At 43.8% G+C, this 121,896-nt stretch overlaps 5 protein-coding genes and 1 pseudogene across 6 annotated transcripts; 3 read left to right on the forward strand and 3 right to left on the reverse strand.

Annotated features, from left to right (window-relative positions):
- Positions 1-24,575: 24,575 nt before the first annotated feature.
- Positions 24,576-27,741, reverse strand: LOC106586559 (NAD(P)H dehydrogenase [quinone] 1-like; annotated as a pseudogene).
- A 5,366-nt stretch (positions 27,742-33,107) lies between these two features.
- On the reverse strand, positions 33,108-35,060 carry LOC106586568 (NAD(P)H dehydrogenase [quinone] 1). Its single transcript, XM_014173999.3, has 6 exons — positions 34,952-35,060; positions 34,706-34,873; positions 34,436-34,566; positions 34,160-34,273; positions 33,706-33,807; positions 33,108-33,482 (listed from the first exon to the last, which is right to left on the reverse strand). Exons 1-6 carry the CDS (start codon positions 34,953-34,955, stop codon positions 33,183-33,185), a joined length of 819 nt encoding a protein of 272 aa, XP_014029474.1. The 5' UTR covers positions 34,956-35,060; the 3' UTR covers positions 33,108-33,182.
- A 6,477-nt stretch (positions 35,061-41,537) lies between these two features.
- On the forward strand, positions 41,538-46,205 carry LOC106586569 (zona pellucida sperm-binding protein 3). Of its 2 annotated transcripts, XM_014174001.2 has the most exons (10): positions 41,538-41,621; positions 43,423-43,793; positions 43,928-44,046; positions 44,136-44,239; positions 44,357-44,534; positions 44,766-44,883; positions 45,223-45,314; positions 45,397-45,488; positions 45,781-45,930; positions 46,052-46,205. In XM_014174001.2, exons 1-10 carry the CDS (start codon positions 41,600-41,602, stop codon positions 46,186-46,188), a joined length of 1,383 nt encoding a protein of 460 aa, XP_014029476.2. In that variant the 5' UTR covers positions 41,538-41,599; the 3' UTR covers positions 46,189-46,205. The 2 variants fall into 2 exon arrangements, with proteins under 2 accessions (XP_014029476.2, XP_014029475.2); XM_014174000.2 differs by lacking the exon at positions 41,538-41,621 and having other exon boundaries at positions 43,298-43,793.
- Positions 46,206-63,646: 17,441 nt separating this feature from the next.
- LOC106586626 (helix-loop-helix protein 2) lies at positions 63,647-66,798 on the forward strand. Its single transcript, XM_014174113.3, has 2 exons — positions 63,647-64,271; positions 65,162-66,798. The coding sequence occupies exon 2, from the start codon at positions 65,214-65,216 to the stop codon at positions 65,586-65,588; it is 375 nt and encodes a 124-aa protein (XP_014029588.1). The 5' UTR covers positions 63,647-64,271; positions 65,162-65,213; the 3' UTR covers positions 65,589-66,798.
- A 3,928-nt stretch (positions 66,799-70,726) lies between these two features.
- Positions 70,727-108,471, forward strand: LOC106586627 (vang-like protein 1). Its single transcript, XM_014174114.3, has 9 exons — positions 70,727-70,863; positions 83,966-84,215; positions 86,245-86,416; positions 95,234-95,668; positions 95,799-95,974; positions 100,291-100,424; positions 103,399-103,564; positions 105,353-105,587; positions 105,972-108,471. Exons 2-9 carry the CDS (start codon positions 84,154-84,156, stop codon positions 106,230-106,232), a joined length of 1,641 nt encoding a protein of 546 aa, XP_014029589.1. The 5' UTR covers positions 70,727-70,863; positions 83,966-84,153; the 3' UTR covers positions 106,233-108,471.
- On the reverse strand, positions 107,550-119,769 carry LOC106586628 (calsequestrin-1). Its single transcript, XM_014174116.2, has 11 exons — positions 119,215-119,769; positions 114,668-114,752; positions 114,410-114,510; positions 114,206-114,317; positions 113,397-113,470; positions 112,337-112,467; positions 112,182-112,227; positions 111,975-112,029; positions 110,148-110,248; positions 109,970-110,044; positions 107,550-109,838 (listed from the first exon to the last, which is right to left on the reverse strand). The coding sequence occupies exons 1-11, from the start codon at positions 119,455-119,457 to the stop codon at positions 109,572-109,574; spliced, it is 1,290 nt and encodes a 429-aa protein (XP_014029591.2). The 5' UTR covers positions 119,458-119,769; the 3' UTR covers positions 107,550-109,571.
- Positions 119,770-121,896: the final 2,127 nt, after the last annotated feature.

A 121,896-nucleotide genomic window follows, 5' to 3' on the forward strand; every position in this document is an offset into this window, starting at 1 on the left:
TCTTTTCAGTCACCTGAGGGGGAATGGGCGTTGTTGTGCCCTCTTCACAACTGTCTTGGTGTGTTTGGACCATTCTAGTTTGTTAGTGATGTGGACACCAAGGAACTTGAAGCTCTCAACCTGCTCCACTACAGCCCCATAGATGAGAATGGGAGCGTACTCGGTCCTCCTTTTCCTGTAGTCCACAATCATCTCTTTAGTCTTGGTTACGTTGAGGGATAGGTTGTTATTCTGGCACCACCCGGCCAGGTCTCTGACCTCCTCCCTATAGGCTGTCTTGTTGTTGTCGGTGATCAGGCCTATCGCAGTTGTGTTGTCTGAAAACTTAATGATGGTGTTGGAGTCATACCTGGCCACGCAGTCATGGGGGAACAGGGAGTACAGTAGGGGACTGAGCAGGCACTCCTGAGGGGCTTCAGTGTTGAGTATCAGCGTGGCAGATGTGTTGCTACCTACCCTCACCACCTAGGGGCGGCCAGTCAGGAAGTCCAGGATCCAGTTACAGAGGGAGGTGTTTAGTCCCAGGATCCTTACCTTAGTGATGAGCTTTGAGGGTACTATGGTGTTGAATGCTGAGCTGTAGTCAATGAATAACATTCTCAGGTAGGTGTTCCTTTTGTCCAGGTGGGAAAGGGCAGTGTGGAGTGCAATAGAGATTGCATCATCTGTGGATCTGTTTGAGCGGTATGCAAATTGAAGTGGGTCTAGGGTTTCTGGGATAATGGTGTTGATGTGAGCCATTGCCAGCCTTTCAAAGCACTTCATGGCCACGGACATGAGTGCTACGGGTCTGTAGTCATTTAGGCAGGCTGCCTTAGTGTTCTTGTGCGCAGGGTGGTCTGCTTGAAACATGTTGATATTACAGACAGACTCAATCAGGGACATGTTGAAAATTTCAGTGAAGACACCTGCCAGTTGGTCAGCACATGCCCGGAGCACACGTCCTGGTAATCCGTCTGGCCCCGCGGCCTTGTGAATGTTGACCTGTTTAAAGGTCTTACTCACGTCGGCAACGGAGAGCGTGATCACACAGTCATCCAGAACAGCTGATGCTCTCATACATGCCTCAGTGTTGCTTCCCTCGAAGCGAGCATAGAAGTGATTTAGCTCGTCTGGTAGGCTCGTGTCACTGGGCAGCTCGCGGCTGTGCTTCCCTTTGTAATCTGTAATAGTTTGCAAGCCCTGCCACATAAGACGAGCGTCGGAGACGGTGTAGTACGATTCAATCTTAGCCCTGTATTGGCACTTTGCCTGTTTGATAGTTCGTCGGAGGGCATAGCAGGATTTATTAAAAGAGTCACGCACCTTGAAAGCAGCAGTTCTACCCTTTAGCTCAGTGCGAATGTTGCCTGTAATCCTTGGCTTCTGGTTGGGGTATGTAAGTACAGTCGCGGTTGGGACGATGTCCTCGATGCACTTATTGATAAAGCCAATGACTGATGGAGTGTACTCCTCAATGCAATTGGAAGAATCCCGGAACATGTTCCAGTCTGTGATAGCAAAACAGTCCTCTAGTTTAGCATCTGCTTCATCTGACCACTTTTTTATAGACCGAGTCACTGGTGCTTCCTGCTTCAATTTTTGCTTGTAAGCAGGAATCAGGAGGATAGAATTGTGGTCAGATTTACCAAATGGAGGGCGAGGGAGATCTTTGTATGCGTCTCTGTGTTTGGCCGTCTTGTGACGGCCGGCCGCCCAACAACCTGCCCGCTTGACCCTATCCCCTCCTCTCTTCTCCAGACCATTTCCGGAGACCTTCTCCCTTACCTCACCTCGCTCATCAACTCATCCTTGACCGCTGGCTACGTCCCTTCCGTCTTCAAGAGAGCGAGAGTTGCACCCCTTCTGAAAAAACCTACACTCGATCCCTCCGAAGTCAACAACTACAGACCAGTATCCCTTCTTTCTTTTCTCTCCAAAACTCTTGAACGTGCCGTCATTGGCCAGCTCTCCTGCGATCTCTCTCAGAATGACCTTCTTGATCCAAATCAGTCAGGTTTCAAGACTGGTCATTCAACTGAGACTGCTCTTCTCTGTGTCACGGAGGCTCTCCGCACTGCTAAAGCTAACTCTCTCTCCTCTGCTCTCATCCTCCTAGACCTATCTGCTGCCTTTGATACGGTGAACCATCAGATCCTCCTCTCCACCCTCTCCGAGTTGGGCATCTCCGGCACGGCCCATGCTTGGATTGCGTCCTACCTGACAGGTCGCTCCTACCAGGTGGCGTGGCGAGAATCTGTCTCCGCACCATGTGCTCTCACCACTGGTGTCCCCCAGGGCTCTGTTCTAGGCCCTCTCCTATTCTCGCTATACACCAAGTCACTTGGCTCTGTCATATCCTCACATGGTCTCTCCTATCATTGCTATGCAGACGACACACAATTAATCTTCTCCTTTCCCCCTTCTGATAACCAGGTGGCGAATCGCATCTCTGCATGTCTGGCAGACATATCAGTGTGGATGACGGATCACCACCTCAAACTGAACCTCGGCAAGACGGAGCTGCTCTTCCTCCCGGGGAAGGACTGCCCGTTCCATGATCTCGCCATCACGGTTGACAACTCCATTGTGTCCTCCTCCCAGAGTGCTAAGAACCTTGGCGTGACCGTGGACAACACCCTGTCGTTCTCTACTAAAATCAAGGCGGTGACCCGATCCTGTAGGTTCATGCTCTACAACATTCTCAGAGTACGACACGGCGGCGCAGGTCCTAATCCAGGCACTTGTCATCTCCCGTCTGGATTACTGCAACTCGCTGTTGGCTGGGCTCCCTGCCTGTGCCTTTAAACCCCTACAACTCATCCAGAACGCCGCAGCCCGTCTGGTGTTCAACCTTCCCAAGTTCTCTCACGTCACCCCGCTCCTCCGCTCTCTCCACTGGCTTCCTGTTGAAGCTCGCATCCGCTACAAGACCATGGTGCTTGCCTACGGAACTGTGAGGGGAACGGCACCTCCATACCTTCAGGCTCTGATCAGGCCCTACACCCAAACAAGGGCACTGCGTTCATCCACCTCTGGCCTGCTCGCCTCCCTACCTCTGAGGAAGCACAGTTCCCGCTCAGCCCAGTCAAAACTCTTCGCTGCTCTGGCACCCCAATGGTGGAACAAGCTCCCTCACGACGCCAGGACAGCGGAGTCAATCACCACCTTCCGGAGACACCTGAAACCCCACCTCTTTAAGGAATACCTAGGATAGGATAAAGTAATCCTTCTAACCCCACCCCCCTTAAAAGATTTAGATGCACTATTGTAAAGTGGTTGTTCCACTGGATATCATAAGGTGAATCCACCAATTTGTAAGTCGCTCTGGATAAGAGCGTCTGCTAAATGACTTAAATGTAATGTAAATGGGGTACAGGTGATCTAGAATTTGTTTCCCTTTGGTTGCGCATTTAACATGTTGACAGAAATGATGTAAAACTGATTTAAGTTTCCCTACATTAAAGTCTCCGGCCACTAGGAGCGCCGCCTCTGGGTGAGCGGTTTCCTGTTTGCTTATTTCCTTATACAGCTGACTGAGTGCGGTCTTAGTGCCAGCGTCCGTCTGTGGTGGTAAATAAACAGCCACAAAAAGTATAGATGAAAACTCTCTTGGCAAATAGTGTGGTCTACAGTTTATCATAAGATACTCTACTTCAAGCGAGCAAAATATAGAGACTTCCTTAAATTTCATGCAGCAGCTGTTGTTACAAATGTGCACAGACCGCCCCCCCTCGTCTTACCAGAGTGTGCTGTTCTATCTAGCCGGTGCAGCGTATATCCTGCTAGCTGAATATGCATGTTATCATTCAGCCACGATTCCGTGAAACATTAGATGTTACAGTATTTTATGTCCCGTTGGTAGTATATTCTTGATCGTACCTCGTCTAATTTATTGTCCAATGGTTGTACGTTGGCGAGTAATATTGACGCTAACGGCAGCTTTCCCACTTGCCTTCTCCGGATCCTTACGAGGCACCCCGCTCTGTTTCCTCTGTACCCGTGTCTCTTTCTCTTGCCAATAACAGGGACGTCGGCCTTGTCGGGGGTTCGCAGTATATCCTGTACTTCCTGCTTGTTGAAGAAAAAAATATTTGTCTAATCCGAGGTGAATGATCGCTGTCCTGATATCCAGAAGCTGTTTTTTGCCGTAAGATATGGTGGCAGAAACATTATGTACAAAATAAGTTACAAATAATGCCAAAAAAAAACATAATAGCACAATTGGTTAGGTGCCCGTAAAACTGCTGCCATTTCTTTTCGGCGCCATTTTAACAATGGTAGGCTTTGAGGGGACTCCTATGGTAGGTACACCTATAGCTCATCTCTTGGCAGTAGTACTGTAGACTACTTTATCACTGACCTCAATCCAGAGTCTCTTAGAGTGTTAACAGTCAGTCCACTGACACCCCTACCAGATCACAGCAAAATCACACTCAACTTGAACAAAGCTATGCTCAATCATGAGGCATCATAGCCAAAGGAACTAATTAATATTAAGAAATGCTATAGATGGAGGGAAAATGGTGCGGAACTCTACCCCCCTCCAAAAAAAAAATAGGCAACAACAAATTCAGTCCCTTCTAGATCATTTCCTGGACAAAAGTGTCACGTCCTGACCAGTATAAGGGGTTATTGTTTATTGTCGTTTGGTCAGGACGTGGCAGGGGGTATTTGTTTTATGTGGTTCGGGGTTTAATGGTATATGTATTTATGTAAGAGGGGTGTTTGATTTATGTGTTCCGGGGTTTTTGGGTAATGTTCTTGTTTTGAATTTCTATGGTTTTCTATGTTGTGTATTTCTTTGTTGTCCTGGTATGGCTCTCAATCAGGAACAGCTGTACATCGTTGTTGCTGATTGAGAGTCATACTTAAGTAGCCCTGTTTTCACCTGTCCCTTTGTGGGAAGTTGTTTGTGCATTGCTGTGTGTAGCCTGCATTACTGTGCGTTTTGTGTTTTCAGTGTTCTAAATTAAAAGTTAAAATGAGCACTCAACCCGCTGCGCCTTGGTCCCTTTCATACGAAGACCGTTACAAAAAGGTAATAATGAAGGTGTAAACTTGGCAGTAGAAAACCTAAACAGTATATTTGACCTCTCAGATTCCCTCAGCTAATACCAAAAATATCTATCAAATCTAAACATTTCAAGCAGACAACCTAAGAAAATGAACAACAATGACAGATGGTTTGATGAAGAATGCAAAAACCTAAGAAAGAAATTGAGAAACCTATCCAACCAAAAACATTGAGACCCAGAAAACCTGAGTCTACGCCTTTACTACGGTGAATCACTAAAACAATACAGAAATACGCTATGGAAAAAGAAGGAACAGTACGTCAGAAATCAGTTCAATGTAAATGAAGAATCCATTGAATTGAAACACTCCTGGGAAAATTGGAAAACTCAAAACAAACAACAACACAGTTATTTTTTCCAAAAAGATGAAGTATGGATAAGCCACTTCACCAATCTTTTGGCTCTATAACAAAGAACAAACAAAAAAAATATATACATGATCAAATACAAATCTTAGAATCAACTATTAAAGACAACCAGAACCCACTGGATTCTCCAATTACATTGAATGAACTACAGGACAAAATACAAACCCTCCAACCCAAAAAGGCCTGTGGGGTTGATGGTGTCCTAAATGAAATGATAAAATATACAGAGCACAAATTTCCAATTGGCTATACTTAAACTCTTCAACATCATCCTCAGCTCTGGCATCGTCCCCAATATTTGGAGCCAAGGGCTGATCACCCCAATCCACAAAAGTGGAGACAAATTTGACCCCAATAACTACCGGGGGATATACGTCAACAGCAACCTTGGGAAAATACTCTGCATTATCATTAACAGCAGACTCGTACAGTTCCTCAGAGAAAACAATGTACTGAGCAAATGTCAAATTGGCTTTTTACCAAATTACCATACCACAGAACATGTATTCACCCTACACACCCTAATTGACAAACAAACAAACCAAAACAAAGGCAAAGTCTTCTCATGCTTTGTTGATTTCAAAAAAGCTTTCGACTCAATATGGCATGAGGGTCTGCTATACAAAATTATGGAGAATAGTGTTGGGGGAAAAACATGTGACATTCCATGTACACATGTACAAAAACAACAAGTATACTGTTAAAATTGGCAAAAAACATACACATTTCTTTCCACAGGGCCGGGGGGTGAGACAGGGATGCAGCTTAAGCCCCACCCTCTTCAACATATATATCAACGAATTGGCAAGGGCAAAAGAACTGTCTGCAGCACCCAGCCTCACCCTCCTAGAATCTGAAGTCAAATGTCTACTGTTTGCTGATGATCTGGTGCTTCTGTCCCCAACCAAGGAGGGCCAACAGCAGCACCTAGATCTTCTACACATATTCTTCCAGACCTGGGCCCTGACAGTAAACCTCAGTAAGACAAAAATAATGGTGTTCCAAAAAAGGTCCAGTTGCCAGGACCACAAATACAAATTCCATCTAGATGCCGTTGCCCTAGAGCACACAAAAAACGATATATACCTCGGCCTAAACATCAGCGCCACAGGTAACTTACACAAAGCTGTGAACGAGCTGAGAGATGCCATCAAAAGGAACATAAAATTTGTCATATCAATTAGGACATGGCTAAAAAGAATTGAATCAGTTATAGAACCCTGTCATGTCTTTGGCTATGCCGGATTAAGTGGTATGACATGCAATTCTATAAAATCCTTTCTCTGTAATTAATATTACCTGATTGAGCTAATCATGTAAATGTAATTAACTAGAAAGTCGGGGCACAACGAAAGAGTGTTTATAGAGCTGTTATCTTCCGAATAAACTCTTAAAGACCTAGTAATATTTTACATCAATAGCAGTCAATATTAATCGTCACCTTATTTCAGTCTCATCTGAAAGTTGTAAATTCTTGGTTATCTTCACGAACCCTGGCTAACAAGTTGAATCAGCAATACAAAATTGGGTTTAATTATTTATTTACTAAATACCTAACTAATCACACAGAATTACATATACACAGAATGCAAATGATGTCATACAGAAAACTTCCCAGGGGGAAGGAAGCTGTATGACGGCTTGTTACACAAAGAGAGGGGGTTGGGCTTGAATGAAACAGCGGGAAGACTGAGGAACAAAGGGAGAAGCTAAGCTTTCGTAAATACAGTATCTTATGCATTCTAAATTACCGCCCATTTGGAAAAGGAAAATGCAATAAATATTTACTCTGAGCTGCGCTTCGGTAGGTTGGTCGTAGATGCTGGCCGTGTTGGACAACAGAGATCTTCCTGTCCTTGGAAGAATGTCTCTGGTGGTAACTTCGATATGTTGTAGTATCTTCGTTGTGTGTTAGACTGGATACGTCGTCCGTCCTTTCCTAGCCCACGTTTACAGCTGCTGTTGCTAACTCAACGGCTAGGAGGTCTCACTTCTTTAGTGAATAAGAGTTCAAAGTTCATACCATTCACAACCAAAGCTCACACTGAGGTTGGCTTAGTTCTGTAGTTGACATGTTAGTCCTTTTTAACGTATGGACCGTCGTCCTATTGTCCTCGGAACAGAAGGTTACATTTTCGTCATGGGCTTATATAGTGGAGGGAGAGAAGGGTGTGTTTCATAGGTTATAACCCATGTCTCTTCACAGGGGCGGGCCACTGATTGAGCAGGCTTTAACCTTATGAAAACCCAATTCTCTCATTTGGAAGCTAAAATTACATTCCATCTTTTCACAAATAGTTGTCATATTTAAACATTTAAATTGCACAACAATTCCATGTGAATCTGATAACTAGAATGTGTAGACTTTCCCAGATACAGTTTATGTCATCCTGTCATCAGTCATAATATCTCAGATGACAACCGAACTGACATCATATTCATTAAGTACCAACACATATTTTCAACTGGTTCTATTCCCGAAATATGGTTCCTTTCCCCCCACTTGTTTGATGTTCCCAGACTCTCTATGTTTAACAAAGGCTATTCAAGAGTCCTTCAGTAGAGTCAGAGAGAGACGGAAGGGAGAAAGGTATTTATGGGGGGGTCATAAACCTTACCCACAGGCCAATGTCATGACAACCCATTGCCCTTAATGGTTGTAAGGTCTGGGGTCCGCTCACCAACCAAAAATTCACAAAATTGGACAAACACCGAATTGAGAATCTGCATGCAGAATTCTGCAAAGATATTCTCATTGTACAACGTAAAACCCCAAATAATGCATGCAGAGCAGAATTAGGCCGATACCAACTAATTATCAAAATCCAGAAAAGAGCCGTTCATTTCTACAACCACCTAAAAGGAAGTGATTCCCAAACCTTCCATAACAAACCCATCACCTACAGAGAAATTAACCTGGAGAAGAGCCCCCTAAGCAAGCTGGTCCTTGGGCTCTGTTCATAAACACAAACAGACCCCACAGAGCCACAGGACAGCAACACAATTAGACCTAACCAAATCATGAGAAAACACAAAGATAATTACAAGACACATTGGAAAGAATTTACAAAAACTACTAAGAAAAAAAGCTACTGAGAAAGGCCGCCGAAGGCAGACCTGGCTCTCAAGAGAAGATAAGCTATGTGCACGCTGCCCACAAAATGAGGTGGAAACTGAGCTGCACTTCTTAACCTCCTGCCAAATATATGACGATATTAGAGACACATATTTCCCTCAGATTACACAGACCTGCAAGATTTGTGACCTGTTGCCACAAGAAAAGGGCAATCAGTGAAGAACAAATACCATTGTAAATACAGCCTATATTTATGTGTATTTATTATCATTTTGTACTTTAACTATTTGCATGTCATTACAACCCTGTGTATAGACATAATGACATCTGAAATGTCTTTATTCTTTTGGAACTTTTGTGAGTAATGTTTGCTGTTCATTTTGTTTGGTTTATTTCACTTTTGTTTATTATCAATTTCACTTTCTTTGGCAATGTTAACGTATGTTTCCCATGCCAATAAAGCCCCTTAAACAGACATAGAGAGGGAGAGACAGACAGACAGACAGACAGACAGACAGACAGACAGACAGACAGACAGACAGACAGACAGACAGACAGACAGACAGACAGACAGAGACAGACATAGAGACAAAGAAAGAGAGAGATAGATAGATATAGAGACAGAGAGGCATGTTTAATGCTCTTTTTTTACGAGAGAGAGAGAGAGAGAGAGAGAGAGACCCTTGAATTTAATTGAATTGAGAGACAGACAGACAGACAGAGAGAGAGAGAGCAGTGCTCCCCATGTGGCTGCCTGTTTCTCCCATTTGTACCCAGACTCTGCTGTAGATAGTGCAGTAGGGGTCTGTCTGAGGTCTGCTTCTCATTACAGCATAGAGTGGCTTTAGAGAGGAGTCTAATGGCTGACTCGAGTCTTAACCCTGTCACTCCAAACCTGCCCTGCCACCCCCAACCACTGAGCCTCCCAGTCACACTCACACTATACCATTAAATATGAAACAGCCCGTCGCTGTCTCATGTCAGCCCCTTAGTGCCTGGCACTCTATTCATCAGAGCCGGAATGGAGGCTAATGCAGGCTGATGTCGAGACATTCATTAGAGCCGGAATTACCTTGTGAGTGTGCTTTGGGCTGTATCGTTCTTAATCCATGGTATAAAGGATCTGTCAGGGCTCTGCCCTAAGAATGTGTGAGTCCTCAGAGGATAAAATACAGTTGATACCCTGAACTTGGAAGGAGATGGCGCCGACAGAGATGGTTGCCTCGCGTTGCGTTCTTAGGAAACTATGCAGTATTTCGTTTTATTATTTCTTACACTTAACCCAAAAAATCTTAAGTCTTATTACATACAGCCGGGAGGAACTATTGGATATAAGAGCAATGTCAACTTACCAACATTACGACCAGGAATACGACTTTCCCGAAACGGATCAACTGTTTGGACCACCACCCAGGACAATGGATCGGATCCCAGTAGGCGATCCAAATCAACAGCGCCGCAGAAGAGGCAGACGGAGCAGTTTTCTGGTCAGGCTCCGTAGACGGGCACATCGCTCACCGCTCCCGAGTATACTACTCGCCAATGTCTAGTCTCTTGACAACAAGGTAGACGAAATTCGAGCAAGGGTTGCCTTCCAGAGAGACATCAGAGATTGTAGCATTCTCTGTTTCACGGAAACATGGCTCACTTGGGATACGTTATCAGAGTTTGTACAGTCACCCGGCTTCTTCACGCATCGCGCCGACAGAAACAAACATCTTTCTGGTAAGAAGAAGGGCGAGGGTGTATGCCTTATGATTAACGAGTCGTGGTGTGATCATAACAACATACAGGAACTCAAGTCCCTTTGTTCACCTGACCTAGAATTCCTTATAATCAATGCCGACCGCATTGTCTACCAAGAGAATTCTCTTTGATTATAATCATAGCCGTGTATATAACCCCCAAGCAGACACCTCGACGGCCCTGAAATAACTTCATTGGACTCTATGTAAACTGGAAACCACATATCCTGAGGCTGCATTTATTGTAGCTGGGGATTTTAACAAGGCTAATCTGAAAACAAGGCTCCCTAAATTTTATCAGCATATTGAATGAGCGACCCTGACTGGCAAAATTCTGGATCATTGTTACTCTAACTTCCACGACGCATACAAAGCCCTCCCTCGACCTCCTTTCGGAAAATCTGGCCATGACTCCATTTTGTTGCTCCCAGCCTATAGACATAAGCTAAAACAGGAAACGCCCATGCTCAGGTCTGTTCAACGCTGGTCCGACCAATCTGATTCCACGCTTCAAGATTGCTTCGATCACGTGGACTGGGATATATTCCAGATAGCCTCAGACCACAACATTGATGTATACGCTGACTCGGTGAGTGAGTTAATTAGCAAGTGCATTGGTGATGTTGTACCCACGGTGACTATTAAAACCTTCCCTAACCAGAAAAAGTCGATTGATGGCAGCATTAGCGCAAAACTGAAAGCGCGAACCATTGCTTTTAATCATGGCAAGGTGACCGGAAACATGACCGAATACAAACAGTGTAGCTATTCCCTCCGCAAGGCAATCAAACAAGCTAAGCGTCAGTATAGAGACAAAGTAGAGTCACAATTCCACGGCTCAGACACGAGACGTATGTGTCAGGGTCTACAGTCAATCACAGTTTACAAAAAGAAAACCAGCCCCGAAGCGGACACCGATGTCTTGCTCCCAGACAAATTAAACAACTTCTTTGCTCGCTTTGAGGACAATACAGTGCCACTGACATGGCCCGCTACCAAAACCTGCGGGCTCTCCTTCACCGCAGCCAACGTGAGTAAAACATTTAAACGTGTTAACCCTCGCAAGGCTGCCGGCCCAGCATCCCTAGCCGCGTCCTCAGAGCATGCGCAGACCAGCTGGCTGGTGTGTTTATGGACATATTCAATCAATCCCTATCCCAGTCTGCTGTTCCCACATGCTTCAAGAGGGCCACCATTGTTCCTGTTCCCAAGAAAGCTAAGGTAACTGAGCTAAAAGGCTATCGCCCCGTAGCATTCACTTCTGTCATCATGAAGTGCTTTGAGAGACTAGTCAAGGATCATATCACCTCCACCCTACCTGACACCCGAGACCCGCTCCAATTTGCTTACCGCCCCCAATAGGTCCACAGACGACGCAATCGCAATCACACTGCACACTGCCATAACCCATCTGGAATACCTATTTAAGAATGCTGTTCATCGATTCCAGCTCAGCATTTAACACCCTAGTACCCTCCAAACTCATCATTAAGCTCAAGACCCTGCTGTGCAACTGGGTCCTGGACTTTCTGACGGGCCGCCCCCAGGTGGTGAGCGTAGGAAACATCTCCACCCCGCTGATCCTCAACACTGGGGCCCCACAAGGGTGCGTTCTCAGCCCTCTGCTGTACTCCCTGTTCACCCATGACTGCGTGGCCATGCACGCCTCCAACTCAATCATCAAGTTTGCAGACGACACTACAGTGGTAGGCTTGATTACCAACAACGACGAGACGGCCTACAAGGAGGAGGTGAGGGCCGGCTGAGTGTGGTGTCAGGAAAATAACCTCACACTCAATGTCAACAAAACAAAGGAGTTGATCGTGGACTTCAGGAAACAGCAGAGGGAGCACCCCCCTATCCACATCGACGGGACAGTAGTGGAGAAGGTTGGAAAGTTAAGTTCCTCGGCGTACACATCACGGACAAACTGAAATGGTCGACCCACACAGACAGTGTGGTGAAGAAGGCCCAACAGTGCCTCTTCAACCTCAGGAGGCTGAAGAAATGTGTCTTGTCACCTAAAACACTCAAACGTTTACAGATGCACAATCGAGACCATCCTGTCACCGCCTGGTACGGGAACTGCTCCGCCCACACCCGTAAAGCTCTCCAGAGGGTGGTGAGGTCTGCACAACGCATCACCGGGGGCAAGCTACCTGCCCTCCAGGACACTTACACCACCCAATGTCACAGGAAGGCCAAAAAGATCATCAAGGACAACAACCACCCGAGCCACTGCATGTTCACTCGGCTATCATCCAGAAAGTGAGGTCCGTACAGGTGCATCAAAGCTGGGACCGAGAGACTGAAAAACAGCTTCTTTCTCAAGGCCATCAGACTGTTGAACAGCCATCACTAACATTGAGTGGCTGCTGCCAACATACTGACTCAAATCTCTATCCACTTTAATAATAAAAAATTGGATGTAATAAATGTATCACTAGTCACTTTAAACAATGCCATTTTATATAATGTTTACATACCCTACATTACTCATCTGATATGTATATACTGTACTCTAAACCATCTACTGCATCTTGCCTATGCCGTTCGGCTGTCGCTCATCCATATATTTATATGTACATATTCTTATTCATTCCTTTAGACGTGTGCAAAAGGTAGTTGTTGTGAAATTGTTAGATTACTTGTTAGATATTACTGCATGGTCGGAACTAGAAGCACAAGCATTTCGCTACACTCGCAGTTACATCTGCTAACCATGTGTATGTGACCAATACAATTTTATTTTATTTTATTTGAATCATGGATCATTTAACCTAAAGCATACTGTAATGACCAGAAGGTGTGTGCGACGTTCCACTGTTTCCAGTCAAAATGGCTTCCTTTACGCTCCTCCTACAGAGAGAGGATATTTTCACAGTGGAAGGAGAAGTTGAGGAAAAAGCAGGTGAAAGACGTGGAGTCCAGTAAGTGAAGGAAGGTGCTGGTGTTTGTTGTAGTATTTTCTCCCTGAGGATTATTTTCCCTCTATTCAAAATGTTACAAATAGAGCACTGTATTAATACCGACAGGCACAGCGTATTTGTTGACATCTCTCTGACTGTTCTCTGGGGCTGAGACACACACACGCTCTAAATGAGCGACAGAAGGAATATAAGTCCATAAAAACGTCTTCCTTAGAGCAGACGCCAGTAAATCGGGCTGGCTACGGTGTGGCTAGTGCTGGCGTGAGGCTTGTGTCTGAATTCACCACAATAGAGTGTGGTTCAGAGATGGGATATACTGTAGCTACAGCGTGCTATTAACCTATAGTTCAGTGAGTCACTTCCACAATTTATCAGTCATACAGTATTTTTTTATATATATTTTTTACCTTTATTTAACTAGGTAGGCTAGTTGAAAACAAGTTCTCATTTGCAACTGCGGCCTGGCCAAGATAAAGCGTAGCAATTCGACACATACAACAACACAGAGTTACACATGGAATAAACAAAACATACAGTCAATAATACAGTAGAACAAAAGAAAAAAAAAGTCTATATACAGTGAGTGCAAATGAGGTAAGTTAAGGCAATAAATGGGCCATGGTGGCGAAGTAATTACAATATAGCAATTAAACACTGGAATGGTAGATGTGCAGAAGATGAATGTGCAAGTAGAGATACTGGGGTGCAAAGGAGCAGGATAAATAAATAAATACAGTATGGGGATGAGGTAGGTAGATAGATGGGCTATGCACAGGTGCAGTGATCTGTGAGCTGCTCTGACAGCTGGTGCTTAAAGCTAGTGAGGGAGATATGAGTCTCCAGCTTCAGAGATTTTTGCAGTTTGTTCCAGTCATTGGCAGCAGAGAACTGGAAGGAAAGGCGGCCAAAGTAGGAATTGGCTTTGGGGGTGACCAGTGAGATATACCTGCTGGAGCGCATGCTACGAGTGGGTGCTGCTATGGTGACCAGTGAGCTGAGATAAGGCGGGGCTTTACCTAGCAGAGACTTGTAGATGACCCGTAGCCAGTGTGTTTGGCGACGAGTATGAAGCAAGGACCAACCAACGAGAGCGTACAGGTCGCAATGGTGGGTAGTGTATGGGGCTTTGGTAACAAAACGGATGGCACTGTGATAGACTGCATCCACTTTGTTGAGTAGAGTGTTGGAGACTATTTTATAGATGACATCACCGAAGTCGAAGATCGGTAGGATGGTCAGTTTTACGAGGGTGTGTTTGGCAGCATGAGTGAAGGATGCTTTGTTGTGATATAGGAAGCTGATTCTATATTTAATTTCGGATTGGAGATGCTTAATGTGAGTCTGGAAGGAGAGTTTACAGTCTAACCAGACACCCAGGTATTTGTAGTTGTCCACGTATTCTAAGTCAGAGCCGTCCAGAGTAGTGATGCTGGACGGGTGAGCAGGTGCGGGCAGTGATCGTTTGAATAGCATGCATTTAGTTTTACTTGCGTTTAAGAGCAGTTGGAGGCCACGGAAGGAGAGTTGTATGGCATTGAAGCTCGTCTGGAGGTTAGTTAACACAGTGTCCAAAGAGGGACCAGAAGTATACAGAATGGTGTCGTCTGCGTAGAGGTAGATCAGAGAATCACCAGCAGCAAGAGCAACATCATTGATGTATACAGAGAAGAGAGTCAGCCCAAGAATTGAACCCTGAAGCGCACCCATAGACTGCCAGAGGTCCAGACAACAGGCCCTCCGATTTGACACACTGAACTCTATCAGAGAAGTAGTTGGTAAACCAGGCGAGGCAATCATTTGAGAAACCAAGGCTGTTGAGTCTGCCAATAAGAATGTGGTGATTGACAGAGTCAAAAGCCTTGGCCAGGTCGATGAATACGGCTGCACAGTAATGTCTCTTATCGATGGTGGTTATGACGTCATTTAGGACCTTGGGCGTGGCTGAGGTGCACCCATGACCAGCTCTGAAACCAGATTGCATAGCGGAGAAGGTACGGTGGGATTCGAAATGGTCGGTAATCTGTTTGTTAACTTGGCTTTCGAAGACCTTAGAAAGACATGGTAGGATAGATATAGGTCTGTAGTAGTTTGTGTCTAGAGTGTCACCCCCTTTGAAGAGGGGGATGGCCACGGCAGCTTTCCAATCTTTGGGAATCTCAGACGATACGAAAGAGAGGTTGAACAGGCTAGTAATAGGGGTTGCAACAATTTTGGCAGATAACTTTAGAAAGAGAGGGTCCAGATTGTCTATCCTGGCTGATTTGTATGGGTCCAGATTTTGCGGAGAAATGGTGGGGGCTTTGGCGGGTTGCTGTGGAGGGTGCCGGGCAGTTGACCGTATGTTTGTCTCTGTATATTAGGTTTAGCTCTCCACCTGCTGAGCTCTGACCCAAAAGGTAGTGTGTTAGAATTGCTCTAATGAGCAAAGACCAATGGCGGACGCCTAAAAGTACTAAAGTCTAAGGGGGTTTCTCTTTTTATGCACTTTTCTCTATGATTATTCTGACCTTGAATTTAAGCATGAGAATAGCATGCTATTCATTTGAGGTGGAGCAGGAGGGCAGCTAGACATTGGTGGTTGATTACACACTTTTCCTGCCTGTCAATCTCAATCCAGCTGCTGTAAATGCAGCTCACTCCCCCCTAACATACTGTACACATTGTACACATGCGCACGCACGCACGCACACACGACCCCTGCATTTCTTTCACAGGTGGTAATTGATTGTTTTTTAATGTGTCCTCTGACAGAGTGAAAGGTTAATACATGGGTCATTTAAATCTCCCTCAGTCTTCACCTCTACACCTCTCACTCTCTCTTTCTCTCCGTCAATCTCTCACTTTCTAAAATGTAAAAAAATTAAAAAACTTTCTCTCCTTCACTTTTTCTCAGTCCTCTCCTGCCCAACTCTCCCCATCTTTCTTCCACTCCATTGCTCTCTCGCCATCTCTGCTTCATTCTGTATTTTTCATCTCTCTCTTTCTCCTGGTAGCCTCCTGTGGCAGTTCATCATTTTTAATGACTGACCTGTTGTTAACCCTTTTTCATGTCTGGCTCAAACAGAGGGACTAATTTACTGCCCCGTCAAAACACCCCGTGGCCAGCGGAAAACAGATCAATCACAGCACACTTATATGGTTCATCGCTGCATTATCTAATAAACATACATTCAAACCTCTCCCCTGATAAATAGTTACTGCTCTTAAAAGTGTCATATCCATTTAATACATTGATTTGGCTCATTGTAAGGGGTTTACTATGTCAGAGTCACTGTAGGTTCTACTGTGTGCTTAATTTGAGTTACTATTGGTTCCTTTTGGATATTTTCAACCAGTGCCTTTAAAAACTTCTGTTGGTTTGTGTGTGTTTCACTGCTGTTGCTCCTGCTTCAAATACAGAGCCAGAAAGGTTTTTCGGAATGGATATTTGTATTTTGGCTCCTTGAGAGATCCAGATCTGATCTTCCAGACAGCCGGGCTCTGGGACTGGCAAGAGAGTACCCACTTCCTAGCATTGTGGGGAAAATAGCTTTCCTACCAGTCAGAATGTGGGAGAAGAGAACCATGGAGGACAATAGCAGAGCAGGATGGGTACAGGACTGGAGATCTCCCTCAAGACATACCTCAGCCAAACACTTAAACTATTTCTGACAATCATGGCTACTTCCGAGCCTGTACATACTTAAGTATAACTACTTTTGATTTGGCGAATGTTAGATGCCAGAAACCTCTTATACGTTCAGGGAAAGCTCCTGGTCCTACCTCATAAACACACTGTCTTGCTCACATAAACACTACAAAAAGCATCAGCTCCCCATTATCTGTGTGGTTTTGCTTTCTATGTTCTGGAACAGCCTTCCCAGTTGACCCCAAGCGTTCTGACCATGTTCCCGGTGTGCCTCTGCTGTGTGGTGAACCACGGAGGGGCGTGTGGAAAGCGTTGAGTTCAGACGAAATGAGGATGCTCACACTGGCTCCAAACACCACATGGCAGTCATAGATCAAAGAGGCCTCTTAAGCCTTGTTCACAATACAGGACTTAACGCTCAAATCAGTTTTGGTTTTTCAAATCTGTTTTGGAAACTGACTGTCCAAACCACAAGTTACAAGTAACCAAATCGGAATTGTGTGTGTTCAGACAGCAGTCATTTGCTGACATGGCTATGATAGTTGTCATAGTAACGACTGGTGTGTGCACAGTGGTGTAGGCTGATTGGTGGTGGAGGTGGTGCTTGTGCTTCCTATCACTCAGAAGTTATGTAGAAAGCTAAGGCAGGGTCTGTCCTGGGCCAAGACCAAGTTTGGGAAACCCTGAGATAAGGTGACAACAATGCCTGCCATGGACGTTTTGCAGTTGCTTCGAATGTTCAAAATAGTGTAGGAACACTTTTAAAGCCTCAAAGGAAAAGATGATCCAACTTTCAAAACAAGTCCTTTTTGGCTAGCCACAGCAGTCAACTAGTTAGGTAGCCATTTAGCTTTCTAACACATTCACTAATTTGTTTGTAAAAACTATTAAGATAGTTAGCTACCACATGTTCTTGTCAAACTGTCAGAGTAGCTAGCAAGCTACAAGATATGCCAAATAAAAACCACTTGAGGGCAAATAAATAAGATTTTACCGTTCAGACTAGTCGCATGGTCAGGAATCATATTTGTATCTGATTTGTGACTTGAAATACCCAACTCCATGTGCTTTTTGGCTGTTCAGACAGATTATAATATGAAAAACCCCAAAAATGACTTGAACAAGGCTTTTCACAACAAGCAGCCGCCGATACCTTGCCTAGCTGATGCGCGAGCTGCGACTCACTGGTCTGGAAACTCCGGCTTGTAAAAGGGGGAAGTTAACTAAAATGTTGAGCAAATTTTCTATTGGTTCTCATATGCACGCTATTTGCATGCGCAACGCCCCCCATGCTTCCTCGTCAATTTGCTACGCTGCACTAGAGCCAAGATGAAGTTAGGCTAGCTGGCTAACTAAAACTGTAGGGAAAACAACTCAGTGATAGAGAGATGACACTGCCACATAGTAACAACCAACTTAGGGATTTAATTAAAATAGGAGTAACTTGAAGCATTTCCAGCCTTTGTGTGAGGGGAGGATGTACTGTATAATAGCGGTCTTGCCAATGGGCTTTGGGTAAAAGCCTAATTTCCAGCTAGCTAGTTCTAGTCTTCAAGAAGCAATGAAAACATCCTCTACATGCTAAATTCCGTGGTGGATGGAGGAACAAATCCGCGAGGCAACAGCCCTGGGTCTCAGAGCGGTGGTTGTGGAGGAAGATAAGAATGCTATATAGGAAAGTAAATGCAAACTTGTCTTTGGAAGTCCGGAGAGCCGGTTGGGGAAGACAGGGAGAGGTGTGTTGGCTTCAGTCCAATACAGCTCCAAAATCGTCAGAATTGTTAAGGATGAAGTTCATATGGCCTACATCAGTGGTGGCTCCTCAGAGGAGGAAAGGGAGGACCATCCTCAGTGAATTTCATAAAACGTTTAATTGTAAAATATATACAAGTAAAAATGTTTGATAAAACTATACTAACTATAATCACATCACCAAATAATTGATTTAAACACACTATTTTGCGAAGAAGGTCTACAGTAGCCTTAACAGCATTCTGTAGGGTAGCACCATTGTGTAGCCAGAGTACATCAAGCTTCCGTCCTCCTCTGGGTACATTGACTTCAATACAAAACGTAGTAGGCTCATGATTCTCATCCCCCTTCCATAGACTTTCACAGTAATTATGACAGCTTCTATCTCAAGGCCATCAGACTTAAATAGCCATCACTAGCACGTTAGAGGCTGCTGCCCTATATACATAGACTTGAAATCACTGGCCACTTTAATTTGAACCCTTGTCACTTTAATAATGTTTACATATTTTGCATTACTCATCTCATATGTATATACTGTATTCTATCCTACTGTATCTTATTATATGTCGCTCTGACATTGCTCGTCCAAAAATATTATATTCTTAAATCTATTCATTTACTTTAGATTGTGTGTATTGTTAGATATTACTTGTTATAAATTACTTCACTGTTGGAGCTAGAACCACAAGCATTTCGCTACACCCCAATAACATCTGCTAAACACGTGTATGTGACAAATAACATTTGATTTGATTAGATTTGAACTTCCAGAGTACATCCTCCAGCCTAGCAGAGTTTTTGCAGCAGAGCTCTTGCAGCAGAGCTCTTGCAGCATGACATGTCCACCCAATCAAAGGATCAGAGAATTAATCTAGTACTGAAAGCGTAAACTACAGCTAGCTAGCACTGCAGTGTATAAAATAGGGTGAGTAGTTGACTCGAAGAAAAAGACAATAGTTGAACAGTTTAACAAATTAATTTATTCCAAAATGAAGGAGAAGCAAGAGAGATTGTCATTTCTTTTCAGTTTCACTTACTTAGCTAGCAAATGCAGCTAGCTACTTTAGCCTACTGAAACACCCTGCTCAAACAAAGGGATGCTTTGTTAGCTAGCTTGCTATGACTATCCAACACAACACTTGAACTCTTCCAAGTCAAGGTAAGCTTTTGGTATTACTAATTTATTGCAAACGGGGCCCACCGGTGTAACTGCTTACTGACTGTACACTAACGTTACTGCACGATTGTTGCAGGTTTACTAACGCGTTAGTTCTATTAGCTATGCTGACTATGATGTTACTTTAACTAATATGGTGACAAAATATGTAGGCTGTGTGTAGCCGTTATGACAAGGTTTTGAAAGGTTTTTTCACCTGGTCACATTCAGCTGATGTGTTATGCATTGAAGTCCACAAGCGAAGGGGAGAGAAGGAATACAACGTGGCTGTTATGAGAGTGAACTCTGTTTATGCGTGATCAGGGGTGTATTCATTCCACCGACACTGTTGGAAAACTTTCTTAAATGGAAGCAAATTGAACCAAACGGGGATAAACATACCTGAATTTGTCCAACAGAAACTCTTTTTGCAGCTGTTGGACTAATGATTACACCCTATGTCAGCTAGATGCAGGCAAGAGTGTGCAAGGCGGTATTGAATGTCACTGTCTATCACCTCAAATTTGTCTCCCGACCAGTGTGCACCTACTTTGTAAACTTTCATTCATAGGCTAGGTTGTTGTAACCTCATGATGGGTATAGGGAAAATTTGAGTTTCACATAGTAGCCTAAACCTATCGATATTACAATGGAATATGAATGAGAGTCATCCAATATGCTGTAATAGAAATAAGGCCATGCTCATGGAGAGATTAAAAAAATAACACCAGCCATACTGCTCGTTCTGTGTGTGATTTCCTGCAAGACAATCCCATTGAGCACGTCATTCCTGCAGAAATGTCCGCCCTCACCCTCCGATCCAACAGGTCCCAGACGTGCTCAATGGGATTGAGATCCGGGCTCTTCGCTGGCCATGGCAGAACACTGACATTCCTGTCTTGCAGGAAATCACGCACAGAACGAGCAGTATGGCTGGTGGCATTGTCATGGTGGAGGGTCATGTCAGGATGAGCCTGCAGGAACCACATGAGGAAGTAGGATGTCTTCCCTGTAATGCATAGTGTTGAGATTGCCAGCAATGACAACAAGCTCCGTCCAATGATGCTGTGACACACTTCCCACCTCCAAATCGATCCCGCTCCAGAGTACAGGCCTCGGTGTAACGCTCATTTCTTTGACGATTCACACCGAATCCGACCATCACCCCTGGTGAGACAAAACCACGACTCGTCAGTGAAGAGGACTTTTTGCCAGTCCTGTCTGGTCCAGCGACGGTGAGTTTGTGCCCATAGGCGACGTTGCTGCTGATGATGTCTGGTGAGGACCTGCCTTACAACAGGCCTACAAGCCCTCAGTCCAGCCTCTCTCAGCCTATTCCGGACAGTCTGAGCACTGATGGAGGGATTGTGCATTCCTGGTGTAACTCGGGCAGTTGTTGTTGCCATCCTGTACCTGTCTCGCAGGTGTGCTGTTCGGATGTACCGATCCTGTGCAGGTGTTGTTAAACGTGGTTTACCACTGCGAGGATGATCAGCAGTCCATCCTGTCTCCCTGCAGCGCTGTCTTAGGCATCTCACAGTATGTACATTGCAATTTATTGCCCTGACCACATCTGCAGTCCTCATGCCTCCTTGCAGCATGCCTAAGGCACGTTCACGCAGATGAGCAGGGACCTTGGGCATCTTTCTTTTGGTGTTTTTCAGAGTCAGTAGAAAGGCCTCTTTAGTATCCTAAGTTTTCATAACTGTGACCTTAATTGCCTACCGTCTGTAAGCTGTTAGTGTCTTAACGACCGTTCCACAGGTGCATGTTCATTAATTGTTCATTGAACAAGCATGGTTAACAGTGTTTAAACCATTTACAATGAAGATCTGTGAAGTCATTTGGATTTTTACGAATGATCTTTTAAAGACAGGGTCCTGAAAAAGGGACGTTTCTTTTTTTGCTCAGTTTACAATCGAAGAGTGTGTGCAAGATCCGAAATACATAGTCATTGATAGCAAGCTGAAGGAGTTGTTCAATGTCTGCCATGAGCCAGGATGTCAAGCAGGTGTCATAAATCAAAATAAATGGTTTTACCATCACCATGGAGACAGTGTGTTGTGGGCCACAGGAGGAAGTCCCAGACCAGAGTGGGAAAGTTGTTTGCAGGGAATCTGTTGGTGCCATTAGTGGTCTTCCTTACTGGCAGCTCCCACTCCATATTTGTAGAATCATGTCACCTCCTCAGCCTGGGGTCCATGTCACTGCGACAGTTTACAAACCAACAGCGCATCTACATTGTGCCAGAGGTTAACCACATGTGGACCCAGCACACGGAGGCCATTCTGTCTACAATTGGTGACAGTCCACTGATTGTATCTGGAGACGCACGTGTGAATAGCCAGGCCATTGTGCTTCCATTGGCTCCAACACCATCCTGGACACTGCTGAAGAACATCTACTGGTTGGAGAGGGAGGGATTAGAGAGAGGCCTGCAACACATTGAAGTAAGCTATAGCCTAACCTATATTTTGTAGCTAGCCTAAGGGTTGTAAGTGTGTATTTGGTGGATGTATGAAGAGGATGTAGGAACCTTCAGGATAATAAAAAAACCATTATTACTAACAGGCCCATGGGTACAGTATTGAAACCCTGGCCACTGACAGGCATCCAAGTGTGAGGGTGCACTTAAGGGACTCACATGCTGACACCTGGCCATTGGGAAACCAGAGGTACTGTCATATATTTTATAGTAAAATCAGAACCTTGATTTGTGTAACATATCTGGCTCTAGGACCATCCCAGTGGACTCTCCTGAGTGCCCAGAGAGAGAGAGAGTAGCAGTCACTTTGGGGGAGCGGGCTGGTGTTCCAAAAATGGAGGTGCAGGCCATTAAACAACGAATTCAAAGATACACATATCCATAAAGGGAATCGGAGTGGATTTCTTTTACCTGTTTCAACGTGTGTGCTAACTTGTCCCTGACCTGCTGTCTCGACCTATGAATGCTCAGCTATGAAAAGCCAATTGAGATTTGTTCCTGAGGTGTTGAACCCTCTATAACCACTGTGGTTATTATTTTGACACAAAAAGGGCTTTGTAAAATACATTTGATTGATTGTTTGCTGTGCTGCATATTCACTGAGTGATGTGACATTGTTGTAGTATCTAATATTTTGGTGTGTATTTAATCTGCAACTCCTCAAAGTGGCTATCAGTAGTAGATAGTGTCCTCACTGTTCTGCTTTTGGTAAAAAGTTGCAGGGATGGGGCTGAAGAAATGTAACCACTCAAATTCAAGGAGCTATTGATGCAAGGACTGGCAATCCATGATATCAAATTGATAGTTTTAACCATGATTTGAGGCAGTATTGTGTTTTACAAACAGTAAAATAAGCTTATATTTGGGGTTCTGATCGGGTACGACAGTTGAACTAAGCTCATGAGGCATTTATAAGTTTGATTCAAGAATCAATGGTTATTTATCATTAATTTATAAGTGCAAAAAAATTTTTTGATGTTGCAGCTGCTGCTGATTGTCTCTAAGGTATGCTACTATTGACCTTGTGCTTGAAGCAAAGACATGCAATCACAAGCCTTTCATGTGAATCCTTTCATTTCATTGGAACTTGTAAAAACACCTTAACCCTGTAATTTACTATGTATTTTTGTAATCCTGTTTCAACTACCATGTAGCCAGGTCGCTTTGAATAAGTGAGCCTGCTAAATGGCATATATTATTAAAAGTGAATTTTGATTCTGCCAACTAGTAGTTACCATTCCAAAAGATGGAAGCCAAAGCTAGTTGAAGTCACTACTCTAGCAACAGGGACACGGGGTTAGTACGCGTTGAAAGAAGTTTACAAAGCAAGTTGCTGGTTATGCTTGAACCTGTTACAAGCTAACTCATATTTTTACATAAGGCGCAGGCATATGTCTTAAATTACAGCAGGTTAGATTTACTAAATGAACTGGTTTTATGCAAACTCAAACCCTACGTAAATGCCACTTGATTCTGGGTATGCTGCCTTAAGAGACGACACACGCAGGGATGACACGCCGTATACCTCGTCCAATTCTCCCTTGTGCCCGTAGGGTGAACTGGCAATAAGACGCCAGCCTGTATGCTATGCAAACAAAATACTAAGAAAAGTTAGGCTGACACCAAAACTAAAGCAATGTATTCATAATGAGCACATCTCATTATTGGTTAGAATGAGATTACATAAATCATGATGCTGTCTGAGATTGTCTGTCTGAGGAACTCTGAGGAACTCTGGTCCTCTTATCAAAAGGGGAATGCGGTACCGTCGCACTTGTGATAAACATTAGTTACCATTTTATGTAGAGAACCTACCCACTGTTAGCTTTCAACAATTTATAGTCAACATATGTCCTCAATTATTTAACTGGCATAACAGCTGCTGACAGGTCAAGTAACCTCTTTTGCCAGGAATTTGTCCTGTGTTGCCACAATCTCTACAACACACACGTATACTCCCTAGCCTTTATTTGGTAGCAACCTCACTCATACCAGATTGTCACCGCTACGCCGACTCTCTAGCTGAGGCGTTTCAGGCTGCATAACTCTGAGCTGGGGCAACGATAGGCCCACATCAACGGCTTTAGTAGGTTTATTGGCTCCCTAACGTCATTTCATCCTGTTATAAACTTATTCTCAGACTGAGCTACTCTTATTAAATTGTGCCGTTTTTCGGAGTTCCAAAAATGTCTGCCAGTGATGCAACACTGCCAATATGGCGATTTAGTTAACTGGCGTTCTAAATCCTAGTGTTGATGTCCCCTTTAATGCCACAATTGTTAAAGTGAAAACCCATTAGGTTTAAGGACACCAATTTGTGATTTAGAGCATAAACAGCATGTACAGAGAAGAGCAGGACATTCCTCCAGTGTCCTTCACGCGCTAACTTTGAGCTGGCTGTTGGGTGGGAGGGGTTTGCCCAAGTGGATTGCAACAGACCGCCAAACTCATTGGCTGTGAGCTTCTGCTGGACATCCTCTGAGCTGGAAGCCCCACCCACCATCAAAGCTGTCTGAGGGGGTGAAGGTACGCTGCATTTACACCAGAAGCCCTTGCATCTGTGTACACCATGCCTCCAGCATGCTTTCTAGAGTCTGAGAGGATGTGGGGTGGAGCCCAGAAGTTCTGAGGAGCCAGAACCTGGAAACCACAGTAGTGCAGGATGCTGTTCTACAGGGAGGTAATTAAGTTATTCAATAATGCTCAAGTAGATAAAACATAAACTGATATAGCCAACTGAAGTAATTCACCAATTAGCAATGGCCAACCTGGAAGTCAAATACTTATAATAAAAGCAGACAGCCAGTCAGGATAACAGATGAACGCAGAAGCTCGTTGCAGTATAGCAGGCTACATGCTGGTAGTGTCAGCTAAGCCTAACATACCTGCAGTGGCCACAGGGTGACATTCATGTCTCCATTGATACCATTGGCACTGAACATAGACCCTGGGATCCAGTGGTGAAGGACAACATGGCTTTTCCTGTAGGGAAACGAGGTGAGACATTGAGGGACCACAGAATGGGAACCATGAAGGAGCATGGCAAAACCAACCATTTGAGGTTTATTCAAGGCCCATTGCTGTACATGTCTCCTGTGTCATATTGTATAAAAGCTGGTGAAAGTGTGATCAGAGTCATTTCCTGTTCATTGCTGTTTGACAATTCCATCTACACACAGCCTTCTAAATCAGCAGGCTTTGCATGGGTGGAGTAGCTTCTTGCCAGTGACATCACATCAGGCGGTAAACTAGTTAGACTACTAAGTTCCTCCAACACTGTCCGAGCAAAATTCTTCCTTGAGAAAGTTGCTAAAAAGCATTTGGTTTCTTTACCATTTTTTTTGTTGTTGTTGTTTTTAAATGAAACACTAGTGAGTTAATTGTTAACTTCTTTGGGATAGGTGGCAGTATTTTCACGGCCGGAAAAAAACATACCCGATTTAATCTGGTTACTACTCCTGCCCAGAAACTAGAATATGCATATAATTAGCAGATTTGGATAGAAAACACTCTAAAGTTTCGAAAACAGTTTGAAGGGTGTCTGTGAGTATAACAGAACTCATATGGTAGGCCAAAACCTGAGAAGATTCCATACAGGAAGTGCCCTGTCTGACAATTTGTTGGCCTTCTGTTGCATCTCTATCGAAAATACAGCATCTGTGCTGTAACGTGACATTTTATAAGGCTACCATTGGCTCTCAGAAGGCGCCAGAAAGTGGAATGGGGTGTCTGCTGTCTCTGGGCGAAGAACAGCAGGAGAATTTGTAAGTGGTCAGACTGGGGACAGTGACACTGGAGATGCGCGGTGACGAGACTACTCAATTTTTTTCTTTCAGCCTTTGAATGAATACAACATTGCCCGGTTGGAAAATTATTGCTATTTTATGAGAAAAATAGCATAAAAATTGATTTTAAACAGCGTTTGACATGCTTCTAAGTACGGTAATGGAATATTTTGCATTTTTTTGTCACGAAATGTGCTCGCGCGTCACCCTTCGGGATAGTGACCTGAACGCACGAACAAAACGGAGCTATTTGAATATAACTATGGATTATTTGGAACCAAAACAACATTTGTTGTTGAAGTAGAAGTCCTGGGAGTGCATTCTGATGAAGAACAACAAAGGTAATTCAATTTTTCTAATAGTAATTCTGAGTTTAGGTTGTCCCAAACTTGGTGGGTGTCAAAATAGCTAGCCGTGATGGCCGAGCTATGTACACAGAATATTGCAAAATGTGCTTTCGCCGAAAAGCTATTTTAAAATCTGACACTGTGATTGCATAAAGGAGTTCTGTATCTATAATTCTTACAATAATTATTATGTATTTTGTGAACATTTACATTTAACATGAGTAATTTAGTAAATTCACCGGAAGATTTCGGTGGGTATGCTAGTTCTGAACATCACATGCTAATGTAAAAAGCTGGTTTTTGATATAAATATGAACTTAATTGAACAAAACATGCATGTATTGTATAACATAATGTCCTAGGAGTGTCATCTGATGAAGATCATCAAAGGTTAGTGCTGCATTTAGCTGTGGTTTGGGTTTATGTGACATATATGCTTGCTTGGAAAATGGCTGTGTGATTATTTGTGTCTATGTATTCTCCTAACATAATCTAATGTTTTGCTTTCGCTGTAAAGCCTTTTTGAAACTGGACAATATGGTTAGATCAACGAGAGTCTTATCTTTAAAATGGTGTAAAATAGTTGATGTTTGAGAAAATTGAATTGTCGTATTTTAGTTGGTTTTGTATTTCGCGCCGTGCAATGCCATTGGCTGTTGGCTAGGGGTTCCACAGGCGCTAGCGGAACGTCTGTCCTCAACAGGTTAACAAGAAATAACAACCTGCATTGGGATTTTAAGGGATTGCATCCCTTACCTTGAAAACACCATGGCCGTACCTCTTGTGAGGTGTAGGCAAATCCTAGTGTGAGCATCCGGTCCATCCAGCCCTTCATGATGGCAGGAACAGTGAACCAGTACATGGGGAACTGAGATATGGGAGACACTAGTCAACCAGTACCTTGAATGGGTGCATTTCAACCACCATCAAAAAAGTAAAGAGCTGAAGGGTCTACACTTAAAATAAGTTCTAGGCTCAAGCTGATGAAGCCAATTTTCCTAAGACACTAGACAATACGACAGCAGATCACCTGGAATATGACAACCTCCGCTTCAGAGAGTTTGCGGTGTTCCTCAGTGATATCAGCAGAGAGTCGGCCCTCCTTCCATGCCAGCATGGTCTCCTCTCCATACTGAAAGTGCTCAGCATCCTTCACCTCCCCTGGTAAAGCATAACCGAAGTGAGAATAAAAAGCACTTGCCCACAGAAAAGAGTTATGCTCTTAAGCATTTAACAGGCACTCAAGCTTACACAGATCATTCACTACCGCAATTAAGCAACACATGGTTCAGTCCATTACCAGTGATGTCTTCAGCAGTAGCAGCGGCTTTAAACTTCATGGCATAGAGGTCAGACACCTCCACCTTACAGCCCTGAGTAGTCAGAACTGTCTCAGCCATGTCTTTGGCTGCAGCGTTAAACAACCCAGTACTCTGGTGGGCGTACACGATCAGAACCTTCTTATCAGCCGCAACAGAAGATCAAAAAAATCTGATGAAAATGGCACACACAAAAACATTTAGGACTGTTACACATTACTAACCCATTTTGTATAGTGTTGCCTTAAGGATAAAGGTGGCTTGGAGAGGAAAGTGACTGTGACTGAAAAATGGCTGACTGCTGCTTTTGTAATGCTCTTTGGACCAAACATACCGTCTCACACAGCTGAGAGCCTATATCCCTGGGTTTGCCTGTGTACGTGTGTGTGTGTGTGTGTGTGTGTGTGTGTGTGTGTGTGTGTGTGTGTGTGTGTGTGTGTGTGTGTGTGTGTGTGTGTGTGTGTGTGTGTGTGTGTGTGTGTGTGTGTGTGTGTGTGTGTGTGTGTGTGTGTGTGTGTGTGTGTGTGTGCATGCATCTGTATGTGAGCTTACAGTACTTGCATGCTGGCATCAGCGCGAGATGGCGCCGACAGAGGGCTGCCTCGCTTCTAGTCCTCAGCCTTCGGAGGCTCGCACACCACCCACCGCTTCCAAGTATATTTCTCGCTCACGTCCAGTCTCTAGATAACAAGGTAGATGAAATTAGGGCAAGGGTTGCTTTCCAGAGGGACTTCAGGGATTGTAACATACTCTGTTTCACGGAAACATGGCTCTCTCGGGATATGCTGTCAGAGTCGGTACAGCCACCTGGATTCTTTGTGCTTTGCGCCGACAGGAATAAACCTCTCTCCGGGAAGAAGAAGGCGGAGGTGTATGTTTCATGATTAATGTCTCATGGTGTAATTGTAACAACATACAGGAACTCAAGTCCTTTTGTTCACCTGACCGAGAATTCCTCACAATCAAATGCCGACCGTATTATCTCCTAAGGGAATTCTCCTCGGTTATTGTCACAGCCGTGTATATCGCCCCTGAAGCCGATACCACGACAGCCCTCAAGGAACTTCACTGCACTTTATGCAAACTTGAAACCCTATATCCTGAGGCTACATTTATTGTAGCTGGGGATTTTAACGAAGCAAATTTGAGAACAAGGCAACCTAAATTCAATCAGCATATTGACTGTAGCACCCGTGCTGGTAAAACACTAGATCACTGCTACTCTAACTTTCGCGATGCATACAAGGCCCTCCCCCGCCCTCCTTTCGGCAAATCTAACCACGACTCCATTGTGCTCCTCCCTTCTTATAGGCAGAAACTCAAACAGGATGTACCCGTGCTAAGGGCTATTCAACGCTGGTCTGACCAATCGGAATCCACGTTTTCAAGATTGTTTTGATCACGCGGACTGGGACATTTAACCATGGAAAGGTGACTGGGAATATAGCCGAATACAAACAGTGTAGTTATTCCCTCCGCAAGTCAATCAAACAAGCGAAATGTCAGTATAGAGACAAAGTGGAGTCGCAATTCAACGGCTCAGACACGAGACGTATGTGGCAGGGTCTGCAGACAATCACGGACTACAAAAGGAAAGCCAGCCACGTCACGGACACTGATGTCTTGCTTCCAGACAAACTAAACACCTTCTTTGCCTGCTTTGAGGACAATACAGTGCCACCGATGTGGACCGCTACCAAGGACTGTGGGCTCTCCTTCTCCGTGGCCGACGTGAGTAAGACATTTAAACGTGTTAACCCTCGCAAGGCTGCCGGCCCAGACAGCATCCCTAGCGGCATCCTTAGAGCATGCGCAGACCAGCTGGCTGGTGTTTTTACGGACATATTCCATCTCTCCCTATCACAGTCTGCTTTCCCAACATGCTTCAATATGGCCACCATTGTTCCTGTACCTAAGAAGGCAAAGGTAACTGAACTAAATGACTATCGCCCCGTAGCATTCACTTCTGTCATCATGAAGACCTTTGAGAGACTAGTCAAGGATCATATCACCTCCACCTTACCTGTCACCCTAGACCCACTTCAATTTGCTTACCGCCCCCAATAGGTCCACAGACGATGCAATCGCCTTCCCATCTGGACAAGAGGAATACCTATGTAAGAATGCTGTTAATTGACTATAGCTCAGCATTCAACACCATAATACCCTCCAAGCTCATCATTAAGCTTGAGGCCCGGGTCTCAACCCCGCCCTGTGCATTTGGGTCCTGGAATTCCTCACGGGTTGCCCGCAGGTTGTGAAGGATGGAAACATCTCCACTTCGCAGATCCTCAACACTGGGGCCCCACAAGGGTGCGTGCTCAGCCCCTTTCTGTACTCCCTGTTCACCCATGACTGCGTGACCATGCACGCCTCCAACTCAATCATCAAGTTTGCAGACGACACAACAGTAGTGGGCTTGATTACCAACAATGATGAGACAGCCTACAGGGAGGAGGTGAGGGCCATCGGAGTGTGGTGTCAAGAAAACAACCTCTCACTCAACGTCAACAAAACAAAGGAGATGATCGTGGACTTAAGGAAACAGCAGAGGGAGCACCCCCCTATCCACATCAACGGGACAGCAGTGGAGAAGGTGGACATTTTTAAGTTCCTCTGTGTACACATCACGGACAAACTGAAATGGTCCACCCACACAGAGACTGTGGTGAAGAAGGCGCAACAGTGCCTCTTCAACCTCAGGAGGCTGAAGAAATTTGGCTTGTCACCTAAAACCCTCACAAACTTTTACAGATGCACAATTGAGAGCATCCTGTCGGGCTGTATCACCGCCTGGTACGGCAACTGCACCGCCCACAACCGCAAACCTGTCCAGAGGGTGGTGCGGTCTGCACAACGCATCACCGGGGGTAAACTACCTGCCATCCAGGACACCTACAGCACACAATGTCACAGGAAGGCCAAAAAGATCATCAAGGACATTAACCACCCGAGCCACTGCCTGTTCACCCCTCTACCATACAGAAGGTGAGGTCAGTACAGGTGCATCAAAGCTGTACAGGTGCATCACTAACACAGAGAGGCTGCTGCCTACATACAGACTTGAAATCGTTGGCCACTTTAATAAATGGATCACTTGTCACTTTAACCTCTTATAGTAATGCCACTTTAATGTTTACATATCTTGCGTCACTCATGTCAAATGTATATACTGTATTTTATACCATCTATTGCATCTTGCCTATACCGCTCTGTCATTGCGCATCCATATATGTATATATTCTTCTTCCATTCCTTTACTTAGATGTGTGTATTAGGTCGTTATGGAATTGTTAGATTACACGTTAGATATTGCTGCACTGTCGGAACTAGAAGCACAAGCATTTCGCTACACTCGCAATAACATCTGCTAACCATGTGTATTTGACCAATAACATTTGATTTGATTTTCATGTAATTACTGTGCATTCACTCACTGCTGCAAGTATTTAATCTAATCTAGGTAAATTGGTCCACAAGTGTATTTGTTTCATTTTGTCTTAATCTTGTATTTTTGCAGATGGTGCGCCTGGTCTGTGAATTTCTCAGATGGCATTTTTGTGTCTCTGTTGGTGTTTAAACATGGAGCACTCTCACGCCCTGACCAGAGCTCTGGTCTAGGACATAGCTGGTAGCTAGCGCTACTTCAGAGCTAACTAGCTACTTCGAGCTAGCTAATCATGTAATTCACCACCTGTGCTGTTGGGGGCAGTAACACATCCTCTCTAGCACCATTCAACATCCTGTCTCAGCTCGTATGTCTCACAACGTCTGTACCCTGAGAAGGTATCTGCTGGAGCCAGACATTGGTATTTTTGGCTACTAGCTTTATACATGTACATTAGCCAGGCGTCTTTTGGAACATGTGACACAAAAAATGTATAAATTTCATTCAGACAATGTAATAGGAAAATATTACTTTTGAATAATAGCAGTGCAGCATAGAGAGGCTAGTCATTTGATGTTATTGCTTTGCACTGCATTTATTTAATCTCATCCAGTAATAAAATACCAGAACCGGCAGCAGTGTGTCCCATGTCCATTCAATCTACATGCACCACAACACAAGCAGACCTGAAGCCAGAACGCAGTAACCAGCGCATTCACACATGGGCCCAGACCGGCTACCCTCACAATAAATGTTCCATTAATGACTATAGTATCTTAATTACATGTGATTGTGTTCATCTGTCTGGGGAGAAATCGCCTGAACTTAAATTGGATATACATCAAAATAAAGGTAGAACGTAATGTTAAGGTACACAAACTATTAAGAACAATTTACATAACAGATCATTGCTTTGGAATAGTGTCAAGGCCCAGTAGGTACACTGAAACTATTTAGAAATGACCGGCGAATTACTTAGTGTTGAAATAACTGGCTAACGATCGGAAAGTAACAGGAAAACGAGACAGAAACGAACTACCTAGTTACAAGCAAAAACACAGGTATTTTTTCCTAATTCTGAATTGTTCTCAGACAATGTAATCGGAAAGCGGGGCCTGGCAAGAGAGTACCCACTTCCTCCCATTGTGTGGAGAATAGCCTTCCTAGCATTCAGTGTGAGAATAGCAGAGCAGGATGGGTATAGGACTGTAGACTTGGGATCTCCCTCTAGAGACAAAAACATACCCTGGCCCAAACCCAACTAGTTCTGACAATCATGGCTACGCTCATACGAAAACCTCTGGTCATATTAGCAAAATCTAGATGTTCATCTTTGTGTTCTGGAACAGCGGTCCCAGGTGAACCCCAATCGCTCTGACCACATTCCCACTTTGTGGCAAGGAGTGAGTGCCACCAAAACAAGGGCACTCCCACAAGGGAGTCATAGGGGCGGCAGCGTAGCCTAGTGGTTAGCGCGTTGGACTAGTAACCGAAAGGTTGCAAGATCAAATCCGAGCTGACAAGGTACAAATCTGTCGTTCGGCACCTGAACAAGGCAGTTATCCCACTGTTCCTAGGCCGTCATTGAAAGTAAGAATTTGTTCTTAACTGACTTGCCTAGTTAAAGGCCTCTTCCACATCAAGCGTATTTGCAGTCACTGAACAGTTACTACTGCAAAAATCCTAAAATATCAGAAGCAGCGTATTCATAGCACAAGTCAATAACTTGATCATGTAAGCAAGTCACTCTGCGTCCTTGCCTGTGGAAAGCCTTCACCTACACAGACATGCATCGAGTGCTTGGAGTGGCAGGGCACAGACCACTTGTTGACCTAAACCAAATCTGGGAGCTAGACAAGGGTCTGAGACCTCTAGCCAGCCCTTCAGTGAGACAGCATGCAGGTCATAGCAGCTAATGTAGTGAGCATAGAAGAGTAGTGATCAACATCAAATACCAGAATTTGTTAAAAGCTGTTTTACTGCAGAGGAGTTTAATCAGTTCACCAATAAAGAAACCTTGGTTAAAACATTTAATACCACACTTGTTATTCAAGTGAACACCATTCAGTTTAAGGAAACCCATCTTTATTTTGCATTTAGCACATAAGCAGCATGTGTAGAGGAGACAGTCCTCCAGTATCCTTCACACCCCAGCTTTGATCTGGCTGTTGGGTCGGAGGGGCTTGCCCAGGTGGATTCCAACAGACAGGCCAAACTCATTGGCTGCGAGCTTCTGCTGTACATCCTCTTTGAGCTGGAAGCCCCGCCCACCATCAAAGCTGTCCGAAGGGGTGAAGGTAAGTGGCATTTCTCCCAGAAGCCCTTGCAGCCGTGTGCGCCATGCCTCCAGCATGCTTTCTCGAGCCTCAGAGGTGATGTGGGGTGGAGCCCAGAAGATCTGAGGAGCCAGAACCTGGAAGCCACAGTAGTGCAGGATGCCATTCTATAGGGAGAGAAGCTAGTTTCATAAACATGCTCAAATATATATATCAAAACGTGTGATCCAAATGACACAATCCTCCCATCAAGATGATAACTAGCCAATCGGGAAGTCAAATACTTATAATAAAAGCAGGCAGCCAGCCAGTCAGGATAACAGATGAACGCAGAAGCTCGTTGCAGTATAGCAGGCTACATGCTGGTAGTGTCAGCTAAGCCTAACATACCTGCAGTGGCCACAGGGTGACATTCATGTCTCCATTGATACCATTGGCACTGAACATAGACTCGTGGGATCCAGTGGTGAAGGACAGCATGGCTTTCTTGTCCTGGAGGAAGAGGCAAAACCAGGTGAGGCGAGATTGATATGGATGGACCATGTTTACAAAGAAGTCATGTCCCCCAAAATGAAATAAGTGTAACTTGCTGACTAATTACAATCTACACAGGACCTTCTAAAGCAGCAGGTGGAGAGAATTTGCCAGTTGACACCAGGCAGTAAACTAGTTAGTGGCAACACTTGGCACTAATTCAGATTACATTCCCCAGTCCCAGACAATCAAAGCAAAATTGCTAAAAGACCATTATTTTATTGTAATACTGTTGAGGTACTTAGACCAAATAATTTACAGTTTAACAGCTGCATTGGGCTTTCAGTGATTATGGGATTGCATCCCTTACCTTGAAGATGCCCTGGCTGTACCTCTTTTCTGAGGTGTAGGCAAATCCTAGTGTGAGCACCCGGTCCATCCAGCCCTTCATGATGGCAGGAACAGTGAACCAGTACATGGGGAACTGAGATATGGGAGACACTAGTCAACCAGTACCTTGAATGGGTGCATTTCAACCACCATCAAAAAAGTAAAGAGCTGAAGGGTCTACACTTAAAATAAGTTCTAGGCTCAAGCTGATGAAGCCAATTTTCCTAAGACACTAGACAATACGACAGCAGATCACCTGGAATATGACAACCTCCGCTTCAGAGAGTTTGCGGTGTTCCTCAGTGATATCAGCAGAGAGTCGGCCCTCCTTCCATGCCAGCATGGTCTCCTCTCCATACTGAAAGTGCTCAGCATCCTTCACCTCCCCTGGTAAAGCATAACCGAAGTGAGAATAAAAAGCACTTGCCCACAGAAAAGAGTTATGCTCTTAAGCATTTAACAGGCACTCAAGCTTACACAGATCATTCACTACCGCAATTAAGCAACACATGGTTCAGTCCATTACCAGTGATGTCTTCAGCAGTAGCAGAGGCTTTAAACTTCATGGCATAGAGGTCAGACACCTCCACCTTACAGCCCTGAGTAGTCAGAACTGTCTCAGCCATGTCTTTGGCTGCAGCGTTAAACGACCCAGTACTCTGGTGGGCGTACACGATCAGAACCTTCTTATCAGCTGCAACAGAAGATTTAAAAAAAAATCAGATGAAAATGGCACACACAAAAACATTTAGGACTGTTGCATATCACTTACCCATTGTGTATAGTGTTGCACTAAGGATAAAGGTGGCTTGGAGAGGAAAGTGACTGTGACTGAAAAATGGCTGAGACTGCTGCTTTTGTAATGCTCTTTGGACCAAACAAACCCTCTCACACAGCTGCCTGTCAATCAGCAATCAAGCTAGTCATCTGTCAATTAATCAATCAATCTGTCATTTCTCTCTCCCTCTCCCCCTGAGAAGCTCAATTGGGTTTGTGCGACTTTTAGCTGATTCCGCCAGACATTTTATAGATAAAAGATATGTAGCACATGGTTTTGAAATCTGTCCATGCTTTTCTCCTATGAGAGAAAACAACAGCTGATTCAAAGGGGGTGTGGTGGATTTCAAAACCCTTCCATAATAGGGAGCATAGTGGATACACTACAGCTTCCTCGGCAGAAGGAGGCTATCGAGGAGAGGAGGGCACTCTTCCGTTCGCCTACTACCAAATTGACACACTCTTCGACCACATCGGTTTCCAGGTCTCGGTGAGAGGAGGACGGACATGTCTAGGAGAGGACAGACTTTTTTTCTAATTGAGAATATCCCCCCTTATCACAGTTTTGGACAGTGTTCCTTATTGCCTGTGAAGCATACTAACCTCTCTGGGCTAGGCGGGACGAATTCGTCCCACCTACGTAACAGCCACTTGAAGCCTGTGGCGCGATTTTCAAAACCTTAAAAATCCTATTACTTCAATTTCTCAAACATATGACTATTTTACAGCTATTTAAAGACAAGACTCTCGTTAATCTAACCACACTGTCCGATTTCAAAAAGGCTTTACAACGAAAGCAAAACATTAGATTATGTCAGCAGAGTACCAAGCCAGAAATAATCAGACACCCATTTTTCAAGCCAGCATATAATGTCACCAAAACCCAGAAGACAGCTAAATGCAGCACTCACCTTTGATCTTCATCAGATGACAACCCTAGGACATTATGTTATACAATACATGCATGTTTTGTTCAATCAAGTTCATATTTATATCAAAAAACAGCTTTTTACATTAGCATGTGACGTTCAGAACTAGCGGGGAATTCGCTAACATTTTACTAAATTACTCACGATAAACGTTCACAAAAAGCATAACAATTATTTTAAGAATTATAGATACAGACCTCCTCTATGCACTCGATATGTCCGATTTTAAAATAGCTTTTTGGTGAAAGCACATTTTGCAATATTCTAAGTACATAGCCCAGGCATCACGGGCTCGCTATTTAGACACCCGGCAAGTTTAGCACTCACCATAATCATATTTACTATTATAAAAGTTTGATTACCTTTTGTTGTCTTCGTCAGAATGCACTCCCAGGTCTGCTACTTCAATAACAAATGTTGGTTTGGTCCAAAATAATCCATCGTTATATCCGAATAGCGGCGTTTTGTTCGTGCGTTCCAGACACTATCCGAAATGGTAAAGAAGTGTCGCGCGCATGGCGCAATTCGTGACAAATTTCTAAATATTCCATTACCGTACTTCGAAGCATGTCAACCGCTGTTTAAAATCTATTTTTACGCCATTTTTCTCGTAGAAAAGCGATAATATTCCGACAGGGAATCTCCTTTTCGGCAAACAGAGGAAAAAATCACAAAGGCGGGGGCGGTCGGGTCACGTGCATAAGCCCAGAGTCCCTTGATCGGCCACTTGAGAAAGGCGATAATGTGTTTCAGCCTGTACCTTGAATGACGACATTCTGTTTTGTCCCGGGCTCTGAGCGCCTATGGACGACGTGGGAAGTGTCACGTTAGAGCAGAGATCCTTAGTAAAAGATAGAGATGGAAAAGAAGTTCAAGAAATGATCAGACAGGCCACTTCCTGTAAAGGAATCTCTCAGGTTTTGACCTGCCATTTGAGTTCTGTTATACTCACAGACACCATTCAAACAGTTTTAGAAACTTTAGGGTGTTTTCTATCCATATGTAATAAGTATATGCATATTCTAGTTACTGGGTAGGAGTGGTAACCAGATTAAATCGGGTATGTTTTTTATCCAGCCGTGTCAATACTGCCTCCTAGCCCTAACAAGCATTGTTGTAGCTATTCTGGACAATATTTGTATCCTATGGTGCAGACAATGTGGGACGACTGACCAAACTATATCCCTGGGTTTGCCTGTGTATGTGTGCATGTGCGTGCATCTGTGCGTGTGCGTGCATCTGTGTGTGAGCTTACAGTTTTTTCATGCTGGCATCAGAGTTGTGTGTGTGTGTGTGTGTGTGTGTGTGTGTGTGTGTGTGTGTGTGTGTGTGTGTGTGTGTGTGTGTGTGTGTGTGTGTGTGTGTGTGTGTGTGTGTGTGTGTGTGTGTGTGTGTGTGTGTGTGTGTGTGTGTGTGTGTGTGTGTGTGTGTGTGTGTGTGTGTGTCTGTGTGTGTGTGTGCTATAGGTGCAGATGGGTTTCTAAAGGGATGGTATATTTTTGATAACATCCGAAGCTTACCAGTAAACTATCAGAATTTTGGTAACTTTAAAGGATTGTATCTAACTTATAACATGACATCAAGTGGCCTTTTTCCTCCCAGATTATCACAGGTGTCTTATCTCTGGCCCTGTGTGGCCTTACCACATGTACAAAATATAAAACAATCTGATTTAAAATAGGCTATAAAAGGTTATATTTAGGATAACCTATCAGCTTAGTGAACACCATATTTATTTTCCTAGCTATGTCAATGTGTCTATGTTGTAAATGTTTTGGCACGAAAGTGGTGGCAGTTGTGACAAAAGTAAATATTTGGAGGAGTTGCAAAGTTAATACCATTGTTGATTATGCTTTAATCATTAATTTGGCTTTTTTCTCTTGAACCATATGGTCGATCTTCTAACAACACATGGACAATATAAACACACATATAAAAAAAGAAAGTTATTCAAGTATAAATGACCAAAGTTACCATAGTTTACCTGTTAATTACTGAAAATACTGGTAACTTTGGTAAATAACCTGTAGTTGTGCAACCCTATGTGCAGATGTGATTGAGTAGTTGTGCGCTTTACTGTGCTGTGTTGCTCCTGTAATGTTGTTATATGTCCCCTCTCCAGGCATTGGTCTCTCTGCGGTTAAACTGACTCACGGGATGCGGTCTCATGAAAAGGAACTCTGACCAACACGGAAAAGACAACAAAGCCTGTGCAGGCCTACATCTGGACACACACACACTAACCCTGTTTCCATGGGGGTACTAAGGAACAACTGCTACACATTAGCACTTGGTTATGCATGCATGTAAACACAGAATGAGCCAGAACATGAGTGAGACATATGTGTTTGGTTTGCCACGCCATTCTCTCTATCTCTCTATTTCTAAATTTGCTTGACGTCAGCACAGACCTGCTTTTTTGGGGAGTCTTTTTGTGTGTGGTATGTGTGGACTGGTACAGGGCATTGCAAGATGGTAGCAGTCCAGTGTGAAGATATAGACTGAACAAAAATATAAACACAACATGCAACAATTTCAAAGATTTTACTGAGTTACATTTCATATAAGGAAATCACTAAATTGAAATAAATTCATTAGGCCCTAAACTATGGATTTCACATGACTGGGAATACAGATATTTATCTGTTGGTCACAGATACCTTAAACAAACAGTAGGGGCGTGGATCCGAAAACCAGTCAGTATCTGGTGTGACCCTTATTTTCCTCATGCAGCATGACACATCTCTTCGCGTGGAGTTGATCATGCTGTTGATTACGGCCTGTGGCTGGGCAAGGTTTCTGGATATTGGCGGGAACTGGAACATGCTGCCATACATCAATCCAGAGCATCCCAAACATGTTCAGGGAGTGACATATCTGGTGAGTATGCAACTAAGACATTTTCAGCATCCAGGAATTCAGTACAGATCCTTGAGATATGGGGCTGTGCATTAGCATGCTGAAACATGAGGTGATGGCGGTGAATGACTGGCACAACAATGGGCCTCAGGATCTGCTCACCGTGTCTCTATGCATTTAAATTGCCATCGATAAAATGTTATCGTGTTTGTTGTCTGTAGCTTATGCCTGCACATACCATAACCCACCTCCACCATGGAGCACTCTGTTCACAATGGTGACATCAGCAAACCGCTCGCCCACACATTGCCATACACGTGGTCTGCTGTTGTGAGGCTGGTTGGGCATACTGCCAAATTCTCTAAAGCAACGTTGGATGTGGTTTATGGTAAAGAAATGTACATTAAATTCTCTGGCAACAGCTTTGGTGGGCATTCCTACAGTCAGCGTGCCAATTGCATGCTCCCTCAACTTGAGACATCTGTGGCATTATGTTGTGTGACAAAACAGCACAGTTTAGTGTGGCCTTCTATTGTCCCCAGCACAAGGTGCACCTGTGTAATGATCATGCCGTTTAATTAGCTTCTTGATTTGTCACATTTGTCAGGTGTATTTGTGTACAACATGTTAGAAATAAGCGTTTTGTGTGTCTGGAACATTTCTGGAATATTTTATTTTAGCTCATTAAACATGGGATAACCACTTTTTTTATATGTTGCGTTTTACCTTTTTGTTCAGTGTATGTTTGGCCCATGCTGATGTGTTTTCAGGCTGTTGATGGTGTATCATGTGTTGCTCTTACTGGAATGTTTCTCAGTTCACTGTAAAGGTACATGTATGTTGTGAAGGTAAGGTACAGATGAAGTCAGAAGTTTACATACACTTAGGTTGGAGTCATTAAAACTAGTTTTTCAACCACTCTGCAAATGTCTTGTTAATAACAAACTACAGTTTTGACTGGTCGGTTAGGACATCTACTTTGTGCATGACAAGTAATTTTTCCAACATTTGTTTACAGACAGATTATTTCACTTATAACTCACTGTATCACAATTCCAGTGGGTCAGAAGTTTACATACACTAAGTTGACTGTGCCTTTAAACAGCTTGGAAAATTCCAGAAAATGATGTCATGGCTTTAGAAACCTCTGATAGACTAATTGACATAATTTGAGTCATTTGGAGGTGTACCTGTGAATGTATTTCAAGGCCTACCTTCAAACTCAGTGTATCTTTGCTTGACATCATGGGAAAATCCAAAGAAATCAGCCAAGACATCAGAAAATAAATTGTAGACCTCCACAAGTCTGGTTCATCCTTGGGAGCAATTTCCAAACGACTGAAGGTACCACGTTCATCTGTACAAACAATAGTATGCAAGTATAAACACCATGGGACCACAAATACCACTCAGGAAGGAGACACGTTCGGTCTCCTAGAGATGAACGCACTTTGGTGCGAAAAGTGCAAATCAATCCCAGAACAACAGCAAAAGACCTTGTGAAGATGCTGGAGGAAACAGGTACAAAAGTATCTATATCCACAGTAAAATGAGTCCTATATCGACATAACCTGAAAGGCTGCTCAGCAAGGAAGAAGCCACTGCTCCAAAACTGCCATAAAAAAAGCCAGACTACGGTTTGCAACTGCACATGTGGACAAAGATTGTACTTTTTGGAGAAATGTCCTCTGGTCTGATGAAACAAAAATGTAAGTGTTTGGCCATAATGACCATTGTTATGTTTGGAGGAAAAAGGGGAATGCTTGCAAGCTGAAGAACACCATCCCAACCGTGAAGCACGGGGGTGGCATCATCATGTTGTGGGGGTGCTTTGCTACAGGAGGGACTCGTGCACTTCACAAAATAGATGGCATCACGAGGAAGGAAAATGATGTGGATATATTGAAGCAACATCTCAAGACATCAGTCAGGAAGTTACAGCTTGGTTGCAAATGGGTCTTCCAAATGGACAATGACCCCAAGCATACTTCCAAAGATGTGGCAAAATGGCTTAAGGACAACAGGGTCAAGGTATTGGAGTGGCCATCACATAGCCCTGACCTCAATCCCATTGAAAAACTGAAAAAGTGTGTGCGCACAAGGAGGCCTAAAAACCTAATTCAGTTACACCAGCTCTGTCAGGAGGAATGGGCCAAAATTCACCCAACTTATTGTGGGAAGCTTGTGGAAGGCTACCCAAAACGTTTGACCCAAGTTAAACAATTTAAAAGCAATGCTACCAAATACTAATTGAGTGTACACAAACTTCTGACCCACTGGGAATGTGATGAAAGAAATAAAAGCAGAAATAAATCATTCTCTCTACTATTATTCTGACATTTCACATTCTTAAAATGATGTGGTGATCCTAACTAACATAAGACATGGCATTTTTACTAGGATTAAATGTCAGGAATTGTCAAAAACTGAGTTTAAATGTATTTGGCTAAGGTGTATGTAAACTTCCGACTTCAAATGTAGGTCATATGTTTTGCTTGGGGATATGTTTAATGTGAGTCTTGCCTATATCATGTGTTGTGCTGGGGGGTATACACTGAGTATACAAAACATTAAGAACACCTGCTCCTTCCATGACAGACTGACCAGGTGATTCCAGGTGAAAGCTATGATCCCTTATTGATGTCACTTGTTAAATCCACTTCAATCAATGTAGATGAAGGGGAGGAGATGGGTTAAAGAAGGATGCTTGAGCCTTGAGATAATTGAGACATGGATTGTGTATATGTGCCATTCAGAGGGTGAATTAAGGAAGTAGTATCACCATGTGCCCATGCGTGTGTTTGTGGACAGCTGTGTGGCCACCCTGGTCCCTGACACCAACTCTGCTCCCATATATGACTTCATCCAGAACCATGGGTAAGGGCCAATATGAAAGTATATTTTATTGTCTTTTAATTTGCATTAACCCCCCCCCCCATTCAGAGGGTGAATTGGCAATACTACATATTTAAGTGCCTTTGAACGGGGTATGGTAGTAGGTTCCAGGCTCACTGGTTTGTGTCAACAACTGCAACGCTGCTGGGTTTTTCACCCTCAATTTTTTCCACTTTGTGTCAAGAATGGTCCACCACCCAAAGGACAGCCAGCCAACTTGACACAACTGTGGGAAGCATTGGAGTCAACATGGGCCAGCATCCCTGTGGAACGTTTTCGACACCTTGTAGAGTTCATGCCACAATGAAATGAGTCTGTTCTGAGGATAAAAGTGGGGTGAAAGTCATTATTAGGAAGGTGTTCCTAATGTTTGTTATACTGACTGTATTTCTCACTGTGTTGTGCAGTAGTGGAAAAACTATCCAATTGTCATACTTGAGTAAAAGTAAAGATACCTTAATAGAAAATGACTCAAGTAAAAGTGAAAGTCACCCAGTAAAATACTACTTTAGGAAAAGTTTTAAATATACTTTAAATATACTTAAGGATCAAAAGTAAATGTAATTGCTAAAATGTATCATAAGTTAAAGTGTAAATAATTTAAAATTCCTTATATTAAGCAAGCCAGAGGGCACCATCTTGTTTTTTAAATTTACTGAGAGCTAGGGGCACGCTCCAACACTCAGACATATCTTACAAACAAAGCATTTGTGTTTAGTGAATCCGCCAGATCAGGTAGTAGGGATGACCAGGGATGTTCTCTTGATAAGTGTGTGAATTTGACCATTTTCCTGTCCGGCTAAGCATTCAAAATGTAACGAGTACTTTTGGGTGTCAGGAAAACTGTATGGAGCAAAAAATGCATAATTTCTTTTTGAATGCAGTGAAGTAAAAGTTGTCAAAAATATAAATAGTAAAGTACAGATACCAAAAAAACTACTTAAGTACTTGAAAGTATTTTTACTTAAGTACTTTACACCACTGGTATTGCGTAAGGTTAGATATCAGACTGGGGCACACAGGCTCCAGGGGTTTATAACAGCACAAAGGAAACATCTGCAGCCCACCTTTAAGGTCCCCTCGTATAACTCAGACCATGCAGTTTACAGAGTGAACAGATGTCACAAACTCTTTCATGTACACACACATTTTCATTCCAGAAGCGCCAATGATGCTCAGGGTTGGGAAATGGGAGTTATTACTGCCATCTTGTGGTCATTGTAAAGTGTTCCAGTGCATTTTATGAAAACGATCCATGGGTTCATTCTTGGTGTAAATACTGAGTGGAACAATTTAAGATAGGAAGATTGATACATTTTTCATGTTTTACTTGTTACATTTGAAATCCATTTACAAAGACAAAGATGCCGATATTATCTGTGCTGAAAGTTTGAGTAATGACTGATCTTCCATGACGGGATTGGTAAAAGCTATATAGTGGAACCCTTGTTTTCAACGATCTTAGATTGTGTTAAATCAGTGATAACTTCAAGGAAGGGGAAAAAATACTAAGGCTTTTTCAAAGCATAAGAGCAGAGCCAATCAGTGTGTTTAACAATGCTGACAGGTGTGTGTAATAATCTTAGCTGGTAGGCAATTCACTAAATGAGAAACGGGGAGGAGTCATGTGACTATAAAATATGTTCTTAGTACAGAGAGGTCTTCATTGTGGTTGCTGTAAAGCAGACCATAGTCATAATAATAATCATCAACAGCATGGGGCAGCTGGAGCGAGGATCTCTATATTTATTTGTGCTTCTCTGTTTGGGCTGGGTTTGTGAAGCACATTGGAACTCACAGAGAGGGCCTGCTAGACAACCTGTCTCATTGAGCTACGATGATGTGTCACCAACTAAACCTGAGCTTAGGGAGCAAGTCCAGGACAAAGCCAAGCCCCAGGTCACAGCCCGGCCTGCTGATCCCCAGTCTGTTGTGAAGGTGGTGTTGACCCCTCCAGAGCTTGTCAGGAGTGTGGGGGCCCGCTGTGGGGAGAGCAGGGTGTGGGTGGAGGCCAAACTGGATCTGTTTGGGACGGGCCAGCTAGTGAAGGCGGAGGATGTCTCCCTGGGAGGTTGTGTCTCCACGGAGTTGGACCTCTCAGCCCAGGTCCTGCTGTTTGAGTCTGAGCTGCACGCCTGTGGAAGTGTGCTGACGGTAAGGGCTTCAGTGTTTGGAATAGCTAGGAAGTAATTTACTACGGTTCTACATGTACTGTGATTTATTCCACTGCATAAGGGTTACTTAAATATGGTGCAATGTCTAGTGAATGTTTTTTTGGGGGGTGTAAGATGACAGAGGACTACCTTGTCTATGCCTTCACCCTGATCTACACCCCAACACCGGAAGGTGTCAGTTCCATTGTCAGGACCAATGATGCCACAGTCTGCATTGAGTGCCACTATCTGAGGTGTGTGGTGTACTATAGTTCCAGAATCAATGTACCATTATACTATGATCTCAATGGAAACATGATCCCTTACGCTCTGCCTACCCCAGGAGACTCAATGTGAGCAGCAATGCCCTGAGGCCCACCTGGCTTCCCTATGGTGCTACCAAAGTAGCTGAGGACTCCCTGACCTTCACCCTCGTACTCATGAATGGTGCGTAATCCTCTGAACAATCTGGGTTCAATAGAGCACAACTACTGTTACTCCATCTATGCACATCTGCTCTGTTTACTGTACAGTTTGAGTGCATCTGTTTAAAATGTTTCATAGACGACTGGAAGTATGAGAGGTCATCTAATGTCTACTTCCTGGGAGACATTATTCATCTGGCAGCGTCTGTGCAGCAGTATCACCATGTGCCCATGCGTGTGTTTGTGGACAGCTGTGTGGCCACCCTGGTCCCTGACACCAACTCTGCTCCCATATATGACTTCATCCAGAACCATGGGTAAGGGCCAATATGAAAGTATATTTTATTGTCTTTTAATTAGCATTAACCCCCCCCCCCGCAACAGTCTTGAATTTAGACTTCCCTCAATGAGTGATTTCCACACCTCTCTTGTACTAAGGAAATTAATGTTTCCCCTTATCCCTGTATAGCTATGGTAGAATGCAAGTAGCTACCAGCAGAGGGACCAGGATGTCCCACTACCCTCCTAACCTACCTTTGTCCCTCCAGGTGTGTAACTGATGCCCTGCAGACAGGCTCTGTCTCCCAGTTCCTGGTCCGCTCTCAGCTGGACACACTCCACCTCCAGCTAGATGCCTTCCGCTTCCAGCAGCAGACCAGCCCCAATGTGAGTCACTTTGTCTGGGCTGCGGACAGGCCTTTGATGGGGTTATACCACTATGGCTATTACTTAGAACATGCCAAATCTGGGCCTGTATTCAGTGTCTCAAAGTAATTCTAATCTAGAATTGGGTCTACTCTCAAATTCTTTGTTTCAAAGGTCGAACTGATCCTAGTTCAGCACTTCTGAGATGCTTTGTGAATGTGGGCCCATATGTATGCATGGCTTAGGACTGTTAATGTAAATATCAGAAACAAAGGTAATGTATCTGACTTCGGATGTGTGCACTGCATATGGTGTGTGGAGTCCATAATACATTTCCACCAGCTAATAAATCTCTCATAGATCTACATCACCTGTAGCCTGAAGGCCTCGCTAGCAACTGCTCCCCTAGACATGGAGCACAAGGCCTGCTCCTTCGCTTTAGGATCCAACCGGTATGCATGATTTTCTCTTTGGCATTGGTATTGTTAGAGGCCTATCAATGGTAGTCATAATCCCCTCTCCGCTCTTCTCCAGCTGGGTAGGAGCTGACGGGGATGATGAGGTGTGTGGCTGCTGTCAGACTTCCTGTGGCCAGAGGAAAGGGAGGAGTCTGCCCTCTGATTCAGGTATGGGTTGTGTTCCCCCTCAGATGCTGCTGATGCATGCCAGGGCTTACAATGCCTGGACAGGTATTTTGCATGTCAGCTAACATGTTATAGCAATCTGGTGCCCAATGACATGGTATGTGACCATTGGTTAATGCATGCAACATCTGAGCAGGGGAATGCTTGAAGATGTAGAAAAGCATAATTGTGCTAGAATGAATCTGACCTATATGGAGGAAAGTTGGGTAAGTGATTTCAATGGCTAAATTAGCCTTATACAACAGCTGTGTGACTGGTGTTCTTCTCTCTCCAGATGTAGCGTGGGAAGAGGATGCTATGCTGGGGCCAATCTTCATCCAGGACACCTATGTGAAATGGGACCAGGAAGTACATGCTGGAGAGCAGCAAGTGCAGGCTGAAGCACAGCACTCTCATATGTTGGCTGAGGATCCATCTGAAGCAGGTAACTATGCTACAACACAAACTTTACCTTAATTGATTTGTGTGTTAGTCTTAAAATGAATAGTTCCATGTAGCCTGAGCATTGTTTGATCACATTAAATCCAAGTCCTTTTGTATCCTAGGTGTCTCTCCAAAGGCAGTCGTGGTGGGATTGGTGATGGTGTTGGGCCTTCTCTGTGTGGGCATTCTGGTAACTGTCCTGTACATGAGGAACAAGCCCAATACCTACTCCAGTGATTTACCCACAACCTTTAACTGAAATTAATAATAAACATGGCAGCAATGCATTTTATTTACCTAGTTGCTGAATTTTATTTTTGTCATGGCTTGGAGGGGGTTCACTGACTTAATGTTCAGATGACCAGCAGAATGCATGTTGGGTGTCTTGCTGCCACTTCTCCACTAGATGGAGACAGATGATAGCCTGCTGTGCCAGTTGAGTTTGTAATTCTTAGGCTTCATGGTTGAATCATTTGGTTTCTCACTGAATGTGAATAATGAGCATCCCAGATGGTGGTCCATGAGTTGTGGCTGTATTTTGGAAGGACTCAGTGCCTCAGAGGCACACAAACACTGACCTTAAACCAAATGAATGTCACTGATCTAATCACAGTAACAAACACGATTTACTGTTAATCCTTTAGCACTGGCACAACATTGCTCATTTGGGTAGCAAACAAATTAAAATGACCAGCCATGCTGACTGGTTAAGGTGTGGTGATGGGTGCGTTCACTTAATTGATTCATAGGTGACCAGACTACCTTCAGAGTACATTGCTTAAGAGTCCAATCTAGTCATTCGGTTATTACAGTCAACCAGGTCAGTCTTACACCTGTTGGACTGACTACTGTGCTGCAAGTATCAGTCATACTGACATCAGTGTCATGACAATTTATCCACCAAGGAGCAGAATTCTGCATGTTCTCAGAACTGTCTGGAATGTCATTGTATGCTGTAGTGTCAACATTTCCCTTCACTGAAACTAAGGGGCCTAGCCCGAACCATGAAAAACAGCCCCAGACCATTATTCCGCCACTAAACTTTACAGTTGGAACTATTCAGTGGGGCAGGTGGTTGTCTTGGCAGCCGCCAAACCTAGATTTGTCCATCGGACTGCAAGATGGTGAAGCATGATTCATCACTCCAGAGAACGAGTTTCCACTGCTCCAGAGTCCAATGGTGGCGAGCTCTACACGCTTCAGCACTCGGCGGTCCTGTTCTGTGACCTTGTGGCCAATCCACTTTGCTGCCGAGCCATTGTTGCTGCTTCCATTTCACAATAACAGCACTTGCAGACCGGGGCAGCTATAGCAGGGCAGAAATTTGAACTGACTTGTTGGAAAGGTGGCATCCTATGACGGTGTCACATTGAAAGTTACTGTGCTCTTCAGTACGGTTTATTCTTCTAATGTTAGTCTACGAAGATTGCATGGCGCTATGCTTGCTTTAATTCACCTGTCAGCAATGGGTGTGGCTGAAATAGCCGAATCCACTAATTTGAAGTGGTGTTCACATACTAGTGTATTCTCAAGCAAGAATTTTGCTAGGGCTATTTGGGGTGTAGATTGAGTGGCGAGGAGAAAACTAGCAGAGGTTTGGAACTATTAACCAATTTACCACATGGGGAGGTCACCATGGAAAGCTGAAATTCCTGCCCATGCAAACCTGCTGATTAGAAGATCCTGTGTATATTGTATTTTCAACCAGCAACTATCAGGAAATAACACTAGTTTCATCAGCTGTTGTACAATATGGAAAAACTGAAGTTCGACTGCACTGGGCCTGACACGGGTTGTGATGGTACCTGGTACAGCATCGATTAATGGTATGTTAGCCATGTTCACTTATTTTTATTAGCATTTTTGCTGTTTTGAACCATCATCCATTGATCATTTGTTAATTCTGATGGCAATATCACAGTTATACTGTAGGACCTACCAGGGTTGGGTAGGTTACTTTCTAAATGCAATCCATTACTAACAAAAAGGAGGATCAAGGCACTCTTCATATAATTAAAATGCCTTTTTATTTTGTGCTTAGAGCAATCCATTGCTAGTTACCTTTCCAAAACTGTAATCAGTAACGTGCCTTTACTAATCCAATAAGTAATCTAGTTGTTCAAAAGTATCTGATTACATGTAATCAGTTACTCCCCAACCGTAGGCCTATGTATTGGGAACACACAGGCTACATTATAAGAAAATTCTGATGAAATGCTCGGGCTACATGGAACAACTTCCAATAGAGGCGTTAGATGTGGTCTCGTTGTCTCTCGTTTCCTTGCAATGCTGTCAAACTGTTAGATTATCGGTTTTATTTGATGGATTCCAACATTATTGGTGTGGCTTGTTATGCATATATACTGAACAAAAATATAAAAGCGACATGCAACAATTTCAACGATTTTACTGAGTTACAGTTCATATAAGGAACTGTTCATATAAGTCAATTTAAATAGTCATTAGGCCCTAATCTATTGATTTCACATGACTGGGCAGGGGTGTAGCCATGGGTGGGCCTGGGAGGGCATAGGCCCACCCACTTGGGAGCCAGGCTCAGTCAATCAGAATTAGTTTTCCCCCACAAAAGGGCTTTATTACAGACAGAAATACTCCTCAGTTTCATAAGTTGTCCAGGTGGCTGGTCTCAGGTGATCCCGCAGGAAAAGTAGCCAGACGTGGAGGTCCTGGGCTGCTGTGGTTATACGTGGTCTGTGGTTGAGGCCGGTCGGACGTATTGCCAAATTCTCTAAAACGATGTTGGCAACAGCGCTCGTGGACATTCCTGCAGTCAGCATGCCAATTGCACGCTCCCTCAACTTGAGACATCTGTGGCATTGTGTTGTGTGACAAAACAGCACATTTTAGAGTGGCCTTTTATTGTCCCCAGCACAAGCTGCACCTGTGTAATGATCATGCCGTTTAGTCAGCTTCTTGATATGCCACACCTGTCAGGTGGATGGATTATCTTGGCAAAGGAGAAATGCTTACTAACAGGGATGTAAACAAATTTGGAGAGAAGTAAGCTTTTTGTGAGTATGGACAATTTCTGGGATCTCGTATTCAGCTCATAAAACATGGGACCAACACTTTACATGTTACGTTTATATTTTTGTTCAGTATAAATCCTTCTGTTCTCGTGCCACCATCCAATAATGTAGGCCTACGAGCAGACAAAAAAGCGGCCTATGAGGTCTGTATGTAGGCCTATATCTTGGTTAGGCATGGTAGGGAACCATGAGATTTTCCTGTCCTATAGTTAACTTCAACTTCAACACATTTTTTGTCACTAGATCTGGTTAATCACATTCAACGCACAAACTGAGCAATCGATTTGCATGTGTTATTCCACAGTGTGTGGACTTCCCAAGAAAAAATAACAGTTAAAATGTCCAAACAAATCCTAATTTTCCATCCTTCGGTCTACAGCTGTGGGTTTATAAATAATGGGATTGGTTTTTGGGCAGGTTCGAGTCCGTCCATCCATCCTTGAAGGGAATGGCTCGGTTCTGCTGCTAGATTTGATTAATTCCCGTTCCGTCACTCTTCATTCCCTGTCCCCCAGTTGCATCCCTTTGCTCCGTATAATATTATAACAATCAGCCACGGCTTTGGTGGAGGTGCGAAGAGATGGGCAGATGGCGCGTAATTAGGTTGAGGCGCATGCCAGGGGAGACTACGCAGTGGCGGTTCTAGACCATTTCAACTGGGGGGGCCAAGCTGGGGCCAGTTGTACTGTTAGAGGGGCCAGTTACATTAGACGTTATTGTTGTCATATTGTTTTCTTCACTGCATTGCACGCATTAGCAGGCAAAAGACCATGTTCATAATCATTGGTGTTCCACGTTGCCACTGTCTAATAACGGATGTAAACGGATGTAAACGGATGTAAAAAAAAGAACGATAGCAAAAATGTGTTATGTAAAAATTATTTCATGCTCCACATTTAGGGGGGCCACAAGGGGGTCCCCCCCCCAGAACTGTCCCTGAGACTACGTCACCGGGTCTCGAGGGAGAGACTGTTTCTAGAAGTGCAGGTGCGTTGGGTTTTGATCAAAAACGGCCTTGCACGACTGTCCGAGATCTAAAGCATCAAAAAACACTATCCTCTCACCAGAAGAGCAACTTCTCAAAAGCGTCTTTACTTAGAGAACGTGGATGTTCCAATTAAGTCCATGGAGTTAAAACAGGGGGATTGATTGGTTCCACATTTACGTCATTCAGCAGACACACTTATCCAGAGCGACTTACAAATTGGTGCATTCACCTTATGATATCCAGTGGAACAACCACTTTACAATAGTGCATCTATATCTTTTTTTTGGGGGGGGGTTAGAAGGATTACTATATCCTATCCCAGGTATTCCTTAAAGAGGTGGGGTTTCAGGTGTCTACGGAAGGTGGTGATTGACTCCGCTGTCCTGGCGTCGTGAGGGAGCTTGTTCCACCATTGGGGTGCCAGAGCAGCGAACAGTTTTGACTGGGCTGAGCGGGAATTGTGCTTCCGCAGAAGTAGGGGGGCCAGCAGGCCAGAGGTGGATGAACGCAGTGCCCTTGTTTGGGTGTAGGGACTGACCAGAGCCTGAAGGTATGGAGGTGCCGTTCCCCTCACAGCTCCGTAGGCAAGCACCATGGTCTTCCACCACTTAATATTGTTCATGAAATTTTCGTAGGCCATGTCCTACCAAATATGTCCAAACGTCAAATTGATGGATGTCACAGCAGGACACTTTTAAGAGCTGTCAATATAAACTACAATTCAAGACCATGGACAGCTTCATGGAGCCACACCAATGCTTGTCCATGGTGCTGATTTTGAGCTCAATTTTCGGTGTGCTGTCCATGGGGCTGAATTATTTGGCACTCCCATGGGTTAGTGTGAACTCATCATCCCGTAATAAATGGTTCTGTGGTAAACCTACGTGTGTAAATGATACACCGACAATCGAGATAGAAGAGGGCACGAAGCCCTGTTTCCCCATGGCACACAAACATCGAATCATGCTAACAACGTCACAATGGGAGTAGGTCTAAAGCAGACTGCTGGGTGAGACAGATATGCAGATATACTGTAGGTCCTCATCAGAAAGGTAGCAGGTCCAATTTATCTCCAGAAATAGTCCATATGAAATAGAATGTCTTTACAGTTTCATAAGAAATGCAGCGGAAATTGGATATAGCATTGAGTTGTGCAGTAGCGTTTTGCAAGGCCCTACTCCTGTACAAGCTCATCCTGGCTCATCCTGTCTGTATCAGACTAATAAATTTGGCCCAGATTTACCATAATGGTAGAATAAGGGTCTGACTTAGCCAACAGCTGTGACCCAGGGTTACCTAGCAACAGGTTAAGCCCAGAAAATAGCGTATTCATGCTTAGAAAACCATTTTTTGTGGGGTTCTAACCTTTTGGTTCTTTGGATGAGATTAAAGAACACTAAAAAAGGTTCATATATAGACACTCCGTGGCCAGTTTATTAGGTACACCACCCGTTCACAAAAATGGTTCGCTCCTACAAACAGTGTCACATGGCCATGACTTGCTATATAAAGCAGGCAGACAGGCATCGAAGCATTCAGTTACTGTTTGATTGAATGTTAGAATGGGCAAAACTAGTGGCCAAAGTGACTTTGAGCATGGTATGATCATTGGTGCCTGGTGAGCCGCTTCCAGTATCTCAGAAGCGACCGGCCTCCTGGGCTTTTCTTGCACGACAGTGTCTAGGATTTACTGAGACTACCACAAACAAAAAAACATCCAGTCAGCAGAAGACCTATGGGCAAAAACAGCTTGTTGATGAGTGGTCGATGGAGAATGTCAAGAATCGTGCAAGCTAACAGGCGGGTCACAAACAGGCAAATAATGGCGCAGTACAACAGTGGTGTGCAGAACAGCATCTCGGAATGCACAACTTATTGGTCCTTGTCACAAATGGGCTATAGCAGCAGACTTCCATACCGTGTTCCACTCCTATCAGCTCAAAACAAGAAGAAGTGGCTCCAGTAGGCAACACTGGACAATTGAGGAGTGGAAAAACAATGCCTGGTCTGACAAATCCCAGTTACTCTTGCGTCATGCTGATGGCAGAGTCAGGATTTGGCATAGCAGCATGAGCCATGGTCCCATCCTGCCTGGTGTCAACTGTACAGGCTGGTGGTGGTGGTGTAATGGTGTGGGAAAGTTTTCCTGGCACATGTAAGGTCTCTTGATACCTATTCAGCGATGTTTCCATTCCCCCCAAAAATCAAGCTGTTCTGCAGGCAAAGGGGGTTCGACCCAGTACTAGATTGGGGCAACTAATGATCTGGCCAATGAGTGTATATACCCAGTGAAGGCAAATAACTGTGAGGGGTTCTATCCCTACCCCAGAGTGTAATGGGGATTTTACAAATCAACAGCTAACAAAAGCTAAACCAGTTACATCAAACTCTGAAATTACAGCTGAAATAAACTTTTAATTTGTTGTAACTGTTTTCCATTGACATTTGTATCCATATTAATGATGCTGCATGATTTTGCCTGATCAGAAAAATGGCTAGCAGACATCCGACACAGCTCTCTATGGCAAGGGGAAGATCAAATTCATATTTTGCAACATTGTTGCTGAGGTCTAAGTGGCAAACAACAAGGTTCATGCAAACCTGTGCTGCTGCAAGCTAAATGCTAGCTAGAAGCAAGAGGAGATAGTGTTTATTAAAAGCATAAAATCAGATTAAAAAAGTGGTTCTATTTAGCAGGGTTTCCCAAACTCAGTCCAGGACCGAGTTTGGGAAACCCTGCTATCTAGAACCTTTTGGATCAGTCAATTCAAAATGTAACTGCCAATGCCATTGGATTAAAAAAACAACTGCCAATCCATCCAGCATGATGAGGCAAGAGGATGGTGGTTCAACCAACTTGTAAGTACCCTACCAATAAAGCATGTTATTTTCCAATGTATTATGTTAAGCAAAGTTGATTATTTAATTCAAATATATTAAGCCTAGGTCATATGATAAACTATAGTCAAGACAAAGTTTATCTGCTGTTTATCTGCTGACTGAGAGGAGGCACAGTATGTAAAATTATTTATAATAAATTACGTATAATAAGTCTTGGTGATTCAATACCCTATTTAATCATTACATGACTTTTAACACACTATCTTTTCCTCAACCTGCCAGTAACTCCGAACTATCAGAGGCAGATGATATCTCTTTTGGTTGGTGCTAACAATACATGCATGTAAATTGTTCTTCTACATTGTAATAATTATATGTCTTCATAGCATTTTGTCTTCATGTTTATTTCTGCAGATTAACTCATATTTATATATCCAGATTAACTCATGTTTATTTCTCCAGATTAACTCATGTTTATTTCTGAAGATAAACTCGTGTTTATTTCTGAAGATTAACTCGTGTTTATTTCTGAAGATTAACTCGTGTATATTTCTTCAGATTAACTCATGTATATTTCTGCAGATTAACTCATGTATTTTTCTGCAGATTAACTCATGTTTATTTCTGAAGATGAACTCATGTATATTTCTTCAGATTAACTCATGTTTATTTCTGCAGATTAACTCATGTTTATTTCTGCAGATTAACTCATGTATATTTCTGCAGATTAACTCATGTTTATTTTTCCAGATTAACTCATGTTTTTGCTCTTTTTTAAATTTTTCTCTGGAACCAGTCAAACAGCTAGCCCTGCGGCTAAGGATTTGGACCTGTGGCAGGAGTTGGACCTGTGGTCAAAAGGTGTTCGTTTCGAATCCCGGGACGGGCGCTGGACAAAAATGGGTGGAATTGATCTGACAACTGGAGGGCTGCTGGGTTCACATCCTCAAAACGTTCCACTATCTTTGGGCCCTTGCGCAAGGCTCCTAACCCCACAACATGCTTTCCATCCAGAGGCACTGCATGCAGCTTGAACCTGTGATCATCTTAACTGTATGTGTGAGGTGTGCTGTTTCTGTTGTTCACTGTAACTAATGACCAAAGGATATTGTATTGTATTGTAATGTACTGTAAAGAAGTCAGCCAGAGTTGACGAGGGCCATCATTCAAACAAAGAGATTCACCCCGAGCCACCAACACATATAATGACAATAACTTCTGAAAACTATGCAGGTATACTTTTGTCCATTATTTATTTGTTTATTAAAGTACATTATTAGCTTAAAATATGACTATTTCATAGTAGTAGCCATAATTCATAAATTGCACCATGTAGGGTTCTATATGGAATCATTTAGGTTCAGTGAAGTTCTGGACTAAAAAGAGCTCTTTCAATGGAGAATCTCCGTTGGCAATGCTTTAGTCCTAAACTAGGCTTAATCAGTGTCTGGAAAATTGGATAGATCCCTAGAGGGAGAGATGGGCATCTATGGAGACAGAGTCATACAACAGACTTATCAGACTCACTCAGAGCTTACAGGCAAACACATCTGTGGAAGTGAGCAAACAGGCAAGAGTGGTCCTGTCGCACAGGCACACACACACACACACACACACACACACACACACACACACACACACACACACACACACACACACATACATACATATACAGACACATTCACACACACACATTCTGCATGTCCCAGTGCAGCACACATACCAGCCTGTATAGATTGTACTGAGCTGGGTGAAGACCTTCAGAGCACAGTGTGTCACAGTCAGGACTGAATAAATGTATTAGACCCTGAGTTTACTGCATAGTCGTATAGTGGAAAGGTCACTCACATCCTCCAAGGGAGTGTGTTACTCTCCTCTTCTTATCTCCTGTCCTCTGCTTTACTCATCTCCTCTCCTATTCACTCCTTTCCTCCCTCCTCCCCACCTCTCCTTTCACTCCTCTCTGCCTTTTTCTTCTCATCTCAGGGATGATTGGGCACCCATCTTTGGATGTTTTCTGTTTTCTTTACCCATACTCCCACAGGGCCAAGGGGCTGAAGTGATGTTCACTCATCCATAACAGAGAGAGCCCCAACACAGAGGGAGTTTATAATAGACATTCTGTTGAAAGTATCTTGTGTGGGTCTGTACATTACTGTAGCGTGTTACAGATCTACCATATACTAGTTCATTGATCCTGACATATGTTGTTCAGAATCACTCCTTGGGACACTATGGGTCATTATGGTAGGGTAGAGGCAAGTCTCTCTCTCTCTCTCTCCTCACTCTCTCTCTCTTTCTTCATTTCTGTGGATTACATGTCTCACTTTGATTACAGGTCTCAGTTCAGAGGAACCCCTGTGACATTGACATAGCCATCCAGTTCTCTCCTGTTGATTACAGGTCTCAGTTCAGAGGAATCCCTGTGACATTGACATACCCATCCAGTTCCCTCCTGAACACCCTGTAAACCAGAAACAGGTGTCCTGTCTGATGCCTATTTCAATACATCACTGAGATTTTCGTAGCATTTAGCTGCTTAGCGTGCGTCGCTAATTGAAGTGGATGGATTTTTTAATGGGGAAGCTAACATTAGCATTTCACCAATGCATACATGGGGATGCCCAGCAGTGATGCTTTCAGTCTCAGGTGTGTGTTCTGTCCACAGCGAATACATCTCCTCTCCTTTTCCATTCACGCTTCTCCGAACCAATTACACATTTGCTAAGCGTTTGTTTTTCTGCTGCTTTGTTGTTGTTTTTTCTTGCTTGTATTTGAATCACTGTGTGGGAATTAAGTAGATGGAAGCTTGGGTGAAAAACTGGAGTGGATTTCTAAGCTAACATGGAATGGATGGACTACTGTACAGTATTGTATTGTATTGTACTATTTTCTATATTCAATTGTATTCCTGTCATTCTTCGTCAGAGGGGTGGGGAATGTTGCTTCAGGTGAGAGGAGATGACTGAAGGGAAATATGTGGGGACACACACGCACACACACACACACAATGTGTGTATGTCTGTGACATCTAGCAGCCATACAGTTGGGCTAGTATTTTTCCATAAATAAAATACCTCGGCCTGTAAAACGACATTCCAAATCGGATCAATATAACATGGAAAACCTTGGAATAATTTGTATTGATTTCTGCAGGCACCTTTCCTGAACTCAGTCTCAGTCTCAGCATGAACCAAAAAGCAGGGGATGAATTATTACCCAAATTATTTTCAACACACATGCAGCAAAAAGGATTTTGTATTATTTTCTTTAACTGTTACATGTTTTGTTTTTTGTGCACGCACTTGTGTGTGTGTGCGTGCGTTTGTGTGTGTGTGTGTGTGTGTGTGTGTGTGTGTGTGTGTGTGTGTGTGTGTGTGTGTGTGTGTGTGTGTGTGTGTGTGTGTGTGAAGCAATGGAATTCTCACTCCATCCCTCGTTTTTTCCTTCATTCCTTCCCTTACACCTCATGCCCTCCCTCTCCTGTCTTCCAGTAGCCATGGTTACAAAGGTGATCGATTAGATGCCATCTGATTCCAGACCACCAGAAACAAAAGATGACAGCAGATGGCAACCAGACAGACAGAGATAGAGAAACAGAGAAATAAACTGAGATTCACTCTGCATGTTGGTCAATCATGGTACTTCACCATCTGCAGTGGATGAGAGTCTCCACTCAAACAATGAATGATACAGAGACAAGCAAACAGTCAATATGAGTGAGAGAAATAGGACGGCTTCAAAACCTTGGCGATACAGACCGTGGCGATACAGACCTTGGCAATACCTTGGACAAGAAAACACTGTAGGGAGGAAGAGAGGGAAGATGAGAGGGATGAAAGAGAAGGAATGGTGAAATTAAGGAAAAAGAAGGCTTAATACAAAGTAACAGATGGTCCTCAAACACCCTAGACTCAAGGGAGACAGGGAGACAGGGAGAGCACACACATGCACACACACACACACACACACACACACACACACACACACACACACACACACACACACACACACACACACTTGAATATTTTATTTGGTTCCACAATGACACATATGTCGTTTGAGGGTTCTTTCAATGGTGGATGGATGACTCTCTACAGAGGACATAAACTGGGATGGAGACTGATCACTATTTTGTAGATTTAATTGTATTTATTTATTTTTTATTTCACCTTGATTTAACCAGGTAGGCAAGTTGAGAACAAGTTCTCATTTACAATTGCGACCTGGCCAAGATAAAGCAAAGCAGTTCGACACATACAGCAACACAGAGTTACACATGGAGTAAAACAAACATACAGTCAATAATACAGTAGAAAAACAAGTCTATGTACAATGTGAGCAAATGAGGTGAGATAAGGGAGGTAAAGTCAAAAAAGGCCATGGTGGCAAAGTAAATACAATATAGCAAGTAAAACACTGGAATGGTAGATTTGTAGTAGAAGAAAGTGAAAAGTAGAAATATAAATAATGGGGTGCAAAGGAGCAAAATAAATAAATAAATACAGTAGGGGAAGAGGTAGTTGTTTGGGCTAAATTATAGATGGGCTATGTACAGGTGCAGTGATCTGTGAGCTGCTCTGACAGCTGGTGCTTAAAGCTAGTGAGGGGGATAAGTGTTTCCAGTTTCAGAGATTTTTGTAGTTCGTTCCAGTCATTGGCAGCAGAGAACTGGAAGGAGAGATGGCCAAAGGAGGAATTGGCTTTGGGGGTGACCAGAGAGATATACCTGCTGGAGCGTGCGCTACGGGTGGGTGCTGCTATTGTGACCAGTGAGCGGAGATAGGGGGGACTTTACCTAGCATGGTCTTGTAGATGATCTGGAGCCAGTGGGTTTGGCGACAAGTATGAAGCGAGGGCCAGCCAACGAGAGCATACAGGTCGCTGTGGTGGGTAGTATATGGGGCTTTGGTGACAAAATGGATGGCACTGTGATTGACTGCATCCAGTTTATTGAGTAGGGTATTGGAGGCTATTTTGTAAATGACATTGCCGAAGTCGAGGATCGGTAGGATGGTCAGTTTTACGAGGGTATGTTTGGCAGCATGAGTGAAGGATGCTTTGTTGCGAAATAGGAAGCCAATTCTAGATTTAACTTTGGATTGGAGATGTTTGATGTGAGTCTGGAAGGAGAGTTTACAGTCTAACCAGACACCTAGGTATTTGTAGTTGTCCACATATTCTAAGTCAGAACCGTCCAGAGTAGTGATGCTGGACGGGCGGGCAGGTGCAGGCAGCGATCGGTTGAAGAGCATGCATTTAGTTTTACTTGTATTCAAGAGCAGTTGGAGGCCATGGAAGGAGAGTTGTATGGCAGTGAAGCTCGTCTGGAGGGTTGTTAACACAGTGTCCAAAGAAGGGCCAGAAGTATACAGAATGGTGTCGTCTGCGTAGAGGTGGATCAGAGACTCACCAGCAGCAAGAGCGACATCATTGATGTTTACAGAGAAAAGAGTTGGCCCAAGAATTGAACCCTGTGGCACCCCATAGAGACTACCAGAGTCCCGGACAACAGGCCATCCGATTTGACACATTGAACGCTATCAGAGAAGTAGTTGGTGAACCAGGCGAGGCAATCATTTGAGAAACCAAGGCTATTGAGTCTGCCGATGAGGATGTGGTGATTGACAAAGTCGAAAGCTTTGGCCTGGTCAATGAATACGGCAGCACAGTATTGTTTCTTATCGATGGCGGTTACGATATCGTTTAGGACCTTGAGCGTGGCTGAGGTGCACCCATGACCAGCTCTGAAACCAGATTGCATAGCGGAGAAGGTGCGGTGGGATTCGAAATGGTCAGTAATCTGTTTGTTGACTTGGCTTTCGAAGACCTTGGAAAGGCAGGGTAGGATAGATATAGGTCTGTAGCAATTTGGGTCAAGAGTGTCCCCTCCTTTGAAGAGGGGGATGACAGCAGCTGCTTTCCAATCTTTTGGCATCTCAGACAACACAAAAGAGAGGTTGAACAGGCTAGTAATAGGGGTTGCAACAATTTTAGAAAGAAAGGGTCCAGATTGTCTAGACAGGCTGATTTGTAGGGGTCCAGATTTTGCAGCTCTTTCAGAACATCAGCTGACTGGATTTTGGAGAAGGAGAAATGGGGAAGGCTTGGGCGAGTAGCTGTGGGGGGTTGACCGCAGTGCTGTTGACCGCGATGGGGGTAGCCAGGTGTAAAGCATGGCCAGCCGTAGAAAAATGCTTATTGAAATTCTCAATTATGGTGGATTTATCAGAGGTGACAGAGTTTCCTATCCTCAGTGCAGTGGGCAGCTGGGAGGTGTTCTTATTCTCCATAGACTTTACAGTGTCCCAGAACTTTTTGAGTTTGTGTTGCAGGAAGCAAATTTCTGCTTGAAAAAGCTAGCCATGGCTTTTCTAACTGCCTGTGTATATTGGTTTCTAACTTCCCTGAAAAGTTGCATATCACGGGGGCTGTTCGATGCTAATGCAGAACGCCACCGGATGTTTTTGTGTTGATTAAGGGCAGTCAGGTCTGGAGAGAGCCAAGGGCTATATCTGTTCCTGGTTCTAAATTTCTTGAATGGGGCATGCTTATTTAAGATGGTGAGGAAGGCATTTTTTTTTTTAATAACCAGGCATCCTCTACTGATGGGATGAGGTCAATATCCTTCCAGGATACCCGGGCCAGGTAGATTAGAAAGGCTTGCTTGCTGAAATGTTTCAGGGAGCGTTTGACAGTGATGAGTGGAGGTTGTTTGACCGCTGACCCAATACGGATGCAGGCAATGAGGCAGTGATCGCTGAGATCTTGGTTGAAAACAGCAGAGGTGTATTTAGAGGGTAAGTTGGTTAGGATGATATCTATGAGGGTGCCCGTGTTTACGGCTTTGGGGTGGTACCTGGTAGGTTCATTGATCATTTGTGTGAGATTGAGGGCATGAAGCTTAGATTGTAGGATGGCTGGGGTGTTAAGCATGTCCCAGTTTAGGTCACCTAGCAGTACGAGCTCTGAAGATAGATGGGGGACAATCAGTTCACATATGGTGTCCAGAGCACAGCTGGGGACAGAGGGTGGTCTGTAGCAGGCGGCAACGGTGAGAGACTTGTTTTTAGAGAGATGGATTTTTAAAAGTAGAAGTTCAAATTGTTTGGGTACAGACCTGGATAGTAGGACAGAACTCTGCAGGCTATCTCTGCAGTAGATTGCAACACCGCCCCTTTGGCCGTTCTATCTTGTCTGAAAATGTTGTAGTTAGGGATGAAGATTTCAGAGTTTTTGGTGGACTTCCTAAACCAGGATTCAGACACGGCTAGGACATCCGGGTTGGCAGAGTGTGCTAAAGCAGTGAATAAAACAAACTTCTAATGCTTCTAATGTTAACATGCATGAAACCAAGGCTATTACGGTTACAGAAGTCATCAAAAGAGAGCGCCTGGGGAATAGGAGTGGAGTTAGGCACTGCAGGGCCTGGATTCACCTCTACATCACCAGAGGAACAGAGGAGGAGTAGGATAAGGGTACGGCTAAAAGCTATGAGAATTGGTTGTCTATGACGTCCGGAATAGAGAGTAAAAGGAGCAGGTTTCTGGGGGCGATAAAATAGCTTCAAGGTATAATGTATAGACAAAGGTATGGTAGGATGTGAATACAGTGGAGGTAAACCTAGGCATTGAGTGATGATGAGAGAGATATTGTCTCTAGAAACATCATTGAAACCAGAAGATGTTATAGCATGTGTGGGTGGTGGAACTGAAAGGTTGGATAAGGTAAAATGAGCAGGGCTAGAGGCTCTACAGTGAAATAAGCCAATAAACACTAACCAGAACAGCAATGGACAAGGCATATTGACATTAAGGAGAGGCATGCTTAGCCGAGTGATCATGAGGGTCCAGTGAGATTCAGACAGCTAGCCGGGCCATAGGTAGCAGCTGGCAGAAGATGGAGGGAGGTCTGTTTTTAGCCACCTCGTGCGTTTCCGAGAAAATTGTCCGATAGACCTATTAAGATAGCAGCCGATAAGACAGTTAATGATTAGCGGGCCGCAGATGGGCGTTCAGGTTACGCCGCGACGGAGGGGCCAGTTGGATAACTCCCTCGGGCAGATAACGTCGGTAGTCCAGTCGTGAAGGCCTGATGGGGCTCCGCATCGGCAGTAAAACGGGTCCGGATAGGTGATTGTAGCCCAGGAGTGGCTGATGGAACTCTTCAGCTGGCATGCTCCAGAATAATTGATGTTAGCTCCGGGACCGACGTTATCCAATAGTCACTCGGGTAGCAGCTAGCTAGCTGCAAGATCCAGGTGTAAATTATCATTAATCATTAACTGCACACAGATACAGTCATGCAGGAACTCAGCTACTTCCTGTTCTCTCTTTAAATTAACTCACATTCCACCAATCACAAAACAGCAAGGTGGTTTCTAGATAAATACTCAATAGAAATTACCATTCCAAACAACTGATTCCACACTCTTTTTGACTAACCAATAGTGAAACAGAAAATAACAACTCTCATAAAATGTCCCTACACATACAAGGAAGGACCCATATTTTAAGGGTCACAGATTGACTTGGTTCCACACACACAGACAGATGAGAGATAAGGTTTGGGGCTCCCTCCATCCTTTTACATGATGGAACAGATGGTTTCCAGGCTAGAGCAGACCTGGGGTACCCAGAAGAGAGAGAGAGGGAGAGAGGGAGAGAATGAAAGAGAGTAGAGCAGAGGAAGAAGAGAAGGGGGAGAGTCTTACTTTGGTTTATCCATATAGAAATATACTTGAAAATGAAGTTGGCATATTGTTACTGTTGTACTATACAATGAGGGCTTCCCATAAGGGTCCATTGTTTGGGTGGCTAACTGGTTGGTAGGCTACAGCACGCTGGAGAGAGCACAAGTTGGTAGAATCCATCCCCACTGAAAGTTGGTAGAATCCGTCCCCACTGAAAGTTGGTAGAATCCATCCCCACTGAAAGTTGGTAGAATCCATCCCCATTGATTCAGTGTTTAAGGTGAATTAAGCTGTTGAAAGGATTCCCAATTCATCATCCTGTCAAAAGGTGCCACAGAAAATCAATAGGTGTGATCTATCCTTCCGGTCTGGGTGACATGCAGCTGAATATGCTGTTGCACGATTACAGCACTGCAAATGATGACAACATGGAACTTGAGACACTTCCTTTTCATCGTACACAACATGATACCTCCCATGACCCTAACCTCTGGGCTTCGTTATGCAAGTCTTTTTCAAGCATTAATAGCAAAGTACTTCATAAATTAGTTTTCATGAAGTACCGTTGTCATATTATGCATTGTAGAGTTACTGGGAAACAATGAGTTTATATGTGAGTCTGTGATGAGTGGTGACAGGGTCTGTGTGTGGGGGGAGGGGGAAGTTGGTTTGACAGAGAAACAGCCTAATTACATGATAGCACTGAGCCTCCCCACTCCTCACCCCTGGCCTTGTATGACACCCCTCAGTCTGGCTCGGTCCTGTTCTACTTCACCCCTGGCCTCTGAGCCAAGGTGAGAGGTGCAGTACTCTACCCTTTGTAAGGACCAATTACTGTAAACAGCTGTTTTACTGTGGGACACACACTATACACACACACACTTTTTTTTCTGACCTACACCCATACACACACACACCTATACACACACCCCTCCCCTGTGACAGTGTGTGTTCATTCTGGTAGTATGGCTGCTGGACCTATGGCCTCTTTATTCCCATGACACCCCTACACAGTCTGACTGGGATGGGGCCACACCATGGTGCCTTATGTTCCTTTCTCATCTATGCAGTTTCATTCATTTATTAGAGTCTGCTTGTTTCTCTGAGTGTGAGGGGGCATAGTGTACGTGTATTGTGGTAGCATGAGCTTAATATAATGATATTTGAGGAACCTGGTCCAAGTAATAGAGTAACGTTTATTGAGCTTGCTGTTGGTCTGTTTATGTCTCTCATTGGTTATACAGTGAAACACGTGACTTCCAATATATCCTCCATCTCTCCTCCACATCACCCTACCAACCTTGTAGAGTAGCTCCATTAACTCCCCAGGCCTATTAAAGTGACAGTGATAGCAGAGCAGGTGTAATTCTGTAGTTTTACAGCATATGAGGTGACAAAGCCCTATCTTCTCTCCTCCTTTACTGCTCCCAGACCGTCTATGAGCGTATTGAGCTGTTAAACCTGCATTTTTCATCACCAGGACCATGTCCACCAAGGCTGGGCTGCCTCGGACCATTAGACCATTTTACTTATTCAATTCTAAAGGTGCTCCTAAAACAGGCTGGTGGCTACCTGCTTTGACTGTGGTGGTCAGCTATGTGTGAGTGGATAGGGGAGTAAGATAGCAGCTGTTTCAGGTTGATTCAGTAATGGAGTTGATTTGTGTTTTGGAGATGACATATAGATACACATTTTTTTATTGATTTTTTTTATATTTCACCTTTATTTAACCAGGTAGGCTAGTTGAGAACAAGTTCTCATTTACAACTGGGATCTGGCCAAGTTAAAGCAAAGCAGTTCGAAATATACATACAACACATACAACAACACATACAACAAATTAAGCACACACACACACACAATTTCATTCTGTGCCCCACACCAGGCACAGAAACAGACGAAAATCATTACCGGAACAGTTGCATTACATCAATAAAATTGATATATCAATATGGTGTCCTGTCACTTCTGGAGATCAAGATCATCTCAGGAACACATTTAGTCAAATGATTAAAGTGTGTGTCCAGAACCGGGATCTGTCCAATACACACTACCATATGTCACAATTGGTGTCCATATATCCCTGCAGGGGAAAGAATGAGGGAGGAGGGAGGGTGTAAGAAGGAAAAAGCAGACAATACAATTCCACATGTATTGCTTCTTGTGCCGTCACTCCGCGGGAGGCTTTATTAGGGTCGGCTCGTCTTATCTCTCACACGATCTGGCACGCGCAAGAGGGTCGGCAGGTGTGGAGGAGAGACAAGTCTAGAGGAGGCAGAAGGATTCCCTGTAATCGGTCCCCTCAAAGAAGAATGGCCCCTGGCATGCAGTTTACTATAGTGCATCTGATATGATCATAATATCACGGAAAAACAAGACGGACTACAGGAGCAGTCGTTCTGTCCACGAGCGCACCCGGTCCTGACGACAACTTTCTTTGTTTTCCTATAGCGGAGGTCAAGAGACAGCACTTCTGAAGATTTTTATCCTCAGACAATCAAGTGATGCTCCGAAGAAGTGAAAGAAAACATTAACACCTGGTTATAGCCTAGTTAATAGGCACGTAAAATAGTTTTGAATAGTCAAACATCTCATTTGAAGACCTTTGATGGCATCACCTTTAAATTGAGTTTTTCTCGAACATGAAATGTTGATGAGAAGGGTTGGAAATGTTTGACCGTGAGAGAAACCAACAAGAGTCACAGTTTTTAAGGTGGAAATAACTCTTCAGCGGTACACCCTTCTTGGATAAAGTTCAACAAATGTATAAGGTGAGTTTAATAAGCATTCCTACAATTGAAACAAACATTTTGGAAGAACATAACGTTTTATAGGCATATCTGTTTCCATTTTCCAATGATGATGTTTATTTTGGTATGGAAATGATTCCAGTGTTGTATAATTATTTATGTTATCCCCTCTAAACTAAAAGTAACATGATACATATTGTGCCTTTATATAACGCGCATAAAGGATATCTCGTTTGTATATCAACATATTTCAGACGCGCGTCATCCAATCATAGCCTATACAGCACGTGAATCGTCTGCGAGACAGATGGTCAGCTGCTCACGTGAATTCAGAGCTCTCCCAATAATTAATTTCAATTAAGTCTTAATTAATGTCTGCTGTGTTATGTGATGTATGTTCGCAGCTATCGGATTTAATCGAATGCAGCCTGTGGAAATGTGTTCCCATGAAATGTACATACGAGACAGTTTTAAAATGGGCAGACTAGCCAGAATTGCTCAACTTTATGAGTAGTAGGCTAATAGGCTATTTCGATAGACCCTACATAGGGCTTATAAAAAACCCAGATAAGACAATCCATATGGATTGTGTTTACACAGGCAGTCCACTTCTGATATTTTTGCCACTAATTGGTCTTTTGACCAATCACATCAGATCTTTTCACATCAGATCTTTTTCAGAGCTGATCTGATTGGCCAGAAAAATTTCAGAATTGAGCTGCCTGATAGGCCTAGACAATGAAGTGAGTTGTTAGAATCAGCACCAAGGAGAGTGCACAACAGGAGTGCGAACATGCATCTCACCAAAATATTCTCTCACTTTTAAAAATCTAATTGTCCACAGAAACCTAACATATTCTCACCCCTGATCTCTCCTCTGTTATAAGACTAAACCCATATCTCTCACACAGGGGTTGTTGAACCTTTGATCTAAAAACTGATCACAGAACAGACTGCTTGAAGATGATGCTAAGTCCAGACCAACCAGATGCCGACCTGCCCTGTGGGCAGCCCGACACAGAGACCCTGCTGAACGGCATCAAGATGGAGTGCGCCCCCCTGCCCGCGGAACCCACAGAGGGCGAGGGCAAGGCGCGATCTCTGTCCATGCCTTCCCTCAGCAGGGAGGAGAAGAGGAGGCGGCGGCGTGCCACAGACAAGTACCGGTCCGCACACGCAACGAGAGAGCGCATCCGCGTCGAGGCCTTCAATGTTGGGTTCGCCGAGCTGAGGAAACTTCTCCCGACACTTCCGCCAGACAAGAAGCTGTCCAAGATCGAGATCCTCCGGCTGGCAATCTGCTACATCACCTACCTCAACCATGTGCTGGACGCGTAGGGCACGCGTTAGGGATGGACATCTGTCAGTGAAGGAGAGAAGACTGAACATGGGGAAGATCTCAATTGCATACTCTTCACATCCTCTCTCCTTTCTTATCTTCTCCTTCTCAAAACTAATTGGATGAGAAAACCAGAGGTTCCTCTGTCTCCTCCAATGGGTTTTGAAAAGGAGACAAGGAGAGAGGAGAGAGGATGCAAGAAGTATGTAATTGAGATCTTCCCATGGAGACCGAGAAGGGTGGACATTGTTGCCACATATCTGGCCTCGGAGCCCTGTCGTGCCTATGGTGTCTGCCGAAGTCCCCTGGTGTGGTGCCACTAGGCCAGTGACACATAATAAAACAGGACCTAATGTCTCTCTCTTTCACAGTGCTGTGATGGAAAGAAACTGCTGGCCCGCTGGACTTTCCTACAGACTTATTCAGTGCTGCTGCTGAGTCACCTCAATCCAAATTTGTTGTGTCAGAAAATGCAATAATGTCAGGATATCCTACTTCTTATAGCCTATGTTCTTAAAATTGAAAGATATAGTACTGTTAGCTTATAGACTTATATACTGCCAGGGCCAAACTTCTCTCCATGGACAGGGCTGATTTAAAGGACCTATAGCTGCAGAGACGTGCTGAAATCAGCACTGATGTTCAAAGTAGAATATAACTGGGCACTTATTTACAGAAATTAGATGTTTCATATTGTATTCCTTGTTGATTTGTGGATTAGGCCTAGTAAGTTATTTATTTGTCAATGAATGTTTACATTGTGTCATTTCTTGTCTGGTGTTTGCACAAGCATATTTATTTGAATTATATAACAACAATTTATACTCTGACAACAATGGATATTGTTGCTCTTTAATTGCAGTTTTATCAGATTTGATCTGTTTAACATTTTCCACAAAAAATCTGAAATCCTTGTTAAGTCCAAAGGTTGCAAGGGAAATGACAATATTTCGTTAGTATGGTGAGACAGTTTCAAATTTAGGCTGACAATTTAATTGTTAGATTTTTCGATTGTCCAGAAGTTTGTTGGTTTCATGCTTTTTTCATACTAACATTTTTTGGGTGACAAAAACTCCATAGTTTACTGTAGCCAATACCTGCTTTCCAAAGATTGCTTAACATTTCAGGGTGTCCTTTCGTAGTAACCCATGGATATGAAACATAGAAACAGAATTTGTTCAATCAAATAAACAGCTTTTTAAGTTAAAATATTCTTAAATGTTTGGTGTTGTATAGACATTCTGGATAGATAGACATACGTTCAGGTGGAATTTCGAAAAACAAAAAAATCGCCTAGAGATGTCGGTGACGCCAGGGTATTTAATATTTTCTCCAGATTGGAGAGGCGAGGTCTGGGGCACTGGGCCAGTGTCCGAGCCGGAGCTTCGCTCTGTAGTCGGCGGACAGACACTCTCCCCACGGACGGGGCAGGTGTTCCTCCAGACGAGCCGAGACAACCACATTACGGCCCATCCGTCTGCCACGTCCCCCGGGACACGGGCGGGCACACGCACACACGCACACATTTAGGGAGAGGTGACTTGGGAATTATCGGCAAGAGAAAAAAAAGCATATTGGCTGGACAAAGAGCTTATTCGTGAAAGAAATAATAATTACAATAATTGTAGGCTATAGGCCTAACAATAATTATATAGCCTACCGTTAATTATTTGAATATTGGAAAGCCCATTGATAAATAATTCGACCTAAAAGCATCATGAAAAACATAAAATATTTATAAACAAACAAGATTTTTGACATGGAAATTCACGTCAGTTTTGTGAATGCAGAAGAAGCATGTTGTAGTTCTAATTCGTAAGACAACAAAAACAATTGAAACAGACTGCTACTTTGTTCCAGGTAATTCATTACAACTAAACAATACAAATATATATAGGCTATAGGCTACATCTAGTAAAGCCGGATAGCTAGAGAGCTTGCATTAACTAAATGCCAGAAGAGAATCAAATGGAATATCACATAGCCTACATATATGAAAGGGAAGTGAAATGGGACAGCTTATCAGTTCCACAACTGAATGCATTCAACTGAAATGTGTTTACCGCATTTAGCCCAACCTCTCTGAATCAGAGTCAAGTAATACATTGTTTCCTATATGAAGTCCTTTTCATCTAGAGTCAAACAATAGCATTTATTTACATTTTCCACAGACCACAAAATGTTAATTACACATATCATAAAGGGATTCTATCCTTTCTTCTTTTTCTTTTCTTTTCATTCCATTTCACATTCTTGTCATTTATCCATTGTAACCAATATCTGTTTGTGCTCTCTCTCTCTCTCTCTCTCTGTCTCTCTACATCTCTCTGTCTGTCTCTCTCTCGCTCTCTCTCTCTGTCTCTCTATGTCTCTCTGTCTGTCTCTCTCTCTCTGTCTCTGTCTCTGTCTCTGTCTCTCTGTCTGTCTGTCTGTCTGTCTGTCTGTCTGTCTGTCTGTCTGTCTGTCTGTCTGTCTGTCTGTCTGTCTGTCTGTCTGTCTGTCTGTCTGTCTGTCTGCTCTCTCTCTCTCTCTCTCTCTCTCTCTCTCTCTCTCTCTCTCTCTCTCTCTCTCTCTCTCTCTCTCTGGCAAATTTATACCAAAAAATGTACGGAAATATCACATTTACATCAGAATTCAGACCCTTTACTCAGTACTTTGTTGAAGCACCTTTGACGCTACAAGCTTGGCACACCTGTATTGGGGAGTTTCTCCCATTTTTCTCTGCAGATCTTCTCCAACTCTGCCAGGTTGGATGGAGAGCGTTGCTGCACAGCTATTTCCAGGTCTTTCCAGAGATGTTCGATCAGGTTCAAGTCCGTGCAATGGCTGGGCCACTCAAGGACATTCAGAGACTTGTCCCAAAGCCACTACTGCGTTTCTTGGCAGTGTGCTTGGAGTCGTTGTCCTGTTGGAAGGTGAACCTTTGCCCCACTCTCAGATCCTGAGTGCTCTGGAGCAGGTTTTCATCAAGGATCTCTCTGTACTTTGCTCTGTTCATCTTTCCCTCAATACTGACTAGTCTCCCACAGCATGATGCTTCAACCACCATGCTTCATCGTAGGGATGGTGCCAGGTTTCCTCCAGATGTGACGCTTGGCATTCAGGCCAAAAAGTTAAATCTTGGTTTCATTAGACCAGAGAATCGTGCCTTTTGGCAAACTCCAAGCAGGCTGTCATGTGCCTTTTACTAAGGAGTGGCTTCCGTCTGGCCACTCTACCATAAAGGCCTACCATAAAGGCCATCTCCACAGAGGAACTGGAGCTCTGTCAGAGTGACCGTCAGGTTCTTGGTCACTTTCCTGATCAAGGCCCTTCTTCCCTAATTGCTCAGGAAGAGTCTTGGTGATTTCAAACTTCTTCCATTTAAGAATAATGGAGGCCACTGTTATTGAGGACCTTCAATGCTGCAGAAATGTTTTTGTACCCTTCCCCAGATCTCTGCCTCAACACAATCCTGTCTTGGCTTGGTTTTTGCTTTGACAAGCACTGTCAACTGTGGGACCTTATATAGACAGGTGTGTGCCTTTCCAAATCATGTCCAATGAATTGAATTTACCACAGGTGGACTCCAATCAAGTTGTAGAAACATCTCAAGGATGATCAATGGAAACAGGATGCACCTAGCTCAATTTCGAGTCCCATAACAAAGGGTCTGAATACTTATGTAAATAAGATATTTACATTTTTTATGTTTAATACATTTGCAAAAATGTCTAAAAACCCGTTTTCATTTTGTCATTATGGGGTATGTGTGTAGATTGATAAGGGAAAAAAGTAATTGTATCAATTTTAGAAAAAGACTAATGTAACAAAATGTGGAAAAAGTCAAAGGGAATACTTTCCGAATGCACTGTATAAGGAGCCCATCTCTCCCCCTCTATCCTTGCCCCTCCCCCATCACTGGTCATTTTTGTGAGAACCCTGACAGCTGGACGTCTGACATGTTTATCTTTCTAACAATGGAATTGCGGAGACTATCAATGGCCGTCAGTCACAATTGAAAAGTTTTAATTTCTTCCCTTATTCAAGATGTTTATTACTAATATTGATTTATTTAAAGCAAGGGATGATAGAGAGAGATAGAGAGAGAGAATAATTGCAAAATGGTGAGTTTTGTGGTGCAAGGCTGCCCTCTGTTGGTCTATAGAACGACATGTTCAGCCAGCACCAGCAGGTCAATGATCAAATGCAATTGTATTGGTCATATACACGTATTTAGCAGATGTTATTGTGGATGTATCGAAATGCATGTGTTTCTAGCTCCAACAGTGCATTAATATCTAACAAGTAATATCTAACAATTTCACAACAATACACACAATACACACACATCTAAAGTAAAGGAATGGAATTAAGAATATATAAATACTTGGACGAGCAATGTCGGAGCAGCATAGACTAAGAGACAGTAGAATAGAATTCAATAGAATACAGTATATAAATATGAGATGAGTAATGCAAAATATGTAAACATTATTAAAGTGACCAGTGTTCCCTGTACTTGACCTCGCCTTCTGGATGATAGCGGGGTGAACAGGCCGTGGCTCGGGTGGTTGTTGTCCTTGATGATCAGCAGCTCTTTACATGTGAGTGCATTTTTTAAAGAAGGGAACATACACAAACAAACTGACTAAGGAGAGTCTGGCAAATGCCCAATGCAAATCTCTAGCCACAACTACCCCTTCAATATTGACAGATCTGAGAGAATTGTTAAGGTGAAAGCAGGCTGCGGCAGATGTTATGTGGGTGCTGTCATCATATAATGCATTCAGTCCTTCACATCTGCTAAGCCCGTAAGGACTTTGTCTAATTAGATGAAGTGGTTAATGACAGAAATGGAACAACGCTTATGTGGTTCCTAATTTATTGTATAGCAAAGTATAGCCAAGGCTACAGTGTCATGGATTAAGGTTGTCACAGCTGCCTGCCTTTGACCCGTTCACTGTGTGTGTGTGTTCCTATGTTACTGCGCTCATAATTCTACATACTTTCGGAAAGACTACATTTCATCACTTAACGAATTGCTAATAAAGTAATTAATATATTCTACATTTGGGTGATGATGATAACTGCCTACACAGCGATGCCCCCTAGCGTATACCTATCATCGCCCCAATCTCCCCCAGAATCCCTTCACTGTCTGTCCACAACTGTACTACTCCCATGGAGGAGCAGCAGCACCGTCTGTGGATCAGTTAGTTTTGCAGCCTAGGTGTATAGCAGGCTGTATTTCACGCCCAAACGCAGGTGAAGGAATGTCGCCACCGTGAAAAGGTGAGTTATGTGCGCATTGTAAATATATTGTAGTCAATTTATCTGTGATACATATCGTAATTCAGCCCGATTCGGTGGCTCAACAACTGGAGCTCGAAGCAGGAGACCAGGATCAGAGTGAAGTTCAGTGCTGCCGCGAATCGATTGACGGTCCGTCGGCGTCGCATTACATTGACTTAGTTGATTATTCTCACGGCTATATGTTTTGATGTTTATCATATTTGTTGCAATACAACTGCATAACGTTTTAAATGAGACTATTCAGCTGGCATCTCGTTCATGATCCACTAGAAAACAGATAGGCTACAGTCATAGCCGCGGGAAGTATGGGTGCTGAGCGTCCTCTGAAAAATCTGAATAAAAAACTAAACAATAATAGGAATATAATTTATGTTGCAATGTTGTTTTTCTTCACAAAAGTAGTGCACTGGGCCTTTACTAGTCCTGTATTAGCACAGGGTTCACAGAGTGACCGGTGCACGTTTGGGTTTTTGCCATCGCACAACACAGTTGATTCAAATAACCAACTCATCGTCAAGCTTTGATCATTTGAATCAGCTGTTTAGTTAGTGCCTTGGGGAGGGGACGAACCCCTGTATTAGCAGACAGATATAGCCCACTGTAGCGCAGCAGGCTACATCATAAAAAGGCTGCATGTGGTCTCTAATTTCTGCTTCACCAAATTTTGCGTAGGCAAAAATAGTTGGGTAGGTGCACAGCGGACAGCAGTGGTCCGGAGCACACCGAGCTTCACTCGGCCATTTCTCACAATGGTGCTCGTTTAGTAAAGTTAAATCAAAGCTGAATCAATGTTTTGGAAGATCATATCATTATTAATTAGTATTCTACATAACCAAATATAATAGCATAGCATAACGTTACTGTTACACCAAAAACACCACCTTTATTTATTATGAGATTTTAGGAGACTTAGCTGAATAGTCAAAAAGAATACCCCAAACATCTTCCCACGGCTATGGCTACAGTGCGTTAGCCATCCGGTGTAATAGCCGTTTTATAGCTTTCTTAGGTCTTTAACCGGGGTCACTATATCTCAAAGATCGGCTCCTTAGTTTGAACTCGTAGATGGATCGATCAGATGCGATGTTCACTGGGCTAGGTTCACTGTTATTAAGCACCATTCTAGTACGTTACCTCAGTGCACACCTGGAATTGCCTGCTATAGAGCCTTTGAATGCAGGATATGGGTGTTTTGTAGGCGCCTGTCAGCTGCCAAGCACTCTCCTATGGATATATCAGTGGAACCACTACAGTGGTTCTCAACAAGGGGTACTAGGACCCCTGGGGGTACTTGGTCTATCCACTCGTGAGACCATAGACCTACTAGTAAAATGCACATGAGGGGGTACTTCAGGTGTACTCCGGGCAGAGCAAAATTCAGTTGGTGGTACAGTAACCAAAACATGTTGGGAATAACTGGTTTTCTACCCCTATGTGCTGTTTTAGGAGGCAGGTGGCATACAGTTGAAGTCGGGAGTTTACATACACTTAGGTGGAGACATTAAAACTCGTTTTTCAACCACTCCACACATTTCTTGTTAACAAACTCCAGTTTGGCAAGTCGGTTAGGACATTTACTTTCTCCATGACACAAGTAATTTTTCCAACAATTATTTACAGACAGATATTCACTGAAAATTAATTTACTGTATTCCGGTGGGTCAGAAGTTTACATACACTAAGTTGACTGTGCCTTTAAACAGCTTGGAAAATTCCAGCAAATGATGTCATGGCTTTAGAAGCTTCTGATAGGCTAATTGTTCTCATTTGAGTCAATCGTAGGTGTACCTGTGGATGTATTTCAAGGCCTACCTTCAAACTCAGTGCCTCTTTGCTTGACATCATGGGAAAATCAAAAGAAATCAGCCAAGACATCAGGAAAAAAATTGTAGACCTCCACAAGTCTGGTTCATCCTTGGGAGCAATTTCCAAACGCCTGAAGGTACCACGTTCATCTGTACAAACAATAGAATACAAGTATAAACACCATGGGACCACGCAGCCGTCATACCGCTCAGGAAGGAGACGCGTTCTGTCTCCTAGAGATGAACGTACTTTGGTGCGAAAAGTGCAAATCAATCCCAGAACAACAGCAAAGGACCTTGTGAAGATGCTGGTGGAAACGGGTACAAAAGTATCTATATCCACAGTAAAACGAGTCCTATATCGACATAAACTGAAAGGCCGCTCATTAACGAAGAAGCTACTGATCCAAAACCGCCATAAATAAGCCAGACTATGGTTTGCAACTGCACATGGGGACAAAGATCATACTTTTTGGAGAAATGTCCTCTGGTCTGATGAAACAAAAATGTAACTGTTTGGCCATAATGACCATCGTTATGTTTGGAGGAAAAAGGGGGATGCTTGCAAGCTGAAGAACACCATCCCAACCGTGAAGCACGGGGGTGGCAGCATCATGTTGTGGGGGTGCTTTGCTGCAGGAGGGACTGGTGCACTTCATAAAATAGATGGCATCATGAGGAGGAAAATATGTGGATATATTGAAGCAACATCTCAAGACATCAGTCAGGAAGTTTAAAGCTTGGTCGCAAATGGGTCTTCCAAATGGACAATGACCCCAAGCATACTACCAAAGTTGTGGCAAAATGGCTTAAGGACAAATGGGTCAAGGTATTGGAGTGGCCATCACATAGCCCTGACCTTAATCCCATAGAAAATTAGTGGGCAGAACTGAAAGTGTGTGCGAGCAAGGAGGCCTACAAACCTGACTCGGTTACACCAGCTCTGTCAGGAGGAATGGGCCAAAATTCACCCAACTTTTTGTGGGAAGCTTGTGGAAGGCTACCCGATACGTTTGACCCAAGTTAAACAATTTAAAGGCAATGCTACCAAATACAAATTGAGTGTATGTAAACTTCTGACCCACTGGCAATGTGATGAGAGAATGATTTATTTCAGCTTTTATTTCTTTCTACTATTATTCTGACATTTCACATTCTTAAAATGAAGTGGCGATCCTACCTGACCTAAAACAGGGAATTTTTACTAAGATTAAATGTCAGGAATTGTGAAACTGAGTTTAAATGTATTCGGCTAAGGTGCATGTAAACTTACGACTTCAACTGTATGTCTGCGCAACAGTAATACCCATTATAGTAGGCACATACCAAGCCTTTTACCCTGTTAGTGCTCAAGCCTTCTTCCTTCTCTCTCCTGCCGGCATATCCTGAATCATGATCACTGTACTTGGGCTACTATTTCATTCACATGAATGGGTTTGGAACCAGGGAGGTTGGATTGCATACCAGTGACTGTCAGCTCGCTTCTCTTTTTTTTTCTTTTTTTTTTTCTTTTACTCAAGTGTGAGTGTTTGTGACCATTGAACTCTCTCTTTTCTTGTGTGTGGTAGAACCCTGTGTGTTTTTTTTCTCCCACTAGCTGATCTTGGATGATGATATCTTATGTGAATGTTTGTTTGTACTTGAACACACATACACCCCCCCCCCCCCCCCCTTAAAAATAACCCTTTTGTGCACTAACACTCATACTTGACTCTTTTCCTCCCTTACTAGCTCTGACTTTTCTACTTTATTGAGGAAACTTACTATGGCTGAGATATGTGGTAGTCCCACCTTCAGAAAGTATTCATACCCATAGACTTATTCCACATTTTGTTGTTACAGCCTGAACTCAAAATTGATTAAATTTAGCTCAATTTGGAGTGTCATAGCAAATGGTGTAAATACTTACAGTACCAGTCAAAGTTTTCTACATTGCAGAATAATAGTGAATACATCAAAAGTATGAAATAACACATATGGAATCATGTAGTAAGCAAAAAAGGGTTAAACAGATCAAATATGTTTTTGATTCTTCAAAGTAGCCACCCTTTGGCTTGATGACAGCTTTGCACACTCTTGGCATTCTCTCAAACAGCTTCCCCTGGAATGCTTTTCCAACAGTCTTGAAGGAGTTCCCACATATGCTGAGCTCTTGGCTGCTTTTCTGTCACTCTGTGGTCCAACTCATCCCAAACCATCTCAATTGGGTTGAGGCCAGGTCATCTGATGCAGCACTCCATCACTCTCCTTGGTCAAATCGCCCTTACACAGCCTGGAGTTGTGTTTTGGGTCATTGTCCTGTTGAAAAACAAATGATAGTCCTACTAAACGCAAACCAGATGGGATGGTGTATCACTACAGAATGCTGTGGTAGCCATGCTGGTTTGGTGTGCCTTGAATTCTAAATAAATCACTAACAATGTCACCAGCGAAGCACCATCACACCACCACCTCCGTGCTTCACAGTGGGAACCACACATGCGGAGATCATCCGTTCACCTACTCTGCATCTCACAAAGATACGGCGGTTGGAACCAAAAATCTCAGATTTGGACTCATCAGACCAAAGGACAGATTTCTGTTACTTGAACTCTGAAGCATTTATTTTGTCTGCAATCTGAGTTGCAGTTAAGTCTAATGAACTTACTCTGCAGCAGAGGTAACTCTGGGTCTTCCTTTCCTGTGGAGGTCCTCATGAGAGCCAGTTTCATCATAGCGCTTGATGGTTTTTGCGACTGCGCTTGAAGAAACTGAAAGTTCTTGACATTTTCCAGATTGACTGAACTTCATGTCTTAAAGTAATGATGGACTGTCATTTCTCTTTGCTTGTTTGAGCTGTTCTTGCCATAATATGGACTTATGTCTTTTATCAAAAAGGGCTATCTTCTGTATACCACCCCTACCTTGTCACAACACAACTGATTGTTTCAAACGCATTAAGAAGGAAAGAAATTCCACAAATTAACTTTTAACAAGGCACACCTGTTAATTGAAATGCATTCCAGGTGACTCTCATGAAGCTGGTTGAGAGAATACCAAGAGTGTGCAAAGCTGTCAAGGCCAAGGGTGGCTACTTTGATGAATCTAAAATCTATTTTCATTTGTTTAACACATTCTTGCTTACATGATTCCATATGTGTTATTTCATAGTGTTGATGTCTTCCCTATTATTCTGCAATGTAGAAAATAGTAAAAATAAAGAAAAATCCTGAAATGAGTAGGTGTGTCCCAACTTTTGACTGGTCTGTGTGTAATTGAGATTTCTGTATTTTATTTGAAATACATTTGCAAAAAAGATCTAAACATGTTTTCACTTTCGTTATGGGGTATTGTGTGTAGATGGGTGAGAAAATACATCTATTTAATCCGTTTTGAATTCAGGCTGATACACAGAAAAATGTGGAATAAGTCAAGGGATATGAGAACTTTCTAAATGCACTGCTGTCTTAAAGGGATAATCCACCCCAAACCACAAATTCTTCTGATTAACAGTTAAATAGCACTATGTGAAAAATGTTGAACAAATGTTTCCTTTTGCCGTTATAACAAGGTTGGTACAAACATGTGAAAATCGTTTATGGAAAACTGTTGCAGCTCAAGTCTAATTATTATTTCATTTTTTTTAAACCATGCAATGCCCTCCCTCTCTGGGCTGGCTGGCTGGCTGGCTAGCTAGGTAGAAAACAAAGCTATACACAATAATACCAAAGTCAATATCAGTATGTGAAGTAGCTAGCTGTAAAATTGCCTTAACAAACTGAATCAATTTGGGAGTCTTTCTCACCGAGTTCAACTTGCAGTCCGTCTCTGCCCAGAGCAAGAGCAGGGAAACATTGCTTTCCCACAGAGATACTTTTGAGGAGATGGGGAAACTCCATTAGAATCGTATTAACGCCCATTGTGTACGTTGCCCATAAGTCATGCATTCTGGGACAAGGAGAGCTCTCCAATGAATGAATGGGAGTCAATTGTACAATGTTGCAAATATTTTCCAAGATGGGAGATAATGTTGTATAGCTTTGGAATTGTGACAATACGTACGTTCAAGGAAAATAAACAGGCTTCTCAAGTCTTCCTTTGAGAAGGGATTGTGTGACGCTTAGCATCCGCGTGATGCAGCATGACAACGTGAACAGTCAGTTGGGTCCGGTGTTTCTCCAATCATTGTCCAATGGGATTCCTTTCTCCTCCTCTCTGTTTCCCACAGACACAGGGCACATTTCAACATGGTACTTGAAGCAGAAACGGAGTTCAATAATTTGGTACACTGTTTAGATTGAGCACATCTAAGCGAAATATATAATTTTAGAAAAAAAGCAGGAGGAAGGGAAGTGCTGCTAAGGTACACAGTAGTAGATTTTGGTTGACAGAAGGTGCTCTTTGGTAAAAGGGGTAAATTGGTCATCAAAAAGAAAGAAATCTACCTTTCTGATGCTTCGAGCCTTGAGTTGTATTTTTAAATACATATCTACAGTATTTCACTTTTGAATGTGTATAGTATTGCTTACTTGGTGTTGTCCAATGAATTCTGTAACCACTCCCTCTTCAAATCAGGATTTATTGGAAAAAGCTGTTCAAAAGAGGACATTGTATTATCATATCTTTGTATTATCATATCTGTATGACGAAGGCCATACAGCTGAAACCCGTCTGAGTTTTAAACTTTATTTCCATTGAACATGACATACAAATAAAGGCATTTTAATGAATTATATGAGGAGTGCCTTGGTCAATGCAAATAGTCTGGGTAGCAATTTGATTATGTGTTCAGGAGTCTTATGGCTTAGGGGTAGAAGCTCTTTAGAAGCCTCTTGGACCTAGACATGGTGCACTGGTACCGCTTGCCGTGCAGTAGCAGATAGAACAGTCTATGACTAGGGTGGCTGGAGTCTTTGACAATTTTTAGGGCCTTCCTCTGACACCGCCTAGTATAGAGGTCCTGGATGGCAGGAAGCTTGGCACCAGTGATGTACTGGGCTGTTCAGTTGCCATAACAGGACGACCTTGCGGTCGGAGGCCGAGCAGTTGCCCAGTGATGCAACCTGTCAGGATGCTCTCGATGGTGCAGATATAGAACCTTTTTGAGGATCTGAGGACCCATGCCAAATCTTTTCAGTCTCCTGAGGGGAATAGGTTTTGTCGTGCCCTCTTCACAACTGTCTTGTGTGCTTGGCCCATGATAGTTTGTTGGTGATGTCAACACTAAGGAACTTGAAGCTCTCAACCTGATCCACTGCAGCCCCGTCGATGATAATGGGGGCATGCTCGGTCCTCTCTTTCCTGTAGTCCACAATCATCTCCTTTGTTTTTTTAAAACCTTTATTTAACTAGGTAAGTCAGTTAAGAACAAATTCTTATTTTCAATGATGGCCTAGGAACAGTGGGTTAACTGCCTTGTTCAGGGGCAGAACGACAGATTTTTACCATGTCAACTCAGGGATTCGATCTTGCAACCTTTCGGTTACTAGTCCAATGCTCTAACCCCTAGGCTACCTGCCGCCCTGTCCTGATCACGTTGAAGGAGAGGTTGTTGTCCTGGCACCACACTGCCAGGTCTCTGACCTCCTCCCTATGGGCTGTCTTGTCGTTGTCGGTGATCAGGCCTACCACTATTGTGTCATCAGCAAACTTAATGATGGTGTTGGAGTCGTGCCTGGCCATGCAGTCATGGGTGAACAGGGAGTACAGGAGGGGACTGAGCACGCACCCCTGAGGGGCCCCTGTGTTGAGGATCAGCGTGGCAGATGTGTTGTTACCTACCCTTACCACCTGGGGGCGGCCCGTCAGAAAGTCCAGAATCCAGTTGCGAGGGAGGTGTTTAGTCCCAGGGCCCTTAGCTTATTGATGAGCTTCGAGGGCACTATGATGTTGAACGCCAAGCTGTAGTCAATGAACAGCATTCTCACATAGGTGTTCCTTTTGTTCAGGTGGGAAAGGGCAGTGTGGAGTGCAATAGAGATTGCATCATCTGTGGATCTGTTGGGGCGGTATCCAAATTCGAGTGGGTCAAGTGTTTCTAGGATAGTGATGTTGATGTGAGCCATGACCAGCCTTTCAAAGCACTTCATGGCTAGATACGTGTGTGCCATGGGTCGGTAGTCATTTAGACAGGTTATCTTAGTGTTCTTGGGCACAGGCACTATGGTGGTCTGCTTAAAACATGTTGGTATTACAGACTCGGACAGGGAGAGGTTGAAATATCAGTGAAGACATTTGCCAGTTGGTCACAGTACACGTCCTGGTTATCCTTGTGAATGTTGACCTCTTTAAAGGTCTTACTCACATCAGCTGCGTTGGGCATGATCACACAGTCTTCCAGAACAGCTGGTGCTCTCATGCATGTTTCAGTGTTATTTCCCTCAAAGCAAGCTTTGAAGTAGTTTAGTTTGTCTGGTACGCTCATGTCACTGGGCTACTCTCGGCTGTGCTTCCCTTTTGTAGTCTGTAATGGTTTGCAAGCCCCGCCACATCCAACGAGGGTCAGAGAGTAGTACGATTCGATCTTAGTCCTGTATTGACGCTTTGCCTGTTTGATGGTTCGTCAGAGGGCATAGCGGGATTTCTTATAAGCATCCGGGATAGAGTCCCGCTCCTTGAAAGCGGCAGCTCTAGCCTAAAGGCTCAGTGCGGTTAAGTTGAATGCTCTGGATAAGATGACTAAAGTGTAATGATTTATGAGTCATCATGCATTATGGGATCTTAACCAGATCATTGAATGGCTCAATACTTATTGTAGGAACACAAACACACACCATACACATGTCACATATTACCATTTACAGTCTCAGCTGTACAGCCTCTATCTAAGCTGTATATGTGTAAACGCTTGTGTTCTGCCCTGATTGGATTTATTTGACTCCTGCTGTTAATTAACCCACACTGTCAGACATGTCTGGCTTTACCAGGCAGTGTTCACAACACAAGCTGCAGGGTCACCTCATAAATAATGTGAACTCTTACGGGTTCCCCATACCGCCCAAAGGCCCCCCTGTGTGTGTGTGTGCATACATGCGATGTGTGTGGGTGCGCTTCAGTATTGTGTTAATCAACAGCTGTTCTAGGGTTATCTCTTGTCAATGGACAGATTGCTCTCTTTATAAAGCACTGCTGAGGTTCTGTCACCATTTTATTTAATTTCCAACAGACTTAAACAGACTTACTTGGCACATTTTATCTACAGTATTTGTGTGTGTGTGCATTCAGTTTGTGTTCCTGTATCTGGCTCATCTTTGTCTGTCTGTGTTATTTGTTGTTAATAACTGTGTCTTTATGTTTACGTCGTCTTTCATCACATACGCTGTTTGTCGCCCATGTGAATACAGTACATATCTTTGTGTTTGGTGGTGAGTAGGCATATGTGTGTTAAACTGCTAAACAAACATACCATAACACATGCTAAATCCCTGGCATAGCATGGCATTTTGCGACCATTAGGGCATTCTGAAGGAGAGGAGGGGGGGCTAATAGGGTGGGTGAGGGAGGGCACAGTGTGGATGCCATGGTAACCAGGGATCCCTGCAGGCTAGGTTAATCTGTGCCACACAGGATGTTGGCAGGCTGCATACAACTGAATGTGTTGGCCTTGCTGATCACACAACGCCCTTCCCCTCTGCCCTGTTTATGGTCCAAATGACTCTACAGCTGGGTCAAAGGAGTACAAAGAGACATACAGTATACACACACATGTTTTAGGCGACACAGGCACACACACACACATACACACACACACACACACACACATGTTTTAGGCGACACAGGCACACACACACACATACACACACACACACACACACATGTTTTAGGCGACACATACACACACACACACACACACATGTTTTAGGCGACACAGGCACACACACACACACATGTTTTAGGCGACACAGGCGCACACACACACACATGTTTTAGGCGACACAGGCACACACACACACACATGTTTTAGGCGACACAGGCACACACACACACATGTTTTAGGCGACACAGGCACACACACACACACATGTTTTAGGCGACACAGGCACACACACACACATACACACACACACACACACATGTTTTAGGCGACACAGGCACACACACACACATGTTTTAGGCGACACAGGCACACACACACACATGTTTTAGGCGACACAGGCACACACACACACATGTTTTAGGCGACACAGGCACACACACACACATGTTTTAGGCGACACAGGCACACACACACACATGTTTTAGGCGACACAGGCACACACACACACACACACATGTTTTAGGCGACACAGGCACACACACACACATGTTTTAGGCGACACAGGCACACACACACACACATGTTTTAGGCGACACAGGCACACACACACACACACATGTTTTAGGCGACACATACACACACACACACACACACATGTTTTAGGCGACACATACACACACACACACACACATGTTTTAGGCGACACAGGCACACACACACACACATGTTTTAGGCGACACATACACACACACACACACACATGTTTTAGGCGACACATACACACACACACACACACATGTTTTAGGCGACACATACACACACACACACACACATGTTTTAGGCGACACATACACACACACACACATGTTTTAGGCGACACAGGCACACACACACACACATGTTTTAGGCGACACAGGCACACACACACACAGCACATCATTCTTTGGCTGTGTAACTGATGGCATGAGATGAGAGTGATCTGTAGGGAAAAGTTTATACTGAGTGGCCTAACTGACCTTTCATACTGTCTGTCTCTCTCATGACTGTAATTCTTCCATCGACTTCTCTTTAAGACAAAGTAATGTTATTAGTATGGAAGTATGCATCTCTGAGGATGCTATAATAAGCATGCCTATACTTCTGGCTTGACTGGCTCCCTGACCTGAATCTCAGTTCACATCCTAGATAAACAGCCTAATGAGTGTTTATGTAACATTAGTTTCACTTTCTGATCTCATGACTCTCTCCCCATTCCACTAAACCACAACGGCATACAGAAATGTCATTATAGAGAATATATTTATCCATATATGGTGTATTTCACACATATATGTACTTCCAGTGTATGCCCTACATACATTTTAAGACGCGTTACTGAATTCTAAGGATGCGTATAAAGGCAGACAGCTGTCACAGTCATTGCTATTTCAGTAGGCTGTCTTGATGTTCAGTGTTTAACACGTTGGTTTGTAACTGATAGTTTGTCTTGCTTGTAGGCTATGGTTTTCCACATGACCCGGTTGGCTCTTTATGTTGACTCTCGGATGACTGGCTGACTTTTCTAAGGGAGATTGCTGCCCCACATACCACTGTGTGCACACACACACGTGGAGACATCAGCCCTCCAGGGGTTAAAGCCTTGTATTTGGTGTGTGTGTGTGTGTGTGTGTGTGTGTGTGTGTGTGTGTGTGTGTGTGTGTGTGTGTGTGTGTGTGTGTGTGTGTGTGTGTGTGTGTGTGTGTGTGTGTGTGTGTGTGTGTGTGTGTGTGTGTGTGTGTGTGTGTGTGTGTGTGTGTGTGTGTGTGACAGAGAGAGAAAGGGAACTATGTGAGAGTGATGGATATGAGAAGGGAGTGCTCAGGTACTCTAAGCCTATGATTCACTCACAGTTCCAACGTGCCTTCTTCTGCTCTCTCACTCTCTCTCTCATTATTATTATTATTATTATTATTATTATTATTATTGCAATCCACAGGGAGCCTTATGCTTCTGTTGTTACCAAGGCAACAGTAGACCCTTTAATTCTGGTTGCTCTTTCTTCCTCTCACCGGGGTTAGAATTTGATACTGAAGTAATGTTAGCCCTAGAAGGTGTTTGTCGTGTATTTTCCAGAGAATTCCTGGTTTGCTTGTGTTTTTATTTAGAAACCCTCACGTTTCTTGGGTTACAGACACAATGCAGATGCTTTCAGCTGCAGTCATTGTATCATATATCTGGAGTCCTTACATTCCTCAGCTAGCCTCATGCTAAAAACATACAGGTAACACTAAATCCTTCAATTTATTGAGCTGGACAGTGGGCTTGGCATTGCAACCCATACAGTAGTCATCATAATATAATGATCACTGTTCTACTCAATGAACCAAGAGCAGATATTCACACATATACCATAACACTGGATTTGCATGCACATTTGCTTAGTGTGGTACTTGGGTGTTTGTGTCCCATTGGTCAGGCAGATAATTTATAAGTGTAGTTATATTTGCATAATCCTGAGATGAGGGAGTGGTGATTGGCAGGGGGCCATTGGGGCAACTGGATCCAGTAACTAAATGAAGTCAGGCATGACGGGGTGTAGCGAGCCCTGTCTGGAGCATGGATCACACCAGAGTCAGGCATGACGGGGTGGAACGAGCCCTGTCTGGAGCATGGATCACACCAGAGTCAGGCATGACGGGGTGGAACGAGCCCTGTCTGGAGCATGGATCACACCAGAGTCAGGCATGATGGGGTGGAACGAGCCCTGTCTGGAGCATGGATCGCACCAGAGTCAGGCATGACGGGGTGGAGCGAGCCCTGTCTGGAGCATGGATCACACCAGAGTCAGGCATGACGGGGTGGAACGAGCCCTGTCTGGAGCATGGATCACACCAGAGTCAGGCATGACGGGGTGGAGCGAGCCCTGTCTGGAGCATGGATCACACTAGAGCTGGGGGTTGGAGGGTTACAGTATGTGGCTGGCTGGCTGCTGCCTCCAGTTTTGGGGGGTGAGAATAAGGGGCAATGTATTTTTGTCGGGGTTGATACGTTTTTCGTAAGGGAAAATCAAGTCTGAAATTACAAACTTCAGAAGCCTTTTTTAAACCTTGTGAAAGTTATCCTGCAACAGGGTGATCAAATGAAGATCCTATATATGTATGTGTGTGTGTGTGAGACTGTGTGTTTCATCACAGGGGATCAAGCTGTCTGGTCTATGATGTGAGGATCTGATGTACCTTCCTTGATGATGGGATTGGGCTTCAGATCATCTCTGTCACCCTTTACCGTAATCCTCAGATCACCTACTGTAGCTTTTAGAATAATGAAATGGAGAATAATTCACTTAATGTTCTGTCTCCCTGGCAGTCTATCACTGTAACACAGTCGCCTCTAAGTCCCAACCGGTATGGGCTGGCACATAACTCTTTAGTTTGCCTTGCTTTTAGCTTTACCTGCGGTGTACTCTGTGAATAGGCCTCTGGTAGCAAGCGCAGAACTGATCTGTATATTTAATTGATAACAGACCTGTCTGTCTCTCTTTCTGTCTCTCTGTTTCTCACAGGTCAATATGTCTACTAAAGGACATCTACAGGTTTGTCAACGTAGATCCCTGATGTTTTCATTCTGCTGCCAGTCTGTTTAGTTAGTTAACCCATCTCTTCCTGGATCAGACCACCATCACCCTGCTGCACGACACCCTGAGACCCCCCTCAGACACCTGGCCAATCGCTGGCTCTGAACAGAGTTGCCATGGACACTGAGTCTATCCAGTCTGGCTACTCCAGCCACTCCAACAGATCCAACAGACATGGGTAAGACATGATTTCGCCACTCACACTCTATTACACACACACACACACACACACACACTCCCCATCAGGGAGAGGCTTATGTCTCAATCTGCTGCAGAGCAACTGACTAGCTAAATGTCGGTTGTTGGAAAACAAATAACAGGAATTTTTCTGCCATTGTAATCCTTGGGCAGGTCGCCTAAGCGGTTATTTTAGGGTCGCCTAAGTCAAAACAGTGTAAAAAAAATACATATATGTGTAGTACACTGAACAAACATATAAACACAACATGTAAAGTGTAGGTCCCATGTTTCATGAGCTGAAATATGCCAAAATAATCTATCCACCTGTCAGGTGTGGCATATCAAGAAGCTGATTAAACAGCATGATCATTACATTTTTATGAACATTTTAACATCTTGACCATGTTCTGTTATAATATCCACCCTGCACAGCCAGAAGAGGACTGGCCACCCCTCATAGCCTGGTTCCTCTCTAGGTTTCTTCCTAGGTTTTTGGCCTTTCTAGGGAGTTTTTCCTAGGGAGTTTTTCCTAGCCACCGTGCTTCTTTCACATGCTTTGCTTGCTGTTTGGGGTTTTAGGCTGGGTTTCTGTACAGCACTTTGAGATATCAGCTGATGTACGAAGGGCTATATAAATAAATTTGATTTGATTTGATTTGACATAGGTGCACCTTGTGCTGGGGACAATAAAAGGCCACTTTAAAATGTGCAGTTTTGTCACACAATGCCACAGATGTCTCAAGTTTAGTTTAGAGGGAGCATGCAATTGGCATGCTGACTGCAGGAATGTCCACCAGAGCTGTTGCTAGAGAATCCAATGTTCATTTCTATCGTCATTTTAAAGAATTTGGCAATACGTCCAACCGGCCTCACAAACGCAGACCACGTTCTTCACGTGTGGGGTGGGGGAGAGGGGGGGTGTTGAGGAGTATTTCGGTCTCTAATAAAGCCCTTATGTGGGGTAAAACCCCAGTGGGTGGGCATGCCTGCCAAGTGGGTGGTCCTATGCCCACCCATGGCTGCACCCCTGCCCAGTCATGTGAAATCCATAGATTAGGGCCTAATTTATTTATTTAAATTGACTAATTTCATTATATGAACTGTAACTTAGTAAAATCTTTGAAATTGTTGCACGTTGTGCAAAGCTGTCAAGGCAAAGGGTGGCTACTTTGAAGAATCAAAAAAGATATATATTTTGATTTGTTTAACACTTTTTTTGGTTGCTATATGACTCCATATGTGTTATTTCATAGTTTTAATGTCTTCACTAATATTCTACAATGTATAAAATAGTAAAAATAAAGAAAAACCCTTGAATGAGTAGGTGTGTCCAAACTTTTGACTGGTACTGTGCATGCATGTATCCATACATATTCATTTTCAGGATGGAAAAAATGCTTTAAGTGTAAACTTAAACGACTAAATCCAAATTATAAAGTATGTAGAAAAGATAATGGAACTATATCATCTTTGAGAAGTAGCTAACAATCACGAAAATAAAAGCTAGACAGTCAGGGAGAATAAAAAATTCACAAAACTATGAATTTAGCATGATTTATTATGTTTGAGCAAAAAAGCACAGCATTATCTATGGCAAATTGCAAGAAACTAGCTTCAAACAAATGTTTTCTCTCAGCTCCATGCCATAATATTGTATGTAGAATCTCAGGAAATGTGCTTTAAAGCTGCAAACTTCTCTCTCAACTGCATGGAAAAATGCGTAGAATTGCAGGAAATTGACTTCTAAAATGTAGCCGTGCCGATGGCCAATCGTGATCATTGCCACTCCCACCAACTAAGCCCCTTTTTGATCCCAAAGGAAACCCTGAAATAAAGGCGGGAGAGAGGTTCAGCTAGTGGATTATTGTCCTCACAGCCTTCAACCTATTTCTCTGATTCACTCTGACTTGTTCTGTAAATGAGAGAGGGAGTGTGAGAGACTAAGAGGAATTCAGCTTTCTTCTCTTTCATCCCAACCCTCATCCGCTTGTCAGTTTCCGTATTCTTAGTGTGTGTGTTCTCTGTAGGGAGCAGAGTCGGCGTGAGCATCGTAAGCTTAGCAGTAAGGACAGTAGCCGGTCGGAGAGGTCTGTCATCAACACCCCCGACGGGCCCACTCAGGCCTCCCCCACCCACAACAACGAGCCCCTGCTGAAAGAGCCCACCTCCGTGACTGGAGACGAGGCTCCGAGCCTCCAGGTAAGCTCCAACACACCATGGTTGAGAGATTCAGAAAGCCCTGCACAGCTACAGTATACTGTACAAAACAGAACCTGCTTACAGTAACCCTGTACACAAGCAATCATCAGCCAACCAATCTCATTCTCTCAGAGTCAAACAGAACCTTTACAGGGACCCAGCTGGCAGTATGTCACATTATGCAGGACTGAGGCTTTTGGAAGTAGTGGAAGGCGATGGGAATGTCTTTGCTCTTTTGTCCTTTTGTCCCCTGTGACACATACACATGCTGTACACATTTCAGAAAACCTGTAGCCATACCAGTGAGGTTCCAGTGAATGGCATTGCTCTTTTTTCTAGTATTCCCATGTGACACACGCACACAGATGTCAGAATGACCTTCAATCATCCCAGTGAGGCTCCTTTGTGTGTTGGGTTAGTAGATTACTGTATGTGTCTGAGCAAAGCCTGTTAGTCAGTCCGTGTTAGTGTGTGGTGTTGTGCTTTGTTATAGTGTGTAACGGGACTAACCAGGGCTCTGAATAATCTATATTCACCCTCTGCCAGAAGAGAGGGCTGACAAGCAGGTATCAAACACCACCCACCTCTCCCTTTCTCTCTGTCTCTTTCTCTCTCTCTCTCTCAAATTCAAATTGTTCAGGGTGAATTTATATTTGTGTTTCTGACAAATGAATTTATTTTTTTTTTTAAATCATGATTTTTGTTTGATTTTTTACTGCCAGGGCCCAATTATGGAAAAATTGCTCTAGAATATTAAGGTTCTGTTGAAGACCTTCTTTGGTTGGTGATATAAGTACCAAGTCATCAGCATATAGCAGGTATTTCACCTCTGTGCCAAATAGTGTGAGTCTTTGTGCTGCAGAATGGTCCAACATGTCTGCTAATTCATTTATATAAATGATGAAAAGGTTTGGACTCAAACTGCAGTCTTGTCTCTGACCTCAACGTTGTGAAAATAATGTTCTTTGGTTTTAGATTTTTATTGCACACTTGTTTTCTGTGTACATACATTTTATTAAGTTATACACCTTACCAGCAAGCCCACTTTGGAGAATTTTGTAGAATAGCCCTTCGTGCCAAATAGAGTCGAATGCTTTTTTAAAGTCAATAAAGCAAGCAAAGATTTTGCCCTCTTTTTTTGGGGGGGGTGGATGTGTTTATTAACGTGTGTGTGTGTGTGTGTGTGTGTGGTGTGTGTGTGTGTGTGTGTGTGTGTGTGTGTGTGTGTGTGTGTGTATGGTGAGTACTGCGATGGTTGGGGAGAAAGAAGTAAATGTCAAATTGGCTGTCTCTGTCTGCCTGTCGGTCTCGCTGTCTCTCTGTCTGCCTGTCTGTCTCTGCCTGTCGGTCTCTCTGTGTCTGTCTGCCTGTGTCTCTGTCTGTCTGTCTGTCTGTCTGTCTGTCTGTCTGTCTGTCTGTCTGTCTGTCTGTCTGTCTGTCTGTCTGTCTGTCTGTCGGTCTCTCTCTCTGTCTGCCTGTCTCTCTCTCTCTCTCTCTCTCTGTCTGTCTGCCTGTCGGTCTCTCTCTCTGTCTGTCTGCCTGTCGGTCTCTCTCTCTGTCTGTCTGCCTGTCGGTCTCTCTCTCTCTCTGTCTGCCTGTCGGTCTCTCTCTCTCTCTCTGTCTGCCTGTCGGTCTCTCTCTCTCTCTCTGTCTGCCTGTCGGTGTCTCTCTCTCTCTCTCTGTCTGCCTGTCGGTGTCTCTCTCTCTCTCTCTGTCTGCCTGTCGGTGTCTCTCTCTCTCTCTCTGTCTGCCTGTCGGTCTCTCTCTCTCTCTGTCGGTCTCTCTCTCTGTCTGTCTGCCTGTCGGTCTGTCTGTCTGCCTGTCGGTCTGTCTGTCTGTCTGCCTGTCGGTCTGTCTGTCTGTCTGCCTGTCGGTCTCTCTCTCTGTCTGCCTGTCAGTCTCTGTCTGCCTGCCTGTCAGTCTCTCTCTCTCTCTCTCTCTCTCTCGCTCTGTCTGCCTGTCTGTCTCTCGCTCTGTCTGCCTGTTGGTCTCTCTCTCTCTCTGTCGGTCTCTCTCTCTCTCTCTCTCTCTCTCTCTCTCTCTCTCTCTCTCTGTCTGCCTGTCTGTCTCTCGCTCTCTCTGTCGGTCTCTCACTCTCTCTCTCTCTCTCTCTCTCTCGCTCTGTCTGCCTGTCTGTCTCTCGCTCTGTCTGCCTGTCGGTCTCTCTCTCTCTCTGTCGGTCTCTCTCTCTCTCTGTCGGTCTCTCTCTCTCTCTCTCTGTCGGTCTCTCTCTCTCTCTGTCGGTCTCTCTCTCTCTCTGTCTGCCTGTCGGGCTCTCTCTCTCGCTCTCTCTCTGTCTGTTTCGCTCTCTCTCTCTCTCTGTCTGTCTGCCTGTCGGTCTCTCTCTCTCTCTCTCTCTCTGCCTGTCGGTCTCTTTCTCTCTCTGTCTGTCTGCCTGCCTGTCGGTCTCTCTCTCTCTCTGTCTGCCTGCCTGCCGGTCGGTCTCTCTCTCTCTCTCTCTCTCTCTCTCTCTCTCTCTCTCTCTCTCTGCCTGTCAGTCTCTCTTTCTCTGTCTGCCTGTCTCTCCCTCTCTCTGTCGGTCTCTGTGTCTCTGTCTGTGTGTGCTCTCTCTGTGTGTGTCTCTCTCTCTGTCTGTGTCGGTCTGTCTGTCTTTCTCTCTCTGTATGCGTCTCTCTGTCTGTGTCTTTGTCGGTCTGTCTTTCTGTCTGTCTGTCTTTCTCTCTCTGTATGTGTTTCTGTGTCTCTGTCTGTCTCTCTCTGTATGTGTCTCTGTCTGTCTGTGTCTCTGTCTGTCTGTGTCTCTGTCTGTGTCTCTGTCTGTGTGTCTCTGTCTCTCTGTGTCTCTGTCTGTCTCTGTCGGTCTGTCTGTGTCTGTCTGTCGGTCTGTCTGTGTCTCTGTCTGTCGGTCTGTCTGTGTCTCTGTCTGTCTGTGTCTCTGTCTGTCGGTATGTCTGTGTCTCTGTCTGTCGGTATGTCTGTGTCTCTGTCTGTCGGTATGTCGGTATGTCTGTCTGTGTCTCTGTCTGTGTGTCTCTCTCTGTGTGTCTCTCTCTTTCTGTGTGTCTGTCTGTGTCTCTTTCTGTCTCTCTGTTTGTCTGTGTCTTTGTCTCTCTGTCTCTGTGTGTCTGTGTCTGTCTCTGTGTGTCTGTGTCTGTCTCTGTGTGTCTGTGTCTGTCTCTGTCTGTGTGTCTCTGTCTGTGTGTCTCTGTCTGTGTGTCTCTGTCTGTGTCTCTCTCTTTGTCTGTCTGTGTCTCTGTCTGTGTGTCTCTCTCTGTCTGTCTGTGTGTCTCTCTCTGTCTGTCTGTGTGTCTCTGTCTGTCTGTGTCTCTCTCTCTGTCTGTCTGTGTCTCTCTCTCTCTGTCTGTCTGTGTCTCTCTCTCTCTGTCTGTCTGTGTCTCTCTCTGTCTGTCTGTCTGTGTCTCTCTCTCTGTCTGTCTGTCTGTGTCTCTCTCTCTGTCTGTCTGTGTCTCTCTCTCTGCCTGTCTGTGTCTCTGTCTGTGTCTGTCTGTGTCTCTGTCTGTGTCTCTCTCTGTCTGTCTGTGTCTCTGTCTGTGTCTCTCTCTCTGTCTGTCTGTGTCTCTGTCTGTGTGTCTCTCTCTCTCTCTGTGTGTCTGTGTCTCTGTCTCTCTCTCTCTGTCTGTCTGTGTCTCTGTCTCTCTCTCTCTCTGTCTGTCTGTGTCTCTCTGTCTGTCTGTGTCTCTCTCTCTGTCTGTCTGTGTCTCTGTCTGTGTCTCTTTCTCTGTCTGTCTGTGTCTCTGTCTCTCTGTCTCTCGCGCTCTCTCTGTCTCTCGCGCTCTCTCGGTCAGTCTCTCGCTCTCTCTCGCTCTCGGTCTGTCTGTGTCTCTCTCTCTGTCTGTCTGTGTCTCTGTCTGTGTCTCTCTCTCTGTCTGTCTGTGTCTCTGTCTGTGTCTCTCTCTCTGTCTGTCTGTGTCTCTGTCTGTGTCTCTCTCTCTATCTGTCTGTGTCTCTGTCTGTGTCTCTCTCTCTGTCTGTCTGTGTCTCTGTCTGTGTCTCTCTCTCTGTCTGTCTGTCTGTGTCTCTGTCTGTGTGTCTCTCTCTCTGTCTCTGTGTGTCTGTGTCTCTGTCTCTCTCTCTCTCTCTCTCTCTGTGTGTCTGTGTCTCTGTCTCTCTCTCTCTCTCTGTGTGTCTGTGTCTCTGTCTCTCTCTCTCTCTCTGTCTGTCTGTGTCTCTGTCTCTCTCTCTCTCTCTGTCTGTCTGTGTCTCTCTGTCTGTCTGTGTCTCTCTCTCTGTCTCTGTGTGTCTGTGTCTCTGTCTCTCTCTCTCTCTCTCTCTCTCTGTCTGTCTGTGTCTCTGTCTCTCTGTCTCTCGCGCTCTCTCGGTCAGTCTCTCGCTCTCTCTCGCGCTCTCTCGGTCAGTCTCTCGCTCTCTCTCGCTCTCAGTCTGTCTGTGTCTCTCTCTCTGTCTGTCTGTGTCTCTGTCTGTGTCTCTCTCTCTGTCTGTCTGTGTCTCTGTCTGTGTCTCTCTCTCTGTCTGTCTGTGTCTCTGTCTGTGTGTCTCTGTCTCTCTCTCTGTCTGTGTGTCTCTCTCTCTCTCTCTCTCTCTGTCTGTCTGTGTCTCTGTCTGTGTCTCTCTCTCTGTCTGTCTGTGTGTCTCTGTCTGTGTGTCTCTGTCACTGTGTGTCTCTGTCTCTCTCTCTCTCTCTGTCAGTGTCTCTCTCTCTCTGTCTGTCTGTGTCTTTCTGTCTCTCTGTCTCTCGCGCTCTCTCGGTCTGTCTCTGTCTCTCTCGGTCAGTCTCTCGCTCTCGGTCAGTCTCTCGCTCTCTCTCGCTCTTGGTCAGTCTCTCGCTCTCGCTCTCGGTCAGTCTCTCGCTCTCGGTCAGTCTCTCGCTCTCGCTCTCGGTCAGTCTCTCATTCTCGCTCGCTCTCGGTCAGTCTCTCACTCTCGCTCGCTCTCGGTCAGTCTCTCACTCTCGCTCGCTCTCGGTCAGTGTCTCGCTCTCGCTCGCTCTCAGTCAGTCTCTCGCTCTCGGTCAGTCTCTCGCTCGCTCTCGGTCAGTGTCTCGCTCTCGCTCGCTCTCGGTCAGTCTCTCGCTCTCGGTCAGTCTCTCGCTCGCTCTCGGTCAGTCTCTCGCTCTCGGTCAGTCTCTCGCTCTCGCTCGCTCTCGGTCAGTCTCTCGCTCTCGGTCAGTCTCTCGCTCTCGCTCGCTCTCGGTCAGTCTCTCGCTCTCTCTCTCTCGCTCTCGGTCAGTCTCTCGCTCTCGGTCAGTCTCTCTCTCTCGCTCTCGGTCACTCTCGCTCTCGGTCAGTCTCTCGCTCTCGGTCAGTCTCTCGCTCTCGGTCAGTCTCTCGCTCTCTCTCTCGCTCTCGGTCAGTCTCTCGCTCTCGGTCAGTCTCTCGCTCTCTCTCTCGCTCTCGGTCAGTCTCTCTCTCGCTCTCGGTCAGTCTCTCGCTCTCTCTCTCGCTCTCGGTCAGTCTCTCTCTCGCTCTCGGTCAGTCTCTCGCTCTCGGTCAGTCTCTCGCTCTCTCTCTCGCTCTCGGTCAGTCTCTCTCTCGCTCTCGGTCAGTCTCTCGCTCTCGGTCAGTCTCTCGCTCTCGCTCGCTCTCGGTCAGTCTCTCGCTTTCGCTCGCTCTCGGTCAGTCTCTCGCTCTCGGTCAGTCTCTCGCTCTCTCTCTCGCTCTCGGTCAGTCTCTCTCTCGCTCTCGGTCAGTCTCTCGCTCTCTCTCTCGCTCTCGGTCAGTCTCTCTCTCGCTCTCGGTCAGTCTCTCGCTCTCGGTCAGTCTCTCGCTCTCTCTCTCGCTCTCGGTCAGTCTCTCTCTCGCTCTCGGTCAGTCTCTCGCTCTCGGTCAGTCTCTCGCTCTCTCTCTCGCTCTCGGTCAGTCTCTCTCTCGCTCTCGGTCAGTCTCTCGCTCTCGGTCAGTCTCTCGCTCTCGCTCGCTCTCGGTCAGTCTCTCGCTCTCGCTCGCTCTCGGTCAGTCTCTCGCTTTCGCTCGCTCTCGGTCAGTCTCTGTCTCTGCTGTATTCCTTCTCTGTGGAGTCTATTCATAGATGCCAAGGGAAGCCAGGCTTCCCAAAAAAATTGACTACAGAATTAGGCACGGCATTAAGGTCCTGTCATGCCAAATTGTGTCCCCCTGCCAAAAAGTGTGTCCCTGTGTCACAATGGGATTCACTAACCTATTAGCATCGTGGATATACAAAAGTATCTATATCCACAGTAAAAGGAGTCCTATATCGACATAACCGGAAAGGCCGCTCAGCAAGGAAGAAGCCACTGCTCCAAACCCACCTTAAAAAAGCCAGACTACGGGTTTGCAACTGCACATGGGGACATTGATCGTACTTTTGGAGAAATGTCCTCTGGTCTGATGAAACAAAAATAGAACTGTTTGGCCATAATGACCATTGTTATGTTTGGAGGAAAAAGCGGTAGGCTTGCAAGCCGAAAAACACCATCCCAACCGTGAAGCACGGGGGTGGCAGCATCATGTTGTGGGGGTGCTTTGCTGCAGGAGGGACTGGTGCACTTCACAAAATAGATGGCATCATGAGGCAGGAAAATTATGTGGATATATTGAAGCAACATCTCAAGACATCAGTCAGGAAGTTAAAGCTTGGTCACAAATGGGTCTTCCAAATGGACAATGACCCCAAGCATACTTCCAAAGTTGTGGCAAAATGGCTTAAGGACAACAAAGTCAAGGTATTGTGGCCATCACAAAGCCCTGACCTCCACCCCATAGAATTTTTGTGGACAGAACTGAAAAAGTGTGTGCGAGCGAGGAGGCCTACAAATCTTACTCCGTTACACCAGCTCTGTCAGGAGGAATGGGCCAGAATTCAGGCTACCCTAAACGTTTCACCCAAGTTAAACAATTTAAAGGCAATGCTACCAAATACTAATTGAGTGTATGTAAACTTCTGACCCACTGGGAATGTGATGAAATAAATAAAAGCTGAAATAAATCATTCTCTACTATTATTCTGACATTTCACATTCTTAAAATAAAGTGGTGATCCTAACTGACCTAAGACAGGGAAAGTTTACCAGGATTAAATGTCAGGAATTGTGAAAAACTGAGTTTAAATGTATTTGGCTAAGGTGTATGTAAACTTCCGACTTCAACTGTATATTATGTGTGTGTGTGTGTGTGTGTGTACCTAATGTAGGTAATAGGATATAATAATGAATAATGTTGAACTAACATACCATCAAGGGAGACTTTAAAATCTACAACAATGAACACCTTTTGAAACAGCTGTGAATACCAAGCTGGCAATATTTAATAATTTAAATATATAAACTTTTGATATTTTGGTGGTACAGGTGTGATTAATTTATTTTCACAGATTTTTTTGTACACTTACATGGCAATCATATACTGAATCATGGTGTGTGGAATAGAGAGGAGGTGGGTGCTATGTGGGTGGGATGTTCTGCCTGCCAGCCAGTCTCGGAAGGGGGGCGTGAAGGAGACTGAAGCCCAGGCACTGAAGCTCTCTTTCTTCTGAGTGTTTGCAGGGCCGTCGATGTGTCTGCTTGGGGGGGGATATACACGACTGTGATTATAATCGAAGAGAATTCTCTTGGTAGATAATGTGGTCGGCATTTGATTGTAAGGAATTCTAGGTCAGGTGAACAAAGGGACTTGAGTTCCTGTATGTTGTTATGATCTCACCACGACTCGTTAATCATAAGGCATACATCTCCGCCCTTCTTCTTACCAGAGAGATGTTTGTTTCTGTCAGCGCGATGCGTGAAGAAACCAGGTGGCTGTACCGACTCTGAAAACGTATCCCGAGTGAGCCATGTTTCTGTGAAACAGAGAATGTTACAATCTCTGATGTCTCTCTGGAAGGCAACCCTTGCTCGAATTTCGTCTACCTTGTTGTCAAGAAACTGGTCTTTAGCGAGTAGCATACTCGGGAGCGGTGGGCGATGTGCAGCTTTATAACCCCCCATAGAGGGTTATAAAGCTGCTTTTACTCAGCAATCACAATGAAAATTTCTCTCTCCCCCCCATTTCTCTCCCTCTCTCTCCCAGTGTAATTTCCTAATGGCATGTCAGGTGGTGTCTCCGTCTGGCAAGGGGTGAAGTTTTAGGGGTGTCGTGTGGGTTAGTGTTTGCTAATTAAATGTGTGCATGCTTGTGTGTGTGCTAACACAAGAAGAGGGGCTGCGGTATTCAAATCCACACACACACTCTGTTCCCAGCTCCTTACCTGACAGACATTGAGAGAACAAAGCTCTATGCAGCAGGCACAGAAAGAGAAAGAGTGAGAAAGGGAGAAAATTAACAGAGAAATATATAGCTGAATAATTGACAGAGAAATGCTCTCTTCAGCAGACAGGTATTTTAATCAGTGTCTCACTGTGTTCTTTCCTCCTCGGGCACATTTATTATAAACTGCATCCTGAGCTGGGAGACGAGATTTGACTCTAATTTGCAATGATAGGCCTGAATAACATCAGCCGTGTGCGTGTCATCCTACCTGGTCATTATGAGCAGTCTGACTGTGTACTGTCAAAGGCATCCTATGTGGATCAGTGGGGAGCTGAAAGCCTGTCACAGTAACACAGAACTCCAGGAAACTAAAGGCCTCTTTTAATAGAATGATGGATGGGATGTTTGCAATAAACCTCAAAGGATTTAGTCAGAGACTGGAATCACACCAGAATTTCTACCAGTGTGTGTTTGTCACTTTGGCTTGTCTCTCACATACCATCCCTCCACAGAGTATTTCTGTCCTTTTCTATCTTATCTATCAGTCAGAGATGATCAACCATATGCTACATTTTAATATCTTTTCATCTCTTCTCTCCTCTCTCTCTTCTTTCTTTCTTTCTTTCTTCTTCTTTCTTTCTTTCTTTCTTTCTTTCTTCCCCCCCTCTCTCAGGATGATAACTGGGGGGAGACCACCACCACGGCGGTGACCGGCACCTCAGAGCTCAGTCTATCCCAGGAGGAGGTGGTTGGTCTGTGGAAGGTACCGGACGACGGCCAAAGGCAGGGCTGTCGGCTCTACACTCCCCTGGTTCTGGGCTTCTGTGTGGGGCTACTGGTCCTTGCCACCCCCCTGGCCTTCCTGGTCCTCCCGGCAGTGCTGTGGCCAGCCAGGCTGCAGGCCTGTGGCTCTGCCTGTGAGGGCCTCTTCCTCTCTGTGTCCTGTAAACTCCTCATTCTCCTGCTGGCTGTTTGGGCTATCTTCCTGCGCCAGGCCAGTGCCAGCCTGCCCAGAGTGTGTGTATATCGAGCCCTCCTGGCCACGCTCACGCTGCTGCTCACACTCTCCTACTGGCTGTTCTATGGGGTCCGCATCCTTGACTCACAGGTGTGTATGCTTCATAATTGTGTGTGTGTGTGTGTGTGTGTGTGTGTGTGTGTGTGTGTGTGTGTGTGTGTGTGTGTGTGTGTGTGTGTGTGTGTGTGTGTGTGTTGATCCTGTGTTGTGTATTCTCCAGGATGAGGACTACCAGGGTATCGTCCAGTTTGCTGTGTCTCTGGTGGACTCTCTGCTGTTTGTCCACTACCTGGCCATCGTACTACTGGAGATCAGACATCTCCAGCCCTGCTACAGCCTGTGTGTTATACGCTCCACTGATGGGGAGACAAGTTGCTACAACCTGGGACAGCTCAGGTAATACACACAACAATCTCTTGCTAAAATGTTGCTGTTGACCGTAGTGACGTCATTCTTCTACCAGCAATATGAAGATGAAGATCACTTTATTCACATTAAGGTCAGACCAAAATGTTCATTCTGCTTGAACTCAGTCTGTATACAACAAGGAGGGAACTGAATGGTGTGGCCCAGATGAATTGAGAAACCATGTTGTGTCCACTGATGCCACTAAAAAGAAGCCAGTCAGCTGATCACTCAGATAGCAGAAACGTTTACAGAAAATCAGACTATTAGAGAATTCCTTTAGAATTCCCCAACCCCAACGCACACACCCACACCCGACTGCCCTGTTGAACTGTGGGTAATTGGAGTCTCGTGTTCAGGGGGAAGCGTGGCAGTAATTTAGTTTCTAAATCACCCCGAATGCTCCAGTCCAGTCCTTTTGCTCTAGGGTGCTATTCTGGTAATTAGGTGGGCTGGGCCTGAGAAAGAGGGACTTTGATGCAGTATGATGAATTTACCTTCCAGATACTGATCTACAGTCGGATTTGGCATTTTCTTCATAACTGTTCAGGCTAGGATTTATGGCTAGTAAACTGATCGTAGATCTGTGCCTTAGGAGAACTTCAACCCAGAGCTGTCTCTCTTATCAAAAGCGTATGGTTTAAAGGCCCAGCGCAATCAAAAACATGATTTTTCTGTGTTTATGTACAGTACCAATCAAAAGTTTGGACACACCTTTTTTTTTGTGACTATTTTCTGCATTGTAGAATAATAGTAAAGACATCAAAACTATGAAATAACATATATGTATATTCTGTATTTTATACAATCTATTGCATCTTGCCTATGCCGCTCTGTCATTACTCATCCATATATTCATATGTACACTACCGTTCAAAAGTTAGGGTCACTTAGAAATGTCCATGTTTTTTTTGCCCATTTAAAATAACATCAAGTTGATCAGAAATACAGTGTAGACATTTTTAATGTTGTAGATGACTATTGTAGCTGGAAACGGCTGCTTTTTAATGGAATATCTACATAGGCGTACAGAGGCCCATTATCAGCAACCATCACTCCTGTGTTCCAATGGCACGTTGTGTAAGCTCAAGTTTATCATTTTAAAAGGCTAATTGATCATTAGAAAACCCTTTTGCAATTATGTTAGCACAGCTGAAAACTGTTGTTCTGATTAAAGAAGCAATAAAACTGGCCTTATTTAGACTAGTTGAGTATCTGGAGCATCAGCATTTGTGGGTTCGATTACAGGCTCAAAATGGCAAGAAACAAAGAACTTTCTTCTGAAACTCCTTAGTCTATTCTTGTTCCGAGAAATGAAGGCTATTCCATGCGAGAAATTGCCAAGAAACTGAAGATCTCGTACAACGCTGTGTACTACTCCCTTCACAGAACAGCACAAACTGGCTCTAACCAGAATAGAAAGAGGAGTGGGAGGCCCCATTGCACAACTGAGCAAGAGGACAAGTACGTTAGAGTACCTAGTTTGAGAAACAGACGCCTCACAAGTCCTCAACTGGCAGCTTCATTAAATAGTACCCACAAAACACCAGTCTCAATGTCAACAGTGAAGAGGTGACTCAGGGATGCTGGCCTTCTAAGCAGATTTGCAAAGAAAAAGCCATATATCGGAAATATAAGCACAAGCATTTTGCTACACTCGCAATAACATCTGCTAACCATGTGTATGTGACAAATAAAATTGTATTTTTTTTTATATGGAATCATGTAGTAACTATTTTTTTTAACATATCAAAATATATTTGATGTTTGAGATTCTTCAAAGTAGCCACCATTTGCCTTGATGACAGCTTTGCACACTCTCAACCAGCTTCAGGAGGAATGCTTTTCCAATATCCAATACAAAGGTTCCCACATATGCTGAGCACTCCTTCACTCTGTGGTCCAACTCATTCCAATCCATCTCAATTGGGTTGAGGTTGGGTAATTGTGGAGGCCAGGTCATCTGATGCAGCACTCCATCACTCTCCTTGGTCAAATAGCCCTCCTTTGTCAAATAGCCCTTCACAGCCTGGAGGTGTGTTTTGGGTCATTGTCCTGTTAAAAAGCTAATTATAGTCCCACTAAGCGCAATCCCGATGGGATGGTGTATCACTGTAGAATGCTGTGGTAGCCATGCTGGTTAAGTGTGCCTTGAATTCTAAATAAATCATTGACAGTGTCACCAGCAAAGCACCATCACACCTCTTCCTCCATGCTTCACGGTGGGAACCACACATGCGGAGATCATCCGTTCACCTACTCTGCGTCTCACAAAGACACGGCGGTTGGAAACAAAAATCTTATTTGGACTCATCAGACCAAAGGACATATTTCCACCAGTCTAATGTCCATTGCTCTTGTTTCTTGGCCCAAGCAAGTCTCTTCTTCTTATTGGTGTCCTTTAGTAGTGGGTTTCTTTGCAGCAATTTGACCATGAAGGCCTGATTCACTTAGTCTCCTCTGAACAGTTGATGTTGAGATGTGTCTGTTACTTGATCTCTGTGAAGCATTTATTTGGGCTGCAATTTATGAGGCTGGTAACTCTAATGAACTTATCCTCTGCCGCATAGGTAACTCTGGGTCTTCCTTTCCTGTGGCAATCCTCATGAGAGCCAGTTTCATCATAGTACTTGATGGTTTTTATGACTACACTTGAAGAAACTTTAAACATTCTTGATATTTTCCAGATTGTCTGACCTTCATGTCTTAAAGTAATGATGGACTGTTGTTTCTCTTTGCTTCTTTGAGCTGTTCTTGCCATAATATGGACTTAGTCTTTTACCAAATAGGGCTTCTAGATACCACCCTTACCTTGTCACAGCACAATTGATTGGCTGAAATGCATTAAGAAGAAAAGAAGTTGTACAAATTAACTTTTAACAAGGCACACCTGTTAATTGAAATGCATTCCAGGTGACTCCTCATGAAGCTGGTTGAGAGAATGCCAAGAGTGTGCAACGCTGTCATCAAGGCAAAGGATGGCTACTTTGAAGAATCTAAAATATAAAATACATTTTGATTTGTTTAACACTTTCTTGGTAACGACATGATTCCATATGTGTTATTTCATAGTATTGATATCTTCATTATTATTTTACAATGTAGAAAATAGTAAACATAAAGGTAAACCCTGGAATGAGTAGGTGTCCAAACTTTTGACTGGTACTGTATATTTCCACACTATGGAGAAAAAAAATATCACTATTAGAATGGTATCATACATTTTTGTTGGATATTAAAAAAGCAGACGGAGTGAGCGACACCAAGGCAACTCTGCTCCAGCCAAGACTAGCTAACTTGTAGCAGCCACAACGTTATTTATCATCCCATATAACAGTGTCTGTCTTGACTGGAGGGCCCTAGAGAAGCTTTTAAGCTAAGCTAGCCAACTACAGCTAGCCAGGCTAATTGAGGCCACATGCTACGCTTCTCCCCAACCCCATTCAGATAAAACAGCCTACCTGTTGGTTGCTCATTGTAGCCTACTCCTTCTCATTTCGCTAATTTTAATTCCGTAATTTTATTCCATCTTGCATTGCATTAGTGAACTCTCACTCCACTTGCTACACATTGAGCCTCTCTGACGCTTTGATTTGCCAACATAAACAAAAAGCTACAGACGTGAAGGCTACTGGTCGGCTACCGGTTCTTTTTACGGGGCGCACTGTACACCTTGTTTTATTAAATGAATCATTTGAAATGTCATTGTATATCCTTGTATGTAACAATGTCACATGGATATTTACATTTAATTTAGTAAAGACCTTTTCATTGTTAAAGTAGGCCTGTAATTTTTTATGCTCACAAGAATTAATACTTACACAAGTATTTGAATACTAACTTCCATTCAGATATTTCAATAACCGTGCTGATCCCTAGCAGAAAGGTTAGCTAAGTGTACGTAGACTTGACATTGGTACAGTATATGCGTGGTTCTGTCTCTCTATGCTGCCTCACCTCTAGCCTCTCTGTCTGATACTGACTGATCTCCTTTAGAAAGGCCTGAGGCTGGAGGACAGTTTAAAGCAGGGAACCCTGTATAACGTGGCCCTGGTCTGCAGTAGTCTGGTCAGGGGGAGTAGTATAGATATGAGGCATGCTGCTCAGTAAGAGCTATTTTATCAGGTGAATCAAATCAGCAGGGACAATAATGGACTTCATTCCCGACCTTATTTTATAATACATCTATCTGTTTTCTCTACCTCCGACTACTTTATGGCCTTTTTTCTTACCCTATCTCTCTCTCTCCCATCTTTCTCTCCCTCCCTCTGCCCCTCTCTCTCTCCCTCTGTCTCTGTCTGTGTCAGTATTCAGAGGGCAGCTCTGTCTCTGCTAGAGTTCTACTACAGAGACTTTCCTCTTCATAACCCCGCCCTTCTCTCCGCCTCCAAGCACCGTGCCGCCAAGCACCTGGCTGGCCTCAAGGTCTACACCGTGGATGGTTAGTATAGCTACAGATTCAGTGGTTCTTCAATGGTTACATTGGATTTGTGTCCCTGTATGTGTCGTCCACCTTCCAATCATCTCTTTTCCTCTTTGTAACTGCATCATAAAGTGAAACTCTTTCTCTTTCTCGCTCTACCTGTCTCTCCATCTGTCAGCTGTCTGTCCACCATATCTGTCAATGTATGTGCTTCGTTGTGATGGTGTCTCTCCATATACTTTCCCATGCCACCTTAAGCAACATTTAAAGCTAAACTGAGAGCTTACCTTTTGGACAATGACAGTAAGTAAAGCTGGGTAATAATCTCTTCTGTGTGTGTACTCTACTAACCTAGTGTACATTACTAACCTCACTCATCACTTCCCTTCCCTCACCCACGTTTTCTCTGCTTCTACGCATTCACACACAGATACATACCAATCTAACCACCCCTTTCATTCACCAGATATTCTACACAGACATACAGGCACCGACTGTCCCTGGAGTACTTGGGCCTTCCCAACTCAGTGCAGATTTTATGGGTTTTCTCTATGGTCTTTGTAGTGGAGTTTGGTAGAGGAGTATGCTGGTACGGTGTCCTCACAGAACCCTCCCACCCTCCCCTTGTCAAAGTATGAAATGGGAGGGAGGGCTTCAGAGGCTTTGGCATTTCTGCCTTTCAATAATTCATCACAGTAGCTTTCAGCCTTACACACACACATACACATGCGTGCGCACACACACACACACACACACAGACACACACACGCACACACACACACACACACACACACACACACACAAACACACACAGTGAGGGGAAAAAGTATTTGATCCAATGCTGATTTTGTATGTTTGCCCACTGACAAGGAAATGATCAGTCTATACTTTTAATGGTAGGTTTATTTGAACAGTGAGAGACAGGATAACAACAAAACAATCCAGAAAAACGCATGTCAAAAATTGTATAAAATGATTTGCATTTTAATGAGGGAAATAAGTATTTGACCCCTCTGCAAAACATGACTTAGTACTTGGTGGCAAAACCCTTGTTGGCAATCACAGAGGTCAGACGCTTCTTGTAGTTGGCCACCAGGTTTGCACACTTCTCAGGAGGGATTTTGTCCCACTCCTCTTTGCAGATCTTCTCCAAGTCATTAAGGTTTCGAGGCTGACGTTTGGCAACTCGAACCTTCAGCTCCCTCCACAGATTTTCTATGGGATTAAGGTCTGGAGACTGGCTAGGCCACTCCAGGACCTTAATGTGCTTCTTCTTGAGCCACTCCTTTGTTGCCTTGGCCGTGTGTTTTGGGTCATTGTCATACTGGAATACCCATCCACGACCCATTTTCAATGCCCTGGCTGAGGGAAGGAGGTTCTCACCCAAGATTTGAGGGTACATGGCCCCGTCCATCGTCCCTTTGATGCGGTGAAGTTGTCCTGCCCCCTTAGCAGAAAAACACCCCCAAAGCATAATGTTTCCACCTCCATGTTTGACGGTGGAGATGGTGTTCTTGGGGTCATAGGCAGCATTCCTCCTCCTCCAAACACGGCGAGTTGAGTTGATGCCAAAGAGCTCCATTTTGGTCTCATCTGACCCCAACACTTTCACCCAGTTGTCCTCCGAATCATTCAGATGTTTATTGGCAAACTTCAGACGGGCATGTATATGTGATTTCTTGAGCAGGGGGACCTTGCGGGCACTGCAGGATTTCAGTCCTTCACGGCATAGTGTGTTACCAATTGTTTTCTTGGTGACTATGGTCCCAGCTGCCTTGAGATCATTGACAAGATCCTCCCATGTAGTTCTGGGCTGATTCCTCACCGTTCTCATGATCATTGCAACTCCACGAGGTGAGATCTTGCATGGAGCCCCAGGCCGAGGGAGATTGACAGTTCTTTTGTGTTTCTTCCATTTGCGAATAATCGCACCAACTGTTGTCACCTTCTCACCAAGCTGCTTGGCGATGGTCTTGTAGCCCATTCCAGCCTTGTGTAGGTCTACAATCTTGTCCCTGACATCCTTGGAGAGCTCTTTGGTCTTGGCCATGGTGGAGAGTTTGGAATCTGATTGATTGAGTAGGTCTACAATCTTGTCCCTGACATCCTTGGAGAGCTCTTTGGTCTTGGCCATGGTGGAGAGTTTGGAATCTGATTGATTGATTGCTTCTGTGGACAGGTGTCTTTTATACAGGTAACAAGCTGAGATTAGGAGCACTCCCTTTAAGAGTGTGCTCCTAATCTCAGCTCGTTACCTGTATAAAAGACACCTGGGAGCCAGAAATCTTTCTGATTGAGAGGGGGTCAAATACTTATTTCCCTCATTAAAATGCAAATCAATTTATAACATTTTTGACATGCGTTTTTCTGGATTTTTTTGTTGTTATTCTGTCGCTCACTGTTCAAATAAACCTACCATTAAAATGATAGACTGATCATTTCTTTGTCAGTGGGCAAACGTACGAAATCAGCAGGGGATCAAATACTTTTTTCCCTCACTGTACATACATACATACAGTACACACCTTGGTGTTAATGATTCATTGATTCATCTCTCCTGATCTGTATCTCCCGGGGTTACTGTACTGATCTCCCCTCATACCCACATATCCCTCATGAATATGGACCAGATTCCACTACTCCATATTCATATCCCCCAGGAACCATTATTTATGCTTTTACTACTTCTGGGTGAGTTATTGGTATTCACCATAGAGAGATGTGAATTATATGATCAAACTGGTATTGTCTTTTATTTGAGGAATATTTACTAGCCTGGTAGCCAGATGTTAGTTTCAACTTTGGCAAACTCTGTTGTCATTTGGCAGATGGCTAAACCAGCTGTAACTATCAGGCTGAATATTTCATCAGTCTCATCAGATTTTTAGATTTAGAATCCTCACTGAGATCTGTGTTTTCCCCGGGTTGCTGTTGATTTGCTGATTGGGCCACAGTGACCTTCCCATCATGCCTCTGTGATTCCTGTTCATAGGCCCAGGCAACCCGGCGGGGCCGGCAGAGGGGTCGGGGGGACTGAAGGTGGGGGGCAAGTCTCGGACCATGATCTCTGCAGCAGCCAGGCACAAAAACACCACTCATAACGAGCTTTACTACGAAGAGGCAGACTATGACAGACGGGTCTGCAAACGCAGAGCCAGGTGAGTGAGTGAGTGAGTGAGTGAGTGAGTGAGTGAGTGAGTGAGTGAGTGAGTGAGTGAGTGAGTGAGTGAGTGAGTGAGTGAGTGAGTGAGTGAGTGAGTGAGTGAGTGAGTGAGTGAGTGAGTGAGTGAGTGAGTGAGTGAGTGAGTGAGTGAGTGAGTGAGTGAGTGAGTGAGTGAGAGAGAGAGAACACCCTGAGTGAATAGGAAGGTGAATATTTGGGTTAAAAGGAAAGACATTTGTGAAGAAAGAAGGATGAAAGATACATAGGTACAGTGCCTTCAGAAAGTATTCATACCCCTAGACTTATTCCACATTTTGTTGTTACCTGAATTCAAAATTAATTAAATATATTTTCTCACCCATCTACACAATACCCCATAACAACAAGGTGAAAGCATGTTTTTAGGAATCTTAGCAAATGTATTGAAAATGGTCACGCCCTGACCTACTCTACCATAGAAAATAACCTCTTACTATGGTCAGGACGTGACATGAAGAGAGGCTCTCGGAAACATGTTCTGTTGGATTTTCCCCAAACAACGCTTTGTATTTAGGACATAAAGTTTTTTGCAGTTTTACTTTAGTAGTTGTTGCAAACAGGATGCATTTTTATTCTGTACAGGCTTCCTTCTTTTCACTCTGTCATTTAGGTTAGAATTGAGGAGTAACTACAATGTTGTTGATCCGTCCTCAGTTTTCTCCTATCACAGCTATTAAACTCTGTGCAGTATCTGTTTTATAGTCACCATTGGCCTCATGTTGAAATCCCTGAGTGATTTCCTTCCTCTCCGACAACTGAGTTAGGAAGGACGCCTGTATCTTTGTAGTGACTGGGTGTATTGATACACCATCCAAAGTGTAATTAATAACTTCAACATGCTCAAAGGGATATTAAATGTCTTCTTTTTTTGCTTTTTTTTTATTTTTACCCATCTACCAATAGGTGCCCTCTTTGTGAGGCATTGGAAAATCTCCCTGGTCTTTGTGGTTGAATTTTACTGCTCGACTGACAGACCTTACAGATAATTGTGTGTTGGGTACAGAGATGAGGTAGTCACTCAAAACGTATTGCACACAGTAAGTCCATGCAACTTATTATGTGATGTGACTTATTTAGGCTTTCCATAACAAATGGTTTGAATATTTGACTCAAGATATTTCAGCTTTTCATTTAATTCATTTGTTAAAGAAATTCTAAAAACATAATTCCACTTTGACATTATGGGATGTTGTCTGTTGGCCAGTGACACAAAATCTCAATTTAATCAATTATACATTTGGTCTGTAAGACAATAAAATGTGAAAAAAGTCAAGGGCTGTGTATTCTTTCTCTAGGCACTGTATGATGCTTAATGCAAGGATTTAAAATATAGATGAGGATTTACATAGATGGACTTAAGAATAGATACAGTAGGGTACATTGTCTTGTGTTTTTATAACTTGTAGGATGTAAGAACAGATGTAACAACAATGTACAGTAGTATACTGAATGTTGTGTGTACATTGCTGTAATCGATGTTTTATTGCCACACACCGGATAGGTGCAGAGAAATGCCTTGTTTTACAGGGTCAGGCCAAGTAGTACGGCGCCCCTAGAGCAAATTAGGCTAAGTGCCTTGCTCAAGGTCACATCGATAGATTTTTCACCTTGTCGGCTCAGATATTCGAACCAACGACCTTTCGGTTACTGGCCCAACGTTAGGATAGTAACTTTAGGGTGTAAGAAAAGATGAATGTACAGTATACTGAATGTTGTGTCTGTGTGTACATTACTTTAACGTTAGGCTAGTGGTGGCTGTGGAGGAGGCCTTCATGCATGTGAGGCGGATGCAGCAGGAGGAGCAGAAAGTGTCCCCCGGGGATGTGATGGATGTACGGGAGGCAGCCTCGGCCATCTTCCCCTCCATGGCCCGCGCCCTGCAGAAATACCTCCGAACCACCAGGAGGCAGCACTGCCACAGCATGGACAGCATCCAGAGACACCTGGCCTTCTGCCTCACACACAACATGAGCCCCAAGGTAAGTAAGAATGAACCCATTAGCCCTACTCTAGTGCCAAGTCAGTCCCCGTGCCCTAACACAATACTCTTTATGATGACCCCTCAGTTGAGCTTCCTAAAATAAATAAATGGATAGGGATTGATTTAGACTGGGCAAGTATGACCAGGGTTGGAGGCATGTCCACAAGCTACTTACGATTATGTCCTTACGATAGTGTGTCAGCAATTCTGAAATGTGTTGTGTCTGTCTGTCTGTCTGTCTGTCTGTCTGTGTGTGTGTGTGTGTGTGTGTGTGTGTGTGTGTGTGTGTGTGTGTGTGTGTGTGTGTGTGTGTGTGTGTGTGTGTGTGTGTGTGTGTGTGTGTGTGTGTGTGTGGTGTGTGTGTGTGTGTGTGTGTGTTCAGGCATTCCTTGAGGCCTACCTGTCCCCTGGTCCTACGCTGCAGTACGGTCAAGAGCGCTGGATGGCTGATCGGTGGACTCTGGTCAGCGAGGCTGCGGTCACCAGCAGTCTAAAGGAGGGCATGGTCTTCTCCCTTAGGTGTCTAGACTTCAGCCTAGTGGTCAGGGTCAAGTCCATCCCCTACATTCGAATGACCGAGGAGTATGTTGACCCCAAGTCACACAAGTTTACCCTGTGTCTTCAATCTGAAACATCAGTCTAACAGACACGAAAGACTGTGGCTATTCTAGAATTACAGTATCATACAATTTTTGTATGTTTTTTTGTGTTATGTTTCTTAAACCCTTTTTTACTTTGATATGCTCTTATTGTGGTATTTTGTGTCTCTTAAATTATTTATATTACTGTTTTTTATAAAGATTGTTTTGGCTGCTTTGCAATTTATTTTATTTTATTGTATGTATTTTTTATGAACAGATGCATATGGAATATTGCAAGATGAAGTGTTAGCATAGTTAATAAACCCTATGGATCCCCAGCCTATAGCTTCTTTGCAGTGAAGATGAGAGAGATAGCGAGAGATAGGCAATATGCTCTGGTTTCTATTGTCCTGAGGCAAACTGGAACACTGAATTATGTCAAGGTTTTTTCTATGCACTGTAGATGACCCCTGCAGCATTTTTGTTCTCCCTCTCTGTGTGTGTGTGCGTGTGTGCGTGTGTGTGTGTGTGTGTGTGCGTGTGTGTGTGTGTGTGTGTGTGTGTGTGTGTGTGTGTGTGTGTGTGTGTGTGTGTGTGTGTGTGTGTGTGTGTGTGTGTGTGTGTGTGTGTGTGTGTGTACACAAACTGTATCTACACACAATCTGGCTCTACATGTACCTGTCTCTGGATCCTCCCTAGGGTTGCTATAGCAACAGTGAGTATTTTCATATCTTTCGCCCTACTAATATGAATGAAATACTACCTAATCACCAACAGTTCAGGTTCAGTTGTCTCAAACTAAAGACTGCTTGTCTTTACCGCCAATGGATTGTACATGTGTTTGTATTTATTTAAACGTGTGGGTTCTTTCCATTTAATTGATAAATGTCTTACTTGTCTGGCTGCCCACAGTTATGTTCAGCCACTGTACTACCCAGGATTCCTAGGCATATCTGTAAGAGGTTGTCAGAATCTGTTGTACTCAAACTCAAAGCGGACTATTGCTAGATACTGTCCTCTAACCATGAACTCACAGTTGAAAGAACAAACAAGCTGGGAGGGTGAGAGGGAGGGAGAGAGAGCATTTATACAGACATATTCTATACTTTTGGCATCTAATGAGGAGACATATGCAATAGATTTGTGTCTTATCTCCAGATGAAATAAGCTATTATTACATTTCTACAGAACCTATCCCTTAAAGCTAAGTGAAACAGATGCAGGCTCAAGTTTGTCCATCTTCAGATTGAAGAGAAAACAACAGATGAAACGATGGTACAATATCCTCTCTTTTATGAGAGTTTGAGAAGAGAAAACACAGAAGTAGCTGTGGTAATGTATTTTCTTCCAGACATGACTGACTGATCTGATACCACCAATCAATATCACATTTTTTTATTGGTCACATACAAATATTTCGAAGATGTTATAGCGGGTGTCGCGAAATGCTTGTCTATCTCCAAGACTGCATACACATATCTACATGTCCTGGAACTGATTCCAATAGGCCCAGGTGATACATTTCTAATATATTTTTTTTTTAACATTTGGATATTGGATACGGTATATTCCTCAGTATTGATGTGCAGACAACAGTCTCATAGTGAGGGATCTCTACATTCACAACAGAAGCTGTAGTGCCATCTAGCTACAACTAGTAGTACTACCACTGCTATGGGATTTTTATACTAATCTGTGGACAGTATTTATTTCTTTTTATATAGAATTTTTTTTATCCAAATCTTCCCTATTACATGTGCTTATTTTTCAAGACTATGATAATGAAATTGTTAGCAATTGTACAATCATTGTTGTCACTAAAAAGTTAAATGTTGAGGATTTTATAGTGTTGAAATCATGGTTGTGAATTTTGTTTGAATACCGTTCGAATTCATCCTTTATTCCTTGTTTTCTTGAGGTAATCGCAAGTCGTAAGTGTTGGATAGATCAAAGCAAGATTGCCAACCAATGCTTTCCGTCATACAACCAATTCAGATATGTGACTACTTAAAGGAAGTGTTTGAATGGGGCCTTTGTCTCCTGTTATGCATCCTTCACTACAAAGGTGCCTATGTTTTGAAACACATATGTTGTATGCTCAACTTGTTTGTGTTATTGTATGCAAGAATTTTCGTCCTATAGAGAGAGTGTGTGCGTGCGTGCGTGCGCCAGCCATCCTAAATTTCATACTGACAAATTCAGTCTTAAGTTTTTGCTTTAAGATTACAGATATGGAATTACAATAACTGTATCAAGATTCACATTTGTAAAATAAATATTTGTATGAACATTTTCAACATATTCTCATACTGTATGACTTAGTTTTGGAACGCAAGTGTGTGTGCGTGTGTGTGCTGCAGTGTATTTGTCTTGTGTACTGTACAGTATGTGAGAAGGCGGAGAGAGAGCGAGCGAGAGAGTTAGTGGTTGTAATATGAAGGTTGAGTATAGACATTGAGTTAATATCTGAAGCCCCCTTCCCCCTACTGTGCCCTGGTCCTACGGAACACTGAGAACTCTCTCCTGCCACTACACATCTCCTCTAATAGCCCACGGAAGGAGGGCGAGAACGAGCGATGAGTCAAGGAGGGAAAGAGACAGAAAGATGAAGAGAACGAAACATTGCGAGAGAATAAATGAGAGAAATTGAGACTTGAAGAATTTGCATTTAAATAGGCTTTCCTCTCCCATCTGGGTGTGTAATGCTGATATTATCTCACTTTGCAGCTGTTGCATACTCAAACACACATGAATACAGAGATGGAGAGGAGGAGGAGATGAAAGGAGAGAAAGTGTTGTGGAAATTGGAAAGTGTCAATAGTAATAACAAAGATCTAGCCCCTGGGAAAGAGAGAGACAGGTGTGTATTTGCACTGAATCCAGGAAGTAGAACCTAAACTGCAATTATCTACACACAGAGTATATAATAGAGGGCACAGAAAAGCACACAAAGATGCCAACCTTTTCAGTGACTTCAGTGAGGTTTAGTATAGTGTACAGCAGCACTTCATTGATCAAACTAAAGTTAGATTGATGTATTTGTCGTGGTTGCTAGTCATTGTTATAAATTAGTAGAATTAAGGGAAGGATGGAAAGTACTGTTTGTGGTTTTCTGAAGTATCTCTGTTGGTCAACAGATTGTTACTTCTCTCTTTCAGATAGATTTCAGTTTATCTACAGTATTTTTATCAGATTCTTGAAAAACAAAATCTGTTGATGGGGTTTTCTTCTAATGCAGAAAGGTTGATTTTGGCCAGTGATGTACACATTGTACAAAATATTTTATAAAAGCGTATAGATCTATTCCTCTCTCCCTGAACTCGTTCACTTTGATGATGGTACAGTGAAGAGACTATACAACAATGTTGTGAATTTTGGATTACAAATTTGTAGTATTTGAATTATTCATCATCATCATCATCATCATCGTCGTCATCATCATCGTCGTCATTATCATCTTCGTCGTCATCATCGTCGTCATCGTCGTCATCTTCGTCGTCATCATCATCGTTATCATCTTTGTCGTCATCATCTTCGTCATCATCATCGTTGTCATCGTCATCATCCTCGGTGTTGACCTTGCCAGACAGGACGTCCTCTATCCAATCCTCCAGCTCCTGGGCTGTGGGCAGATCCTGTTCGTCTATCTCCAGCCAGATGCTGTCAGCCTGTCCAGAGGGAGGGAGCGAGAAAGAGAGGTCAAAGGTCAGGGGCCAACATGTGTTCGATCTGACTTTCACAATTCCGGACAGGTTGCCAGCAATTTCTTATGCTGTACTGGAGCTGTTAGGGGACTCACATCAGTAACGTTGACCACTCCGATCTGAGGCTTGAACAGGTCCACGTGGAAGGTCTTCTCCCAGTAGGGGATCAGCTGAGGAGAGAGAGGGAGAAGACACTGTGAGACCTGAGAACTGTAGGGACTTGTAGAAGAGTTCCTTTAGCCCTGTCTGTCTGTCTCTGTATGTGTGTCTCACCAGGGGGAAGTCATCAGGGTCGATCCAGATGATGCTGAGACCAGGGTGGTGAGTATTGTCTCTGGCCACCTCCTTCAACAGCTCCAGGAACTCATAACCATCTGAACAACGCAGCAAGAAGGTTCGTCTGTGTTTTATCAATCCCTGAGAAGTTAGTTGAATTTCCTGGAAGCTATGATCCATTTCAGTGATTCTCAGGTTCAGATAAGACTGATACAATGCCTACAGAAAGTATTCACACCCCTTGACTTTTTACACATTTTGTTGTGTTACAGGCTGAATTTAAAATTGCGTTTACAATTTGTGTCAGTGATCTGCACACAATGCCCCATAATGTCAAAGTGGAATTATGTTTTATAATAAAAAATGTAAACCTGTAATGCCTTAAGTCAATAACTATTCAACCCCTTTGTCACGGCAAGCCTAAATAACTTCGAGTAAAAATGTGCTTAACAGGTCAGACAATAAGTTGCATGGACTAACTCTGTGTGCAATAATGGTATTTAATACATACAATTATCTGTAAGGTCCATCAGTCGAGCAGTGAATTTCAAGCACAGATTCAACTACAAAGACCAGGGAGCTTTTTCAATGCCTCACAAAGAAGGGCACCTATTGGTAGATGGGTAAAAAAAAAGCAGACAATGAATATCCCTTTGAGGATGGTGAAGTTATTAATTACACTTTGGATGGTGTATCAATACACCCAGTCACTACAAAGATACAGACGTCCTTTCTAACTCATTTGAGAGGAAGGAAACCGCTCAGGGATTTCACAATGAGGCCAATGGTGATTTTAAACCAGTTACAGAGTTAAATGGCTGTGATAGGAGAAAGGTGAGGATGGCTTGACAACATTGTACTGACACTAAATGACAGTGAAGAGAAGGAAGCCTGTACAGAATAAAACTATTCCAAAACATGCATCCTGTTTCCAATAAAGCGCTAAAGTATACTGCAAAAATGTTTGCAAAGAAATTAACTTTATGTCCTGAATACAAAGCGTTCTGTTTGGGGCACATCCAACACAACACATCACTGAGTACCACTCTTCATATTTTCAAGCATGGTGGTGGCTGCATCATGTTATGGGTATGCTTCTCATCAGCAAGGACTAGGGAGTTTTTTTTATTAAAAAAAAGCTAAGAGCTAGGCACTGGCAAAATCCTAGAGGTAAACCTGGTTCAGTCTGCTTTCCAACAGACACTGGGAGACAAATCCACCTTTCAGCAGGACAATAACCTACAACACAAGTCAAAAATATACACTGGAGTTACTTACGAAGAGTGGCTAGTTACAGTTTTGACTTAAATATATGGTAAGAGTTGAAAATGGCTGTCTAGCAATGATCAACAACCAACTTGACAGAACTAGAAGGCCAATATTGTACAATCCAGGTTTGCAAAGCTCTTAGCTCGATTTACCCAGAAAGACTCAGAGCTGTAATCGCTGCCAAAGGTGATTCTAAGATGTATTGACTGAGGGGGGTTGAATACTTGTCTAATCAAAATATATTCCATTAATAAAACATATATTTTTCTAAAATGTTCTTTAACTTTGACATTACAGAGTATTTTGTAGTGACTGTTGACAAAAAATGACAAATCAATTTTAATCCTGCTAATCCCACTTTTGAACACAACAAAATATGGAAAAGTCAAGGGGTGTGAATACGTTCTGAAGCAATGTGTATGAGGTTGCTCTTTTAAAAGCTATGTCACGTTCATCTCCTCGGGAACCTGTACTGCAGAGCTAAGTGTATTTATACTAGTGTTCGCCTTGCTCAATACTAAAATTGGGTAATGATATTGATATAATGGCTTTTACCAGGGTCCTCCTCCTCTGCGAAGGCCACTACATGGATCCCCTCCAAATCGTCCTCCTGAGAATAACAGAAACAACATCATGAGAAGCTGTCCCAGGATTAAGGCAAGTAAAGCAAGATTGCATATCAAACACTTCTATGTATGTTACATTGAGTAATTCTCTATTCAGAGGCTTTGAACTGAACTGAAAAATAATACAACTTCTCACCCAGGTCTCAAACATGTCCTCAGCACGCAGTTTTCTCAGTGTTGGTCTGAAAACAAAGACAAACAATCTTACACAACCCTATCTGTTTGGTGTCACTAATCACACTGATCAGAGTGAAATAACTGTTCTGACAGCCATACTGATCCCTTTCTTACCTCCTGTGTTCAGTGACGAAGGCCACGATCTCCTCCTCAGAGTTGGGCCTGTCAGGGACAGTGACAGGCTCCTCCATGAAGGGCTCGTAGAAATCCACCTCGTTCATCTTCAGGGTCAGCTCCTTGGCCACCTTAAACCACACAAACACCTTGAATCAGGACCCCATGTGCTGACCTGACAGGACCCGTACTCACAGACCAATCAGGACCCCATGCCCTGCCCTGACAGGACCCCTACTCACAGATCAATCAGGATCCCCATGCCCTGACAGGACCCCTACTCACAGACCAATCAGGACCCCATGCCCTGCCCTGACAGGACCCCTACTCACAGACCAATCAGGACCCCATGCCCTGACAGGACCCCTACTCACAGACCAATCAGGACCCCCTGCCCTGACAGGACCCCTACTCATAGACCAGTCAGGACCCCCTGCCCTGACAGGACCCCTACTCACAGACCAATCAGGACCCCCTGCCCTGACAGGACCCCTACTCACAGACCAATCAGGACCCCATGCCCTGCCCTGACAGGATTCCAACTCACAGACCAATCAGGACCCCCTGCCCTGACAGGACCCCTACTCACAGACCAATCAGGACCCCCTGCCCTGACAGGACTCCTACTCACAGACCAATCAGGACCCCATGCCCTGCCCTGACAGGACCCCTACTAACAGACCAATCAGGACCCCATGCCCTGACAGGACTCCTACTCACAGACCAATCAGGACCCCCTGCCCTGACAGGACCCCTACTCATAGACCAATCAGGACCCCCTGCCCTGACAGGACTCCTACTCACAGACCAATCAGGACCCCCTGCCCTGACAGGACTCCTACTCACAGACCAATCAGGACCCCCTGCCCTGACAGGACTCCTACTCACAGACCAATCAGGACCCCCTGCCCTGACAGGACTCCTACTCACAGACCAATCAGGAACCCCTGCCCTGACAGGACTCCTACTCACAGACCAATCAGGACCCCCTGCCCTGACAGGACTCCTACTCACAGACCAAGGAAACAGAATTTCAAGGTATGGATGTCAGTATACTCACAGATTTCTCAAAGGTAGCGAAGAATCTGATGTAGGGCTGGAACTGCTCTGCAGCCTCCTTGAATTCATGGTAGTCTGGAGGAGACCAGAGGTTTATGAAGAAGAGAAAGGAGAGCATTTGGTGGAGTGAGGGATGGAAGAGAGTACCCTTAACTTATTTTTAAGTTGCTGTACTACTGTGTAACCACCTGCTGCACCATTTCTTATCCATTATGAAGAGATGTAGACCTTCAGCATTAAAGTCTAATTCCCCGATTGGTTCTGTCAATTAGCATAGCCGTTACCGAGCATCTGTTAGCTTGTGTGTGCTAGCTGGGCTATCATTAGCCTTTAAGGAGATGCCGTTGACACATACAGGCACTGAAATAACTGAACCCTGTTGACCCCTAGTTCTAGGCTCCCACAGTTGGTCAGGGGCGAGACAGCCGTCATTGTGCTCATCATGAGTGTGGTGCTGCGTCTTAGGATAAATGGGAAAACATTTCGGCTTCACAGCCGTCTGTGAAGGGAGGGTAAAATTGGTCATGAAGCTCATGTAGCTCCGTTGGTAGAGCATGGCACTTGCAGCACCAGGGTTGTGGGTTTGATTCCCATGGCGAACCAGTATGAAAAAAAGTATTAAACTGTCTGCACTCACTACTGCAAGTCGCCCTTGATAAGAGCATCTGCTAAATGACTGAAATGTAATCCGTGGTGGTGGGGAGTTTAAAAATGCTCTGGTCATTATCAAGGCCAGGGGATCATCCAATAGCAGTCCAACCCGTGCCATCACACATAAACATAGACAGACTGGCAAAAACACTCACTCACATTCTGATTCGTCGTTCTTGAAGTAGCCAATAAGACGGATGTCTTCCTCCATCCTGTCGAAGGCCCTCAGCTCCAGAGTATTTCCTATCACCTCCACGGGCTCCTCCAACAGCTAGAGAGAGAAGAGAGAGATTGTTGTACAGGGAAAGGGACACAACAGCAAGCTGATCCTAGATCTGTGCCTATTATCAATGAGGCACTCACGTCTAGTAGGAACTCCACCAGGGTGTCTGCAGAGAGCAGGCCATCAAACTCAATCACATGGTCTCCCTTGAACACGTACACACTTCCCTCTTCCACCAGGCCTGGGTCATAGTTTAGGGTTCAGGGGGTCAAATACAGACCATTATTTACAGCCATTCACTGAAGGCTGTACAAAAGCCTTTTGGTGCTTCATAGTCATGCAGTATCATACTATTTGGCAACTATAGTGCAGGTTGATGTGTTAATATGTTTTCTTACCCAGCTTCTTGGCAACCTTGCCGTCTTCGTGGGAGTCAACCATTCCAAACCCAATCTCCTTTTCCTCCATAACCTGGGCAGCCAGCTGGAGATGACAAAAGACAATTACTTCAACATCATCATAACACTAAAATTGGAACAGTGTCAAATAGTGTCAAATAGATCTTACATCTGCCCTTACTGGTACAGATGTAAGATCTTCATTTGATCACTCTGTTGTTGCTGAGAAATTTCCTATACAGCAGGCAATGCAAACTTGTAGTGTATTATAATATTAAAAAGGCTTCTAAAGTGTGTTATTTCCACTTTAAAATGTCAGACTTGATTTTCCCTAACAAAAAAAATGTATCAACCCCTACCAAAAATGTCCATTAAATATAATCCACATAATAATTCACATTTTCTGTTGCCACATGATTATTTCTCTGCTGTAGCAAACTGGTTCAAATTAAGATTCTACGTCTGTATGTGCTCACAAACTGTGATCCAGTTTGAAGCATTGACAAAACATTGAAGCTTTTTTAAACTTTAATCAATCATATCTAGGAAAGAACCCTAGAGAGAGAGAGTCACTGCTGACCTATAATTTACATCAAATCAAATTGTATTGGCCGCATACACATATTTGCACACACACACACATACACAGTCACGTCCACAATCTGCGACTGTAAGTTGGCACTGGGACAGACAGGACTGAGATGAGACTTAATTGGGGTGACGTTATTGAGTAGATAACGGTCCAGAGAACAGAAAAGCCCGAAGGCGACACACACACAGAGAGAGACAGTTCTAGAATGACTAAAAGTGCACAGCTCTACATGTAGTGTACATGCAAGCCAGAATGCTGCTGCCGTTGTGGTCTCAATTAGCTGAGGCTCTGTCAGTCAAGGCCTTGAGCTCTGACAGGTCCCAGGTCAAACTGGGGCTCCTAAGAATACCTGACTGACAGAAATATCAGGAGGGGAACACTGATTTGTCTGTCTTTATCCAGATAATACGGTGACAGCTGATCATTTAGGGCTTTGAACATCATGTTTGAAAAAAAATGATATAGAGGCAGGGAATATGCATTAGTTATAGACAAGAAGAAGGGATTGTGTGTGTTTTTTGCAGCTCAGCAAAACTGTACTATGCTGTACAGTGTCCATCTTTCAACTTCTAGCAAGCTAAAACCAATGAACACAGACAGAAAACTACAACTTAGAGTACATGCAACATGAAACAAGTAGCCTTTGTCCAAGCATGAGATACATTATGTCAATGATACATTGACAGAGTGATGAAGAAAGATCAGATAGGCTGTGGACTCTTCAAACAAATCTCACTCTGTAAGCTCCTTATAAAATAATGCAACATGGATGTAATCTCCAGACCTGGGTTCTAATATATGTGTACTTGATTATTTGTTATGTAGATCTTTTCCATGTATTTCAGTATGTTGAAATAATGTGTCCCGAATCAACTACTTATATTGGAAGTTTGTAAAAGTATTTCCAAAAACATTATTTTCAAATTGCAAACAGACCTGGTTCAAATGCATGGGAGTATTTTAATAGTTGTTATAAATACTGTGTATTTAAGTAATTTCAAATACTTGCCAATATTCAACTATTTATGTTTTCAGCAACAACATATCTAAATACTTACTTCCAAATGTATTTGAAAGTAATTTAAATACCCTCAATACTTTTTGAACCGAGATATGGTAATCTTATACAGATATCTTTTAGTGAAGCAAAATAATAAGTACAGTTAATTATGATTACCCTGGACCCTAACCATAGTGCAGTATTTTGGGGTATTTTATTAGGATCCCCATTAGCTTTTGCGATAGCAGCAGCTACTCTTCCTGGGGTCCACACAAAACATGAAACATTAAATAATACAGAACATTAATGGACAACAACATCTCAAGGTCAGAACTGCATAAATGTAAAGCGTCACATATAGCCTACATATCAATACATACAGACAAAATATCTAGGTCAAATAAGGGAGAGGCGTTGTGCGGTGAGATATTGGTTTAGCTGTTTGCTTTTTGAACATGTTTGATGTACATTTGAGCGATCTGAGATGGGAGTTCCATGCAATCATGGCTCTATATAATACTGTATGTTTTCTTGAATTTGTTCTGGATTTGGGGTCTGTGAAAAGACCCCTGATGGCATGTCTGTGGGGTAAGTGTGTGTGTCAATGCTGTCTGTAAATTGACTATGCTGTGTGTAAGTTTACTATGCAAACATAGTCAACTTACCCATCTGTGGTGAGTTAAATATCTGGGGCTATTATCAGGAGTGGGAGACTGGTCTCAGATTACCTGCTGCACATCACACTCTAACACAAGCCATGAGGAGCACAGGACAGCTAGGGAGAAGAGCTTAGGCTAAAGCCGCCCACTGTAGCCCACTGTCACAGCTCAGATATCACACTGTTGCAGTAGGATACTACACTGACACTTTACTTGAAGTAGCTTCTTATGATGTGCTGATTACATTAGAAACATATTCATAGCACATTAGACTGTAGATGCAGTCATAGGGCATTATGAAATGCTATAATCAATTAGCTAACCCTATAGCTTCAATAACATTTTAATTGATATAGTATATTAAATTTCAAAGCAAAACAGGGAGAGAGACTGACACGGGAATAACCTTCACATGTATAGCTCAATAACATACAGTGCATGAGTGCCGGTCCTATTTCTGCCTGTGGCAGAGAGCTGGGGTGAATGACATACATTACAACGGGAGTGATGTGGAGAATGAATTAACAGAAATAGCCTTAACTGACAGAATTGGGCAGCTTCTCTCTCTCTCCACACACACACACACACACACACAGACAGACAGACAGACAGACAGACAGACAGACAGACAGACAGACAGACAGACAGACAGACAGACAGACAGACAGACAGACAGACAGACAGACAGACAGACAGACAGACAGACAGACAGACAGACAGACAGACAGACAGACAGACAGACAGACAGACAGACAGACAGACAGACAGACAGACAGACAGACAGACAGACAGACAGACAGACAGACAGACAGACAGAGACCTTGAGAGCAACATACAAAACATTAAAAACACCATCCCACAGGGATGTCCTTTGGGTGCTGGACCATTGTTGATACACACGGGAAACTGTTGAGGATGAAAGACCCAGCAGCGTTGCCGTTTCTTACACAAACCAGTGCAACTGGCACATACTACCATACCGCGTTCAAAGGCACGCAATGCTTTTGTCTTGCCCATTCACCCTCTGAATGGCACACATACACAATCCATGTCTTGATTGTCTCAAGGCTTAAAAATTATTCTAAAACTTGTCTCCTCCCCTTAATCTACACTGATTGAAGTGGATTTAACAATTTACATTAATAAGGGATCATAGCTTTCACCTGGTCAGTCTTTGTCATGGAAAGAGGTTTTCATAATGTTTTGTATACTCACATTAAAGGAAATCTCCCCTCAAAAACTATATTTTGGTATTTATTTAATTAGTCCACTGTTAATACAGTCCTAAAATGTTTTGGATGTCAGTGGTCAAGTTTTCAAGATGTTGGAATTTCAAGAAGCAAATGCCGCATTCAACTAATTAGAAAGTCAGAAATGTCAGAGTTCTGACAAGCCTGTGAACGCAGCAATAGTTTCACATGCCACATCACCAGGATGATGCAAACAAAAAAAACATCATTATGATGACGTGGCAAGTGTCACTTTGCTTCTTGAAAGTCCAAAATCTTGAAAACTTGACTGTTGACATGCAAAACATTTTGGCACTGTGAATAAAAAAATACCAAAAGATTGTTTTTTAGTGTATTTTTCCTTTAACTAATCAAAAGAGAACCATTGTGCTCTCCCAGAAGTTTGGCTGGTGCGTAAAACCCGCAAATTCAGACAAATAAAGAGGTGTAAAGGGTTCGCACTCCAAAATATGCTGCATATTGCTTAATTCATTATTCAATGTTAAATTTGTTTTACTGCATCAGGGATAGCGTACACAGACGTTTCGGAATTACAGCCTTCTTCAGTGTGTAGGTCTGTAATTGAACACAGCATTTGTAAACAACAACAAACGAGCAGCAGGTGATGTTTTTCATTCACAGTGACATGTAATGAAGTACGCTTTATGCAACATATTTTGGAGTGTGAACCCATTACACCTCTTTATTTTTCCTTTAACCACAGTCAGCAAACCCCTCAGTAAGTTGTGAGCTACGTGCCCATTGGAACACTGTAATGTCTTGGTACTGTAAATGATTTATGGAGTAATACTGTAGGTCTAGCTGACCCGGTGACCCCAGACTGTTAAATCACCTCAGTCCAGCCCAGGTGTTCCCCCTCCCTAGTGACTCTCCCCTTTCTCCTCCACCCACCATCTCTTTCTCCTCCTCATCTATTTCACCTCCTCCTCATCTCTTTCTCCTCCTCCTCCTCCTCATATTTTTATCCTCTCCCACATCCTCTCCCACCATCTCCCTTTTTCTCCCCTCCTCCTCCTCTTCCTCTTCCTCATTCTCATCAAGCTTACCTCCAGCACCATCTCGGTCATCTGGTGTTGTTTCTGCAGCTCCTTGCCGTCAGGGATGGGTTTGTGGTACAGCAGACAGAGAATGCTGTACTTCTTCATGGCCTTCTTGTAGTTCTTGTCATTGATGTCGATGACCCTGTCATTCCCGTCATAGCGAGGGAACTCCAGGCCCTTCTCGGTCTGGACGAAGGGCGCCAGGGACAGGGACAGGCACGGGATCAGGAGCAGCCACAGGGAACGCATGGTCTGAGTTAGGAACGACCAGGCACCCAGAGAATCACAGAGTAACCTTCACTAGTTACGGCCTCCACAAGAGCGCTTAGGCTTAGGAAAGAAAACAAACTCCAAAATGTTAAAATAATTTTTAAAACAACAATAGAAAGACAGGTGGAGAATAACAGGTTGCCCTTCAATTATAGTATAACTATCCTTGAGTTTCGTTCCAAGCCGCCCTCTAACGCATAGCGCTTGTTCAGGAACCAGCAACCCTCTCTCTCCCCGTTTCGCTCCCTCTCTCCTGTCGAGACAAAGGGAAAGAACAGCCCTGACAGGCCTGGAGCGCGCTGGGGGGCTGGATACCGTACATAGCAGCACCCCTCTCCCCCTGCCCACCACACACAGGCCCATTTTTAGGAGACCAGTTGTTTAGGTGCTAAAAATAAATAGGTAAGACTGCGAAAGAGAGAGAAAGGACGACAGGAGATAGTGGGTTTTTACACTGGGCCTCAGCTCTCTGCTCACACTCTCACACCATGATGTCTCTATTTGGCATGTTGGGAGGAATGAGAGAGCGATGTGCTGAGGAGATTTGGGGGTGATAGTAATCTGGGGTCTACATGTATATAGTTCTAACTGTCATAGTGTAGATTGGGTTAGTTACCATGAGCATAAAAAGAGCCTCCTGAGCAGTGCCCAGGGGTGTAAACTGGGTATTCCCAACAGGTTAGAATTATGCTAACATTGTCCCACACCACAAGATCTAGAGTAAGTTAATAGATGCTAATGTAGTGACAGGTTAATGGACAGCACTAACAGGTTGCCTGATGGCAATATCATTGAGATAGCTTTATAGTAGTTACTTTAAAGTAACTGCCCAGTGAAAATCTCACTTTTCAAAGTTCATTATTCTGTTAACTCATATTCAAATAATGTTGTTGACTCGTCCTATACTCGTATTTGTAGCCAAAGCATAAATTGGAGAAAAAAACATAAAACATTTTTAAAAACACCTCAAACTTGTATCACAAACAGACTGTTTAAAAAATGCTTGCTATTTTCTCATAAAACATGTCATCTCCCTGAGGGGGATGAGCTGGCCACTCCAGAGGAGGATGACTTTGGAAATCAGCAGTCTGCTTGCATGAATATTTTTAATGACCAGTATGCGCCCACACCATTCTGTTGTTGGGGTACACCCATACCATTCTGTTGTTGGGGTACACCCATACCATTCTGTTGTTGGGGTACACCCACACCATTCTGTTGTTGGGGTACACCCATACCATTCTGTTGTTGGGGTACACCCATACCATTCTGTTGTTGGGGTACACCCATACCATTCTGTTGTTGGGGTACACCCATACCATTCTGTTGTTGGGGTACACCCACACCATTCTGTTGTTGGGGTACACCCATACCATTCTGTTGTTGGGGTACACCCATACCATTCTGTTGTTGGGGTACACCCACACCATTCGAAGATACAGGCATTTTGCTACACCCACAATAACATCTGCTAAATATGTGTATGTGACCAATACAACTTGATATGATTTACAAACAGACCTAATTACAATTTTTCTCTAAGGAAAACTATTTCACTCATATTGTAAGTAATTGTAGGTCATATTTTATAGAAATCTGGAAACACTGGTCAGTGACTTTAAAACTATTTGCTATTGCTGTGTGTGTTGGTGCAGTTGTCAGAGCATACTGGGGTAAAGGGAGGTGTTGGCTGAGGGGTTACAGAGCATACTGGGGTAGCAGTCATCATCATGAATCAAGTTGACAATCTACTGGCAAATTATTTTCAATCCTTGTCATATGAAGACAAATGATCGATAAAACGTATCGGTGCTCATCGGACATTAGACATAAACGTTACACAACAAGTTGGAAATCGCAAATTCAACAATGAGTGGTTTGGAAGGAATCAGTGGCTAACAGCAAGCGTTGCAAAGCAATCACTAGCCTGCTATTCAGTGGAGCGGGTGTGTGGTCCAAGTCTGAGTTTAAGGATCTCTTTTCCAAGATAACAAGGATAAACATTCACATGCAACACCATGGGCCAGAAAAGGTTTAATACATTGGCCATGCTGTCAAATAAAATAAGTTTTGAATGGTCATCCTACTCAGAATTCCAAGTCAGGAACTCGGGCCTCTTTCTAGAGCTCCGACCTGAAGATCACTGACTTCACGATTCAACCTTGTTTTTTTCAGAGTTGTCAACCTTGTTGTCCAGTTGTCTTGAAAGCAGCATAAATCCAGAGAATTCCAGACTTTGATGACAAAGTTTAATGACAAAATTTGCCCACTAGATGAACTGCCGCGCCACCGTCCTGTTCAGGTGAGCACAGCACAATAAGGTGAGTCCAAAAATGTATTGTATGCTGCTGCATAAGTCATGTGCTAGCTGCGTCACTACAGATCCTGATTCGATCCCAGCAGCCGGCCGCAACCGGG

Source organism: Salmo salar, chromosome 25, assembly GCF_965601325.2.
Source record: "Salmo salar chromosome 25, fSalSal1, whole genome shotgun sequence".
Taxonomy (NCBI): Eukaryota; Metazoa; Chordata; class Actinopteri; order Salmoniformes; family Salmonidae; genus Salmo; species Salmo salar.

Coding starts and splice junctions, on each gene's coding strand:
- LOC106586627 (XM_014174114.3), top strand. CDS start 84,154: ATGGACACTGAGTCTATCCAGTCTGGCTACTCCAGCCACTCCAACAGA. Junction 84,216..86,244: donor AACAGATCCAACAGACATGG/GTAAGACATGAT, acceptor TGTTCTCTGTAG/GGAGCAGAGTCGGCGTGAGC. Junction 105,588..105,971: donor CACACAACATGAGCCCCAAG/GTAAGTAAGAAT, acceptor GTGTGTGTTCAG/GCATTCCTTGAGGCCTACCT.
- LOC106586569 (XM_014174000.2), top strand. CDS start 43,356: ATGGGGCAGCTGGAGCGAGGATCTCTATATTTATTTGTGCTTCTCTGT. Junction 43,794..43,927: donor CCTGTGGAAGTGTGCTGACG/GTAAGGGCTTCA, acceptor GGGGGGTGTAAG/ATGACAGAGGACTACCTTGT. Junction 45,315..45,396: donor TTCGCTTTAGGATCCAACCG/GTATGCATGATT, acceptor GCTCTTCTCCAG/CTGGGTAGGAGCTGACGGGG.
- LOC106586626 (XM_014174113.3), top strand. CDS start 65,214: ATGATGCTAAGTCCAGACCAACCAGATGCCGACCTGCCCTGTGGGCAG.
- LOC106586628 (XM_014174116.2), bottom strand. CDS start 119,457: ATGCGTTCCCTGTGGCTGCTCCTGATCCCGTGCCTGTCCCTGTCCCTG. Junction 112,228..112,336: donor TTCGTCACTGAACACAGGAG/GTAAGAAAGGGA, acceptor CTTTGTTTTCAG/ACCAACACTGAGAAAACTGC. Junction 109,839..109,969: donor GAGTGGTCAACGTTACTGAT/GTGAGTCCCCTA, acceptor CCCTCTGGACAG/GCTGACAGCATCTGGCTGGA.
- LOC106586568 (XM_014173999.3), bottom strand. Junction 34,567..34,705: donor TACTGCTGAAGACATCACTG/GTAATGGACTGA, acceptor ATGCTTTACCAG/GGGAGGTGAAGGATGCTGAG. Junction 33,483..33,705: donor TCACCCTGTGGCCACTGCAG/GTATGTTAGGCT, acceptor CTCTCCCTATAG/AATGGCATCCTGCACTACTG.